The 142,103-nt window shown below is 48.1% G+C and overlaps 3 protein-coding genes across 7 annotated transcripts in view; all 3 read right to left on the bottom strand.

Annotated features, from left to right (window-relative positions):
• LAMB2 (laminin subunit beta 2) overlaps positions 1-54,349 on the bottom strand; it is a 62,504-nt gene extending 8,155 nt beyond the window's left edge. Inside the window, exons 1-30 of the mRNA XM_083424547.1 lie at positions 53,926-54,349; positions 46,019-46,188; positions 44,225-44,360; positions 40,283-40,356; positions 37,104-37,292; positions 35,898-35,961; positions 33,346-33,548; positions 31,712-31,832; positions 30,679-30,867; positions 26,652-26,831; positions 24,808-24,920; positions 24,640-24,719; positions 23,086-23,221; positions 22,669-22,827; positions 21,561-21,688; positions 19,762-19,882; positions 19,468-19,660; positions 18,191-18,334; positions 16,269-16,500; positions 15,910-16,073; positions 15,415-15,639; positions 14,318-14,535; positions 11,506-11,602; positions 8,616-8,988; positions 7,152-7,336; positions 6,413-6,654; positions 4,542-4,745; positions 4,172-4,316; positions 3,331-3,538; positions 1,334-1,475 (exon numbers count right to left, since the gene is read on the bottom strand). Coding sequence (XP_083280673.1) covers positions 1,334-1,475; positions 3,331-3,538; positions 4,172-4,316; positions 4,542-4,745; positions 6,413-6,654; positions 7,152-7,336; positions 8,616-8,988; positions 11,506-11,602; positions 14,318-14,535; positions 15,415-15,639; positions 15,910-16,073; positions 16,269-16,500; positions 18,191-18,334; positions 19,468-19,660; positions 19,762-19,882; positions 21,561-21,688; positions 22,669-22,827; positions 23,086-23,221; positions 24,640-24,719; positions 24,808-24,920; positions 26,652-26,831; positions 30,679-30,867; positions 31,712-31,832; positions 33,346-33,548; positions 35,898-35,961; positions 37,104-37,292; positions 40,283-40,356; positions 44,225-44,360; positions 46,019-46,188; positions 53,926-53,953 — 4,863 coding nt within the window. The 5' untranslated portion in view covers positions 53,954-54,349. The remainder of the gene's footprint in view (positions 1-1,333; positions 1,476-3,330; positions 3,539-4,171; positions 4,317-4,541; positions 4,746-6,412; positions 6,655-7,151; positions 7,337-8,615; positions 8,989-11,505; positions 11,603-14,317; positions 14,536-15,414; positions 15,640-15,909; positions 16,074-16,268; positions 16,501-18,190; positions 18,335-19,467; positions 19,661-19,761; positions 19,883-21,560; positions 21,689-22,668; positions 22,828-23,085; positions 23,222-24,639; positions 24,720-24,807; positions 24,921-26,651; positions 26,832-30,678; positions 30,868-31,711; positions 31,833-33,345; positions 33,549-35,897; positions 35,962-37,103; positions 37,293-40,282; positions 40,357-44,224; positions 44,361-46,018; positions 46,189-53,925) is intronic.
• On the bottom strand, positions 11,890-12,904 carry LOC310670868 (ubiquitin-conjugating enzyme E2 Q2-like). The gene has a single exon (XM_083426685.1). It carries the CDS (start codon positions 12,887-12,889, stop codon positions 12,143-12,145), a length of 747 nt encoding a protein of 248 aa, XP_083282811.1. The 5' UTR covers positions 12,890-12,904; the 3' UTR covers positions 11,890-12,142.
• A 7,501-nt stretch (positions 54,350-61,850) lies between the features above and the next one.
• Positions 61,851-135,646, bottom strand: LOC310670072 (laminin subunit beta-1-like). Of its 5 annotated transcripts, XM_083424543.1 has the most exons (37): positions 135,219-135,482; positions 130,383-130,693; positions 129,738-129,789; positions 127,459-127,511; positions 119,304-119,482; positions 117,580-117,703; positions 115,429-115,502; positions 113,879-114,067; positions 113,228-113,291; positions 108,690-108,892; positions 105,857-105,977; positions 105,011-105,199; positions 102,939-103,118; positions 100,358-100,470; positions 100,184-100,263; positions 98,690-98,846; positions 97,233-97,385; positions 96,096-96,254; positions 93,565-93,686; positions 87,025-87,145; positions 86,554-86,746; positions 84,769-84,912; positions 82,868-83,099; positions 81,835-81,998; positions 78,932-79,156; positions 77,494-77,708; positions 77,288-77,384; positions 75,220-75,598; positions 72,783-72,967; positions 72,448-72,689; positions 71,317-71,520; positions 70,369-70,513; positions 69,176-69,383; positions 68,309-68,450; positions 67,517-67,693; positions 65,983-66,130; positions 61,851-63,650 (listed from the first exon to the last, which is right to left on the bottom strand). In XM_083424543.1, exons 4-37 carry the CDS (start codon positions 127,496-127,498, stop codon positions 63,517-63,519), a joined length of 5,502 nt encoding a protein of 1,833 aa, XP_083280669.1. In that variant the 5' UTR covers positions 127,499-127,511; positions 129,738-129,789; positions 130,383-130,693; positions 135,219-135,482; the 3' UTR covers positions 61,851-63,516. The 5 variants fall into 5 exon arrangements, with proteins under 5 accessions (XP_083280669.1, XP_083280670.1, XP_083280667.1 ...); XM_083424544.1 differs by lacking the exons at positions 129,738-129,789; positions 130,383-130,693; positions 135,219-135,482 and adding an exon at positions 135,489-135,646; XM_083424541.1 differs by lacking the exons at positions 129,738-129,789; positions 130,383-130,693 and having other exon boundaries at positions 135,331-135,538.
• Positions 135,647-142,103: the final 6,457 nt, after the last annotated feature.

Below are 142,103 nucleotides of genomic sequence, written 5' to 3'. Positions count from 1 at the left end.
TCGGTGAACTCCAATAAGGCTACAAGCGTAGTGATAAAGCGGGATATCAAATCCAAACTCTTCTTCTGCCAAAGTGCCCTCAGTGCCAACGCCACAATGGCATTACCATTTTGCAGCACGGAGGGCTCCCGCTCAGAGGCCATAACAGAACCGTGGCCTCCACTGTATCAGTGGGAATCCACAACTCATTAAATTGACACCTCCCCTTTAAAAGTAAAGGCTCCTCTCCTCGGGGGTGGGGCTAACTGCTCCAAGGATGCTGTAGGCCTAATTAAGGCTGAGGGTTCACCCACATCTCCATTTGAGCCACTGCTTCCCCACAGGGAAACCCAATTGTTAGCACTGGATTGGAACAAACAACTGGGTTGTTGGTTTTTGCGGATTGCTGTTTGTTCAGATTTAGCACTAAAGAGCAGGTTTTCGGGGGCGGGGAGAGCAGTGGGGCAAAGGCAAAACTGCTTGGTTCCATGCCTAGAAAATGTGGGTCAAGTGGAAAAAGCACTCGGACCCATGCTTTCTAGAGAAGTGGAATTGCAGACAAGCACTCAGCCTTGTTGCTTCTTGGAGCAAGCTATCATCTTGCTTCTTTGAACTTGGTTTTTCAAAAAGCTTTCAGCAAAGTACCTCACCAAAGACTCCCGACTAAGCGTGGCAGTCAAGGAATAAGAGAAGAGGTCCTCTTTTGGATCAGGAATTGCTTAAGTTGCAGGAAGCAAAGAGTAAGAATGAAAGGGCAGTTCTTCGAATGGAGAGATTTAGGAAGTAGGTCACTACTGGGACCTGTGCTTTTCAACTTGGCTCAAATAAACGATCCAGAATGAGGGGTGAGCAGGGAGATGGCAGCGTCTGATACTAAATTGTCCCGGGTCTGGCTGGGTATAAGGGCAGCTAATTATGTTCCAAGGGACATGGGTGGCGCTGTGGTCTAAACCACAGAGCCTAGGGCTTGCCGAACAGAAGGTCGGCGATTCGAATCCCCGCGACGGGGTGAGCTCCCGTTGCTCAGTCCCTGCTCCTGCCAACCTAGCAGCTTGAAAGCACGTCAAAGTGCAAGTAGATAAATAGGTACCACTCCGGTGGGAAGGTAAACGGCGTTTCCGTGAGCTGCTCTGGTTTTGCTGGGTTTTAGTCATGACCTGGAAAAACTGTCTGTAGACAAACACTGGCTCCCTTGGCCTGTAAAGTGAGATGAGCACCGCAACCCCAGAGTCGTCCACGACTGGACTTAACTGTCAGGGGTCCTTTACCTTTACCTAATTATGTTCCAAGTCCTTCTCAGTGTTTGATTCTGGTACACTATCAGGGGAGGGCTGCGCACAGCGACCGGGCTTACCCTATTCACGACAGTCTCGGTGTTGTAGATGTCACTGGCTGCGTTGCGGATGGCTTTCTCGGCGGCGCTTTGAGCCCGTTTGGCGTCGTCCAGAGCCTTCTTCACTGCTTCGGCTGCAGTCTTTACGCTCTCTGCTCGAGCGCTGGAGACGGGAAGAACAAGCAGCAAGTGTGAGCCCAGAGTTATTTGCACTAGCGTCCCCATTGCTGTGATGGCCAGGATGACAAATCCATGGGAGTAAGAGATCTAGGGGCAGCCATTCGCCAGGTGTGATCTCTGTGTACAGGTATAGTTTACTTCCCTCCCCACCTCCGAGATCTGTGCCAAGCCCTCTCTCTGGATGAAAGAGAGCCCTGAAAACGAATCTGGTTGACTTAGCTTCTCCCTGAGCGTTATTGTGCTGACTATTTGTGTTCCCCACTGTTCACCTTTTATTTTTGAAATATTTTTTTAGTTGATTTTACAAGTGTAGAATTATAACATTGCCAAATACATATCCATATTTAGAGATTTCTCTGTATCTCTAGACTTCCCACCTTCCCCTCCGTGGGTCCTATTATCAACCTTTTCAAATGTATATTATTTCATCATCCAAGTTTCATGTCTCTCCATTTTGTCTATAGTAATTTCTACATTACAAGTGTTATTACAATCCTGCTAATGTTTTCATCTGCTTACAGTGGTCTCTCAAGTAAATTGTAAATTTCCCCTGTTCTTTATTAAAGTTTTGGTCTTCTCGGTTCCTGAACTTTCTGGTCAGTTTTTCCATTTCGACCTGCTGTTCGGTTTTTAGCTCTGCATAGTTAATTTGTTTTGTACAATGGTACCTCGGGTTAAGAACTTAACTCGTTCTGGAGGTCTGTTCTTAACCTGAAACTGTTCTTAACCTGAAGCACCACTTTAGCTAATGGGGCCTCTTGCTGCTGCTGCATGATTTATGTTCTCATCCTGAAGCAAAGTTCTTAACCTGAGGTACTATTTCTGGGTTAGCAGAGTCTGTAACCTGAAACGTCTGTAACCTGAAGCGTATGTAACCCGAGGTACCACTGTACTACGCTGCTTTTGAAAGGCTAATTGTACAGATGCCTCCATGTTTCCCCACATCAGTGAGAATTTGGCCCTCCTTGCATCTAAACCACTCCTGTATTTGAGCCTAGATGGCAAACTAGCCCAAACAGTGACCACCCCACCCTTGTACAGTGGTGCCTCGCAAGACGAAAAGAATCCGTTCCGCGAGTCTCTTCGTCTAGCGGTTTTTTCGTCTTGCGAAGCAAGCCCATTAGCGGATTAGCGGATTAGCGCTATTAGCGATTTAGCGGCTATTAAAGGCTTAAGGGATTAGCGGATTAGCTGCTAAAAGGCTATTAGCAGCTTAGTGCCTTAGAAAAAGGGGGTGGGGAGCGGAAAAAAACCCCCAGGAATCGCAAGACATTTTCGTCTTGCGAAGCAAGCCCATAGCAAATTCGTTTTGCGAAGCACCTCCAAAACGGAAAACCCTTTCGTCTAGCGGGTTTTCCGTCTTGCGAGGCATTCGTCTTGTGGGGCACCACTGTACTCTGTTCAGCTCCTGTAACACAGCCACATGAAAGGACCTCTCATTGCCATGTTTCTAGCAGTATCTGATATGCACAGTGCTTCACAATGCTCCTCATTTAACTTCACAATACACCTAACAAAGGAGGTTATTTTCTCTCAGCCTAAGACCCAATGGTGAGCTTCATGGAGGGGGTGGGGATTTGAACCCATGTTCAAACCTAATAATAAGCCCACCATCAGTTCAGGTTTTAACAGCAGCTGTGGAGACTCCTGACAGGGTGCTGGTCCCGCGGAGCAAACTCCTACGCTCCCCCAACTTCCTCTCCCTTTGCTGAACAACTAGTTGCTGCTCATGAAGGGAGGAGGACCAAGGGGAGCACAGTTCTGTCCCCATGGCCTCTCCTCTGGGTCCGACAGGAGCAGCCTCCATCCCACGCCCTCTCCGGCCCTCGCACACTCACTTGGCGCGGCGTGCGTCTTGCAGCAGCTGTCCCGCCACACGCACGTCTCCCGCCGTTTGGTCCAAGATGGCGTCCACGTTGGCCAGGCTGCTGACGCGCTCCTTGATCTCCTCAGCGAGGTGGTGGATCTGTGCGGGGGACGCTGGGATGGAGAGCTCCAGCACGCGGGAGGCCACCAGAGCAATGCTGTCAGGGTCGGCTCCGTCAACTGTGCGAGGGATGGGTCAGTCAGCGCTACAGACGGGTAGAACGGCAGGCCCCTGCTTCTCGCAAGACCCACTGCAAATGTCCCCTCTGCCCTGCTTTCTTTCATCCCTGTCTGAATACGCCCCCACTGCACGCACAAACACACACACACACACAAGGGATAAATATGTCCACCTGCCTTGCCCCACGGCCCTGCCTGGAACTTGCATAAGGAGGTGCAGCGGCATTCTTAACTTTTTTGTATGAAATTTTGCCTTTCCCTTTTTGGCAGGAACACGAACGTAACTGGCTTTCGTTTTATTATTTTCAACATTAAGATTGCTTTCTGAATTTTTTGGGGCACTTGTTTGTTTATTCTTTGCGAGAGCTCCTTGTGAGGAGGGGTCGACTGTCCAGCTACTTTAGGAATTGTCGATCTGTGAGGGTGAATAATGGGGTCTCCTTGCAGTTCTCAGCAGCCTTAACAAACTACAGCTCCCATAAATCTTTTTTTTTGGGGGGGGGAGCCGTTTAAAAGTGGCATTTTACGGCATGCGATGTACCGTATGTTACATGAGCTGTCTTTTTGAGAAAGACATCGAACAAAATAAAATAAGGGACTGGCGTAGGGGGCAGCCCAATATCCTGCACTTACAATTCAGGAACCCCTTGATTTGCTGGATGAGGTCCCGCAGTTCCTTGTTGGAGCGCTCCAGCCGGGCTTTGGTGGCATTGGCGTTGTCCAGCGCGGCCTGTGCCCTCTGCTTCGCCTCACCTGCCCTTGCCTTTGCCTCGGCCACCTGCAAAGGACATACCAGGTCCCCTGGTCAGCCAGCAGGGGGAAGCAGAGGCCTAGGGATTGCAGGGAGCATTGCATTCCAGGAACAGAGCCAGAGCTAACTCTGGTTTACTGCCTTGAGAACCACGTCCAGGCATTATGAAACGAAATGTGTGCAAATGTAAAGGCTCTCATGGGTTACCTTGCCTATAACACTGAGCTCTGCGGCTCCCCTCTGATGGCTTACCTGACGCAGCAGGACATCCACGTCAGCCACAGCTCGGCGCAGCTCCCCTTCGGCATGGCGGGCTCGATCCAGCGCATTGTCGGCCGTGGCCACGGCCCCGTTGCAGTTGAGGCCCCCGCAGTGGCGCCGGCCATCTTCATCACGGCAACCAGCCCCTCCGCAGGGGCTGCTGGAGCAGGGGGCGTCCCCTGGAGCACCGCACACCTAGAGGAGAAAGCTGTGATGGCCTGGGATTCGGACTCGGAGGCTGAACCTGAGGAATCCCAGCCTGCACAGGATTCCCCGCCTCCAGAACCAGCTGAGCCGGGGATGGGGCTTCAGACTGAAGGGTCCTCACCTGTGCTGGATCCTCAAGTGAGGGCACCAGCAGAGTCTGCTCTGGCCCCTGAGGTGATGGAGGACCCATTGCCTGCAGGTGTTCCACCCTTAGCCCTGTCAGGGGAAGAGGAGGTTGCCTCTGGGTCCAGTAACCCTCCAGCCTCTCCTGAGCTGCGGAGGCTCAGGGCAGAGAGGCGGAGGGAAGTAAGTTCCCTCAGGAGGAGTGCTCGCCACCAGGCCAGGAGAGGCGAGTCACCTGTGGACCGGGGCCGCCCTGTGCCTCAGGGCAGATAAAAGCCAGCCAGCCCAAGTCCCAGTTTGCGGGAGCAACATTGTTGGTAGCCTGTTCCTGCCTGCACCCTGTCTTCCTCTTCTGCCGGAGCTCCTGACCTCACCCGACTCCCTGCCTTGGACCCCGTTTCAGCTTTGACGGACAGCCTCCATACCGCACCCTCACCCTCGGACTAGACTCGGACCTCACCGCACGGTTAACCCTCGGGACCAGCACAAGAGTGTTGGAGGAAGCATGAAGAAACTTGCCAGCAGTATATCACATGAAATAAGTTTTTTAAAAAAACAAAACAAAACAGGATTGGCACGGGAGAGTCTGGCCCAATGGGCGCAGCATCTCTTCTTCAGTAGGTCTTGCCCCTATGGAGCAGTTGCGGAGATGAAGGGCCCTGCCTCTCCACAGCTGCCTAAGTCCTCCAGGGTTTCCCCTAAGCAATCTGAGGCTGCGCTTGTGTGACTCTGTGACTCTGATTTCTCCTCCGCCCTCTTCATGCCTCTCCTGGTACTGGGGACCAGGAAGGGAGGGGAGCTTGTCACAGCAGGAAGGCCTCTTCAGCAGCCAGACTCCTCTCTGCCTCTTGGCCTCCCTCATCCCACAGTCCTGCTCCCTCTTCTACCTCTGATTCTGGACTTCTTTCTGCCACAGACTCCCTCCACTCGCTGAACCCTGTTCCCTCTTCAGCTTCTGACAACCTCCTCCCAGTCTTCTCCCTCTGACCACTCACTGTCATCTCACCACCAGTTCCTGGGCTCTGAGTCGTCTTCCCTTGGGGGTTCCTCAGCCGCCCTCACCGTTCCTCTGCATTCAACCAGTCCCTGACACTCGCCTGCTGTCAAAACGTTTCCTTCCTCGCTTCGGCCACTTATACCTCTGGCTCTGCCCAACCACTAGCATGTGGCCTTCAGGCGCTTGTTCAGAACAGAACGTGGCCCTCAAGAGGCGGGAAAAGGTTCCTCGCCTTTGCTCCGTGCGGTTCACACAGAAGACGCGCATGTCGAAGTACCACAGAATAACATTTCGCAGTAAAATACCAACAGAACATTAAGCAGAAACTTAGCAGCGTGGTCTGAAAAGTTATTGAGCTCACCTTTCCCCTCAACCAAGACCTGACTGGCTACCTCAGGGATGCGGGGAGACTGGCTCCCTGGACGGAGCCAATGAGAGCTGGAAATCTGGCAGTATTTGGAAGGCCTCTGGTTCCCCATCTCTGGCTCTCACACGCTTTGCTTTGTGGTGTTTCCTTCCCAGCTTCCCCACCCACCTTCTCATTGATCCGATGCAGGCTCAGCCCTCGAACTCGTGTCGACAGGTCAGTCAGGGCTCGCCGGTTGGCTGCATTCTGCCGATTGAAAGCGTCTCTCCGGGCTGCCATCAGGTGCTCCGTGCGTCGCCGGGATGCGGCCGATTGGCCGACAGGGCTGGAGAAACCCACCGTGGAAGCGTTGGCCTGGTGTTCCGCTTCCCGCGATTGGACAAAGGACTGGCGGACGCTGTCATAGGCTCCTGCCGGGGGAAGTGGGGGCGGGATTAAAGAACAGGACTATGAGGCCTTTGCTGAGCATCTCTTCTGCCAGACCAGGCTTCCTCAACCTCGGCCCTCCAGATGTTTTTGGCCTACAACTCCCATGATCCCTTGCTAGCAGGACCGGTGGTCAGGGATGATGGGAATTGCAGTCTCAAAACATCTAGAGGGCCGAAGTTGAGGAAGCCTGTGCTAGACCTATGGGAAACCCCCATAATAATAATATATATGTCGTCCATCTGACTGGGTTGCCCAGCCACTCTGGGCGGCTCCCAGTGAAATATAACAAAACAGCATGAAACATTAAAAACTTCCCTATAAATGCCTAGCCTCCACTCTGGCTCATGAGCAGAGGCTGCAAGTCAAAAGGTTGTGGGGCCAGGGGGAGAACTGAAATTCTACGTTTGATGAAAGGGCTGGGTAAAAATGGGGGGTGGGGGGGAGTATGTTTCTTACGTCCCTTTGGACACGCACTTACCCAGCACATTGGCATTCTTGAGTGCCTCCAGCTGGCGCGCAAGGTCTGCCAGGCTTAGGTTCAGGGCCCGGGCGCCGCGTTCCAGAGTGCCTAGAGCATGGTTGGCGTTGAAGTTCCTGTCCTGGGTGGCCGTCAGCAACCCTTCCAGGCTGGTCAGCGTTTCTGTGACATCGGCAATCTCCTGCCTGGTGAGAGGACGTAAGTGAGAAGCGGGAGGTAGAAGACGAAGAAGAGAAGAAGAGTTTGGATTTATATCCTGCTTTATCACTACCCTAAGGAGTCTCAAAGCGGCTAACATTCTCCTTTCCCTTCCTCCCCCACAACAAACACTCTGTGAGGTGAGTGAGGCTGAGAGACTTCAGAGAAAGGTGACTGGCCCAAGGTCACCCAGCAGCTGCATGTGGAGGAGCGGGGAGACGAACCCGGTTCACCAGATTACGAGTCCACCGCTCTTAACCACTACACCACACTGGCTCTCAGTGGGGAAAGAGGTGCACTGCCACCCAGGACTAAACCACCCACTGCTCCTCTTCAGAGAAATTAAATTAATAACCTTTTCTAAAAAAACCCAAAAACCTGAGGCCTTTCTTTTAGGAATTCTAGGTGCTGAAATCCCAAGGGAACAGAAAAACTATTTATGTATGCAGCCACAGCTGCACGGATGTTATTGGCCCACAGATAGAAAGAAGATAAAGCCCATACCAGAGAAGAATGGCAGATTAAGTTGATGGATTATGCCGAAATGGCTAAAGACCCAGAAGAATCAGAAATCAGGAAGACCAAAATTTTAATAAGGAATGGGGGAAATTTATAACCTACCTTAAAAACCATTGTAGAAACAGTTAAAATCGTTAGTAGGATTGGAATAGCACTTGTAGTTTAATGGTGCGTTTTGGAAACAACGGAGATGTAAAAGATGCAGGAGGAAATGATTAACAACAGGACCCACAAAGGTGAGGAGGGAAGTCCTAGAGATGCTTTGGGAATCTTGTGTCTATGTTGTACGTTCGATATGTGAAGGTAAAGTTTTAATCTGAGAAACTTGCAAATACAGTGGTACCTCGGGTTAAGTACTTAATTCGTTCCGGAGGTCCGTTCTTAACCTGAAACTGTTCTTAACCTGAGGTACCACTTTAGCTAATGGGGCCTCCTGCTGCCGCCGCCCAATTTCTGTTCTCATCCTGAGGTAAAGTTCTTAACCCGAGGTACTATTTCTGGGTTAGCGGAGTCTGCAACCTGAAGCGTATGTAACCCGAGGTACCACTGTAAAAAAATGTAAGAAGAGAGAGAGGGAGAGGGAGAAGCCCAGCTCCCAAAACAAACTATGGTACCTGGGATTCCAAACAAAAGACAAAAATTGAATGCAGCAGCTCAGTTCCTACCCTGCCCACCCACTGCTCCTAGGCTCCAGCCAGGTCCGTTTCCTCTGCACATGTACAGGTACCAAGGCCACCCGTCACTCACCGCAGCGAATCCATATTCTGCAAGAGGTGGGTGATTGCACTGGCGGTGGCGTTGCGGGCATTGACAATGGCCTGGACCGCACTCAGCTTGTCCTGGAGTCGGCGGAAGGTGCCCTCAAACGCCCCGGTGAGGCCCGTCTGCTGAAGCTGCTGGGCGCGCTGCGCCAGGCTGCGGGTGCGAGCGGCCAAATCCTGCACAATGCGGTCCCAGTCCCCAAAGCACTGGTGGCACGGCTGGCAGGCGGGGAACTCGCCGGCAAAACCTCGGGAGCACTGGTCGCAGCGCACGCCCGAGACCCCCGGGAGGCAGGAACAGTGACCTGTGATGCGGTGGCATTGCGGCTTCTCGATCCCACGAGGGTCGCAGTCGCAGGCTGCACGCAACATGAGAAGAAGAGTTTGGATTTGATATCCCGCTTTATCACTACCCTAGGGAGTCTCAAAGCGGCTAACATTCTCCTTTCCCTTCCTCCCCCACAACAAACACTCTGTGAGGTGAGTGGGGCTGAGAGACTTCAGAGAAGTGTGACTGGCCCAAGGTCACCCAGCAGCTGCATGTGGAGGAGCGGAGACGCGAACCCGGTTCCCCAGATTACGAGACTACCGCTCTTAACCACTACACCACACTGGCTCTCTGTGAGCAGTGAGATGGCAGAGATTGATACCCAGGGTCTGACTGGGTATAAGGGCACTACACCACACTGGCTCTCCAAAAACGCCGTAAAGGGGAGAGAGAGAGTTATTCCTTTGCACGTGGCATCTTCCAAGCCCTTCATCCTGCGTAAAGGGCTCCCCCACCTCCAAGGAAACCACCCAACTCTTTGTAGACCACTTTTTTTTTAATCTTTTTGTTTTTTAAAATTTTCCAATTTTTCTGGCCCATGTAGGACCAGTCTGGAAAATTAGCCTTGGTGAAGACTTGACGTTTTCATCCCCCCAAAAGTTTTTGATTTGAGTTTCCATTGTAATGAGGCTGTATTTTAATATTTTAATGTTGTATTTAAATCTTGTTTTTAAGTTGTGTTTTGGTCAATTTGTTTTTGTATCGGGTGTTAGCTGCCCTGAATCGGGTCTTGGCTGGGGAAGGCAGGGTATAAATTATTATTATTATTATTATTATTATTATTATTATTATTATTATTTAAATTTAATATCTAATCATAATACTTCAATTAAAAAATTAATAGAAATATATATAAAAGATCAAATTATAGTCCAAATTGTAATTTCTTGGGGCTCCCCATGGTCTGGATCTCTGGAGCATCTCTCCACATCTTAATCCTGCTTATCCTTGTTGTTTACATATTTTCCACATCTCAATATTAACACTTGGTAATGTAGACCACATTTTCCAAGCTGCATGTAATTGCCGGGGATTGCCTCTGATTAAGGTACCCAGTTCATAGCCCAGTTCATGCAGATGCTGGGAGTGGAACTGTGCGTTTCGTCCACCCGCCATCCTGCGATGAATGCCGAGTTGGAGAAAACTGACATGACTTTACAGCAATATTTGTGCCGTCATGTCAGCTACCAGCATGGCAACTGGGTGTCTCTCCTTCCTGTAGCAGAGTTCTCCTACAACAATGTGCTCTGTGTCTCCAACCAACAACCCCTTTCTTTGCCAACTAGGGATACACCCTCACACCTTTCCAGAAAGCATGGCCGAAGAAACAAATCCCTTAATAGTTTGAACCCAGGGTCTCCAAATTGCTCTTTGTAAAAAACACATTCTCCTAGCTCTGCCTATTTAAATGCCATTCCTATTATTTCACCATGTGTGCTAGTAGAGTGCGATCTAGTATTAAATCACCCACTCCAAATGGCTTCATAACAGAATCAAGAAGCTGAGTTGATCTCAAACGTCGTTGCTTGAAATATTAGGTAAAGCTAAAGGGGACCCCTGACCGTTAGGTCCAGTTGTGGCCGACTCTGGGGTTGCGGCGCTCATCTCGCTTTACTGGCCAAAGGAGCCGGTGTACAGCTTCCAGGTCATGTGGCCAGCATGACTAAGCCGCTTCTGGCAAACCAGAGCAGCACACGGAAACGCAGTTTACCTTCCCACCGGAGCAGTACCTATTTATCTACTTGCACTTTGACATGGTTTCAAATTGCTAGGTTGGCAGGAGCAGGGACTGAGCAAGCTCAGCCCGCCACGGGGATTCAAACCATCGACCTTCTGATCGGCAAGTCCTAGGCTCTGTGGTTTAACCCACAGCGCCACCCACATCCCGCTTGAAATATTAACTGGCTTCTAAGATTTCCCCCATCTTGATTACCCTCACACTTTCAGGCATATTGGTAAGAGATTGGACACCCAGGCTTTTAGTGAGTCGTGTCCTTCAGCGAGTGGACTAGGCAGAAAAACACCAATTTGGGCAGGAAGTGAGAGTCAGATGAACTGCTGGATGTTTAGCCGGCGAATTGGCCGAAACTGGGATGCAAATGTCAGCCTTTGAGAATCTAATGCTGGATTAATTGGTTGTGCTGCCTGCTTCAGGAGACAGTTTGCTTCCAGTTGGCTCTCCTTGCTCATGATCAAATAAATATCACAAAAGGCACAGGAAATCTCCAGTGCATTGTAATTTACCAGGAAGTAGGGGGATTCCCCTTTCTTAAACAACGGCTTGGACTCAAGAGTTCCTCCTGTGCAAGCAGAAGGAACCCAATTCTGGAGCATCTCTTGACCTTTAGGAAGTGTCATTTTGGGGGAGAGAGGTGAATGTGAAATAGGGGTAAACCTATTTAATTCATATTTCTCGGAATCCAAACTATCACCTTCACGGGCATCAACACCAGAAACTTGCTTAAATGAAATAAAAACGAAGCTGACATTTTCAGGATCCCTGCATAGCCCAGAGCAACGGCAGGGTTTCAGAATACGCAGCACTCACCTCTGCACTGCTGGCTGGGCTCCCCCCAGTGGTTCTCCTGGCATTCCGAGCAGGTGCGGCCCCCGAAACCTGGCCGACATTGGCATTGCCCTGTAAACTACAAGGCAGGCGCAGTTTGCATGACAACTTCAAGAACTCCCCAAAGCGAGCCCTTTGTACCCTGCCCCGTGGAAAAGTGAGACACGGAAGCAGTTGCCAGGGTACAAAAGCAAAGATCTGGATCCTCACCAGGCACCCTAACCACTGCTTCACACTACCTCTCAGCCCCTAGCCCTAGCTGGGTCTAAGGAAGGGCAAATAAGTGCATATAAAAGGGGGCAGATCTTAATGACTGGTATTTTAGTAAACCCCAAGAGCCCAGTTTGAAGGATTATCACTCTAAAATGGAGTGGGGATTGGTATGCTTAATTCATGGGGACAATAAAGTTTTAAAACTGTTCAGTTGAAGATACTTGACAGAAGAGCAGAATCGTACAGCTGTAGCTTATACTGGATGTGTCAGTCAACAGATTATCCACTAGTTATCTATGAGCTAGAATCTTCAGTATGGCTGTTATAGGGGCATACATAGTTGAATGTGTGTTGGAAGGAAAATCTTTTACTGACATTGGTCCAAGTGTATGAAATGTCCACAATGTTAACCATCTTCTTTAGGAAGTGTGAACCAGCCATTTTTCTCATGTAGCTGTACTAGAGATTTATAGGATTGCTGTGCTCTTGCTAGGTTATATTGGTTCTTATTTGCTCCAAACTGTGCTCTGGCTTTTCCTTTGACTAATGTGGCATTGATCTGCATGATGACAGATTCTGTAGAACAGGCACTACTCCAACCCTGTTTAGTAAGCAGCTCCATGCATAATGCACCTCCACCGAGAACATACCCGCCAGTGTGTGCAGGAGGGACCACTCTCACAAACGGAGGATCAAAGGGAAAGTTATCCTTAAAAGAGAAGTTGAGCAAAATATATTCTACACCTTCTTTTTCTTTTAAGACTTGAAGATCACTATGCAATGGGCTGTCAGGATCAACCCTTAGAAGTTTGACATGCCAGTCATATAGGCTGTCATTTACAAGTTCCACTGAATAAATCCCTGACTTGTAACTCTGCGACCTATATATATCCCTGAGTTGTTTCATAAGTCGATCTGAAGCCTGGACAGACCTAGAGACTGCACCATTTAGATGGCCTTGCCTTTGACTCTTTCGGATTTTTTCTAGGATTGCCAGATTCTCTTTCTCAATGCCATCATCCTCTGTCTTCTTTCCATTGACAGGTTCTTCCTCCTTCATATCATAATGATCCAGATCAATATCTTCACCCGTATCTTCCTCCTCCTCTTCCATTGTTCCATTCTGGCCAGTCGGCAATGGTTGATCTAACATTTCAACATCGGGATGCTGGGGAAGATTACCGTATTTTTTGCTCTACAAGACTCACTTTTCCCCTCCTAAAAAGTAAGGGGAAATGTGTGTGCGTCTTATGGAGCGAATGCAGGCTGCGCAGCTATCCCAGAAGCCAGAACAGCAAGAGGGATTGCTGCTTTCACTGCACAGCGATCCCTCTTGCTGTTCTGGCTTCTGAGATTCAGAATATTTCTTTTCTTGTTTTCCTCCTCCGAAAACTAGGTGCGTCTTGTGGTCTGGTGCGGCTTATAGAGCGAAAAATACGGGTATATAGTCTGCAGAGGTCGCATATCAATCGTTTCAATTGTTGGAGAAACAGAGTATTGCTCTTTTTAATATCATCTAAACGCTCCAATACTGAAGTCAAGTTGAGGTCATCTGATTCCACAAACGTTATTGGCGGTGAAGAGGGATAAGACTCCGTGACGTTGCAGTTGGGAGCCTTGCAACGCCAACGCCGCCAACGCTCACCACCCACTGCTTAGCATGCGTAAAGTCCCAGGTTCAACATCTGGTATTTCCAGGAAGGGCTTGCAGCACCCGCTGTCTGAGGCCCTGCAATGCTGCTGCCAGTCAGTGTAGGCGCTACTGAGCTGGATGGACCAATGGGCAGGCTTAGGGTAAGGCAGCTTCCTGTGTTCCTATGCTCTCCACTCCCCTCCTTTCTAACACAGCTTTGCACCAGATCAGGGGTGTGATAAAGAGGCTCTCCAGACCTCTCTACTGTTAGGATATTTCCGTTCTACCTTAAAAGGGAGCAAGCTTTGAGTCACAGAGTCTGCGTATTTCCTGTTTTCACAGGATGTTTATGTTGTGTCTTTGCTTTCGTTTCTCTCTCTCTCTGCCGGAGACATCTGAAGCAGGCAGTCATGTTTTTCTTTGTTCTGATCAACGCTGAATAAACTTCTAAATAATGCTCTCCTGGGTGCATCTTCCACTGTGTGCATTATCTGCTGATAGAGCGTGCATCGGTTCTGGAATGTGGCAAGCTATTTCTAGAGCTCGTTTCGCTAATTGCTGATACAGCGTGTCTACGGAGATCAATGGACGTCCGGAGACGACGTGGAGTCGAGATGGACTTTGTCTCCCTGGCAGTATCCCAACATCTATCTCCCCAAGCCACTCCTGTTACTGGCCCTGATTTGCCCCCCCCCCTTTGTATCATTGAACTGTAGCGTTGGAAGGGTCCCAAAGAGTCATCTGGCCCACCCCCTGCCTGGATTGAGGATGGAAGCAATGCGAGTGCAGAAATCAGCCTGCAAAGGTACACATTTACTTTCACGGTTTCAGCCACCTTTGTTTCTGCTGCTCCCTGGACCTCAGAAGGTTCCCTAGAAGAAAATGCTTCCTCCCGCTCCTGCCCTAGAGGTTCCCAGCCTCGCCCGGCACACAGCTTCCCATCCTAACCTGATTGCAAGCTGAGCTCAGGGAGTACTGCGGGTGGCAGTCGCAGGGCTGGCAGCCTTGACCGCTGGCCAGGTTCCAGAAGTTGGGAGCGCATCGGTCGCAGTTCTGCCCCTGGACGTTGGGCAGGCACTGGCATTGCCCGCTGTACCGCTCGCACTGGCACTGGTCCTGTGACGGGCACTGGCTGCGAACCGTGCCCAGGAAGTTACAGGAACAGCCTGCAGGGAGGGAAGGCACAGAAACACTACACACAAAAGAAACACCGGTGCTTTCAAAATGGCAGGTCGAAGGAAAAGAGGGCGAAGCAATGGATCGGGACGAACATTAAATATGCAGTCATGTAGATTTAAAAAGAAGCCACGCCTCATTTGGGCATTAGAAAGCTAGGCAGCTTTCACACTTCAGCAAGGTACTGCGGTGTCTGTGTGCGTGTGTGGAGGGGCGATATGGGGCACAAAGGGGCATTGCAGAAAATCAGACTCCTAAATTGTTCCCCACAAGCATCCTTGTTCTGTGTGGAAGGCAAAGAAGCCTTCCTTCTTATCACTGCACCTTAGTGCCAGCAACATTCCTAGTCCCATTTATTCGCAATCCTGAGGAAACTGGATTTTTGTGTTTTGTTTCTCCCCCCCCCCTTCCTACTTTTTAAAAAAGAAACAAGAAGCTCACATTCTTGGTCCTCTGAAATTTGCCAGATACTGAATTAGAAAACCAAGTTCCTCACAGCTTTTTGAAGACAAGCTTTCCTCTTGGGTCTCAATATAAGTGGCCTTACTCACGGGAAGGGGACGTGGGTGCCTTAGGGGGTTTCATTCGCAGTTAACGATTTTGTTGAGATCTGAACTTGGGAATAACAAAATGATATGTGGTTAAGATTTAAGGTGCAGCTGGCCCCGGGACCATAAGCCCTGAGTGTTTGCGGTGATCTCCTTCCCCCATAAAATTAACAGGCCAGCTGTTGACAAAATAATTGGGAAGCCTGAGGCCTGATCTCTTTCGTTTACTGAAGGGCCACCAAGAGGCAAGGTTAGGCAGGTAGCGATGGGAGTACCATGAACCAGATAGAAAACACATCTCTCTCCCCAAGAGGCACTCACGGCGGCAGGTGCGTCGTGTGGCATCCCCATAATAGCCTCCCTGGCAGTGTTGGCACTGGTCGCCCTCGGTGTGGTAGAGGCAGCGGAGGCAGCGGCCTGTGCGCCGGTCACAAGATCCCGGATCTGCCACATCAATGTTGCTGTTGCACGCGCAGGGCTGGCACTGCCCCCTGGCCTGCCAAGGGTTGCCGTAGTAACCAGGAGCGCACTCGTCACAGCGCGGGCCTGTGTGAGGTAAAAGGCGCTGTGTGAGATAAAGGGCATCGTTTATGAGGTAAAAGGCGCTGTGTGAGGTAAAAGGAGCCCGGTCCCCAATCTCCACTGCAATACACACATAAACCGTGACCACAGGTCTATCAATGCACTCATGTTCCCAGAGAAGCGTGACTTGAGAAGGAGGTTACAATGTGGGCTTCTGTCTCTGTTACACCCCTTCCTCATCTCCTCTCAAGCTCCCAATCCTAGGGCTACAGGGCACTAGAAAGTTGGACTTGCCTGTATAGCCTGGGAGGCAGCTACAAACTACTGTCCCAGAGCGGCCATCTTGGCGGCAAGAAGCAGCAAAATGGCGTCCAGAGCCAGGTGCCTCAGGGCAGGGGCAGGGCCGGCAGTGGCCCCCTGAGGCCAGCGATGGGTTCCCATAGAATCCGGACACGCAACTGCAATTTGGGGGAACAAAAAGGGTTTGAGGAACATATTTGTTGCCATTGGTGTGGGGGTTCATCCCCAGGGCTGTTTGCAGATCGTGGTTTGGTCCTTTGGATGTTAGGCCTCGCCAGGAGGCCTTTCCCTCTGGACTTCATACACCTGGATACACCCCCCACTTCAACCGGGGGCCGTCCCAGGATGCTCACCTTTGGCATCGATCTCCTTCTGTGTGGCCCCGGCAATGCAAACAGCTGCCCGTCCGCGGGTCGCATTCCTCTGAGCGCCCGTTGCAGTGGCATGGGCGGCAGCTGGGGAAGCCCCAGTGGCCAGGCTGGCAGTGGTCACAGCGCGGCCCAAAGGCACCAGGTCGGCATGGGCACTGCCCATTGAAGTTGTTGCAGAAACCGCTCAGAGAGCCTTCGCTGTTGCACTGGCACACTGCAAAGGGAGGGGGGAGAAGTCACGCACACGCCCCCAGCCGCTGCTCCTCCTGACACACAAGGTAACGATCCGTGGACGCCTCCTGCCCTGCTCATCACGTGCTGCAGTCCGGCCCCCACCATATGCAAACCCCCTTCGCCCGTGTCTGCTAAGGTGCTTCGCAGTCTGTGCCGAGAAGTTTCAACATCCAATTATGCAAATCACAGAATGGAAACGTGCTTGCTTTGCATTAAAATTAATGCACTCGCACAATCTTTTCCTGAACCTGATCATTTCAGATTTTTGCAGCTCCGTCAGGATGAAGAGGTACATCAAAGGACTGAGAGAAAAATAAAGAGGGCATCTACAGAAATGCACAGCTGCTCCAGTTTTGTAAAAAAAACAAACGAACCCTGTAGTTTGAGTGCAAGTGCTACAATATCTGTAATAGAGGAGCTGTCTTGAGGAAAGTAAAAAGCAGAGTGAGCTTGTTTGCACATAACACTAAGACAAACCGCAAGTTCTGTGAAGGTGCAAACATGAGGTGGGGAGATTGAGTCCACTTTGCTTTTCCTCTGGTCCTGCTGCAGCTGGGTTGTTGTGAGCTAAACTATGGTTTGGCTTAGCATGCTGACCAAACCTGGGTTCGTGGTTTGCCTCATCCAGTCTCCTCTTGTTCCTCTGCCCTCCTAGTAGCTGTTGGCAGGGCAGGAGCACTTTACCTGACCTCCTGCCACCTGCATCACTGCAACTTACTGGGAGGGAGAGGCGAGGTGGTGGGGAGGTCAGCATGGTGCAAGTGCAGGATTGGTTCCATTGCTGCGTTTGCACTGCACTGACCTCACCGCTGCTTTACCTGCCCCCTTCTGGGTGAGTCGTGGTGACTCAGGTGACAGGAGTTTCAGTATATGGAAACATCACCACTGCAGACACCCAGATTGTTGACATCACATGATGCGCCTATCTGTGGGAAAGAAGAATTTCCCAAGACGTTCACAGGCTGGATAAGTCTTTGTGAAGAGTGTAATTTTAAACCTTCCATGTGCGCATGTTCAGGAAGTTTGTCAGACCTGCTAGAAGAACTGAACTGAAAGGACGTGTTTTTCTCTAGTGCTGTAATGTCAGAAATAAACATCATGTAAATAGATTTCTGACTTATTTTCTTTCCCCTGCAGAAGCAGGAGGGAGGGGTTGTGCATTTTACCCACGCTTGGGAAAATGTCGCCTATCAAAATCTCCATGGTCTGTCCGAGATATCAGCCAGAGGAGGTTACCAGTAAGCAAGCTCCGAGGACAGTGAGAGAGACCAGCCTCTGTGGAGGGGGCTTGCAAATCAACAAGGAGGTCAGGTAAGCACCCCTGCCCTGTCAGCTGCTACTGGGAGGGATTAATAGTGGGTGGAGGATCAAGAGGGAGGCGGGGGCATGTTATCATTTCCTCCCCCCATATTGCACCTCCATCCCCAACTCTGCAAGCAGCTCCTCTTCTGTAGCCCAAGGAGGAGTTTCAAATGTGGGTTTGCACTTTGGTGCAACGGCAGGAGCAAGAGGAGACCGGACAGCCCTCTATTCCCAGCGGTTCCGTACTAACAGACTGTTTACATCAGCACTGACTGAAACGCAGGAGCCCAGTGAGGACCGGCCCCTGCTTTCAAAAGGAAAGACGAAAGAGTTTGGGGAGGAAAGGTCGGAACCTGAAATAGACTCACCTTTGCAGCCACCGGACCCAAAGCCGTAGGTGCCGGGGGAGCAACGTTCACAGCGGCGGCCCACGACGTGAGGCTTGCACTGGCACTGCCCTCCATCCGGACGGCACTCGGAGCTCAGCGATCCCTGGGGGTTGCACAGGCAGGCTGCGGGCAAAGGGAGAGTGAGTAGGAGGCAGGAGAATGAAAGGAAAGAGGCGCCCTTCTGCTACAAGCCAGCAGGAGCCTCTCTTCCTCTGTTATACATAAAAGGGCCTGTGAAAGACATTGAGAGAGGTTGTAACAGCCGTAGCTCAGCGGCAGAGCCTCTGCTTTGCGTGCAGAAGGTTGCTGGTTCGATCCCTGGAATCTCCAGGCAGGGCTGAGAAGGTATCTTGCCCCAAACCCTAGAGAGCTGCTGCAAGGCAGTATAGGCCTACATGGCTCAGGTGGTAGAGTATAAGACTCTTGATTTCAAGGTCGTGAGTTTGAGCCCCATGCTAGGCAAAAGATTCCAGCGTTGCAGGCCGTTGGGCCAGTCATCTGGCTCAGCCAAAGGCAGCTGCCAACACGCCCCCAGCTTGCCCACTCCAGTATAAGATGGCAAGAAGCATTATCTCTGTGGCAAGGCCAGCCCCACCCATGCATGCAACCTAGCAAGGATGTGGCACAGCATTGCTCCCTCTTAGTGTGGGCCTTTTGGGTACCACCTCTCTCAGCTCACCCTGAACCCCCTGTAGCACTTGGGAACATTTCCATTGCTTGCTAGGGCAAGCGAAAGCCTCTACTGCAACCTGTGGACTATAGCTCCCATTACCCCAGGCCACTGGCCACACTGGCGGAGGCTGATGGGAGTTTGAGTCTGGAGGGCAATAGGTAAACCATTCCTGGTCTACCTGTGCAGTAAGGATGTATTGCATGGTAAGTTGGTAAGGGACCCCTGACCATTAGGTCCAGTCGTGGCCGGCTCTGGGGTTGCGGCGCTCATCTTGCTTTATTGGCCAAGGGAGCTGGTGTACAGCCTCCGGGTCATGTGGCCGGCATGACTAAGCCACTTCTGGCGAACCAGAGCAGCGCACGGAAACGCCGCTTACCTTCCCGCCAGAGTGGTACCTATTTATCTAGTTGCACTTTGACATGCTTTCGAACTGCTAGGTTGGCAGGAGCAACGGGAGCTCACCCCGTCGCGGGGATTCAAACCGTCGACCTTCTGTTCAGCAAGTCCTAGGCTCTGTGTTTTAACCCACAGCGCCACCCGCGTCCCTGTGAGTTGGTGGTAGTTGCTTGTTTTTAACACTCACGTAGTGCCCCCTGGTGGATGATGGCCGACATGCTGGTGAGCAAGGTGACGCAAGGCTCCGGCGTCGGCGCCTTAACCACGGGCCGAGCCTGCTGGGCGCAGCGGTAGCGCTCAAAGGTCTCCTTGCGGGCGATGGAGGCGGCGTCCCCGGCGATGAACATCTCCAGGGAGGAATAGCGTGGCATCAGGACCAGCTGAGCAGGGAGTGGGGCAAGAGGGAGGCAGAGAGGAGGTGTTATTTGCAGCAGGCCACGGTTCCCCCTACAGAAGATGCAACCGGAGTCTCAGTACTTACAGAGTCCAGCAGCACCGCAGCCCCTTGCAAATGGTCACGTCCTCCGTAGCGGGTGAACTCTACCCGGATGGTGTAGCTGAGCCCTTGCTCCAGACAGACTGGCTGGGGCAGCACCACAAACCTACAGAACAAAGAAGAGTTTGGATTTGATATCTCGCTTTCTCACTACCCGAAGGAGTCTCAAAGCGGCTCACATTCTCCTTTCCCTTCCTCCCCCACAACAAACACTCTGTGAGGTGAGTGGGGCTGAGAGACTTCAGAGAAGTGTGACTGGCCCAAGGTCACCCAGCAGCTGCATGTGGAGGAGCGGAGACGCGAACCCGGTTCCCCAGATTACGAATCTGCTGCTCTTAACCACTACACCACACTGGCTCTCCAAAGAAAGGGCCTGTTTACAGCAAAGGCGAGCAGAGGGCCCGGCATGTTTTTCTGCTGTGTATGATGATCCTACGGCGTCTTCCTGAATGCCAAGGATGGGAAGGAACCGCCTGCCCCTGTGACTGGCTCGCTCCCCACTGACTGGCACATCTGGGCAGCCTGCTTTGTCCCCTGCAACGGATGGGAAGGTGCTGCTGACTTCAGCAGACCTCTGGAAGGAGCCTGTGTGAGAGGCAGGGAAAAGAAGTTCTCCCAGGGTGAGACCACTAATTCCTGGTTGGTTTTTAAAATTGCTTTTATTAGAGATTTTCTTGGGTTTACAAAAGAACATACATACAGCGGTACCTCGATTCTCAAACGTTTCTGTTGACGAATGTTTCGGAACTCGGACGCCGAAAACCCAGAAGTAAATGCTTCCGTTTTTGAACGCGCCCCGGAAGTCGAACGGCTTCTTCTGCGTGCTTCTCAATTTTCTCAATGAAATTTGCAGACCATCCTTTGCACCTCGGTTCTTGAACATTTCAGAACTCAGACGGTCTTCCAGAATGGATTGCGTTCAAGAACCGAGGTACCACAGTACAGTGATACCTCGGGTTAAGTACTTAATTCGTTCCGGAGATCCGTACTTAACCTGAAACTGTTCTTAACCTGAAGCACCACTTTAACTAATGGGGCCTTCTGCTGCTGCCGCGCCACCAGAGCACAATTTCTGTTCTCATCTTGAAGCAAAGTTCTTAACCTGAAGCAGTATTTCTGGGTTAGCGGCGTCTGTAACCTGAAGCGTATGTAACCTGAGGTACCACTGTACATTGTCTCTGTTTTCAGATTATAAAGTCATTTCTACAGATCAGTTATATTCAATGCGAGACATGAATGTTGTATACGGCATAAAGTTGAGAGGGGGAAGAGGGAAAGAGATTTGGGGAAAGAGAAGGGGGGAGAGGAGAGCATTGTACAGTGGTGCCCCACAAGACGAATGCCTCGCAAGACGGAAAACCCGCTAGACGAAAGGGTTTTCCGTTTTGGAGGTGCTTCGCAAAACGAATTTGCTATGGGCTTGCTTCGCAAGACGAAAATGCCTTGCGAGTTCCTGCGGGGTTTTTTCCCATCCCCCCCCCTTTTTCCCAAGCCGCTAAGCCGCTTAACAGCTGATCGCTAAGATGCTTAACAGCTGATCGCTAAGCCGCTTAGCAGCTGATCCACTAAGCCCGCTAAGCCGCTAATAGCCTTTTAGCAGCTAATCCGCTAATCCCTTAAGCCTTTAATAGCCGCTAATAGCCGCTAAACCGCTAATAGCGCTAATCCACTAAGCCGCTAATGCGTTTGCTTCGCAAGACGAAAAAAAACTGCAAGACGAAGAGACTCGCGGAACGGATTCTTTTCGTCTTGCGAAGCACCATTGTATGTTTTTCATCACTCACCGGGATGAGGGTGGCAGAGCCGTCGTCATGACATCGTCCGCAGGGATGGTGTTTCCACAGGGGCTGCTGGTGGGGATGGGCCCTGGCCGGACCACAGACACTTTCACCTCTTCCCACTTTCCTGGAAGCTGAGGAAAAAGGAGGACTTACAGTGTGGCTGCATGAGATGCGGAGGCAGGCCAAGACTAAGATGGCACCTCCTCAGAAACAGCCTTTAAGGTGTTTTTTTGTTTTAGGGGAAACAGCCGTAGCTGAGTTCCACTCTGGGTATTTCCAGGCCGGGTGCGGAGAGAAGCCTGCCTTGAAATCCAGAACAGACCTGGAAGATTTGGGAACTCGGGGCAAAGGCGAAGCTGAATTCCGAACGATTTCAAAGTTTACATTTCTTCAAGCTGAAGCTCAGAACATTCTGAACTCTGAAAAGCTGAATTCTGGGATTAGACTTCTTAATTGGAATATATATAGGAAGGCAGCCGTGTTGGTCTGCCGTAGTCGAAACAAAATAAAAAAATTCCTTCCAGTAGCACCTTAGAGACCAACTAAGTTTGTTATTGGTATGAGCTTTCGTGTGGTATCTGAAGAAGTGTGCATGCACACGAAAGCTCATACCAATAACAAACTTAGTTGGTCTCCAAGGTGTTACTGGAAGGATTTTTTTTATTTAATTGGAATATAGTATTTCTTGCTAAAGCATTGTATGTCACTGGCCTATTGGGTGATATTCAGCTAAGCTTTACTTGGAATAGACCATTGAAATGGATGGATATGACTAAGGCCTCATCCACATGTCCTTTTGCCTGCCACTTTCCCCCAGGAAAACCCACGGTTTAGCACTGAATCAGAACAAACGGTAATTGGATTCTCAGCAGATTTCCATTCATTCCAATTTAGTGCTAAGGAGCAGGTTTTCCAGGGGAAAGCAGCGGGGCAGAGGCGAAACTTTATTTATTCCCCGAGAAACACTTGCTCTGAACTTCATGTAAAGCTCTGAATGCTTCATTAAAGAGTTTGATATATATGTGAAGATTGGAAGCCCAAACTGCACACCCCCTGTTTCTTTATGAATGGAGCAGAAGTATTGTAGGACGGTAGGCAAAAGCAGAGGCACCTGAGGCTCATAGCGCAGCAGAATGTCATACTCCATGGAGAAGGGGACATTGTTGACCTGGAACTCCACCACAGCGCCCTCCAGCACCCGGGCAAACCCCAGCCCTGTCCACGTAGCCGGGTGGCCCGTCAGGTGCACACGCTCCATTACTTCAGCTCCCTGCCAAGAGAAAGATCTGTAAGACTTTGTGCTTCTATTAGTTAGTTACTTAGTTGTTGCTAACCTGGTGCTAATGCTCTTGGACTACAACTCCCATCAGCCCCAGCCATCCAGACGGGGTTGGACAAGGGTCCCCTTCCAACTCTATGAAACCCTGGAGAGCCGCCGCCGGTCAGGTTAAACACTACTGTCGGTACTCAGCAGAGAACACTTTCCTACACCCCTGTATTTAAGCAACTGCAGGCCAAACGTCCTCACCTGGAGAAGCCGGGCCTCTTCCGCTTCATACGTATAATGGTCCAACGCGGTGTGGTAGTAGCCGGTCTGCACTTGGCTGCATTGCCTGCCCACCATGTGGCTCCGGCAGCGGCACTGCCCCGTCTCCATGGCACACCTGCAGGAAGGTAGCGCGGGAGGCTCAAACGGGGAAAGCGGTTCTAGCCCATGAGAGCACGCTCACCCACCTCCTGCACAGGGATGGGCAAATCCGTCTATTCCAGTTTCTCATTTTTCTACACTTATGTCCCGCTCTCCACATTTCCAAATCGGTTTTTTTCAAGTCCTCGTGAAAATTCATTGATGATTTTCTCCCACCGTACAATTCTGGCCAATAGACACGTTTTTGCAAAGCAATTTCTCCCTCCCTGAATGTGTTTGTTAGGGATAATTCTGCCCCGGCCTGTGCGTTTTTGCACACATTACTCTCTCAGAGATCTACAGGGTTCAGAGAAACACAAATTTTGAAAGGTGCCTGCGTTTCAGTCCGCTATTGTTTTGAAAAGTGTGAATTAACCAGGTCTGCCTCAAAATACAGCCCCAAATCATTTTTCTCTCTCCATCCCCTCCAGTATCAAGCTAAAAGGGCCCTGCATGGAAGGTGCTGGGAAGCTGCTCCCTTGCTAAATAAAGCTAAGCAAGTTCAGTTCCGGCCAATGGACTGCCTGGGAACCCCATTGCTTGCTGCCTTGAGTTCCCCAGCAGAGAGGCGGGGGTAGAAATTCAATAAATAAATGAGCAAATAAAGAGGAGGGGAGGCTCTGTCTCTTTCGTTACCTCTCCTTCCAAAGTGACCATCCTATCTCCGGTGCAGCAGATCATGCTGTGCCTCTCACAAACCCTCCTATATGGGTTGGGGAGCAGAAGAGCTGTGCTGGATCAGGCCAGCACCCCAGCAGGAAGCCCGAAATCAGGACCCAAGGGCAAGAGCCCTGTCCCTTCCTGCAGTTTCCAGCGACTGCAGGAAAACTCACTGCAGGTCCTTTTCATGCAAAGAGATTGCTCCTCAGCTGATTTGCAAAGCCCACATTTTGTTCTATGGTATTCATTATTGGAGGGGATGCGGGTGGCGCTGTGGGTTAAACCACAGAGCCTAGGACTTGCTGATCAGAAGGTCAGTGGTTCAAATCCCCGCGACGGGGTGAGCTCCCGTTGCTCGGTCCCAGCTCCTGCCAACCTAGCAGTTTGAAAGCATGTAAAAGTGCAAGTAGATAAATAGGTACCGCTCCGGCGGGAAGGTAAACGGCGTTTCCATGCGCTGCTCTGGTTCGCCAGGAGTGGCTTAGTCATGCTGGCCACATGACCCGGAAGCTGTATGCCGGCTCCCTCGGCCAATAAAGCGAGATGAGCGCCGCAACCCCAGAGTCGGCCACGACTGGACCTAATGGTGAGGGGTCCCTTTACCTTTACCTATTGCTTATTGGGTTTCTATCCCACCTTCCCTCCTCAAGGGCCCCTTGTTGGGATCGTGCTCCCAATCCCACCTTCCTCAGCCTCCCCCACCCACCCAGGATGCTCTCTCCAGAGCCCCCTTACTGGTTGTCGCGGGCACCCCCTACGTCACAGTCGCAAGGCCGGCAGCCATGAATGTCAGGGCTCAGCGCCCAGTGCTCCGGCTGAAAAAAAGAGACACAATTATGTGTCAGCCAGTCCGGGGGGAAGACACAAGCAAAGGGGGGGGGAGCAGGGCAGCCTGTTACTCACCAGGCATTGGTTGCAGCTGCGCCCGGTCACCAAACGCTTGCAGAAGCAGTCGCCTGCGATGGCGTCGCATTGGGGCCCGTCCTGCACTGTGCCCCGGGGGTCGCACTGGCAGCCTGGTGGGTTAAAGACAAAAATAACCAAGTGCATAGAAGAACAAGCCTTGATGAAGCAGCGCCAGCATGGCTTCTGCAAGGGCAAGCCTTCACTCATGAACCTATTAAGAGCTGAAAGTGCCAGCCAGCCAGCAGAGAGAGAGAGAGGGGTGATCCAGCTGACTCTGAGCTCATCCCGTTATTTCTAGGCACAGATCAGAAAAATCCTGCTGCTTACTGCTGAACTGGAACAAACATCAATCTGTAGAATTACTTACGCACTTACTCAGATTTGTTACATCCAGGGCTTTTTTTTTCCAGCTGGAACTCACCGGAACTCAGTTCCAGCACCTCTAAGGTGGGTGCCATTGCCATGATAAGAGAACAAGAGTTCATGGTGAGTTCCGTGAGCGCCTCTTTTTCCGGAAAAATAGCACTGGTTTCATCCCTCCTTCAAACAGGAGTTCAGGGTTTCCCACAACCAACAGATGAAATGAGATCACGCCTTTAACACTTTTATTGACTTTTGTCCTGAGAGTGAGCCACAGGAATGTGTAGGAATTTGAGCACAGGTCTCCCCAGTTAAAGTCTTGTGCCATCTGTCCCCAACCTGGTGCCATCCAAATTTTTGGACCCATCGGCCCCAGTGAGCCTTTCCAAGAGTCAAGGATGATGGGAACTGAAGTCTAACCAGCCTGTGGTTAGCCTGTCTTGCACTCTATGCCTGTGGTTCCCTGGGCCACACTTTCAGAATAAAAACTTGCTCACGTCACACCATTTTTTTTATTGATAAGAAATGCATTGGAAAGAAACAACTCCTAGCATTGTCCTGGGATCGTCCTCTGTATCACTTGATGCTTTTGTTCTTATTTCGAAAAGATTTGCAGGCACTTATTTTACATTTGATGACTTAACCCTCAGATAAACATTGTTCTATACTGATTGCCAGTGAAAACACAAGGATTGCTCTACTGAGATATTCAACAGTTAAGATATTCAGCAGGTAGCTTTGTCTTTTGGTAATAATGAATTATCACAAGGTTTTGAAGAAATACATTACAGAGGACACTTCTTTCAGAAATACCCGAATGTCATATCTGTTTGATTTTAAAACAATGGAAAATATTTACCCCTTATAATTAACCCCAAAGATGACCAGCAGAAAGGCAAACAAACCATTGTTGATGATATCAGAACTATGTATATTTGGAGGAGGGGCTATTGGGCTGTTTTTTAATTTTTATTTATGTGTTTTGTGGTTTTATATTTTGATTTTATCCTGTGAACCACCCTGAGACCCCCGGGTATAGGGTGGTATATAAATTCAATAAAATAAAAAGTGTGCATTGGCAATAAGTTATATGAAATCGAAATATGGAATAGACGGGAGGTTGGCTCTTTAGTGTTAAGACCAATTTATGTCTTATTGTTTGTTAAGAAAATTCTGTATCTATTGTTATTCCTGTGTGTAATTTGGTATTTGTGTTTTCTCTTTTTTTTCTTTTCTTGCTGTATCAAATAAATAAATAAATAAATAAATAAATACCCTCCAAACTATTTTTTTTTAAAAAAACACACAATATTGCATTACACTGAAATGTTTCTTTGACCAGTGTGGTGCACCACTAACCTTTGAGAACCACCGGTCTATGCGGTGTGCTGCACTGGCTAAGCAGCCCACCCAGAACCACATCTAAATGGCTCAGAAACGGAACTGGATATGCCCAGGGAAACCCCATTGGAGATACCTACGTTGGCAGCCTTGGGGGTTCTCCGCGTTGAGCCCAAAGAAGCCGGTCTTGCACTTGTCGCAGCGGACTCCCTGCACGTGCTCCTTGCAGCGGCACTGCCCGGCAATCAGCCCCAGCGCCGGGTCGTCGTGGGTGTCGCAGACCCCGCCGTCGAGGGTGCCGTCGGGGTCGCAGTCACAGGCTGTCAGGGGAGGGCGCAGAGGAAACCCCAAAATTAAAGGCACAAAGAGAAGCCGCTAATCCCTATCTAAACTAGTAAGAAAACAAAACCATTCCACTTGCTTGGAAGAGATCCGTTCCCTTCTTGGGAAAGCGGGTCTGCTGTGCCGACCTGCAGTTCTTAAACCATAAACAGATTGCGGTTGAATCCTGACAAGACAGAAGTACTGTTTTCGGGGGACAGGGGGCAGTCGGGTGTGGGGGATTCCCTAGTGCTGAATGGGGTAACTGTGCCCCTGAAGGACCAGGTGCGCAGCCTGGGAGTCATTTTGGACTCGCAGCTGTCCATGGAGGTGCAGGTCAAATCTGTGTCAAGGGCGGCTGTCTACCAGCTCCACCTGGTACGCAGGCTGAGACCCTACCTGCCCACACACTGTCTCGCCAGAGTGGTGCATGCTCTGGTTATCTCTTGCTCGGACTACTGCAATGCGCTCTACATGGGGCTACCTTTGAAGGTGACCCGGAAACTGCAATTAATCCAGAATTCGGCAGCTAGACTGGTGACTGGGAGTGGCCGCCGGGACCACATAACACCGGTCCTGAGAGATCTTAATTGGCTCCCAGTACGTTTCCGAGCACAATTCAAAGTGTTGGTGCTGACCTTTAAAGCCCTAAATGGCCTCAGCCCAGTATACCTGAAGGAGCGTCTCCACCCCCATCATTCTGTCAGGACACTGAGGTCCAGCGCCGAGGGCCTTCTGGTGGTTCCCTCATTGCAAGAAGTGAGGTTACAGGGAACCAGACAGAGGGCCTTCTTGGTAGTGGCACCCATCCTGTGGAACACCCTCCCTTCAGATGTGAAGGAAATAAGCAGCTATCCTATCTTTAAAAGACATCTGAAGGCAGCCCTGTTCAGGGAAGTTTTTAATATTTATCGCTGTACTGTTTTTAACACTTGATTGGGAGCCGCCCAGAGTGGCTGGGGAAACTCAGCCAGATGGGCGGGGTATAAATAATAAATTATTATATTATTATTATTATAATGTGAAATCATTTCCGCTCTTAAAGAGAGCGGTTCTAGTCCTCAAGCCTGCCCAGAAACCTTGCCCAAATTAAATCTCAGCAAGCTCTGCTGCAACCACAGCCTCTGTGCAAAGACAGCCTCTGCTAACTTGGCAGCAAAGAAAGAGCACTTTGTTTGGAGGCACCCAACCCGCAGGTGCAGGAAGAAAGGGGTCCTGGTGATGCAAAACAGAAGATTTCGGCTTTGGCAACTCCACGTTAGCTTCCGAAACCGGACTCCAGGCTTGCCACCTTTGCAGATTCTCACGCTCCGCACCGCTGCTGAACAGTGGAGCCTTGAGCTTTTGAGGGAACGTGCCAAGGCCAGGCACAGGCCTTTTTAAAAAAGGCTCTGCTATTCTTTGCAAGCTGTGGGAACTAGGCAGAGGGCAAAGTTAAGCAGTTAAGTAGAGTCAAGGCATGGGTTGGCAAACTAAGGCCCGGGGGCCGGATCCGGCCCAATCGCTTTATAAATCCGGCCCGTGGATGGTCAGGGAATCAGCGTGTTTTTACATGAGTAGAATGTGTCCTTTTATTTACCATATTTCTTTGCTCTATAAGACTCACTTTTCCCCTCCTAAAAAGTAAGGGGAAATGTGTGTGCGTCTTATGGAGCGAATGCAGGCTGCACAGCTATCCCAGAAGCCAGAACAGCAAGAGGGATTGCTGCTTTCACTGCGCAGCGATCCCTCTTGCTGTTCTGGCTTCTGAGATTCAGAATATTTTTTTTCTTGTTTTCCTCCTCCAAAAACTAGGTGCGTCTTGTGCATCTTATAGAGCGAAAAATACGGTAAAATGCATCTCTGGGTTATTTGTGGGGCCTGCCTGGTGTTTTTACATGAGTAGAATGTGTGCTTTTATTTAAAACACATCTCTGGGTTATTTATGGGGCATAGGAATTTGTTCATTCCCCCCCCCCCCAAAGTACAGTCCGGCCCACCACATTGTCCAAGGGACAGTGGACCGGCCCCCTGCTGAAAAAATTTGCTGACCCCTGAGTCAAGGGGTCTGGCTCAAATGCGCCAGGCAAGGAGATAAAGGCAGAGATTGAGGAACTTTTATCAATCCAAGGGCCACATTCCTTAGAGGGCAGCCTCCCAAGAGCCACATGCCAGTGATGCACAGGGCAAAGGATGGGACTCCCGTCCTTAAAACTGTAGGCTATAGTGCAGCCACACGGAAGTCAGGGGGTGCGACGCAGAAGCCTCTCTTTCCAAGGAAAGCAAGAAGAGGCACAACTACAGTGGTGCCTCGCAAGACGAAAAGAATCCGTTCCACGAGTCTTTTCATCTTGCGGTTTTTTCGTCTTGCAAAGCAAGCCCATTAGCGGATTAGCGCTATTAGCGCTATTGGCAGTTTAAGGGCTATTAACGGCTATAAAAGGCTTAAGGGATTAGCGGTTTAGCTGCTAAAAGGCTATTAGCAGCTTAGCGCTTCAGAAAAAGGGGTTGGGGAGCGGGGAAAAAACCTCAAAAATTTTCGTCATTTTCGTCTTGCGAAGCAAGCCCATAGGGAAATTCGTCTTGCGAAGCGCCTCTGAAAACGGAAAACCCTTTTGTCTTGTGGGTTTTCCGTCTTGCGGGGCACCACTGTACGCCCATCACCAAGATGCAGGAGGTGCCAAAGGAGGAGAGGACAGGTGATCCCACCTACTGAGCAATTCCACCTAGCAAGCAAGATTGCTTGCTAAGGAGCAGAAATGCTTCCTGCACTAAGCTGAGCCCACCCCATTCCTATATACAGTGGTACCTCGCGTTAAGTACTAAATTCGTTCCGGAGGTCCGTTCTGAACCTGAAACTGCTCTTAACCTGAAGCACCACTTTAACTAATGGGGCCTCCTGCTGCCGCCACACGATTTCTGTTCTCATCCTGAAGCAAAGTTCTTAACCCAAGGTACTATTTCTGGGTTAGCGGAGTCTGTAACCTGAAGCGTATGTAACCCGAGGTACCACTGTATGTGGTAAAAAGTAAGGGTTGTCGGTCTCAGATCAATATCTAAAGCTTTGGGGCTTAGACCCCCTGCCTCGGATTGATTATGCATATTGCCTGTTGCGTCTTAAGCTAGCAATTTGTGTATCCCCCCAGGAAGGGAGAGCTGAACTCTTAGCTGATAAATACCTACAAATTGCATCTCTGGCAGCCAAATCTACTCTGACAGCTTCGCTCCAGCATTGTAATTTAAATTTCTTATGCTGTAATCTCTATAGCCTTACGCTGTCTGGTTTTAGAGCAGGGGTCAGCAACCTTTTTCAGCCACCATCCCTCAGACCATGCGGTGGACCGGACTATATATTTTTTTTTTGGGGGGGGGGGAATGCACGAATTCCTATGCCCCACAAAGAACCCAGAGATGTATTTTAAATAAAAGGGTACATTCTACTCATGTAAAAACACGCTGATTCCCGGACCGTCCGCGGGTCGGATTTAGAAGGCGATTGGCCCTCGGGCTTCAGTTTGCCTTCCCCTGTTTTAGAGGAATACCCTGCTCAGGCCCTCTGTTATTCATTGTGAAGGACTTTGGCTATATAAGATAAACTGATTTTTTTTTAATTATCCATCGCAGCAACCTAAACATTTAAAGCCCTCAGGAAGGCTCCTGCTTCAAGTTCCTGTTCTGCAGGAATGGGGAGTCAGAACAGCCTCAGAAATGCCAGGCACCTGCACCCTGTGAAGCACAAACAGCTACATTCCCAGCGCTGAAAGAGGGAGCCTTTCCACAAGAAAGGTCCTTCGTCCCTGCAAACATGCAGACCCCAGCCCCATTTCCACCCAGTCACCCGCCCCAATACAGTCGGCAGGCTCTCACCGCGGCACACGCTGGGGTCCCGGATGTCTTTGGTGGGGTCCTTGTAGTAGAAGGGCTTGCAGAGCTGGCAGTGGCGGCCCATGGTGTTGTGCTGACAGTCGTCGCAGACCCCGCCGCTGCTGTTGCCCGTGGCCAGGTACACGGCCATGTCGAAGTGGCACTTGTGGGAGTGCTCGTTGCAGTTGCACTCTGTCGAGAGGCGGCAATCACATCCAAAGCCCTGACCTCACCAAGCCCCAAATCCATGTGAATCCCTAAATAACCTCAGCCCCAGGTATCTGAAACAGCATCTCCCTCCCTACAGACCGGCCTGGGAATTAAGATCAGCGGAGAAGACCCTCCTGATGGCTTCACCGCTGTTGGAAATACATGGGGCAGTGGCTCATGAGAGGGCCTTCTCGGTGATGGCCCCGAGAATGCGGAACTCCCTTGCCACAGATGTAAGCCTAGTGCAGCTTTTCAAAATTGAAGAGATGAGCAGGCCTTTTCTGTGGTGGCTCCCTGCCTATTATTATTATTATTATTATCATCATCATCATCATTATCATCATCATCAGATTAAAATTACTTCAACTTTCTAAGCATCTGGATAGGCTTGTCTAAACAATCATGTTTCTAGCATGGCTGAAAAGGTTACAGTAAAGGTGCCTGCTTGATCACAGAATCATAGAATTTAAGAGTTGGAAGGGACCCAAGGGTCATCTAGTCCAACCCCCTGCAATGACCTCAATAGGCAGGGAGTTCCAAAGTATAGGTGCTGCCACACTAAACAACTGAGCTCTTACAAACGTGGAACGGGCATTATGTGGCACTTGTAGCAGTGGGAATTCCACCAATATATGATGGTGTACAGTCTTTCAAGCAACGCCTTCTATTGGGACTGGTGTTAGAAAAACTCTTTCTCGTGGGTTTGGCAGTAGGGTGGCTCTCATTCCCAGCCACGACTGCCCTCTCACGTGGTAACCCTTCACTCCAGTATCAACGCTCCTCCTGGCTTCCTTGTTCCCTCAACGCCCCCTCCTCAGATACTCACTCTTGCATGCGTTGGTGCGCCGCCCCTCAGCCGGGCGCCAGGGCAGCTCGTGGTAGAAGTTGTCGCACTGCTCACAGTTCAGCCCGTTGGTGTTGTGCTTGCAGACGCAGCGGCCATGCACCTGCGGGCGGAGAAAGGAGGAGACCCAGGCCACGCCCACAGTGAATGGAAGAGGGCGGGTCTTTGCTTGCCTTCCTGCGTTCAGGCTGCACACGACCTTCCTACATCATCATGGGCATGCCGCAGCCTTCCCAGGTATGCATCCACAGAAGTTATGCTTGCACCCCACAAAGGGGACAAAGGCCACGTTGGCTATGTATAGTTTGAACTAAGTTGGTGCCCCAATAAGTAGTTGGGTTCTAGTCCTTCAGATAAACTTGAAAATGCATGTGTTTTAGCTTAAGGACTAGAACCATAACCCAACTATTTATTGGGCTGGGGAAAATTATGAGTATGTCCCAGCAGTCAGAGGCTAAAACCTCAGAGCTCTGCACAATTCCTCATCTCTGACTTTAGCTAGTAAAAAGAGAAATGCTAAAGCAGGCTTCCTTAACCTGGCACCTTGTTGGACTCCAACTCCCATCATCCTGGCAAGCCCAAGGGGCTCAGTGGTTTAGACCACGGCACCACCCTTCTCTACAGACCGGCCTGGGAATTAAGATCAGTGGAGAAGGCCCTCCCGATGGCTTTGCCGCTCTCGGAAATTCAGGTGGCAGCGGCTCATGAGAGGGCCTACTTAGTGACTGCCCCAAGAATGCAGAACTCCCTTGCCACTGAGGTAAGCCTGGCACCAACTCTTCACAGCCTTTGAAAATTGAAGAGATGAGTGGGCCTTTTCTGTGGTGGCACCCTTGCTTCTGGAATGTTCTCCCCAGGGAGGCTCGCTTGGTGCCTTCGTTACATATCTTTAGGCGAAAACATTCCTCTTCAACCAGGCCTTTGGCTGATGAATATCCCACAGTTTTTTAAATGCGTTTGTGGGATGGGGGCTATTGTTTTGTTTAATTCTGTTTCAATTATTTATTTGTGCTTTTACTGTGGTACCTCAGGTTACAGACGCTTCAGGTTACAGACTCCGCTAACCCAGAAATAGTACCTCAGGTTAAGAACTTTGCTTCAGGATGAGAATAGAAATCATGCGGTGGCAGCAGGAGGCCCCATTAGCTAAAGTGGTACCTCAGGTTAAGAACAGTTTCAGGTTAAGAACGGACCTCCGGAACAAATTAAGTTCTTAACCCTTGAGATCTTTTGATGGAGGCCGATATACAGTGGTACTTTGCAAGACGAATGCCTCGCAAGACGAAAAACTCGCAAGACGAAAGAGTTTTTTGTTTTTTGAGTTGCTTCGCAAGACGAATTTCCCTATGGGCTTGCTTCGCAAGACAACAACGTCTTGCGCCTTTTTCTTAAAACCGTCAATGCATTCCTATGGGAAACCATCAATGCATTTCCTATGGGAAACCGGGCTTCGCAAGACGAAAAATTCACAAGACGAAAAAACTCGCAGAACGAATTAATTTCGTCTTGCGAGGCACCACTGTATAAACCAAATAAACCAAACAAATAAGTTGTGGGGGGAGCCGGCACGCCTAATCAAGTGCGGTGTGTGCCTATGAGCGTTCCTAGCGCCTTACCATGCCCTCCACGTCAGCAGGGCTACGGGCGAGGGGGGCGCACTCCGAGGCGTGTCCGTAGCAGAAGCAGTTCCCACGCAGCACCATCTCGTACACAGCATAGTAGTACTTTTCCTTGATCTCCCGCCGCGAATCCAGCAGGTCGTCTCCCAGCGTGTGGAGTTTGGTCAAGTTCACCCGCAGGTTGGTGACCTTCAGGAGATCTGGCGGGCAGAGAGGTTGGAGTGGGTGAGAAGGCAGACAGGGAGAGAAGCATCCCCACTGGGAAACAGCTTTCCCGGCTGGGGCTGTGGGTTCGAAAGCTGGGCTACTTGGGCAGATGAAACTGATGGACTATATGGAAATGGCGGAAATGACTGGCAGAATCCGAGACCAGGGAGAAGAGTCGACGGAGGAAGATTGGAAAAAATTTAAAGCATATTTACAGAAATATTGCAAAATTAATGAATGTCAGATGAATATTGGAATGAAATTATAAGGTTTTAGCAGAAGTGTTATTAAGAATTATATGAACATTAAGTGTTAATGTGTTAAATTGGGAAATTGAAAGTTAAATTATGTTATGATAAATTACAGACTAAATTGAAGAAGAGGGAAAGGATTTGTTGAACCAGATAATTTGAACCAGAATACAAAAAAGGGAGGTGCGAGGAAGTCAAGGAAATAAGCTAATGAAAGATCTGGATACAAAAATTTGGATTTGTGCTTTTGTGTGTTTTTTCCTTAAATTGTATTGTTGTATTTTTTCTTTTCTTTATTTTTGTTGTTGTTGTTGATGTACTGTTTGTTGAATTTGTGTAATGTTTTGCCTTTACTGTTTTTCTTTTATAAGTATAAAATATCTAATAAATTTCTATTTAAAAAACACACACGAAAGCTGGGCTATTTGGTGGGCTATGAATATCAGAGTTGTCAACCCCCCGCAAGCTATCGACCAGGACCAGTCAGAGGTATGCGCACCATGACGAGGAGAGAGGGAACAGATTCCCAGCCGCACACAGAGAGAAAGAGAAAAAGAGAAAGAGCGACAGACAGAGAGAGGCCACAGCTAAATCTAGCAGCAGCCAAAGCAGAAATCTGTCTAGGCCCAAATTTAACCAGCCCCCAAATAGAACTAAAAGGCAGGGCCAGCTGCTGTCCACACTAGGATCCCAGGGAACTGTTTGCTAGCTAGCTATTTGTGTATTTGTTTCTCTTTCTTAGGGACTGGGAATCTTGGTTGGGTATGTTTGTCTAGATTTGTGGTCCCCATTGTGGCATCTCTGTGACACCCTCAAACACCCCTTTAGTGTCCACCAACGCCCTCTCCCACTCCTAAATTTTAGTATACAGTGGTACCTCGGGTTACATACGCTTCAGATTACACACTCTGCTAACACAGAAATAGTGCTTCAGGTTAAGAACTTTGCTTCAGGATGAGAACAGAAATCATGCTCCGGCAGCGCGGCAGCAGCAGGAGGCCCCATTAGCCTCATATAAGTGGTGCTTCAGGTTAAGAACAGTTTCAGGTTAAGAACGGACCTCCGGAACGAATTAAGTACTTAACCCGAGGTACCACTGTATATATATTTAAGTCAGTGTTTTTCCTTCTTCTGCATTTGTTGATTTGGTTCAGGAGTTGTCGGCTTGCCGTTGCCTTGCGTTTCAATTGTGTAGGAGGGATGTAGGTGTTTTGCAAGTTTGGGGGGGGGGGGGCCAACATTCTGAGCTTTGCCGGTTTTTCTTCTGTGAAATCAATGTCTTGCCATGTTCATAATTGTTTGTTATCTCTCCTAATGTGGCCCAGGCCAAAAAAAGTCTCAAAGACAAGGATCCGTTGTTTGTGAAGAGAAAAGATTGACTCGGCAATTTGGATCTGGTGAAAAGAACAAAATACCTTTTTCAGGAGGAACATTCTCCTTAATTCCCAATGTATGGTCAGAAGGTCCGGGAGACACAGCCTTGCAAAATTTAAGCAGCTCTGGGCCTTATCACTACACGGGAAGGACCATAGCTCAATAGCAGAGCACCCACCTTGCAAGGCAAGGCGCAGTGATAGCAGCAAAAACCTTTATTGAACTACAGAACTGAACAACAGGGACAAAGCAACTGCTTATATACATTTCTGAAGGCCTGGGCAACTCCCACTCCCAACATGATTGGCTGTCTAAACTTCAGAGCTTGCAGGGCAGCAGCTGAAGAAGGAGCAAAAAGGGTTTTCTTGTGTGTGTGATTCCTTGTGGCTGATTAGCTGCTCTCCCTGTGCAATTTTGGGGCCTGGGTTCTGCCTACGTAATATATATATAGAGAGAGAGAGAGAAAGAGAGAGAGCGCATTTATTTATAGTTATATTAAGATGGAAATATTTGGTACAGCAGAAACATTCCAAGATTCTACTCTCATTCGGAGGTCAGAATCTCATTTGTCCACTGGGAATCCAACTCCTCAGGGGGTGGGGCATATACACAGCACGCCCACCCTCTCCCTGCCCTAAGCCAGCTCCTCCCACCTCTGGTCCCCTCCCGCAGAGAGACTCACTCAGGACCTCCTCTCCCAGAGAGAGAGAGACTCACTTTGGATTTTGGGGCTGTAGGGGTCACGGATGTGGATAGCTGGATCCAGCACTCTGTAGATTACCTGGAGCAAGGAAGAAAGAGCAGAGGGTCAAGGGCAACAGCCAGCTTACGAGAGCATAATCCTGCAGCCCTTGGCCTGGGCCTCTACAAGGAGGAGGCAGTCTGCAGAGACCTAACCTACATGGTGTGTTTGGTGCTGAACCCATCTCTCTACCCCAACATCTCCCGTCAGAACTGGGTCAGGTGCAGGTCAGCACACAAGACGCAAAGTTTGGCAATGCAGTTTATCTTTTTATTCAAGAAAACTGCTCAGCAACACATCCTGACAGGTTTTGCTTCTATAGAGCAGTTTCCAGGATTGGCGATCTCCTTCTCTGCTGGATAGTGCCCAAGCAGCCTCAAAGTACAGGGCACCTGTAATCTCTGTTCTGCCCTACGCATTGCCCTGGGTGTCCTTGGAGTCAAGGAGAGGGGAGCTTGTTGCAGTAGGAGATGCAGATTCCTGGGATTCTCTTTTTTTTAAAATAAATATTTTATTAGGTTTTACATAGGAGGTAAAACAACAAAAAATAAACAACAACACAACAAAAATAGAAAAATACAGTAAAACACAGACACAAAACAGCGAAAGATATCAAAAAACAAAAACAAAAAATAAAAACCATTTTATCCTCATTATATTCCTTGCATTAACTTATTCTTCAACCTCCCCAGACCTCCCTTCTCTGTATTCCAGATCATATATTCAGTCAGCAAATTCCTTCCCTCTGTCTTAATTAATTTTGTATTAATTTTAATGTCTTAATATAACTTGAAGATTCCTGGGATTCTCCACCAGCGGCTTTCCCTCCCTCCTCTGCTTCAGCCTCTGTGTCTGCACTGCTCCCTGTCACAGGCTCTCATCGCTCACTAAAGCCTGTTGCTTCTCCAGCATCCAACTATTCCTCTCTGTTTAGGGAAGCTTTTAATGTGTGACGGATGATTGTATTTTAATATTTTGATGGAAGCCGCCCAGAGTGGCTGGGGAAACCCAGCCAGATGGGCAATGTATAAATAATAAATTATTATTATTATTATTATTGTTATCTCTTCAACTTGGGGGTTCCCGGACTGCTACTTCCCCCCACTCCTCATCATCTAGCCCATCCCTGACACCCCCACAGGTAACCCTACTGCTCCGGATGCCCTGCTTTTTTCACTCACCTCCCCCTCGGTAGAGGGCTCAATGTCCGAGTAGCGTGACTCACAGACAACATCGTCCACACGCCGCAAGGGTCCCCGGGAGGCAGATGGGAAGGAGGCGGCGCAGTCGTAGGCAAAGTAGCGGTACACCTGCCAGGTGCGGCCAAAATCTGCCGAACGCTCCACCAACATGGCTGCCGGCCGGAAGGTCTGCAAGGGGTAGAGGAAAATGGGAATCCTTGCATGCGTACAGAACTATCACCTAGTAAGTCGGGGTGGAATAGGATAGAGCTATGACGCAACCCGTTCATACGTGGATGTCATCACTTGATGCACCAGTTGCTAAGGGACGAGCGCACATGGGCCCTAGAACAAGGTTGGGAACTCTGTGGCCCTCCAAATGCTATGGGTTGGCCTACATCTCCCATCATCTCTGACCAATGGCCTTGCTGGCTGGGGCTCATAGAATCATTGTAAGGGACCCCAGAGTCATCTAGTCCCACCCCCTGCAATGCAATGCAGGGATCTCAGCTAAAGCATCAATGACAGATGGGCATCCCCTCTCTGCCGAAACAACTCCAATCCATGGGACTGGGTGGATTCCGATAGCATAGGGAAGGGTCCCCAATCACCTGGTGCAGATTTGGGGAGGGCGCAGGCAGGCGCGGGGACCCCATTGCACAAGCAGTCATCCTCACGCCAAGAGGACGCAGTGGTTGGCTACCGCCCTGTCTCTTGGAAGCGAGGACAAACGAGAGCAATAATCACGCGCAAAACGAAGTCGCAGCTGCGTGCGAAGCCGAAATTAAAAGAGCGAGCCGCCCTGCAAATCACTCGTTACGCAGCAAAGCGTTTACGAGCGTATTCTTGGAAATGCCGGTTTAATCATCCCCTCGTTTAATATAAACACAGCTCATTTCCACGGGGGGGGGGGGGGGAGTTTCACAACAATGTCCTCTGATTTTCTCCCCCCGTTTGGGGGCGTCGGGAAATAATCGAACATAAAAATCCGCCCCCATTCCTCCGCAGCTTCTCTTTCCATTGCGAACAGCAGGCATGGGGGGGGGGCTGGAATTCCAACTGGGACTGTGGCAAGGGGGGGGGAGGTTAAAGACCCTTCTTATCCCACCACAGCTGCAAACGGACCCAGCAAGACACACCCTGACGTTGGCTATGTGCATACGTTTCCTTTTTAATTGCCCGTGCAAGGACAAACCACATGACTAATGTCATATCTGGCCAGGACCTAAGAAGGGCAGCAGATGTTCTCTGATGCGAACACAGAAATATACAGAGTCAGAGCAGCGATCCACCTAGCCCACTGATGCTCACGCTGACTACCGCTAGCTCTTACAGGTCTCAGGCAGAGGACCTTTTCCATCTCCTTCTACCTGATCACCTGAAGGGGCCAGGAACTGAACCTGAGAGCTTCTGCCTGCAAACCCAGCAGCATGGTGGGGCTTTGCCGCTCACCTGACCTCCGCCTGCCTAAGTTGCTGCAGCAGACCAGGAGGGATGTGGCGGCGGCAAGGTGGGTGTGGTGCAAACACAACCCAGTGCTCCTGCTAGGGCGTTTGCACCGACGCAAGCCCCTCTCCATCTCCGTGTGCTGCAGAGACTCAGCCAGACAGAGATTGGGCAAGTCATCCTACGATGCCATCCACTTCCTTGCAAAGGATGTGCTCCACTGCCGAGCTATACGGCTCCTCCCCCTGTTAGGAAATGAACAGGATGGCAGAGTAGCATAGAAATCTGCTCCACTTCCCAGTGGGGAGGAGTTGCGGTGGACCGTGTGGCCACCCACTCCCCACTGGGGGCCGGGGACTTTGTCCCCCGTTGCCTGGGGGATCCCGGCCACGTCAGAACCCAGCCAGCCAATCCGCTGGCCAGGGGGGCGTGGCCGGGTCCATTTTAATCAGAGGAGCGAGCCGGAGGGCTTCCTCTTTGGCTCGCTTCTTCAATCACCCGCCCTCCCTCCCTATTTTGCAGGTTTTAGGCACTGGCCTTGCTATGGTCGCCATTGAGAGGCCTGGTAGGAATTTTTCCACTTGGCAAATTGGCACTGGCCATTGGGTTTTTGCCTACCTTGTAGCAATCGTCACAACTTTGTTAGGGCTGCATTGTTTGACCTTGTGATGGGGGAGGGGAGGTGTGGCCATCACCTGCCCCTCCAAGCTTAAGGGTATTCCATTAAAGGAATCCAGGGGTGTTGATCTTGTCTGAAGCCTGGGTCGGGGGCTAGGGCCATGACACAACCCCAACAGGAACACCAGGGGGAGCTAGAGTTGGTTTGCATCGACAGGGCTCCTCCATCCGGTGGTTTACCCTTACCGGACTTCCTGCACATCAGGCAGGAGTCAGATATAGTCAGGTCCAATCAATGCCTAAGCCAATACTGCTCACATTCTGTAATTCAATAAGGTAAGGTAAAGGGTAAAGGGACCCCTGACCATTAGGTCCAGTCATGACCGACTCTGGGGTTGCGGTGCTCATCTCGCTTTATTGGCCGAGGGAGCCAGCGTACGGCTTCCGGGTCATGTGGCCAGCATGACTAAGCCACTTCTGGAGAACCAGAGCAGTTTACGGAAATGCCGTTTACCTTCCTGCTAGAGTGGTACCTATTTATCTACTTGCACTTTGACGTGCTTTCGAACTGCTAGGTTGGCAGCAGCAGGGACCGAGCAACGGGAGCTCACCCCGTCACGGGGATTCGAACTGCCGACCTTCTGATCGGCAAGTCCTAGGCTCTGTGGTTTAACCCACAGCGCCACCCGCATCCCTGTAATTCAATAAAGTTGTGGCCAAATTTGCCCAATAACATAAACCCAATATCTGTGTCCTTGTGTGTGTTCTTTCCCAATGAGGGGGTGGCTGCGGGGTCTTGACACGCGAACAGACAGTCACTTGTGCATCCTGAGGATCTCGTGCTTCGTGGGGGATGGTGGCTAATGTTCAGGATGCTGACCCACTACGATGGCTGCATTATTAGAGGCACTGTTACGGTTGCTGAGGATCATGGGCAAGAGGGCGTTACTGCTCTCATGTCCCACTTGCGCGCTTCTCATCGGCATCTCTGTAAGAACGCAATGCTGGACTTGACGGTCCTTTGGTCCCACCCAACAAGGTTCTTCTGATGTCCTTGGGGAAGCGTGGATCCCTCCACCGGAGAAGAAGCCCACCTGTTCCCAACTGGGATGTACCTTGAAAGTCATGATGAGGTGAGTGAAGTGGAACTCGGCCTCCAGGTCCAGGCGGATGCTCACCTGCTCCACACCTGGAGAGACAGACACAGACCCCCGTAAACAGTTGAGGACTTTAATGACACTTGTAAGATAACAGAGATAGGGACGCGGGTGGCGCTGTGGGTTAAAGCACAGAGCCTAGAATGGAGGATGAAATTAATGGACTATGTGGAATTTGACAAACTAACAGGAAGGATCCAAAACCGGTGGGACCAGAAATTTACCGAAGACTGGAGCAAATTTACGGATTATTTGAAAAGTATTTGTGACGATCAGATGATGTTTGTAGGTTTACAAGAAGTCCTGTGAGGAATAATACTAGAAATATTTTAAAAATGGAAAAGGAGAGATGATAGGTTAAGAGATGTAAAGGCAATATTAAGTTAGGAAATGCATAAGAAGTGATTAAGATGGAGGATTATCAGAGGTGCTGATGGAAGTCCAATAAGATTGTATTTGTGGGAAATTGTGTGGTATGTTTTATAATTTTGTATGACAAAAAATAATAAAAATATTTAAGAAATAAAATAAAATAAACCATGGAGCCTAGGACTTGCTGATCAGAAGGTCGGCGGTTCAAACCCCCGCAATGGGGTGAGCTCCCGTTGCTCAGTCCCTGCTCCTGCCAATCTAGCAGTTCGAAAGCATGTCAAAGTGCAAGTAGATAAATAGGTACCACTCCGGCGGGAAGGTAAACAGCATTTCCGTGTGCTGTTCTGGTTTGCCAGAAGCGGCTTAGTCATGCTGGCCACATGACCCGGAAGCTGTACGCCGGCTCCCTCCGCCAATAAAGCGAGATGAGCGCTGCAACACCAGAGTCGGCCACGACTGGACCTAATGGTCAGGGGTCCCTTTACCTTTACCTTTTTAAGATAACAGAGACTTAGGATATGGACGTTAAGTGGAATGGAGGATATAAAATATGCAAAAAAAAAAAAAAAAATTCTTCCAGTAGCACCTTAGAGACCAACTAAGTTTGTTCTTAGCATGAGCTTTCATGTGCATGCACACTTCTTCAGATACACTGAAACTGAAGTCACCTTATATATAGTGAGAGGGTGGGGAGGGGTATTACTCAGAAGGGTGGTGGGAAGGGGTGATTGGCTGATAGGTGTGGTAAACCTGTTAACGACTGCAATTGGTCTTACAGGAAAACGCAAGGGGTGAGATGGCTAAAAATAGCTTTATCGTGTATAATGAGATAAAATATGCAGCAAGAAATGTTAAATATGGAAATCATGGAAAGGTGGAGGGAGGTCTAAGGGCAGAAGGGAATCTTGTATCTGTCTTTTTCTTCTTCTTTTTAGTTAATTACATGTGATATTGTTAAAAATAACTGGAAAAATTAATAAAATTTGTAAAAATAAAACAAAATGGAGAGACAGGCACATAGGGAGAGGGGCCGGCGCTAGAGTCCTCAGCAAAACTCCATTCGACAAGGAAGCAGTTTTCAAACCGTGCTCAGGAATTTCTCAGACACTTCTCAGGGGCTTGTTTCTCAGCGCGAAGATCCGCTAACTCACCGCTGCTGATCTCGCTACGCAGAATGTGTTGGGTGCCTTTCTAGGGAGCAAGTTTGACTCATGTAGGAAAAGGAGGGAAACCTAACAAGCCCAGCCAACACCCTGTTAGGCCTAGTGTAAGGATGTGGCAGCTTCAGGCCTCACCAATCCAATAGGACTCAGCTCTGGGAACCTCTGTTTTAATTGCCCACAATGATACAGAGCAGGGGTAGGGAACCTCAGGCCCAAGGCCAAAATGTGGCCGAACAGGCCTCTCCCTAGACCACCTCCCCTATCCCAGGCCCACTCTGCACCCTACTCAAGATTGATGGATTGATGGATTAATTAATTAATTAATTTGCAAATGTAACAAAGGGGGGGAAATAGTTATGACACATAAAACAACGAAAAGGTAATATATGAATATTACAGTTATTAATAATAACAGTACTACCATGAGCTCACACTGAGGGTGAAATAACCATAAACAGACCCATCTTAAGCTAAACATAAACATTGATATAAGCCCCCCAGATAGGTTTCCACAAGAAAATGTAAAGTCTATGTAAAGTGTGTTCAAATATAACCAGGGCAGTGAGGTCCTCAGACCGTTCCATAATAGATGGTGGCTATTTATCCTTCCAGGCACGAATTGATTGCTCGCAAAGGGATCTCAAAATCCGCTTCTGTTCTCCTGCTGTGAATCCTTGTACTAACAGTGATACAGTTAATGCACTTTTAAATAATATTTCTGCAGCGTGAAGATTCACAGCAGGGTAACAGAATTTGCAAGCCCACTGCAAGCTCAGAGACTTACACTAAGAGATGTGTGGCTCACCCAAACCTCCATTCAGCCTGCCGATTTCCCCCTGGGCAAACCCACAGTTAGCGCTGAATCGGGACAAACAGCAATCAGGTTTTTTGTGGACTGCCATTTGTTCCGATTTAGCACTAAAGAGCGGCGGGGACAAAGGCAAATCTGCTTGGATTCATGCTTTCCAGACCTGGGGCAAGTGGAAGAGTGGATGAGTGCCTATACTTAATATCTGCAAATATCAAGGATTTTGCCAATGCAAAATATGGACGACAACCTCATGCCAAAAAGTATATATCGCTGGTTTGGGGCTGTTGGTGGTTGCAGTCGAAACAATGGAGAGCAGCAGGTTGCTGAAGACTGTTCTAGATTAATGCAGAAAATTCTTGTGCAGGTGGTAGCGGATTTTAGGGAGGGGGTACCTAGCAGTGTAAGTGCCATGGTGATGACCCAGGACGGAAACGGATGGGCAGCTAGATAGAGCCAAGGCTCCCACAACTGGCAGCAGCACTGTGTTCCTGCAAGTAGCAGGCCCCTCCTCTGTTGTCTCCCGCCCCCGCCTGGCCCAGGTCCAGGAAAGACGGGACTCTGTTGGGTATGATTCAGCATTTCCTCTGCGTAGGAGAGAAAGGAAAGGAACAGGGCTCTGGGGACACTCTCTCAGCCGTGCCATGTCCCAGACAAAGAGCACTCTCTGCAGGCTCACGTAACCGGGGCACAGCGAGTTCACCCAGCTGTGAGGCGACAGGGCTTGTCACAGGGCAGCGCACAACCCCGAGAGCAGGAAAAGACACACATGCACAAACTTCCCTCCAAAGGATTGCCTGATGTAACGTGGTATTTAATGTCCCTGGCATGTACCATATAGAGTGGGCTGTGCAGACTTGATGAGAAACGGTGCTAATAATAATAATAATAATAATAATAATAATAATAATAATAATTTATTTGTACCCCGCCCATTTGGCTGAGTTTCCCCAGCCACTCTGGGCGGCTTCCAACAAAGATTAAGGATACATTAAAATGCCACACATTAAAAACTTCCCTGAACAGGGCTGCCTTCAGATGTCTTCTAAATGTCAGGTAGTTGTTTTTCTCTTTGACATCTGTTGGGAGGGTGTTCCACAGGGCGGGCGCCACTACCGAGAAGGCCCTCTGCCTGGTTCCCTGAAACTTGGCTTCTCGCAGTGAGGGAACCGCCAGAAGGCCCTCGGCGCTGGACCTCGGGCAAATGTAGAAAGAGGAAGAGGAAACATCCTCACAGCCAAAACTGTGGACTTCTAACATGGTGGAGTCCAGTGCGTGAAGTCAAGAATCAAATGTCTCATTTCCGAAAAATCGTGGGACTCAGAGGTGCCCTTCTTCCGACAGAGGAAGATGCTTTCTGGTGGAAGAAGAGAACCTTTGAACCCAAACCCAAGTTTTTAGCCCTCGTGGCTCAGGTCAAAGAGGTTTTTAAAAGTAGCTGAAAGAACCTGCTATACAAGTCAGCAAAAATATATATACACGTATGCAAGTAAACACACACTGCGCAAAAATCGAATCATGTGGCAACCTCGCAGAGATGAAACCCCCGCTCCTTACCATTCTCCGACTGCCACCAGGCCTTCTTGCGGTTGAGAGCAAAGGCAGTGATCACGTTCTCAATGCGGTGGCTGTTAGGATTGGACAAGGCCTGATAGGGCCGGCGTGAGTCGCACACGAAGCACTTTTTCTCGTCCTGCAAGAGAGACACCCATATGCTGAGCTACGCATGCGCCACATGAGCACCCTCCTCAGGCGAAGGAGGGGTTTGGTACAGAAAACAGCAGCCAAAGAAACTAAGCTTTCATATCTCTCTCTCTCTCCTTGAGCAATTACGGTTGCAAGGATAAGCTGTGCGCATGTGTGAGCAGAGCTAGGTGAAATCGCAGAAGCTAGTGATACAGGGTGCGAATGATCTGTGTGTTTGTGTGCGCATGCAAACTTCCATAGAATCTAAGAGCAGGAAGGGACCTTCAAAGTCATATAGTCCAACCATCAGATCTGCTGTTTTAGCAACCTGATTCAAGAGCTGTCTACACTCTGCTCAATAACCTCTTAAAGGAGAGTCCAGCAGTTCCCAAGTGAGTCTTGTTCCACTCTCAAACAGCTTGCGCTGTCAACAAGTTCTTCCTAATGTGCAGTTAAAACTCCCTTTCTTGTCATTTAAGTCCATTGGATTGGCCCCTACCCTCTTTGTTATTTGTTTTTAGTTATTTTACAATTCAGCCAGCTAGCCCTGGGGATTATCTAACTGATTTTTTAATTTTATTGTTATTCATGTTTTTATACCATATATTATGCTGCTTTTATAATTAAGTGTTTTAAATTTGTTGTTAGCCTCCCTGAGCCTGGTTTTTGAACCGGGAAGGGTGGGGTATTATTATTATTATTATTATTAATAATAATAATAATAATAATCATTATTAAAAAACACACCCAGGCTTTTCTGTGAGGAACTCAGAGTGGCATGCATGTGTCTCCCTTATTCCTGCCTCCTGCAAGGAGTTAGGCTGAGAGAAGGTGTGGCCAGCCCAAGGTTGAATGGGGGTCTTCCTGTCTGCAGTTTTCCCAAGAGTAGCAAGAAGCAGACCTGGTCTGCACTCCCTAAGCATGCACACAAAAGCTTATACCCAGAACAAACTTAGAATCATAGAATCATAGAGTTGGAAGAGACCACAAGGGCCATCGAGTCCAACCCCCTGCCAAGCAGGAAACACCATCAGAGCACTCCTGACATATGGTTGTCAAGCCTCTGCTTAAAGACCTCCAAAGAAGGAGACTCCACCACACTCCTTGGCAGCAAATTCCACTGTCGAACAGCTCTTGCTGTCAGGAAGTTCTTCCTAATGTTTAGGTGGAATCTTCTTTCTTGTAGTTTGGATCCATTGCTCCGTGTCCGCTTCTCTGGAGCAGCAGAAAACAACCTTTCTCCCTCCTCTATGTGACATCCTTTTATATATTTGAACATGGCTATCATATCACCCCTTAACCTCCTCTTCTCCAGGCTAAGCATGCCCAGCTCCCTTAGCCGTTCCTCATAAGGCATCGTTTCCAGGCCTTTGACCATTTTGGTTGCCCTCCTCTGGACACGTTCCAGTTTGTCAGTGTCCTTCTTGAACTGTGGTCTCTAAGGTGCTACTGGACAATTTTTTATTTAATTTTATTTCGACGGCTGCTTCCAGGTAGAGCAGAGGATGCTGTCCTGTTAGCAGTGCTGAAGTAAGCATCAGTTGCCAGTTTGGTCAGTGCTCAGATTTCTAGTGTTTGCTTTTCCCTTATCGAGTCTCTCAGGCTTAGAATAGAGGTCCTTTAAAGAAATAATTTGCCCACCGACCTTCGCTCGGCAACACTCACCTGCAAATGGCTGACAATGCAGTAGGGCTGGGGACGCCGCAGGCCGCAGGTGGAGGTGGCGAAGAGGCGGTCGGCCCGGCCTACCAGCAGATCTCCCGTGTTTGGGTAGCAGCTGCCTTGGGAACAGCCGTGGGGGGGCTCAGGCTCCTGGCAGAGAGCTCCCCCCAGCACTGTGGAGACAGGGAAGGCAGAAAGAGGAGCAGAGAGTACAGAACAAGGGACACTGTGGCTGGGTCCATGAGGTTCGGCTCATCTTACAGGTGACGGATGCAATTACAGTGGTACCTCGGGTTAAGTACTTAATTCGTTCCGGAAGTCCGTTCTTAACCTGAAACTATTCTTAACCTGAAGCACCACTTTAGCTAATGGGGCCTCCTGCTGCTGCCGCGCCGCCAGAGCACGATTTCTGTTCTCATCCTGAAGCAAAGTTCTTAACCCGAGGTACTGTTTCTGGGTTAGCGGAGTCTGTAACCTGAAGCGTATGTAACCTGAAGCGTATGTAACCCGAGGTACCACTGTATGCTTTTAAATGCTTAAATGTAATAGATATGAGGAGTTTTTGACTGATTCCAGACTGCCGGGTGGGGGGGGGGATCCAAGCGCATACCGAAACTTTAAATAGGTAAAAGTACTCCAACATCCTAGTACAGTGGTACCTCGGGTTACAGGTGCTTCAGGTTACAGACTCCTCTAACCCAGAAATAGTACCTCGGGTTAAGAACTTTGTTTCAGAATGAGAACAGAAATCGTTCTCCGGCGGCGCAGCAGCAGCAGGAGGCCCCATTAGCCAAAGTGGTACCTCAGGTTAAGAACAGTTTCAGGTTAAGAATGGACCTCCAGAACGAATTAAGTTTTTAACCCAAGGTACCACTGTACAACAAATCACCCCTTTAACATAGCTGTCACGTTCCCCTTTTTCAAAGGGAAATTCCCTCATTCCGAATAGTATTCCTTGCAAGAAAAGGGAAAAGTTGACAGCTATGCCCTTTAAAGAAATAAACAAACCTGACTTTTTGCGGTTTGGAAAGTGGAGAGGAACTGTCTCAGAAAGTGTGGGGTGACTAAAGGATTAACTGAAAGACATGCAAACAGCCCATAAACCAGGGGTAGCCAACAGGGTGACATACAGATGTTGTTAGACTACAAGTCCCATGATCCCTGACCACTGATCATGATAGCTGGGGCTGATGGGAGTTGAGGTCCGGCAACATCTGCAGAGCACCACATTGGTGACCTCTGGACGAATGTCCCTTGTAATATAAGCACCTTGTAAACAAATCAAAATGAATGCTCAATAAAGACCAGGCATAGTCCAACCCAAGTGTGAAGTTTTGTGCAAGCAAATCCGGATGAATACTGAATTAAAAAAAAGTCCTCTGGAAGAGTTCCTTCAACTTGGCATTGTAGAGGGATGGAACTTAGGCATTAACTAGAGTTCAAGTGCAAATCATACCCACTAGCTAGGCTGCTGTCAGCGGTTGGGTGGTGGAAGATTTGGCATCCATAAAAAGGCAAGACAATGAAACTCCACAGTCCAGAGGATTATGATAGGACTTCCAAATATTAGAAAGATGTAACTTCAGCATCTGAGGTCATAACAGAGAGAAAGATGGCGCCAAGAAGGAGAGGACATATAATGTAGATTATTGACAATCTCAGCTTTCACCCATTTTAAAAACCAAGGTTTTAGCTATCATGAGATACCTTTGAAAGCGAGCAAACAAATTGGAATCAAAAGGCACAGTCTACTCACTGGTGAGCACTTTTAAAGTCCCACTAATTTCAGGGAGAGAGATTTACAGCCCAGTCTTATGCATATCTAGAGACGCGGGTGGCGCTGTGGGTTAAACCACAGAGCCTAGGACTTGCTGATCAGAAGGTCAGCTGTTCGAATCCCCGCGACGGAGTGAGCTCCCGTTGCTCGGTCCCTGCTCCTGCCAACCTAGCAGTTCAAAAGCACGTCAAAGTGCAGGTAGATAAATAGGTACCACTCCAGCGGGAAGGTAAACGGCGTTTCCGTGCGCTGCTCTGGTTCGCCAGAAGCGGCTTAGTCATGCTGGCCACATGACCCGGAAGCTGTACGCCGGCTCCCTCGGCCAATAAAGCGAGATGAGCGCCGCAACCCCAGAGTCGGTCACAACTGGACCTAATGGTCAGGGGTTCCTTTACCTTTACCTTATGCATATCTACTCAGAAATAAGCCCACAGCACTGCCACTGAAATCAGGCTCGCTCGCAAGAGCTTAATTTGGCTGGATAATGCCCAAATTTAATGAAACGATGTCATCAAGGCACTCTGATTAAGAACTGGATTTTCCCCTCACCCTCGAGATTCCTGAGGATACAGTTTATGCAAAACTATATCCGATTTACTCCATTTGAGGTGATTTTTTTGACAATAAAGGTTTTCCTGTTAAGAGCAGTTTATGGGTGTTCCCATTTGATCTGCTGCTTTGACCGTCTTATTTTCTTTTTCTTGACAATATAAAGGCAGTGATTGGCAAATGCACCGAACTCTTGAGCATTCCAGGGCTCTCGCTCCTTTCACTTGGCCTCCAGTCAAGCCCCTTCATGCACACCCCTTCACAGACACCGCCACTTACCCCGACCGTCACTATTTACTTTTCCACCCCAAAACAAACCTTTACATTCAGAGAGGGGAAAGGGACAACTTGCACTCTTTAGCCCGAGGCACAGCTCGAGCATTCGTTCAGATTTAACCAGCTCTGTTATACTGTTGCTTCTCAGCATCATTTGTTTTGAACAGAGAATCTGGGTTTCTTTGGCACCAAAATATTATTTTTGTTCTTCGGTTTATGAGTCAACACACCAAGGTTGCTTCCAGATGACCTGTTTACTGGGCAGTCGTCTTGATCTGTTTGCAGGGAGATTAGAAAGACACCAGCTACTTATTGAGCAGTCGTTCTGATTTTTTCGTGGGGAGGTCAGACAATGTCAAGCAAGTGTCACCCCACACTTCCCAATGCATCCCCCAACCACTTTCCTGATCACAAAAAAATCTGAGCCTTTGGGGAAATTGGGTTTGACCTCCCAGTCAAACATAATGGTGCAACCTGAAATTGCCGATATGTGATTGAATTCCACCCGAAAACAGCAGCAGTCTGTAAGCATCCTGAATTACAGTGGTACCTTGGTTCTCAAACGCCTTGGTACTCAAACAACTAGATACCCAAACACTGCAAACCCGGAAGTAAGTGTTCCGGTTTGCGAACTTTTTTTGGAAGCCAAACGTGCTCCGTTTTGAGTGCAATGCTTCTAATTTGAGTGCCACGCTTCCGTTTTGAGTGTTATGCTGAAGTCTGTCTGTTTTTGCTATTTATTTTGTGTTTTTTGTTTTTGCGGCTCTTTTCGTTTTGTTTTTGTGACTGTGTGGAACCCAGTTCAGCTACTGATGGATTGATTGTGTGACTCCAGTACTTTGGTTATTGCTATCATTTTATGGATCAATGGTCTCGTTAGATAGTGAAATTCATGTTACATTGCTGTTTTAGGGGTTGTTTTTAAAAGTCTGGAAGGGATTAATCCGTTTTGCACTACTTTCTATGGGAAAGAGTGCCTTGGTTTTGGAACACTTTGGTTTTGGAACGGACTTCCGGAATGGATTAAGTTTGAGAACGAAGGTACCACTGTATAGTGGCTTTTTTGCATTGCTGCCCCCTCTTGATGTGAAAATCATATAAGCATACCAGTACCTCTTTATTTTGCCCTGTGGGGCAAATGGGTGCTACCAACTCCCATTATTCCAATGGAAGCCACCCAGTCCAGATGGCTACTATTAAATCTTTTGAAAGCTATTCCTATTTGCAGAGCTCTCGTGTCACACTTAGGGCTCATCCACACTTAACATTTGCTCCATGCTCTCTAGGTACAGGTCTGGGATTTCTACGTCTGCGTCTGAGCACAATTTTGTGTTTTTGTCCTGGCACTTTCCCCAGGAAAACCCACTTTTTACTGTTGAATCGGAGCAAATGGCAATATCCGCAGAAAACCAAGTTCTGTTTGCCCCGATTCAGCAAGTAAAATGCAGGCTTTCTCAGGGCAAAAATTAGAAACTACTCAAACACAGACCTGGAAAGCCTAGAAAACCTGGCAGCTATGGAAGTGTGGCTGAGCCCTTTGTTTAGCCCTGAATAAAAAGATAGGTGGATATCTATGGCATTTGGGAGACAGACGAATGCCAGTTCTTCAGAGTTACCAAAGTGCTTTTAATCATACGAGGGGAGGGGAAGGTCAGTGTGATCCAACCCTCCAGAGACTGTGCTAGAAGTACCACTTTCTGTCGAGATAATTGGTGATGCTGCAGATGTGCAGACCAAATCACTGCATTGGATGGCAAACCACTCGAGCCCCACAGAAACCATTCATAGGAAGGGGGAGAATCCATGAAACAAAATGGTAATTGTTATGTACTAAGCTTGGATCCTAGAACAATAGGCAGGTAGGATCCTAGAATGCAACAACTGATTGGCCTGTAGGAGCAGCCCAACCAGGCTCCAGGAGGAAGTTAATCAGCCTATTAGGCTGGTAGGATCCTAGAATGCAACAAGTGATTGGCCTGCAGTAGCAGCCTAATCAGGCTCCAGGAGTGAAGCAGAACCAGCCAATCAGACAGGACCCATTGTGTAAATAATGTATATAAAGCCTGAGGTTTGGGAGGAAATTCAACTTCCGTTCTACGAGCTGCAATAAAGAGCATGAAATCACTACACAACTCCGGGTATATTTCAGTAATCAACCAGAGTTGTTAAAGTCTGGGTTCGGATCCTACTCTCTCTATTGCTCCATTCCTCCTTGAGAAAACAGGGATAGCAGCAACCTATCTAGTCAGTTCACCATAAATAATAATTAATAATAGTTTATTATTTATACACCACCCATCTGGCTGGGTTTCCCCAGCCACTCTGGGCGGCTTCCAACTGAATGTTAAAAACAATACAGCATCAGAAACGTACTGGGAGCCAATGAAGGTTGCCTAACCCTATTCAGATTAAAGGGGCACCCCCATTACGATGGGTCTTTTTGCCATTTTGATCTGGCCACACACCCAGGACTTGGCAGTGCAACAATCCCAGCCAAGTGCAGATAGATAACTGCAGCGCTAGAGATGGAGGTTCCTAGGCATCTCCTTTCACATGCAGCTAGGCATCCGCCACCAGATGCTTCCACCTGTTTCTGCTGCTCACCCTGCAAGGGTGGGGCTGGGGGGGGCACGTGAAATGCCTCTGCTCGCCTCCTCTGCCCTCAGCAACTACATGGGGCCTGGGAGCGGAAGCCGCAGCCCTGCCAGAAATAACCGTGGCAGGGATTGGCTCTGTTGTCCGGCCAGCTTGGCCCCGCGCCAAGGAACGTGGGGGCTGGGGGCCGAAAGCCGTGAAACGATGGCTTTATAAGAGCCCACGTCCATCGGAGAGCCTGCTAAAAAGAGGGAGGCGGTGGCACAGCACCAAGCGGAGATCGCAGCTCGGATAAGTTTGGGTCCCGCTGGATGCCAAGCGGTCTTGCCCCTCCACTTCACTGCAAACTGGCAAGGGGAAACATGGGATGGGGGGAGAGAGATGATGGCCCTGCAGCTGAAGAAAACTTCAAGGGCCATTCCTTCCTTTGCCAACACATTCCCAACACTGCGGCACTCGGTACTCCTTCTACAGCTGCTGAGGTGGGGCAAGTGTGGGTCCTTCCTGTTAGCGCCCCCCCCCCAAGCTTCTCACATTGCAAGGCTGCTCCCAGGCTCCATGCCAGCTCTCTGAGCCTCAAATCCCCTGGAGCCAGAGCTTCAAAGGGAGCCAGGGACAAAGACTCCAGCTGGTGGGGCTGGGTGTGCAGCTTCCCCCAACCCAAGGTTGGGTGGGAATGGAGGGTGGGAGTACGCAGACCAGGCACCCACCCTACTCTGGAGGCAGGGAAGGGGCACGGAGAGACAAAACGAAGCAGGTGGGGTGGACCCAAAGCTGCCACCGAAGATGCATGTTTAAAATTCCTCACCCCACATATAGACCGTCTATCGCACTGTTTTAAGTTGAGCAAACTGGAATAGCAGGCAGATTCGTGTTTGCAAGCACGGTTTAGGATGCCAACCCAACTCATTATGCACGCCCTGAAAGGGCAGGAAGAGCCATCGCTTATATATAGTCTTTAGCCATCCTAGTTGCTAAAATGGTGAGGGGACGGCAGTGTGCCAAGCATCGAAGTAGCCCTGAGAATGGACACCTACAGCTGCACCTTAACATCTCAGAGCCAAAGGTGGGTTTCTCTCCCTGCTATTCTTTCAATACACAGCTACTGCCAAGTGAAACGGGAGTTAGTGATGGTAAGAAAGAATCGAGGGCAGCTTTCGCCAACCCAGTGCCCTCCAGATGTTTTTGACGACATCCCTATGACCCCCTCCCCAGCCAGCACTGTCACCCAAAACATCCAGGGGGCACCAGGCTGGTGAAAACTGACCTGGGGGGCAATAATAATTATCCCCCAAACCACGTAACCCAGAATTAAATTATCAGCCTACTGCTGATAAGCCCCAGTTCAAGAACCAAGGGGAAGGGAGACAGAGCGACTTCTCAGAGGCTGAAACATTTCACCAAAGCCAAATATAGAGGCGTCTCTCTTCCATGCATACACAGAGACATTATTCACTTACACACACACACATTTTTACTCTCCTAATTTTGTCTTTGCTTATTGCCACGACCCCATATGGTTGGTGTAAGCCAAAGCCTAGGCTCCTTGCTCTACAAATGTTTAACTTATTACATCAGCTCTCAGGGTACGCACCCAAGAACACTTGACGCAGATTAGCAACTCCTCGGCGTCGTTCAAATGAATGCTTGCGGTTGCACACCCAGAACCGGGATGGGTTCTTTCCCATTACATATCTGCCGGCAAAGTGGAGGTTTCAACCTGCATAAGCGATTGTCCAGCGTGCAGACGGAAGGCACTGACTTCCGATTACTTAGCACAAGAGTATGTTGGTGTGATCTTGTGAACAAGACAAAAACGGGTGTCCGCTGGCAGCAGATGGACCATCCAGACATCACCCACATCCTTAGCCTCCGTATGAGACACATCTAAGGTGCGGTCCTATGCAGCTGCCGTCTCACTGGGGGTTCCTCCGAAACCTCTGAAAGTTTATTACGTGCAGACTTGCATAGGATTGGGCCGCTTGTCTGAGAGAAGCGGAGGTAAGGCTGCTAAGTGGCAAATCAACAGGTGCAGCTTTCTCCACCATAGCATCTTGTTGCTGGGGGAACGCGGCAGTTGCTGGCAACCCTCAAGCAGTGAGGCATTCTAGAATGGGGCAGATAGGACCCCAATATCAGCACCCACCCACCCACACCCACTTCAGCCAATATAGTCTAGACCACCGTATGCCCCAAGTAGAAAGTAGGAGTTAAGAATATACTCCCTGCGAAGAAGACCACCAGACGCTATTTATACCATCTTGAAGCCTGTCCTTTGGGGAATCTCAGAGAGGTGAACCCAACCGTCAAACAGGGCACATCAGGCCTGGCAGTGCCCCACCAGGATGAGTGGCCACACTGAGGACAACCATCAGGATGTTTGTGTGAGAAGAAAAGGAGATTTCTCTGGTTTGGGCTGTTAAGAAGGCACCCCCCGCCGCCGTCCTGAGGGAAGGGCAAGGGTGGCATGGAGGCAGTGGTCTTGAGATGCAGTCCCTAGAAAAGATTTAAGAAGCCCTCAAGCCCTCGTTGATTAAAAAATAGTTTTAAAAGTCGCTATCCTAGTGGACACACACACACACACAATTCCAAAAGTGAAGTTCTCCCTCCTTTCAGCATGAGGCTCCCTATTCTCTGCCTCGCTTCTTCCTGGCCATCCTGCCAGGACTTTGACAGGCAGGTGCCGCGACCCCGATCCTTGGCGGAGACTTACCTGCGAGCAGCAAACCCCACAGCCTCATGGCAGCTCCGTGGATGCCGCGCACCGGGCGGCTCTTCTTCTGCTGAATTGGGGGCAAAGCCAAAGGGATGGCGAAGAGGACTCCGGCGGCGTGGGCGGCCTGTGGGTCCCTCCGGATGGGGAGGACCCCTTTCCAATGCAGGCCGTTCCCGCCTCCGCCTCCTCCCCGGTGGATGCCTCTGCGCCTTTCCTAACCCGAGCCCCGGCGCCTCCGTCCCGAAAAAACCCTCTTCGCCCCCGTCCTCCCCTTAGGGGGGAAAAAAGAAAAAAAGAAAGAAGAAGTCGCCTCGCGCCGCTCCTCGGCTTGATCCAAAAGCTAAACTTAGTTGGAAAAAGTTAGCAGCGAAAAGGCCAGAGGGAAAGCGCGGGGCGGATTCCGCCGGGATCTGGTGCTGCTGCTGCGTAAAGCCAGCAGCCAGATACATACGCGCAGCCAGAAGGGGTGGTCTTTTCTCTCATTTAAAAATAAAAATAAATGAGGTGACCGATGTTTATTTAGGAGGTGGGGGGGTGCATTTTTAGCTGAGGTTCAGTGCCAGGTCTTGCAGCAAATTAAACAAAACTAAAGCCTTAACATGCATGGATTTATTTGTTTACAATCCTGTCCTCTCTATATAGCAAACCTCACTTTGCATGGATTTATTTGTTTACAATCCTGTCCTCTCTATATAGCAAACCTCACTTTGCTTGGAAAACGCTCTCAAATGTGGCAAATCTTACGGGTTTACGGGTATTGCACAACATAATTATATATGTATGTATTATAAAGCCAAATATCCGTAGATATTTCAGTGTATTTTTCAATTGGCTGCTTACGATATATTTCAGAAGATCTGCTGAGCTTTGAGAAGGGATCCGCAAAACTGTTTTATTATCCGCATAACAACAGTCTTTGCTGAGAGGCAGACGGCATACCATACATCTAAAGCACGTCCCGGCATGGAATCCTGGGAACTGTAGTTTGTTAAGGGCGTTGTAGCTCTGTGGGGTAAACTATTAGGATTTATGCGTATGTGCTTTCAGTGTATGGTGTATACACAGTCATGGTGGCATTTCTCATTTACATAACTGTTTATACAATTGTTGCCTCAGCCCAGATATTCAGGATGGGCTATTCCATAGCCTTATTTTATTCACACAAAACTGCCTATTATGAACCTTTTAAAAAGTGACACACAAAAATAGCCTGTCTTCTTTAAGTCTAGGCACATGGCACAGAGTTGGGCTATTTGTAGCTGAATCCTAAAGTCTCCGCTATGTCACATTGATTCTTTTCTTTTTTTCTTTCTGAAGGTTTATACTCCACCTTCCAATCAAAATACTCTGAAGGCAGCTTCAGTTGTCACCAGTTGCCACTGCCCAACCTCAAGCAGCTGCCGCCTGAGGCATGTGATTCACTCTTTCTAATGTTAGGGCCCATCAGTGGAGTGGGGAGACATTTGGCCCGGGTCTCAAGCTCAAAAGAGGCCTCAAATTTAGACACTGGTTAATTTTTTTGGCATTTGCTAAGTTTCACAGCATGCTTTTATGCACATCGGATCAGAATGTGACGCAAACGCTTGACTGGAAGCTGCATATTTAAGCAAATAAGAGACGCGAGTTAGTGAAATGCTTTTTTAAACAGACAGCTACAGCTTATTTCATATTAAAAAGTTACAATTTCCATAAAGCAGGTAAAGAATGATCACCGTTCAGCTATGAGACAAGAATGCCATACTTAAGGTCAAATGTGACATTGCCTGAAAGCTAGATTCGCCCACAATAATTAGTACATTTCCACAGGAAAAGACTAGGAAAGCATTTGTAAAATAAAAAAATAGTAAAATTATGTCCACTCTTTTTGATGTTTTTCTTTCTATTTTTGCCATCACCATCCTCATCATATTATTATTATTAGCCTGATATCTTTTTAATCTCTGAGGAAACCTGCTCACACAAACACATACAACAGAGCAGACCTTGGTTCTTCTGTGACTGACGGATGGAGTCTGGTTCTGTAGTCTCAGGCCAACTAGTCTTCGGAACAGAGTGTTATTTTCTTGCAGGGAGGGAGAAGTAATTGCAATGATAGTGGGAGTCATTTCTTAAAACAGTCATGAGGAAAAAATTTGCCTGCTCTCAGGAGATAGTCAGCAAGAGACATGATGATAGCCTCAGCATCAGACTACAAGCATCATCTGGTTTTCAAGAGCTGGAAAATATGGCATTCCTGTTTGTTTTGAGATGTTGGTCTTTGTGTGAGTCTGACTTGCCATTGTTTTGAGACTTAACGTAAAAGTGAGGCTATCTTTAGGAATGATCACTAGAAAGTGATAGTGCAGCTGCACTGAGATTTGTTCTTGGGAAATATTTCCACTGTAAACAATATGGTTTGTGTGTGTGTGCACATATTAATAACAACGTGCATGGAGGTATTAAATAGACTTTCACCTGTGGAGGTATTTTCAAATAAGAATAGATTTTATCACTTTGGCATGATGACATACAGAAATTATTCAGGTGCAGCTTTCCACAGCATAAAGATACAGTGAATAGAAAGCTTTACCTGTTGACTGTCTATCACATGGCTGTGAAGCACATAGGAAGCCTAACCTCAAATAAGTAAGTCTCACCAAACTGCTTCTTAGGATCTCATCTGGGATTTTTACAATCAGGTTAGGCCTAATTTCAGAATTACCTAAATCTGCCTTTCAATTTAAAATCAGGACCCCTAATTTGAATAGCTGTGTGTATTTATTTCATTGCTCTGCCTTTTTTTCAAGGAGGGTATGTCTGGAATTCTACATGTGTTGTCAATCACAGGGCACATCATTTGAACGCATCAGAGAATGTAGGTAATCCATCCAAAATTGTATGTTTCCTGTTTAGGAAAGTCTGGGAAAGGGGCAGATTCAAGGGTAACCATTTAATGAAGGTGGCGTACAATGGTTAGACTCACAGCATCACAATAAAACAGTAACATCAAACAGCAAATACAGGGAAAACATTATCAACCTGTCAGGTAAAAAGTCTGCAGGAATAATAAAAAAGGAAGATTTCATTAAACGGGGGGGGGACACCAGAGCTTCATAAGGTAAGGGGAGGTGGCATTGTAAGCCAAGCCTTCCTTTGCTGTCCTTAGCCTAAGGCAGGCTTCCAAACTGGTAGCAGATGGAGGACAGGTGAGAGAAAGAATTCACAGCAGTAAGATGTGGCGTTGGCCTCTGGCTTGGAACGTTTGTATAGGAAGGCATACAAACAGATGTTGCAAGTGCCAAACTGAGAATGCCTCTCTGAGGCATATGGTGTGGGCTTGTCCAGTGAGACGTTCCTTTTGGTGTGAAGCTGACACATCAATTTCACAGTGGCGAAATCCTTGATATTTGGAGATGTTTTCATGCTTTTAGACTATATTCCTATAGTAAGGAGATGAAAGGATGGACAACACAAGTTTTGCAAGCTCTTACGGTGGCTAAGATACTTTGATCTTGGGAGGCCAAATATGTATTGTATATTGCACAAAGGTCGGAGGAACTCACTACTCTGACTACATTCAAACACATTTTACATCAATTTGGACATCTGGAGAGCTTATATTAATTTATATGCTTAATTTCAGATTCACATAGTGATGTGATCTGTTGGTTGCCTATTGTTATTTGTATTTTAGTATTTATCGTTATTATTGGGTTTTTCCCCTCTTCTCTCTTTTTGTTTTTTAACAGGATGAATGTGCAGAAAAAGTGCAATATTCCCAGCAGCGTAGAAAGCCAACTGCAATTGTGCTTGAACCTTACAGCAGAAGGACGGTGATTTCTTATCAGCATGAGCCACCCATCTGGAAACAGCCCTGATCTGCTTGGATCTGCTAATGTTCAGGTGCTACTGCAAAAGATCTACTGCCACACTAAGGATGCTCAGAATCATATAGGAATAGCATGGCTGGATAATTTGGACATCTTCCAATCCAGGCTAGCAAGAGGCAATATCTCCCTTCAACAACACATTCCAGCCAGGCAAAAGCACTCCAGGAGAACATGGAGCAGGGACATGGAGAGGGGTCATGGTCCTGAGGGCCAGATAAAAAGGTCAGGAGGGCCACATTAGGCCCCTTGGCCTGAGGTTCCCCCACCACTGATGTAGCTCAGTGTTGTCTATAGTGATTGGCAGTGGTTCTCCAGGTTTCCCATGCTACCTTGATATGCAAATGACCCAAACAGAGGTCATTAGCATGCAAAGCATGTGTGCTGTCATCACTGAGTTCTCCATCCCCTTCTGACCTCCATGGCTATTTCTCTTTCCTTTAATAGGAGCGTCTCCTCCTCCTCCTATAAATGTAGAGTTGTACGTTGTCTCTTTAAAACTCAGGAGTCGTCTTCAGGTCAGGAGCTGACAACCATATATATCTCCTCCAAAATTCTGGACATATTCACGATCACTTACCAACTGAGAATCAAAGGTGATTAAAAGGGTGGATTCCCTTCACCTCTTTTCTGACGCAGTAAAAGGTAAAGGACCCCTGGATGGTTAAGTCCAGTCAAAGGCAACTATGCGGTTGCGGCGCTCATCTCGCTTTCAGGCCGAGGGAGCCGGCATTTGTCCACAGACAGGTTTCCAGGGCATGTGTCCAGCATGACTAAACCGCTTCTGGCGCATGGAAACGCCATTTGCTTTCCCACCACAGTGGTACCTATTTATCTATTTGCATCGCTGTGCTTTCGAACTGCTAGGTTGGCCGTCACATGGATTCGAACCACCGACCTTCCGATTGGCAAGCCCAAGAGGCTCAGTGGCTTAGACCACAGCGCCACCTGCTCCCTCTCTTTTCTGATGCATGCTTACAGGAATAGGGTTTCGCAAAAAAAAAAACCCCGAAACAACCCAACCCTGCCTGCATTACCTGTACAAAAAGAGTATGCTGTTTATTTATTTGAAATATTTTATATATTCAAATTTATTTGAATATATTTAGAACACTTTTAAAGCTGGATGAATCAATATGCCTAGAATGTGGCAATCCGCTTCTGGGTTCCACTTTCAGAAGACTGAAAGCTTGGGGCAGGGAAGAAGTCTGTTCCGGTCACTGTGGACTCTATAGCAACTGAAGCAAACCTCTCTCTTACCCCCAGCATTGAGGATTTTGAAACCCAGAAGTGAACTGCCATACTAGGGCATTTCATTTTAGGAGGGTGAAACTTAAATTTTTGCAAATTTCTTCAGTGAGGTGGATCTTAAAAATATGTTTTTGAGTGTGAGGGATTCAAATCTGCTATTATTGCTGTGATCGGACAACACATAGCTTGGTAAGTCTACGTTTGATGAAGAAGCATATGAACTGTTTCGGAAAACCAAGTAAGTTTTTAATTTTACCTTCTGATAAAGTCAAGTAATGCTTAATAATAATAATAATAATAATAATAATAAACTGCTAGTACTTGGCAATCATTGGTGATTTCCATGTAATTTTACAGACATTTTACTTACCAAAACTAAATCATATCAATTTAACCAAAATATCTTCTGAATTCCCAGGTTATGTTACAACATTTTGGCAATTTGAAAGTTGAAAATTCAACATGCTCTTCTGCCACATTCTGTCTCTCTCTTGAGAGAGAGCCCTGCAGTTCCTTCGAAGCTGTGTGGATATTTCTTGATCATTCTAAATGGGCAGTGTTTTTGCATTCAATGTTTGCAATGTTTTATCTCCAACATTTGCCAAGACTCGGGGATCGCCAGGCCCAACATTAAGTCATTGCTGCTACATGGCACACTTTCAAAGTTATTGGAAGAAGAGTAAAATCAGAGAGAGAGAGAGAGATGGGAGCGCAGCATCTTGTTTTCGATGTTTGGATTTGCCAGCGTCACATTGGTGCCTCTCTCTCACTGTGGTGGGTGGATGAAGGCTCCCATTCCTGCGAGGACTGAGCATGCTCCAGCTTTTCTCCTGTGCAGAGTGGGCTGGTCCTGTAGCTGGGTTGGAATGTGCCTTTCCTGGCTTGCTCTCTCTTCCATGCAGAGAGAGCCCAACGCAGAGCACACTGACCTGAATTATCCCACACTGACCTGAATTATCCCGTGCTGCTACCCCGCTCACCACGAGAACTTCCTTTATTCACAGCTCCTTGCAAGAGATCCCATCAAACCATCATGCAAACCATCTGCGGGGGGGGGGGGGGAGGGAGGAAGTTAAGAGGAAAACCCTTCTCAGTTGCAGGACAGGGAGACAGGATCAAGCAGCTCAGATGCCAATTGCTCTGATGCTACAGGAAGCCAGAGATCCCCACCCAGTTCAAAAGGCTGCACTCATAGAACACGCACTGCGGCGGATCAAATGTCCAAGCAGTCCAGGGTGGCCAAAAACGCTCCTGTTTTTAAGTGCTGACTCACATTTTAAACATTTCCAGATGGGTAGGATGGGCAAAAACAACGACGAGTTGTCGTAGCAAAAAACCGACGAGGAGTCTTGCGGCACCTTATGGTTTATTATGGCATAAGCTTTCATGGGGCCACAGCCATCAGATGCACAAAGTGAATCTTGAATTGGCAAACGTAAATTCACTACTGTGTGTCCCCGTTCCGCATCCCATGGGATTATAAGCGATGCATCAGGCTAAAGTGTGGACTGTGGCTTAGGAAAATTTTCGCCACAATAAATGTGTTAGTCTTTAAAGTGTCACAAGATGCCTTGCCATTTTAAGAGGTCGATTCCCAGGCATCACAGAGCCATAGGACATGATAAATTCATTTGTGTGTGTGTTCCTGGACGCAAATCCCACATTTGCCAACCAGCCAACGTGTGATGTTGGACGAGTCAGTCTCAGCCAGGGTAACTCTGAACATGCCTTGTTGGCCTTTGTGCAAGGGGCAAGATGTTAAAGCTTCACGTTGGCAAACTGCTTCTCCCATTGGGTGTAATTACCATATTTTTTGCTCTGTAAGACTCCAAAAAAGTAAGGAGAAATGTGTGTGCATCTTATGGAGCGAATGCAGGCTGCACAGCTATCCCAGAAGCCAGAACAGTAAGAGGGATCGCTGTGCAGCAATCCCTCTTGCTGTTCTGGCTTCTGAGATTCAGAATATTTTTTTTCTTGTTTTCCTCCTCCAAAAACTAGGTGCGTCTTATGGTCTGGTGCGTCTTATAGAGCAAAAATACGGTATATGCGGAAGATAGCTGGTTCTCATCTGAGAAAACAGGAATTCGGTTTTTTGCTATCTTATCAAATTGCATATTATTGAAAGTAATAGTGTTGAGGAGAAGTTGATAAAAGCAGTGTTTTCCCAGTGTCCTTACGGTATAGAGAGCATCTCTGGATGTTTGCCCGGTTCACGCAGCAGTGCTTTGACAAAAAACAGCGTGTTCCTAATAAAATTTAGGAAGCTGTGCACAGATGGGCGCCTGAGTGTGTCATTACCCATCATGGCCTTGCCAACAGTTGACAACTCAGCTGTGTCAGTGACAAAGGAATGTGGAGGTTGTCATGCCCATTTCTTCTCAACTTCCCAGCTCTAGAGCCTGGAAGGAACTGTCAGAAGAGAACATACTGTATGTGACACATTGTTTTCCTCTTTCTGCTAGCAGCTAGGCACAAGGAAATAATTCCCCACACCACCACCACATGCCATTACTGGGGACCTCATCTGGCTTCTACTATTCATCCACCCTTAATTCCCTGGCTCTGATCAGTGGCTGGGAGAAGTTTGATGTTGAGTCTCATACCGGTTTGTGGACAGAATCCACACACGCCGCTATGGAAGGAATAGGAGCCCCTTTTTGGGCTAGGTAGAAACAGGGGTTCCCAAATGCCCTTTGTTAGGACCGAAAGGTATAGCAATAATTGTCTTTTGTTACTGCTGTTCTGAGGACATGATACCACCGCCTTCATCAGTCACAGAGATGCAAACACACACCAGAAAACGAGGAGGGTCAAGGGATTTATTACTAAAATGAAGAACTGGCTAAACACTCCTCTCTTAAGAGATGCTGGTCAGGAGGGAATGTCTGTGGTTGGGCATCACTGTCTTCCCCTGATACGCAACACTTCCCCATATACCTTCTGGATCAGTAAGATGGGAGGAGCAGGTCAGGAAGGAAGGAAGAGTCAAGGTCAACCCTACCGTGTTGTGAGGAGTCTCACACAACTTATTTGAGGTATAATGAAATGACAGCAAATTGTTAAATTATTATATTTTTACTGCCAGGCTGGGGGGGGGGGGAGGGAGATGTGCTTGTGGGATTTTTATTTTATTTTAATTCTCAGTTGCCCAAATAACATGGTGTTTCTTGGGTGCAAAGCACCTTCACTTGCTCGAAAGAGTTGACTAATAGCAGTTGACAGACACCTTCTATGAATCTGTGTCATCTTAGAAAACAAACAAACAACTATTGAAAGCTATTTGTGCAATCATATCCTGAGGCAATTCACATAGGGGAAAGGAAGTGGGAAGAAAGAACCTCCCCAATCTTGAGTGGAATAGGAGGGAACTCTCGGAGGAAGTGCTGAACATCGTACCGCTTTTGACTAGAACCATTTTTCGGTGGGAGGGGAAGCGCTCTGTGTGACTTCATCCATTTGACAAGAAAGGGGGGCAGCTATGGGGCGTCAAGTCCAGGACTAAATATATTTCTTTGCTGAGGTTAAAGAAACCTCAGGAGGCAACTGAAAGCCACAGGCAATTTCCCACTACCCTTGATAAAACAGGTAGAACTCTGCGTCCCTTGTCTATGCCTGAGGCTGCAGGCCGAAGCAGCTGGGTGCTTTGTTTCCACGGCAACAGAAAAGAGCCCAAGGGCAACGAGAAGTCGCCCAGAGGGGAACTCATCCATTTATTGATCTGGTGTGGACATATTGGGGCAGATAATCTGCAGGAATAAGGCTTTCTATCCCCCCACCCCACCCCCACCGTTCTGGGACAGCCTGTGGACCGAACAGATGCGAGACTTAAGGACAAGTCTCAGGTCTTAAGTCTCAGGGCGAGACTTAAGGACAGAAATCTAGGGAGAATAAGAAAGATGGGCTTATCATAATAAATCTGAAGTGGAATGATAGAGTTAGAAGGAACCTCAAAATGGTAACCGTTACGATTCAGGTAACACCCGTTGCCCTCTAAAGAGAGCGGCCCTGTAAGACAATTACAAAATACAGGAAGCTGCCTTATATTGAACAAGACCGTCGGGCCCATCTGGCACAGTAATGTTGACACGGGCTGGCAGTGGCTTGCCAGGATTTCAGACGCGTCTTCCTGCCCTACCTGGAGAATGCTGGAGATTGTGAACCTGGGACTTTCTGCATGCAAAGCAGTGGTTCTACGGTTACGGCCCTTCCCCATTAACCCCGGAGTCTTAACTTACCTAACGGCACCACCGCAACGTAACTGCGTGTCTATGAGATGCTGGCACTGAAATCGCCCTGATATGCCTGATCCCAGGCGGGCCTAACTGGTACAATCAGGTGGAGATTAAAAAGAACAGGGTTACACAAAGGCTCCCAAATCTACAGCTAGGGTCTCAGAGAGAGGAGACGGCCAGAGACATGTAGGGGAGGTCCCCACTGTGGCAGAGTCCGAAGCTGGCAGGAATCGGGGCCCCTAGCACGTAGCATAGGCCGTGGCTTTGTCCCGGATGTACTGCAGGAGTTCGGTCACTTGTCCCTCCAGCTTCTGCAGCACAGTTGCTTTCTCCTTCATTTGTTTCTCGTTGGCCTCAAAGCGCCCTTCCAGCTCTGAAAAGAAGAGGCAGGCGTTTTTTCGAAGACAAAGCAAGGCCCTGGTGACAACTGTTTTTCATATTCACCCAGTGCTTTTCCAGCTGCACTGGTTCCCGGTGAAGTACAGGGTCAGATTTAAGGTGCTGGTTTTGACCTTTAAAGCCCTTCACGGCCTAGGACCCTCGTACCTACGGGACCGCCTCTCCTGGTATGCCCCACGGAGGACTTTAAGGTCCATAAATAGCAACACCCTAGAGGTCCTGGGCCCTAAGGAAGACAGATTAGCCTCAACCAGAGCCAGGGCCTTCTCAACACTGGCTCCGGCCTGGTGGAACGCTCTGTCTCATGAGACCAGGGCCCTGCAGGATCTGATTTCTTTCCGCAGGGCCTGTAAGACAGAGTTGTTCCGCCTGGCCTTTGGCTTGGAATCAACTTGATCCCCTCCCCCTCTTTCTTTTTTTCCTTTCTTCTTCTGTGATGGAACTCCTAATTGGGGACTTCCCTGGCTTTTTTCTGGCCCACATAGGACCAGTCTGGATAGTTGGCCTTGGTGAAGATTTGACGTTTTCATCCCCAAAAAGATTTTGATTTGAATTTCTACTGAAATGAGGCTGCATTTTAATGTTGTACTTTAACCTTGCTTTTAAGTTGTATTTTAATCAATTGTTTTTATACCTGGTGTCAGCTGCCCTGAGGCTTCTTGGCTGCGGAGGGCGGGGTATAAATAAATAATAAATAAAATTTATTATTATCATTATTAATGGAGAGGGAGTGGAAAAGGATGTGCCACAGGAGAAAGCACCCATGAAGCTGAGCTATGTGCAGTGGTACCTCAGGTTACATACGCTTCAGGTTACATACGCTTCAGGTTACAGACTCCGCTAACCCAGAAATAGTACCTCGGGTTAAGAACTTTGCTTCGGGATGAGAACAGGAATTGTGCTCCGGCGGCCTGGCGGCAGCGGGAAACCCCATTAGCTAGAGTGGTGCTTCAGGTTAAGAACAGTTTCAGGTTAAGAACGGACCTCCAGAGCGAATTAAGTACTTAACCCGAGGTACCACTGTACTGGGTTCAGTCTCAGCCCTGACACATCACCATCTCTCAGTCTCAGCCGCATCCGCAAAACATGGGGGGTAATAATTATGTGTGAGGCTCTCTGAAAACTCCAAACTGCTGTACACATTCCAACTTACTGTTATAGGCAACGACCAATGCGCAAACGTGCGTGCGCGCTGAACCCAGAAGTGACTTTTAAAATGGCAAAAGGGCCCTAAACCAGCCCAGAAGGGGCAAAAAAAGGTGCGGGGAAAAGCGCCTAGCAATCCCATGAGCCATTGCACTGGCCGTTGAGGCCTGATGAGAGTTGGGGCTTGAGCAAGGAGGTTTGGAGGGAGCGATTGTGGTGGAGTTTGGTGTCTGCTGGTTTTTCAAAGGGGTTTCCAGAGGGTGCTTGCAGGCTTTTCCAATGGTGTTTCGAATACACACGATTTCACTTGAAGGCACAGTGCCGCAGAACGTAACCCCTGCCTAAATGGGGAGTTGCCTGTCTTGTCTTCCTTTGATGCCAAACCTGTGCCCGATGCACTCATAGAATCATAGAATCATAGAGTTGGAAGAGACCACAAGGGCCATCGAGTCCAACCCCCTGCCAAGCAGGAAACACCATCAGAGCACTCCTGACATATGGTTGTCAAGCCTCTGCTTAAAGACCTCCAAAGAAGGAGACTCCACCACACTCCTTGGCAGCAAATTCCACTGTCGAACAGCTCTTACTGTCAGGAAGTTCTTCCTAATGTTTAGGTGGAATCTTCTTTCTTGTAGTTTGGATCCATTGCTCCGTGTCCGCTTCTCTGGAGCAGCAGAAAACAACCTTTCTCCCTCCTCTATGTGACATCCTTTTATATATTTGAACATGGCTATCATATCACCCCTTAACCTCCTCTTCTCCAGGCTAAACATGCCCAGCTCCCTTAGCCGTTCCTCATAAGGCATCGTTTCCAGGCCTTTGACCATTTTGGTTGCCCTCCTCTGGACACTCAGTTGTAACTTCCTGAAAACCTCCAGACACCCTACTATACAGGCCCCACCTCCCCCAAAACACACACGCCACCTGCTGAAGCATCACACCATCCCTTTCCCAGCTCAGAATGCCTGCGGCTCGACTGGAGCTCTGCTTCTCCTCTCCCTTATTTTGCATACCAAAATAGGACACAGGCTGTGTTCATACAGCGGTGTCAATAAAGGGGGGGGGGGAGCCTTTAGAGTAAACATTTCCAACACCAAATTTTTTTTTTATTTTTTTTTTTAGGTTGGGATCCTGCCCAACCACACCTGTAGTGTTCCTACCTTCCAGCTTTCTCTTGCTGCCCGTGGCCTTGTCCAAGAGATTCTGGGCTTCCTCCCTGAGGTTTTTCAGCCTGAGCATTGCATCTTGAGGCTGCTTGTCCACTTCTTCCTGCAACTTCTGGTATCTCTTCATCACTTTCTCCACCTCCTGGGGACACAAGAGATTGAAGCTCACCACTACAGCAAAGGCTTGGAGGGACGCTAATGAGGTGCTAACTCTCTAGCCAATTATTTGGCTGGATGCCTCTAGTTCACATGAGATTCACTTCAGTTTGGTTCAGTAAGCTATGCCAGCCCAGGACCCACTTTCAGTTTAAAGCACTGCATTTGTGGATCCATTCCTTAATAGTTTTTTTTTTACTACCATATATTTGTATGGTAGTAGAGCTGTAATTGAAGACTCACCTTAGATCAGGCCATGGCACAACCCACCTGTTGAAGGCCAATGTTTGGATTAACATTGTTTGCTTTGGTTATCTCCTGCTTGGACTACTGTGATGCGTTCTACACGGGGCTGCCTTTGAAGGTGACTCAGAAGTGACAACTAATCCAGAATGCGGCTGCCAAACTGGTGACTGGGAGCAGCTGCCAGGACCATATAACACCAGTCATAAACGTCTCTATTGAGATCTCTATTGGCTCCCAGTACATTTCTGAGCACAATTCAAAATGTTGGTGCTGACCTTTAAAGCCTTAAATGGCTTCGGCCCTATAGACCTCCACAGTTCAGCCTGGAAACTGAGGTCCAGCTCCGAGGCCCTTCTGGCAGTTCCCTGATTGTGAGAAGTGAGGTTACAGGGAACCAGGCATAGGGCCTTCTCTGTACAGTCAAATCTCAGGTTACAGATGCTTCCGGTTGTGTTTTTTCGGGTTACGCACCCGCCGAAACCCGGAAGTACCGGAACGGGTTACTTCCGGGTTTCGGCAGTCGTGCATGCGCAGAAGTGCTAAATTGCGCTTTGCGCATGCACAGAAGTGCCGAATCGCAACCTGCTCAGGCGCACCGCTGTGGGTTGCGAACGCTGTGGGTTGTGAACATGCATCCCGCACGGATCACGTTCGCAACCCGAGCGTCCACTGTATTTATGTCCACCCTGTGGAACACCCTCTTGTCAGACATTAAGGAAATAAGCAACTATTTGACTTTTAGAAGACATCTGAAGGCAGCCCTGTATAGGGAAGTTTTTAATATTTGATGTTGAACTGTGGTTTTATAAATTGTTGGAAGCCACCCAGAGTGGCTGCAGCAACCCAGTCAGATGGGTAGCATAATAAATTACTTTATTATTGTCATTATTGTTATTATTATTAAATTGAATTCGGGTTTCTAATTTGGGGGAGAGGTTGCTTGAAAAAAGTGGTTACGAGGGAAGAGTTGTCATGGAAGAAGAATTAATGCCGATGGCAGGCAGGAAAAATGCCAATCTGAGCCATGGAGAGTGTTGGCATTTATGTCCATGGCAAGAGACGTGTGGGCAAGTTGACACAGTAGCCGTTGGCGGCAGTGGTGATCAGAGGGAAGAGGGATGCTCACGTTTTCCAGCCTCCCCGCAGCAGTGGTGGCACGCTCCGCTTTTCCCTTGGCCTCCTGGGCGAGTTTCTGATTGTTCTGCGACTTGTTTTGCAATGCGCTCACGTTCTGCGCCAGACCTTTGAGGCGGCTCTCCAGTTTCGACTCTGCGTCGACCAGTTTCTCGAGCTTGCGTCCGGCCTGAGAGAAAGAAAAAGCGCAGTCAAAACGCTGACTGATGAGAAAAAGAGGAAAGCCTACCTGGGCAGAACTTTTCACTTCAAGAAGCATCAGTGGCAGCCGGTGGGACTGCGAAAGTGGGACTGCATTGCTCTCCTGTTTTCCCAGCACCCGTGTGTTGCAGCTGGTTACAGGGGGAGGAGCAAGACAGGGGGTGGGGCTTGGCACAGAGTTTGGAGCCTCGGATTGGCTCTGCTGCTGTGCCCGCATCATTACCAGTTCCCTGCTGCCTTGGGGAGACCTGAGAGCAAGGCAGCCCCACACCTGGTTCCCAGCCCATCACTTCGTAGCATCATGAAGGAAGGGACAATCGCAGGGCACATTTGCACCATCAGTTTTAATACAGCAAGGAAGTTGTTGCAAACAGACTTTTGTTTTGGCCTTGTGTCTGCTCTTTGACTGGCCTGGCATGTCTCTGCCATGGTGGCCACAGTGTGGCATTGCATTGGTTGAAATAAACCGTGGTTTAATGTGGATGAGCAGTGTGCTGCTGCTGCTCTGGAACTGGCCACTGAAAGAGTAGAGGAAAGGTTTAAAGAAGCTTTTCTGGCCATCAGGTGGTTCAATTCATCTCACCTGTCTGACGCGGCCAGTCACAGCCTGGATGGCTTCCTTGGTTTTGTTCATAGCTTGCTCTGCTGCCTCCAGTTTGACCTTTGTTCCATTGAGTGCCGCGCGTGTTTCTGTGATGGTTTCTTGCACACCCTCCGCTCGCCCTCTGGGCATAAAGCATAACAGAGAGTTGGAGCACTGAAAAGACTAGCAATCTTACTGCAACACAAGTTTTTGTGGCTTAAGGACAAAAGCATTGTGTATGCTTCTTCGTCAAACGTAGACTTACGAAGCTAAGTGTTGTCCAATCACAAAAAAATAGCAGATTGGAATTCCTCACACCCAACCCCAACCCCCATATTTTAAAGACCCCCTCAAGGAATAAATTTGCAAAAAGTAAGCTTCATCCTCATAAAATGGCACACCCTAATAAGCCAAGCTACTATTAATATTAATACTATTTATTTATTAGATTCATTAGTCACTCATTACCCAAAGTTTTCCAAGCAATTTGCAATTTAAGCAATTTAAAAACATAAAGATAAATACATAATACCACTGGCAAATTCAAACCCAAATACCTGTTGTTTTGGGTATTGCTCACAAGTCATGCCAAAACACATTCACATGCACTGCAGAGGAGCTGGCCACAATTCTTGGGGCTTGTTTTAGCTTTTCCAGGATACAGTTTATAATAACCCTGATAAAAACTGGCCCCATTGCCCAGCCAGTTTTTACCAGTAATGACCAGAAGCTGGTGATTATTGCTATGATATCAGGACTTGAACAAATGATGACATTGTAAAATATGCAATTAGATTAACATAAAAAAGCTCAATTAGCAAAAATAAAATCTGGGGGTCCCTCCCCCCCATCGGCATAGAGACTCACTTAGCTAGTTCCGCTTTTGCCAAGAGTTCCCTGGTACGGTTCAGGCTGTACACCGTGTCGTTCAGGATAATGTCCACCCCGTCCAGCTGACTGATTCTATCCCGGATGTCCTTAATCAGGTTGCTGATCTGATCAGGGCTGCTGGGTAGGGAGATGTTGAGGACCTGCTGAGCCACAAGCTCAATGCTCTCAGGATCAGCACCTTCCTCTATGGAGACAAGAACAGGCCTGGAGATATCCATCCTTGTTTCCCATCCACCCATGTAGATCTTGGCACAGGGCTGTCTTTACCCGGGGTGCAAGGGGTGCCGTGCACCCGGGCGCCAGATTCTGGGGGGTGCCAAATGTATACCTACTGTATACCGGTCCCTCTCAATCAGCAGCAGTGAAAAGCAATGGAGTGAAAGTCTCTCCCCCCCCCCCCGGTTGCTCTGTTACTTGTAGCGTCAAATACAGTGGTACCTCAGGTTACATACGCTTCAGGTTACATTTGCTTCAGGTTACAGACTCTGCTAACCCAGAAATAGTGCTTCAGGTTAAGAACTTTGCTTCAGGGTGAGAACAGAAATCGTGCTCCGGCAGCACAGCGGCAGCGGGAGGCCCCATTAGCTAAAGTGGTGCTTCAGGTTAAGAATAGTTTCAGGTTAAGAACGGACCTCCAGAACGAATTAAGTACTTAACTCGAGGTACCACTGTACTCCCAACGAGTCAGGAAACAAGCATTTTTTTTCTGTTGCGTCGTCGTTACAGGTGAGCAATTTTCCCACTCCCCCCCAAAAAGCTTAACAACTTTTAGTTCGCATCCCCCTAAAAACAGGTCAACAACTTTGGCTTCCCCCCTTGGGGGCGGCTAAACTAAATTTGGGGGCGCTGGGCGGATCTTTGCACCCTGGCGGCGCATATGCTAAAGATGGCCCTGCCTTGGCACACACACACAAAACCCTAAATCTAGATGTCCAAATACCAACATTATCACAGCACGACAGTGCAAATATGCTTGCCTATATAACCTGTACATTCCCCCCCTCCCTGCTTGTGAGCTGTTTTTAAAATGTTTTTAATATTGTGTTTTAATCGTTGTAAGCTGCCCTGGCACCTTAGGGCAAAGGGCAGGTGATTAACAACATCACCGCATCCATCCCTTTGCATGTCACATTGGACTGGTGTTCAGAGCAAGCCTGACGTTCTGCTACCTGCTAGGAAGTCCTTTATCCTCTGGATAAATTCCCGCAGCTTGGCCGTCGACTTCTCCACACGGTTCCGGGCCCCCTGTGCACGGTCCAGAGTGTCCTGAGCATGGCTCCTGGCATTCTGCGCCAAGTCCTGAATTTCTTGCACCTAAGAGTGAACACTGCAGCTTAGTATCCCAAAGCAAACAGCTAGGCAATGAGCTGTGTCAGCTGTGGGGAGTGGAGCAGAGCGGAAAAGGGGGAATGGAAGAGGTTTGAAGAGGATGTGTACCAACAGGGCCGTCTTAAGTATATCTAGCGCTGTGGTGCAGAGAACCCTCCGGCGCCCCCCACCACATTTCCGAGAGTTAACAACCTTTTAACGATGCTGCTGGCAGCTTTGCGGGGCTGGAGGAGGCGGGCAGCGGCTGGAGGGAGGCTCCTCTGGCGGGGAAGAGGCGGAGGCTCTGGGCGCGGTGCTGCTTCAGTGAGGCGGGCGAGGGCAGCGAGCTGATGCCAGGAGGCGCCGCGTTCAGCCTCCGCGTTCAGCCTCCGCCTTTTCCCTGGCACCCTCCAGAACCTGGCGCCCCGTGCCACTTGCCTCTATGGGCAAGATGCCCCTGTGTGCCATGAAGTTAAAGAAAATCACCTACCTGCATTATACAGGCAGATTTCAGGGGGGAAATCAAAACACTTTTGCCTTTTCCCACCCTTTGGAAACTTCACCATTCTGCTGGACAGCTCAGGTGTGTAGCTGGAAGTCAGCCCCAAACCCTTTAAAGTACTATGTAGCTGAGCAGGAGAAGATCCCAGGAGGGTGGGAAAGAAAAAAAAAAGGGTTCACTTTTTCTTTCACCCTCCTGAAACTTTCCAGGAGCCCAACCCTTGAATAAATCTGCAGTGAAGTCTTTGCCTCAAAATGAATGGCATTTCTTCTTAACCTGTTTACATACACTTCTGCTGCCACTGTACCTTGCTAGCAATGGTCCCCAGGTGCCTTGCGCTGCTCTCCAGCTGGCTGGAGATGTTCTGAGCTGTAGAGAGGGCCTTCATGGACACAGGCAGTGCTCCAGTGCAGCCGGGGCCTCCGCAGTGCCGCTGACCTAAGCTGTCCCGGCAGGAAGCCCCTCCACACGGGGCCTGCTCACAGCCCTCTTCTCCAGAAGCACCGCAGATCTAGAGCAAGAGGAGTCCAAGATCAGTGCAGGGAAACAGGAGTCTGGTGAAAGCCCCCATCCCTTGCATAGAAAAATGGAATGGGAGAAAGGAGGGCCAGAACTGAGGGCAGGAGAAAGTGAGGTTCTCATCTCCCCCCATTTCCATGTTAGCCTGCAAATATTTTTCAAACAATCCCCCATAAAGATTCACCAGCAAATTTTGATGCAAATTTACCCTTATATACAGCATTTTTTATTCTGTTCCCCCCAATGCAGTAAGCCCCAGAGCAACTTATAATTTATTTTTATTTTTATTATTATTGCCCCACCCATCTGGCTGGGTTTCCCCTGCCACTCTGGGCGGCTCCCAACAGACTAATAATAATAATAAAGCGATAAAATGTCAAACATTAGAAACAACATTATGCAAGTGTTATGTTCCAGGGATCGTGCCTAAAGCCAAAATGGCACAAAGTCAAAATACATTGGGTTCAAGCACAGGCGGGGTGGCCAAAATCATTTTTCCTGGAACCCTGCCCCCCTTTCCATTCTATTTTGATTTCCTGCCATGGATGTAAAGTGAAATGCACACTAGTTAAATGTGTGTAAGTCGGGGGCTTACTGTATGCACATCTTTACAAAGCGCCGCTCCCTAATATAATGTGTTTTTGTATCTCCCCCCCCCCCCCACACTAATAACATGCACACTTTATCCTAGCACATGCATCTTTGTACACATGACTTGGCTGGAGAATAACGAGAAGGACGGATTCCAAACAATGGCTACCACCCCACCACCACCACCCCGACCCGGTTTGCATAGTATTTCAGAAAGCGCAAATTAGCCCTTCGATCCAGAATTTCCACCCCATCCCTATCACCCAGGCCAGAGCTCTCCTCTCCAGCAAACACCTCTCTGTTCCCCTCGCCCTGAATAATAACTCGCCTTCTGGTTGATCCTGCTCAGACTGAGGCTGCCGGCCTTTTTCTGGAGGTCGCGCAAAGACTTCCGCTGAGCAGCTGCCGTCCTGCGGAAAGCATCTCCCCTGCGTCTCAGGAGCTCGACGGTGGCCTGATGCGTGAGCTTGGACTGACCCACCGGGCTCTGAGGGCCGTGGACGGAGCTGTTTGCTTGCTGCTGGGCCAGCTGTGACCCCTGGAAGAATCCCAGGATGCTTTGGAAAGACTCTGCCGGCACAAAAGTGGTACGTTTCAGGGGTGGCCCCGTGACCCAGGCCTAGATCCTTCTTCTGACCAGATACTGCCCCCCACATTTCTTACTGTTGAAGCTGGCGTTTGTCATCCTCTGCAGCTGGCTGTTGAGGTAGCTTACGGTACGGTTGAGCTCCCCTAGCTCTTGGCTCAGCGCATTCAGACGCCTCTTTTGTCCGCCAGCTTCCTTCTCGGTGCCGTCCAGGTGTGAGTCTGTAGCCTGCAGCTGTTGCCAGAGCTCATCTGTGTCCGCCCTAGCAGTGGGAAGGAATACAGCATGTATGTCCAACTCAGCTGCGGCGCTTGTTGGGCAAAGCGCTATCTCGTAGGCTTACCTACAGAGAGGTTAGACTGGCCTCAACTAGAGCCAGGGCTTTTTTGGCTGTGGCTCCAATCTGCTGGAAGGCTCTGTCACAAGAGACTAGGGCCCTGCGGGACTTGACATCTTTCCGCAGGGCCTGCAAGACAGAGCTGTTCCACCAGGCCTTTGGCCAGGGCACAGCCTGACTCCCTCCTTTGGCAATCTTCACAGAACTTTAGCCTAATGGTTGCCATCAATTTGAGTTGAACTAATTTTATAATGAAATGATTTTAGAATGTTGTATTATTTTATTCGCAAGGAGAAGGGGATGACAGAGGACAAGATGGTTGGACAGTGTTCTCGAAGCTACAAACATGAGTTTGACCAAACTGCGGGAGACAGTGGAAGACAGAAGTGCCTGGCATGCTCTGGTCCACGGGGTCACGAAGAGTCGGACACGACTAAATGACTAAACGACGACAATTATTTTATTGTTGGGAGTGGGACAAGCAGGATAGAAATAAGGCACGCAAAATGACTCAAGTGCTGCACGCCCCCACAGCTGGGTGGAAAGGGAGAATATAGGACTGCATTACCAAATTTTGTTGGTTTATAGAGCTCTTTCACCACCACGCCTTTTGCCTAATGGTTTTGGGAACTGTAGTGCTGATAACTCTCTAAGCTGGAATGTGCGCAGAGGAGATGGTCAAGGGTCTGGAAACCACACCGTATGAGGAACAGTCGAAGGAGCTGGGTATGTTTAGCTTGGAAAAGAGGCGACTGAGAGGAGATATGACAGCCATGTTCAACTAGCTAAAGGGCTGTCACATGGAAGATGAAGGAAGCACGTTTTGTTCTGCTCTGGAGTCTGGGACCCAAACCAATGGCTTCAAGTTACTAGAAAGGAGATTCCGACTAACCATCAGGAAGAACTTTCTGACAGTAAGAGCTGTTCGGCAGAGGAACGGACTCCTTCGGGAGGTGGTAGACTCTTCTTCCTGGGAAGTTTTTTTAAACAGAGGCCGGAGGGCCATCTGTCAGGGATGCTTTAGTTGAGATTCCTGCACCGTAGGACTAGATAACCCTTGGGTCCTTCCTAGCTCTACATTTCCATGCTTCCGTGATTCTATAACTTCTAGCTCCTTTATCCCCACACCCCAAATTAAGATGTCCAGGAGTGGATGCTTGTTAATCGGTTTTTCAGTCTGGATGTACCCACAGAGGAAAAACTTGAAGCACAAAGGTTATCATATCCTTCAATTTCTGGCACGCACAAACCGAATTTAAAAAACAGACCATTTCACGCTTAACAACTTGTTAAGCGTGTAAGGACAAAAGAAGCAATTATAATTTATAAGTTTTCATGTTATTTTATTTTGTGAAGGCAACTAGAAAAAATATTATATTGGGAAGATCTCACACATGTGAAGGGAAGCAGTGGGGAGGAGGGGAGGGTTAGGCTGAATTTGGGAAATAATATATGGGACAGCAAAGGATATAATAGATTCTTATAGAATAGTAATATATTGTAACCAGAATAGAAGTTCAAAAGGGGAAGTAGATGTATTTTTAGTATTTTCATTATCGTAATAGTTATTATTATTTCTTACTGGTAGAAGGCAATGTTAACTCAGACTTCTTTGTTTTGCTGTCTGTATAATTTTCTTAAAACAACAACAGCCCAACCTCTCTCACCACCGAAGAAACACAAATGAACAGCACGAGCAACGCTGACACCAAACCCTACATACATTAAGCAAAATAGAAACATCGCCACCCGACCCCCCACATCTCCCCCCCCCCCAATGTCTCAACAAATGAAACTGATTTGGAAAAATGTTACATGGAAAAAATACGAGAGACATTACACATACTTCTATAAAACAAGGAAATCTTTAATACAGTGGTACCTCGGGTTACATACGCTTCAGGTTACAGGCTCCGCTAACCCAGAAAGAGTGCTTCAGGTTAATAACTTTGCTTCAGGATGAGAACAGAAATTGTGCTCCGGTAGCATGGCAGCAGCAAGAGGCCCCATTAGCTAAAGTGCTGCTTCAGGTTAAGAACAGTTTCAGGTTAAGAACGGACCTTGGGAACGAATTAAGTACATAACCAGAGGTACCACTGTAATAATAATAATAAAAACAACAACAGACCATTCCCCCTTTTTCTGCTTCCCTCCAATTCTACCGCACGTCTCCTTACCTGGTATCTTCCAGAAGGGCACTGAGCTGCTGCAACAGGGGAGTGCTTGGACTGCTGCCGTCCCCAAGGAGCCGCCCGACGTCACCCAGCCTGTCCTCCAGGTTGCGCATGCGGCTGCTGCTGGCCGCAGGGATGGGCCCCCCTTCCTTCAGGGCCTGCACTGTGCCCTGCAGCCGCCGCAGCTGTTCCCAGAGCTGGGCCAGAACCGCATCCCACTGGCCGAAGCAAGGGTGGCAGGGGGAGCAACGGGGGAAGTTCTGCTGGAAGCCCCGCCGGCACTGGTCGCAGCGCGGCCCCGTGAAGCCTCCTCGACACACGCAGTGTCCCGTGAGACGGTCACACTGCAGGCTCTCGGACCCCGTGGGGTCACACTCACAAGCTGCAGGGGGCAAAAAGCAGAGGTCATTCCCCAAGCAAGTTTTGGCTTTAGTTTGTTTACGTACCATTTCATTCCGAACCAGTACAAAAGCCAGTTGCACCACATTGAAACACAGTGGTACCTCGGGTTACATACGCTTCAGGTTACATACGCTGCAGGTTACACACTCCGCTAGCCCAGAAATAGTGCTTCAGGTTAAGAACTTTGCTTCAGGATGAGAACAGAAATCGTGCTCTGGCAGCACGGCGGCAGCAGGAAGCCCCATTAGCTAAAGTGGTGCTTCAGGTTAAGAACAGTTTCAGGTTAAGAACGGACCTCCAGAATGAACTTAGTACTTAACCCAAGGTACCACTGTATAAGCACGCACCATTGAAACACACCTTACAAAACATTACAGAAAGACAGTACGAGTGGACTCTCCGTGCCCTTACCACAGCAAAAAGACTGATACTGATCTGGAAAAATAACAACGCGGCTCCCCACTGTGATTTTATTGGTGATTTTATTGGTGTTAGCCGCCCTGAGCCCGGCTCTGGCTGGGGAGGGCGGGGTATAAATAAAATATTATTATTATTATTATTATTATTATTATTATTATCTATGATTGGATTGAAGACTTCTATAAACTCGCAACATATGAACAACTTGCATATAAACGCAGACTTGCCACGGAAAAATTCAATGATATTTGGAATCCATTCTTACAAATACTGTCATAGGTTAAGATCTGGTGAAGTACAATAACAACCTTGTAAAGTATACAGTTTTGAGGGTTTCCCCCTCCCCCCCTTCATTTTCCCTTCTACACGGGTTCTGTTTCTCTTTTTCTTTCTCTCTCTTTTATTTACATCTCACCATGTTTAGTGCACATATAATTATGTAGGTTTTGAACTTTCGATAAAGATGTTTAAAACACACACACACGATAGAACCATCACTCTAAAACAACGCAGCAATCGTAATAGTTCAATATGCTAAAGATACACAGCCCATATTTGTTTTTGGGGGAAGACTTGGCAATAATAATAATAATAATAAATTTTATTTATATCCCGCCCTCCCCAGCCGAAGCCGGGCTCAGGGCGGCTAACAACAATCAAATAATCAAACAATCAAACAATCCAACATTCTAAAAACATTTCATTATAAAAATTAATTAAAATCAAATTAATGGCAACCGTTAAGCAAAATTCTGTGCAGGTTGCCAGAGGAGGGAGTCAGGCTGGGCCCTGAGCAAAGGCCTGGTGGAACAACTCTGTCTTGCAGGCCTTGAGGAAAGATGTCAGGTCCCGCAGGGCCCTAGTCTCTTGTGACAGAGCCTTCCACCAGATTGGAGCCAAAAAAAGGCAGCGGTTATCCCATAACTCACTTGCAAAGAAGGATCAGCTTGCACAGTTGTCTACCGGTCAATAGACGGGGGGGCGGGGGGGCATTTCTTTAGGGCCAACAATATTGAGGCAACCACCATTAGCAGAGAAGCACAGGGTGCTCAAGGAAGGCATTGTCAGAGAACCTGAGCTTGTAATGCCAGGAGGTGGGGAAACTCATCCAGATCCCCTAACCCTCATAGGCCAAATTTGACAGGTGGGTGGACTTAGCCATCTGTCAATCACCTGACCTCACAATGCAGCACCCACGCACAATGTTTGGAGCGGAAGATTCTCGCTTGCACTGAGCAATCGTACTCACCTAGACATTCCCGTTCCGGGTCTCCCCAGTGATCCTCTTGGCAGTGGGAGCAAACGCGGCCCCCAAAGCCCGGCTGGCAGTGGCACTGCCCTGTGAACTGAAGAAAGGGAAAGGTGAGGTACTGGTAGGGCTGGAACACTGGTGGACGAGCCGCCCAGGTGCCTCCCCCTCTTAGGCTAACGCTCTCGAGCGCTCGGCCACTTTACCATGTTGCAGTCCGGCCGTAACGAATGGGCAGGGTCACAGTTGCACGGCTGACACCCCACGTCACTGCCGAAGCCCCAGAAGTTGGGGGCGCACCTGTCACAGTTCTTATCTACCACGTTGGGGCGGCAGGGGCAATTGCCTGTCGTTCGATCGCAGTGGCAGACGCCTTTGGAGCAGTGCGAGGGAAGTGTCCCCTGCTCGTTGCAGGTGCAGCCTTGGGAAAAGAGAATTTATCTGAATGCTGCCAGTGTTTTCAAATGTACACAATTTCCCCCCCATATATTCCGTCAATGTCTCCCCGTCTTCTCTAAACGTATGTTCTTGTTGTTCCCTTAATTCTATATGTTAAGTCTGCAAGCTGCGCATATTCTGTCAGCTTAATTTTCCATTCTTCTTTAGTTGGGACCTCGCTCGTTTCCCATTTTGGGGCTAACGAAACACAGGCTGCAGTAGTAGCATACATAAATAACCTTTTTTGACACCTGGGAATTTCAGTCTGAATTATCCCCAACAAAAAGAACTCTGGTTTTTTGGGTGAAAGTACTTTTAAACATTTTTTCAATTCATTATGGATCATTTCCCGGTACTCTTTTACCCTTTTACAAGCCTACCACATGTGAAAGAACATTCCCTCAACCTCTTTGCATCTCCAGCACTTATCTGATTCAATCTTATACATCTTAGCAAGCCTAGGTAAAGGTAAAGGGACCCCTGACCATTAGGTCCAGTCATGGCTGACTCTGGGGTTGCGGCGCTCATCTCGCTTTATTGGCCGAGGGAGCTGGCGTACAGCTTCCGGGTCATGTGGCCACCATGACTAAGCTGCTTCTGGCGAACCAGAGCAGCACACAGAAACGCCATTTACCTTCCCACCGGAGCGGTACCTATTTATCTACTTGCACCTTGACGTGCTTTTGAACTGCTAGGTTGGCAGGAGCAGGGAGCGAGCAACGGGAGCTCACCCAGTTGTGGGGATTCGAACCGCCAACCTTCTGATCGGCAAGCCCTAGGCTCTGTGGTTTAACCCACAGCGCCACCCACGTCCCTCTTAGCAAGCCTACTCGGTGTTAAATACCACCTGTAAATCGTTATCAGGTAGTTCTCCTTCAAAGAATAACATTTTCAATTTCCATCCACCCTGCTTATCTTCACTAGCAAACTCTTATTTGTTCTCTGTTCTCCAGCATCTTGCTGCTGCTGTCTTCACTACCACCTCCAACATTTGCTGCCTAAAGTGACCACCCTCACTCTACCTAATGAACAGGGTCAGCCCTGTTCCATGGACTACAGATCTACTCAAGCCTGCCACACCCTCCTTCCTCTAGCCTGCATGGTCCCCCCCAGCCACAACAAAGCCTGCCAAACACCACTTCTCATTCTCAAATCACAAGTTCCTCCCAGCCATCCTCACAGTCCAGGCCCGGCCGCCCTACTCACGTCGGCAGCTACGCTGGAAGGCATTGCCGTAGTAGCCAGGCTGGCACTCAGAACAGTGGGGCCCGCCAGTGTGGTAAAGGCAGCGAAGGCATTGGCCGCTGTGCGGATCACAGGCTTCGGGGTCGCTGGGGTCAATGTTGTTGTTGCACTGGCAGGGGCGGCAGGCTCCACCTTCCTGCTCAGGGGCTCCAAAATAGCCAGGCGAGCAGTGGTCGCACCGTGGTCCTGCCAGAGACATGGGACGTTATTGAGGGGCGTCACTGCAGTCAAACCAACAAGACATGCTTTTCTAGATGGGCACACGAAGGGGTTGTGGCTCACAGGGCTTTTGCGAGAGAGAACTCGGTGACATCACTTCCTTTGTTTACCTTGGCAGGAAGCTGTAGCCCTACCTATTTCCTTCCTGCCTGGACAGCCCGTTCTTTCCTCGCCACGCTTCCAAGCTGACCCAACGTATGTGTCTGAGCTCTGCAGCTCAGACACCATTTCTGAACTTGCATTTTGTACTTTTGTGACTTAGATCGTAGTTATAAACCTGCCTTCATTTTGCTTCTGTAACTGCTGCTTCAAGAGCTGGATTATGTAAGTAAACACCACTTTTATTTCTTCACAAAACCATGTGTGGTTGTTGTTTTTAAGGGGAAGAAAAGGGGCGACTATTCCTTAAAGCATTCTAGATTATTGTTTCTAGAAGGTTAAATCAACCTTGTTTCAGCAAATGATGGCACTCTGCTGATTTCGCTCACATGAGCAAGGGAGGGCAGTAACTAAACAAGATATCCTCTCCTAGTGCCTAAATCCATTCCTACAGAACACACAATTACTTAGCGATGGCCATTTCTCCTCTTTTCTCACTATGGCCCAATGGGAAGTGGAACTCTGTTGAACTGTTTTCACTGACTTTTATCATGACAACTAGAAAGGTTGTTGCCAGGTCAGAAAAATTGGGAGCTCCTTCACCTCCTTTTGTGTACCTCTTCACAATCAACCACTTCTGTTGTGTTTCTGGTAAAGGGTAGAGGTGGGTCTGGGAAGGGCAGGGCCAGGGAGATGCTAGAATTCAAGGCAAGAAGGAATACTGTACTGCTAGTTAGGTTCAGGGGCTCAGTGGTGCATGTGTTTACATGTGCAGAGAATCAAGAGAAGGGGAGATCGATCCAGGCTGCAGGCCTGCACAACTTACAACCCACCAAGCTGAATGCAGTCAACTAGTCACAAATATGAAAGCCTATCAGGGACTCGGTAAATTTTTTAGCGGCAGCTAAAAAAGCCAATGCAATTCTGGGCTGCATCAATAGGAGTAGAGCATCTAGATCAAGGGAAGTAATAGTGCCACTGTATTCTGCTCTGGTCAGACCTCACCTGGAGTACTGTGTCCAGTTCTGGGCACCACAGTTCAAGAAGGACACTGACAAACTGGAACTTGTCCAGAGGAGGGCAACCAAAATGGTCAAAGGCCTGGAAACGATGCCTTATGAGGAACGGCTAGGGGAGCTGGGCATGTTTAGCCTGGAGAAGAGGAGGTTAAGGGGTGATATGATAGCCATGTTCAAATATATAAAGGATGTCACATAGAGGAGGGAGAAAGGTTGTTTTCTGCTGCTCCAGAGAAGTGGACACGGAGCAATGGATCCAAACTACAAGAAAGAAGATTCCACCTAAACATTAGGAAGAACTTCCTGACAGTAAGAGCTGTTCGACAGTGGAATTTGCTGCCAAGGAGTGTGGTGGAGTCTCCTTCTTTGGAGGTCTTTAAGCAGAGGCTTGACAACCATATGTCAGGAGTGCTCTGATGGTGTTTCCTGCTTGGCAGAGGGTTGGACTCGATGGCCCTTGTGGTCTCTTCCAACTCTATGATTCTATGATTCTATGAAATTTGCTGGTTGTGCCACCAGCCTAACATGTGGAATGCCCATCATCTAGCACAGCCTTTCTCAACCTATGGGTCCCCAGATGTTGTTGGACTACAACTCCCATCACCCCTAGCTAGCAAGGCCAGAGCTCAGGGATGATGGGAGTTGCAGTCCAACAACATCTGGGGACCCACAGGCTGAGAACTGCTGATCTAGCAGATTATGACACACCTGGGTGGTGGGTGTTCTTTTTTCTGTAAGTCATTGGTTGAACAGGTCATTAATAGCAGGATAATAAGACTGAGTCGGCGCATTAGTCTGTCTAGCTCAGTACTGTTTACTCTGACTGGCAGAAGCTCTGCAGAGTTTCAGGCAGGGGTGTTTCACAGCCCTACGTGGAAATGTCAGGGGTCGAACCCGGGACCTTCTGCATGCAAAGAAGATGCTGTGCAATTGAGTCACGGCCCTTCATGGAGCACAGCGGCAATCTGAAAGGGCGGTGGAGGTGTGCTAGAGGACAGTCTTGCAGAGGCTGTGTCCTCAAAATGGCAACTTATATTGAAGGAGATAACAGTGTAAAAGGAAAATTACAAAGGTGACCAGAGAAATAGGAGGACAGAGTTGTGTCACAATTGCAACAGAGTTGTGTCACGAGCACACGGTGTAAGGATGTAGAAAAACATGTTGTGTAAAGAGGAACAAGTAGCCATACCATATAGCTATATAAGGAAGCAGCTTATGCAGAAGACCGGAGCCAATGATAAACTGCCAAGAGGGCACTAGATGAACCAAATAAGGAAATGAGGGGAATGGGGTGATGTGAAGGGTATAAAAAATGCTAGCTTGCTTGCTGTAAGTGACGCCAGCCTTTGGAAGCAATTTCGCTGGTTGCCTCTGCGCAGAACTGAATAAATCCTTTCTCCGTGAACCACACCCTGGTGTTCATTACTCTCCTTTCTCATTCCACGTGGGGCAACGCGCAAAGGGAGACGGGACAAGGTAAAAAGGCTTCAATATAACCGCATCCCTTGCCCTTTCGATACGCCTTACCTGTATAGCCCGGAGCACAAAGGCAAACAATCTGATTGGTTTCCCTGTCGGTGTGGCAGGAGATGCCGTGATAGTGCCGAGACCCCGGATACCCAGGGCAAGGGCAGGGACGGCACTGTTGCCCTGAGCCCAAGACGGGGTCTCCATAGTAACCATCCAAGCACCTGTGATGGGGTGAAAAAAGGAGAATAGAGGCAGTAAGAGCAACCTTAGGTGGTGGTGGTTGTTAGTAGTAATTTATTACATGCCCTTCATCCTAATGCCCAGCAATTAAAAACACAATATTAAGAACAATTCAAAACTACTTACAACCACAAAAGTAGGGCGGGTCCTAAAAATATGCTCCTCAAATGTCAAATTGTCATCCGTTCTTCCTGGCCACAGCTGGTTTTGCCCCAGTATAAGCCTTATTAGTATAATCTGAAGCTCCATCCCACAGTTTAGCCTCTTCACAATATACTCCCGGCCTAAGGCTTCCTCCCCTTTCAATCCTCCTTGCAGTGTCTCTCTCCCCCAGTAATCTTCCCGTGGAATCTCCCTGTTTCCTCCTAAAACAAGCTAACAGTGCCTGCTCTAATCTCTTCCTTGAAGGCTGGTATGAGGGGACCAAGCTGTGCTGCATGATTCAGGAAAAAAGGTATCTCCTCTCTGCCTCTCTCTCTCTCTCTCTCTCTCTCTCTCTCTCTCTCTCTCTCTCTGTGTGTGTGTGTGTGTGCGTGTCTGGGCAGAACATCAATGTTTGAGATGGAAAAATGTGGGAAGAGGGGCTGTTTGATAAAAAAAAGGCTGTTGTCTTTATTCCAACCTGCTGCAATGAAACTCTTTAATAAGGGGAATATTTATTGTTTCTTGTCAAATACCAGCACCAGTCTTCCTAAGGAAAGGGACTCTGCCAGTCAATGCTTGCCCACCCACTCCCATCCCATTTTCCAATCAAGAGTCGCCCAGTCATAACAAACTCAGCCCTCCACACTGCAACATTTTATTGCAGTTGGGATCCAGTCACGTTTCCCCACAAATCCCGCATGCGTACCTCTCACAATGGCGGCCAGCCGTGTAATCGCGGCATCGGTGGCAGGCCCCCGTGTGCAAGTCGCACTCCTCCGAGTGCCCGTTGCAGTGGCAAGGCCGGCAAGTCGGGAAGCCCCACTGGCCTGGTGGGCACTGGTCGCACTGGCGTCCAATGGCACCATGTTGGCACCGGCACTGCCCGCTTACTGGTTCGCAGATCCTGGAGACTGAGCCTTCGGGGGAACAGGCGCAGGCTGTGGGGACATGGGCCAAGGCTTTCAGAGTGACAGGTAAGGGTGCATTAAGCATTAGAAATTATGGCACAGTTCTCTGGAAAGTCCCTAATATGGAGATTGCGCCCAATTTCCTGGCACAGGTATTTTCAGAGAGTTCAACGTGGCAGCTATTGCCAAATCCACAAGACAGGAAGCTCTTCCAAAACACAGCTCCTTAACCTCTAGTAGTAACCACCCAGGCTTAAAGGATAATAGGGGTGGGTGGCAGCAACGTTAAGTGGGTCTAGCTGTGATCATATTGACCTAGGACCCAGAAGCCCTGGGTTCAAATCCTCACACAGACCTGGGGGTGGGGGTGGGGGAGACACTAGAGAGTACTGTGGCAACTTAAAGTTTAACAATTTCTAGGTACTGGACAAGGCCTTTGATTGTTTCTGCTGCAAGAGACTAATAAGACAAGGCTGCCCCTTCGGAAATATCTACCTCACAGGGTGGCTGTTAGGGTAAAATTGGAGAGGAAAAGAGAACCATGCAGGCCGCCCTGAGCTCCTTGGAGAAAAGTTGGGACAATAATAATAATAATAATAATAATAATAATAATAATAATAATAATAAAAATAAAATATGAAGATGGTTACTTAATCCCAGCTCCTCATCCCAATCTGAAGAGGTTCTCCTTTTTTGAAGGGACTATACATTAAGGTCAGAGAGCGACTCAAATTTACACCATGCTTTTGAAGCACCTTGATAAACATTCCTGCCTTCCATTAAAGAATCCTGGGAGCTGTAGTTTGTTATGGGTGCTGAGAGTTGTGAGGAGACGCCCCACCTCCATTCCCCTCATGGAGCTACAATTCCCAGAGTGGTTCAACAATCAAGGAGTTTGGGAATTGTTGCTGCTCTGTGAGGGAAATAGGGAGGGTCTCCTCACAACTCTCAGCAGCCTTAACAAAACTACATTTCCCACAATTCTTTGGGGGAAGCCGTGACTGCTTAAAAGTGGTATCATAGATGTATGACTTGGATGTGGCTTAAGCTAGTCAGGTTTAACCACTGCCTGGAGTTGTAGGAGCTTGAATAATACCTAAATATATAATAACGATAATCCCAAAGAAGACAATCTGCTCCAGTCCAGTTCTGTTGCTCAATTGAGGCCTCTTTGACTGGATGGGTCCTCTCAAGCCACAGGGAATCTGTTCTGGAGCTTAGCACTTGGTCACTGGGGAGCTGAAACTGCTTTTGTAAAGGTAGCTAGTTCCTCAAGGGGCTCTAACTCAGGGGTGCTATCTCTGGGTGGCGCCTAGTCAGAGCGGGATCTCCTTCCCCCCTGTGTCAGGATCCCATTTGCTACTCTGAGAATCAGTAATATACATAGCTGTCAACCTCCCCTTTTGTGGCAGGAAATTCCCTTATTCCAGCACCGTTTCCGGATGCTTCCCGCTGCTATCCCGGATTGTTAGATATCCCGTAGACTGTTCCCGGGACAGGTGAGGCTGCTGATCCCTTATTTTCGAGGCTGCTGATCCCTTATTTTCAAATCTGAAAGTTGACAGCTATGGTAATATAGCCCAGCCACAGGTTTTTCCCCTCCACTCTCAGTGAAAACTAGGCTTAATCAACAGTTGAGGAAAAGACAAGGATGACCATGAGGGAGGCAGTACATGCAGGCCCTGCCTTGATTACTCACGGCTGCAGCCGTAGGGTCCGAATCCGTAGGTGCCCGGGACACACTGGTCACAGCGCCGACCCATCACGTTGGGCTTACACTGGCATTGCCCTCCCAGTTTGTGGCAAACACTGCTGGTGGAGCCCTGGGGATCACACTGGCAGGCTGAAGGCGGAAGAAACCACAACGGTTAGGGAAGTAAGCTAGGCAGGGGGAAAGACCTCCCCACCCCAATGCCAAAGAGACGGGGAGAGGGACAAGTGGAGATGCGCTCCAACACACTGAACGCAAGCACATCACTCTAGAGCGGATGCACATGAGCAAGCGAGGAATATTCCTGCTTGTAGTAATGTGGTAAAATGCAATATACAAGTTCATAGGGTGAGGCCACAAGTGGCGAAATCGTGCAGGTTACAGTCTAGAACATCCGTCAGACAGACAGATGCCGCCCAAATCCTGAGAACCTCGGCTTTCGTTATCTTTAAAATTAGCATGTTTCTAGGCCCCATTGTAGTCAGAGATACCTGGAAATATTTCACAATGGTGCTAAAAGCTTGTAAAACAGATGCGCCGCACAATTCCCACTGCAGAATTTTTTTGGAGGGGGAAGTTGTTTACCTCTGAACTGTAGATTCCTCTTCTTGTGTTTCCCCAGTCTTTTTACATAAAGGTGAGTTAAACCGGAGGAACTCTCCTCTCCCATACCAACGCTGGGTTAGCTGATTCTAGGCAGCATTTGGGCCTTTAATTTCCACAGCCGCAGCTTAGGAACATAGAAGGCTGCCTTACAGTGAGTCAGACCATTGGTTCATCTAGCTCAGTGCTGTCTACACTGGCTGGCAAATGCTGGAGACTGAATCTGGGATCTTCTGTGTGTAAAGCAGACGCTCAGCCATTGAGCCCTTCTACAAACCATCGTCCTAGGCCCTGGCAGCAAATTGAACCACCTAGTTCAAGAAGGCTGCAGCTATACAGTAAGGTAAAGGTAAAGGGACCGCTGACCATTAGGTCCAGTTGTGGCCGACTCTGGGGTTGTGGCGCTCATCTCGCTTTATTGGCCGAACCAGAGCAGCCCTAGGCTCTGTGGTTTAACCCAAAGCGCCACCCGCGTCCCTTGCAGCTATGCAGTAGCAGCCTCTCAAAATCTGTGGGCAGAGAAATGGGACTATTTCATCATTATTATTTTTTTCCCAAAGGGAGGATAAATTATTCAACAATTTATTGCAGGCGGGGCTCACCATTAGCAGCAGCACAGCTGCTTTCTTTTTTCTTAAGTTGCTTTAAGAGCGCTGCACTGTGGTCTAAACCACAGAGCCTAGGACTTGCCGATCAGAAGGTCAGTGGTTCGAATCCCTGCAAAGGGGTAAGCGCCCGTTGCTCAGTCCCTGCTCCTGCCCACCTAGCAGTTAGAAAGCACGTCAAAGTGCAAGTAGATAAATAGGTACCGCTCCGGCGGTTCGCCAGAAGCGGCTTAGTCATGCTGGCCACATGACGCAGAAGCTGTATGTCGGCTCCCTCAGCCAATAGAGCAAGATGAGCGCCGTAATCCCAGAGTCGTCTGCGACTGGACCTAACGGTCAGGGGTCCTTTTACCTTTACCTTTAAGCAGCAGCAGCAACAACAACATGAACAACCTGTCCGCCATTTTGCATTCCCCCCCAATACCCGAGACCTGGCGTCATTCCAGGACTTTGTGTGTTGGTGGAAATGGCAACCACACACACACACACACACACACAATGGTAGAGACTAGAGAAAAGTATGCAAAGCGGCTTTCTTTCTCAGGCATAAGAAAGAATCACTTACGCATAGCCCCATCATGCATCAGGGCAGAGATGCTGCACAGCAGGCGGGCACAGGTCTCGGCCAGGTCGGGCATGGTGGCCATGCGGAAAACCTCTAGGCAGGTATAGCGCTCCAAAGCTTCCCGGCGCTCCACCGCTGCAGGACTGCTACCATGGAGCCCGGGCAGCTCCGTCACACGGGGCAGAAGGACCAGCTGTAGCAAGGAGGGAGACACGTCAGGAAAAGTCTGGCCTGGTTGGGACAAGGACTGAAGTTGGCTCAGCTGCTTATGTAGCACACAAGAGGGGACTTGCTAACTGGGAATGTGTGCAGCAGGCCCAGAAATCTACCTCAGAAGGTGCTGAGACGCATTCCCAGAAAGACTCTGGCAGCTTCTGCAGACTCTCGTTTGCTTGAGTGGGGCTGGACATTGGCACGTCACTGTTTTTTGAGTGTGTGTGTTTGAAGATTTAAAACCTGGTTCTTTCTCACCGAGTCGACGAGGATGAAGGCTGCAGGATGGCGCTGTGCCACCCCTGCCCGCTGGAATCGCACGGTGATCTCATAATGGTTCCTGGGCTCGAAACAGAAGGGCCGCGGCAGGAGCACATACCTGGAAGACAAAGGTGAGAGATGGGGAAAGGTGGAGAACACACAAGGGGTAAGACTAGGCGCAAGAGGGTTGAGGAACCCAGCTCATAAAATGCAGGTGTTTGCAGACTTGGAGAGGGTTGGTGGGATCGTTCTCAGCTGCCTTGAGGAGAAAAATGTGGCTCACTTTCAAAGTTTGATGCTGCGGACCTGGCACATCCACCAGGCTCTGCCATGCAATTTGTGCCTGGATCACATCTGAGGCCCACACCCATATGATCATCATCATCATTTATTATTTGTACCTCACCCATCTGGCTGGGTCTCCCCAGCCACTCTGGGTGGCTTCCAACAGAGATTAAAAATACATTAAAACATCAGTCATTAAAAGCGTCCCTAAACAGGGCTGCCTTCAGATGTCTTCTAAACGTCAGATAGTTGTTTATTTCCTTGACATCTGATGGGAGGGCGTTCCACAGGGCGGGCACCACTACCAAGAAGGCCCTCTGCCTGGTTCCTTGTAACTTGGCTTCTCACAGTGAGGGAACTGCCAGAAGACCCTCAGCGCTGGACCTCAGTGTCCGAGCTAAATGATGGGGCTGGAGATTCTCCTTCTGGTATACGGGCCAAGACACAGTACATTTGCATCACACTTCCCCCACCACCACCACCACAGAACTTCAGGTATACAGTGGTACCTCAGCTTAAGTACTTAATTCATTTCAGAGGTCTGTTCTTAACCTGAAACTGTTCTTAACCTGAAGCACCACTTTAGCTAATGGGGCCTCCTGCTGCCACCGCACTGCCGGAGCACGATTTCTGTTCTCATCCTGAAGCAAAGTTCTTAACCTGAAGCACTATTTCTGGGTTAGCGGAGTCTGTAACCTGAAGCGTATGTAACCTGAGGTGCCACTGTACTGGGCTGAGGCCTTTTAGGGCCTCGCACTTGGCCTTGCATGCATAACAGAATCTCATCGCCCCCAGCCATGACAAGGATACTGCCTGAGGATGATGGGAGTTGTAGTCCAAAACATCTGGAAGGCGCTAGATTGATGCAGACTGCCTTACCCTTCAGAAGAGACTGACAGCAGCATTCCCAGGCCATTAGAAGGGACTAGAGAGGCAATTGGCAGATCAAGGAAAGAGAGAGGAGAGTCGGAGCAGGCAGACGAAAGAGAAGCAAAACACAAGATGAAGAGAGAGGCTGGTGGCTGTTATTTATAGCCTCACTATGTATATTAGTTAAAAGTCCTCTAAATATAATATTATAAGTTAGAAGTTAGTTACAGAGTGGGTTGCTTACTGAGACAACTGTTGGTGCAATTCTTTAAAATATATATTAAAGAACAACTCATGGGCATAGCCAAGAGGGGGCGAGAGGTAGTTGACCCCCCCCCCCAAATCAATAAAAATCAATTCGAATCTAAGGTTCCGCCCTCTGAAAAAAGCCTGCCTCCCCCAACAACAACAATACAAAATAATAACCTAACAACAAATTCTTTTCCAAGCAAGCCCCTTTCTTAACAGTTATGGCAAGCCCAATAATAATAATAATTGAATAATAATTAAATAAAGCAACAAAACATGCAATGCTCATTCGAGCCTCAGATAGTTATAGTTATCACTACCGATTAGGAGGGCCACTTTGAATGAAGCCCTGCTTAGCCATGATATTGTGAAAGGGTTATAATTACTTTCCCCCTGCTCACTGCTCTGAAGTTCCTTAAACTTTCACTAGCCTCGTTCAAATTTATCTTCTTTTCCCCATATTTAAACCACAGTATCTTGGTCATTTTACTCAAAGTGGGCATTTCCCACATATACCATTCTCTAATATGTGCGATTTCTCTGCCACCCCCGCAACCCCCAATACAGTATTTTGTTAATAGAGTCTTGCTTTGTGCCATTCTTTAAAAAATATTGGCAGGGCTTTTGAGGTTTTTTGTGTGCTCTCTGCCTCTGCCACGAGTCTAAATTATAAATTTTACCTCATCTTTTCATCTGAACCTGCATAACTGTCTCTGCCAGGGCATAATAATAACCAGCCAACCTCTAATAGCTGTCGGGAGGACGGGGCGGGGGGGGGGGGACCCTTTGCCTGCAGACTGCAGTGGCTCTGCTTTGTTCCGCTGCCTTAGATAATCTTTTTCCGAAGGAACAATGAGAGCCGCTTATTTCATTTCACCAACCTGCCTGCCAGCGATAAAAGAGGGTGGCAGCGATTCAAACCATCAAACTGCTTCAGGGGAAACACTTGTATGCCCCATTTCCTTCCTTCCTTTTCTTTTTAAAACCCAGGAAATGTTCCGAACCATTAGCGAAGAGGGAGAACAAATTTCAAAGAAGATGAAAGGGGATCTTGAAAGGGGGTGGATGAGGAGTAGCCTTTCAGATTTGGGGGCTGAGGGTTTTTTGTTTTCTTGCTTCCCCCTCACTCCCCCAATAGGGCTGCTAGAATGGAGTCGATTTCTGGGAATGGAGTTGAGAGACAACCTAACCTGGGGAGAGAATAGCAAAGACCTGGTGAAGAGAGCACAGCAGAGGTTATATTTTCTGGGAATCCTCCGGAAAAACAATCTCTCAAAGGACCTGTTGATGGCATTCTACCATTGCACTGTGGAGAGCGTACTAACTTATGGTCTGTGCATGTGGTTTGGGAGCTGCACGGCCAGGGTAAAAACAATGCTATCCAGGGTTGTAAAGACTTCAGAGAGAATTATTGGGTGCACTCTTCCCACCTTAGATCAAATCTATGCTGTCAGGTGCCATAAGAAAGCGGCAGAGATAGCACATGATAGTACACACCCCGGAAATGATCTCTTTCAGCTTCTGCCTTCTGGAAGAAGGTATAGGGTTATAAAGGCCAGGACTCGCCGCCTGAAAAACAGTTTCTACGCTAATGCAATTCTGGTTCTAAACGCAGCATAAGGGGTCTCTGTAGTATAGTGTATTTTAAAATGGGGTTTTAGAGTTTTTTAGGGGGGTTTGAATGTTTTATGTAGTTTTTATGTAGTTTTGTGGTAGTTTTATGTAGTTTTTATGTAGTTTTATGTAGTTTTTATGTAGTTTTATGTAGTTTTTCAATTTCATTGTTCCGCAAGGGACAATGACAATAAAGATATCGTTATCGTTATCTAGAATACAAATGTGGCAGCCCCAGAAAGAAACAGATTCTGAGGTTCTGAAATTGCACAGGCCTGCCAGATAAGAAGTTCGTCTCTCGCCATAATTCGTTCGCCTATTTGTTAACGTCTTATCCCAGCCTTCCTCTAGAGAGCTCAGAGCCGTGTACATTGGTCCTGCCCTCCATGTTATGATCACAGCCTCCCTACAACGTAGGCCACTCAGTGAGATTGTGGCCTGAGTGGAGATTTGAGACTGGGTCGCCCTAACCCTTGTCTAGCCCTCTAATCGCTACACGTAAGGGTATGTGTTGAGAACGGCAGCACAAATGCCTTCTGCACCCCACTAAGAGCTATGGAAGAAGTGTGGATCAGGGGAAGGTGGAATGGGTTCTGTTATGTACTGAAGTTCTCACCCTGGGCCAGCAGGGGGATACTGTAGATAGTTTTCACTCAGGTCCACATATGCAAATAAGGGATCAAAAGTGACGTTCAGTGATTGGATAGTTACAGAAAGTGGTTACTGTTGCGTTGTAGTGGAGCTCTATATAAGCAGGCTGGCTGAACCCTTCAGTTCTGTTCTGTTCTGGCCTGTGAGTAAACAAGAGCTGTTTGAAGAATCGCTGTGTCATCTGATATGTTCACCCACAACTTAACAGGTTCCATAAAACTAGTTTTTACCCAGAGATGGACTACAGCCCAAAGGGAAGGTTTCCATCTTACCTGTAACCGAAGAATCATAGAGTGCAACCATCTGCTTTCCCCCCTCACCCAAAAAAGGTGCTTCTGGGCTATTTTGAGGGAGGATTCAATCACATACTGGCAAATTCAGGTTTCACAATTAAAGTTAATTTGGAGCTCTTGTGCAACAAACTAGCTTCCCCTCTCCCCTTCAAAAACAACCCCAGACTTTTGTGATATTAAAAGTGACAGGGAAAATGCTCTGGAAAGTGTGGGATAATATTTGCCTGACACAGCATCACCTTCCTCACAAACAAATCAGAATGAACGTGCAGTTGACAGGTTGTTTTGTTCAAACTCAAAGATGGTGTCAGCCATTTAAAATTTTCTAGCTGTGCATTTTGCCCCTACCTTCCTGGGCTAACCACACAAAGGATATGATTTCCGGAGCATACATAAAGCATCTCCCGTCTACCCCCAAATAATTGTAATATAGAATTGTCTGTTCATTATAAATCTGATACACAATTGCTAGTGTCAATCGACTAGTTAGTCTCTAGGTTCCATGGGACTTTTTGTGTTCCAACTGAGCAGCTGAGAACTAATGCTATTTTTTTATGGAAAATGTCCCCTCTTCACTGGGACACTTAGATATACTTGAATATCGTACACAACAATAGGGTAGGCTTGTTGTTTTTTTGCAGTGCAATGACCTCACATAATCCATACCCTCACAAGCCCATCACACCTGAAAACCCATTCCACAAATGCCTGAGACAAGAGAAGGATGTACCATATTTTTCGCTCTATAAGACGCACCAGACCACAAGACGCACCTAGTTTTTGGAGGAGGAAAACAATAAAAAAATTTATTCTGAATCTCAGAAGCCAGAACAGCAAGAGGGATCGCTGCGCAGTGAAAGCAGCAATCCCTCTTGCTGTTCTGGTTCCTGGGATAGCTGCGCAGCCTGCATTCGCTCCATAAGACGCACACACATTTCCCCTTACTTTTTAGGAGGGAAAAAGTGAGTCTTATAGAGCAAAAAATACAGCACTTTGAAAAACTGGGTATACTTCTCTACGGATAATACAAAACAAAGAGCGGCAAAGTTAAAAGAAATAATAACATGACAAAAAAATTAAACAAAACAAAAAACACTGAAAAGCCGGAGGATAGGAAATCCTACATAAAACGGTCAGATCCCCCAAATACAGCATGCTATGTACTTGCGTGAATGGAACTGGTGATTAGTAAGATCCCTGCAAATACTAGTTCTTACACTTACGGGAATGAAACTGGTTATTAGTTATAATAATGTAATACAAATAGACAGACAATAGCAGGCTCCAAAAAGGAAACTCCAGCGTAAGAAGCTTGGAATGAGATCAGAGAAGGGAACAGTTAATTGTGCTGTTTCTGTTACATCTTGTAGTACCAAAAGCCACCAGTACGTGTAGAGGGCCCATAGCCAAACCAAAATACCAACTATTTCCTAACCACAAACCCATGAGCTCTCCAGTTAATTATGGTAAAGACTCAGTCAATCCATCAGCAAATACTCAGATAACAGAAAAACCACGTGCTCCGTCAGTTGTGCCAAAGCGCTGCCTGCAACAATCAGGACGTTGAAACAATAAGCATGATTTATTTCTTACAGCTGTAACGTAGAAAGTACAAGTCTACTTGCACTAGTGCTGGGAAGTGTTTTGTAATTTTTGTGTGTGTTTTGTGTCTGTAAAGGGACCCCTGACCATTAGGTCCTTTCGTGACCGACTCTGGGGTTGCGGCGCTCATCTCGCTCTATAGGCCGAGGGAGCCGGCGTTTGTCTGCAGACAGCTTCCGGGTCATGTGGCCAGCATGACTAAGCCGCTTCTGGCAAACCAGAGCAGCGCATGGAAACGCCGTTTACCTTCCTGTCGGAGCGATACCTATTTATCTACTTGCACTTGGATGTGCTTTTGAACTGCTAGGCTGGCAGGAGCAGGGACCGAGCAACGGGAGCTCACTCCGTCGTGGGGATTCGAACCGCCGACCTTCTGATCGGCAAGTCCTAGGCTCTGCGGTTTAACCCACAGCGCCACCCGCGTCCCGTTTTGTGTCTGTGCAGAAGAGTAAATCTTCACTGTTCGCGGGCCTGTAGGAAAAGCAAACACCTGCAGATAAAACCTTTTATAAGTCTGCTAACAGATAATATAGATACATACACACACCTGCATATGCAATTTTATCTAGCCCCTCATGTTACATTTTCAGGGGAAAGGCCAAGCAAGCTGCAAAGCAAAATACACTTCTGGCTCCTGGCTCCTGTTCTGGGAACAAAGTGACTGCAGAGAATACAGTAATTGGCCAAACCCATTTTAGGCTGTCAGCCACACATTATTTTTATAACCCAAGAACCTGAAGTGGTTATTAGTGACTCGAGACATGTAATAAAAACCAGCAATAGCAGACTCCAGTGTGGTAAACAATTTGGAATTGATTTTTTTTTTTAAAAAAGAGGACATAATCCATGAGGACTTGATTTCCAATAACATTTCTCACTGACATGCTGTGGGTCTCTCTTGAGTCAAGGAAGCTCCCTCCCCACACTGTGCCCAGTGGGGCTGCTTCTCCTTCCCTCCTCCTCTCATTCTTACCTGGAACTATGGGGCAGGCTCTCCCGATACATCTGCTCCGAGGGCAGCACGTTGCCGCAGCGAGGGCTCATGGGTAACGCCCGCGAGCTGACGCTGACGACAGCTTCCCAATCCTCTGTGGACTGAGAAGGAGACACAGCAGGTTTAAAGCAGCCGTCCCAGAGAATACAATCCCCATAAGGCCCATCAGGTAGACACCCTCAGAAATAGCCTTGCTGCAAAACGTAATACGACAAAAAAACCTAGCTGTGGACATTCGCTATAAGGCTAGAGCAGGGGTCTGCAACCTTTAAGACAAAAAGAGCCACTTGGACCCATTTCCAAAGGGAAAAAAAACTGGGAGCCGCAAATCTCGTCATTATAAAAATAACTTTTTTGTCACTTTTTTATTATTTCTTTGTTTGACCCCTCAGAATTACTCCTCCTCATAGAAAACGTTAAATTAACAAGTTACCTTTTTTTGTGTGTGTGTTCTTCACTCGCCTTCAAAACAGTGACCAGCATACATGCCCCCTTTCAATGCAGTGATCAGCGTACGTGCCCCTTACAATGTAGCGGGTGGGCAGGTGGGAAGGTGACGTCAGGACAGTGCCTCACTAATGCACGCACCACCCCCATGTGACATCACAGCCAGTACAGCGCCTGCCACAGTGGGGAGTGTCGGGGCGCACAGTGCGCCTCCTCCCCTCGCTAGTATCTGCCCCGAAGCCACGGCAAAGGTGTAAAAGAGCCACATGCGGCTCCGGAGCCGCGGGTTGCAGACCCCTGAGCTAGAGGAAACACTTGCTTTAGGAGCATTTCCCCCCCGGAAACCCACCAGCTCTTATCCCTTGCCCTACCAGTGACACCTCCATCCCTGTGCCAAAGGTGGGGAACTTCCCCACCCCCCAGATGTTCCTGACTCTTGGCTTGTCATAAATGAGCCAGCTCCCAGGGAAGGTTTGCAGCCATCTCCCTGGGAAGCGTTACTGCCAACTGAAGAATTTGTTGGGAATGTAAAAAAGTCAAAAACTTCTGGGAAATGATATATAATGAGATGAAAAAGATGTTGAAATATACATTTATTAAGAAACCAGAAGCATTTTTACTTCGCATTGTAGGAGATGATATTAAGAGACAGGATTGTAAGTTGTTTTTATATGCAATGATGGCATCAAGAATATTATTGGCACAAAAATGGAAGCAAGAAGAATTACCGACGAAAGAAGAATGGCGGATGAAATTGATGGACTATGCAGGATTAGATAAACTAACGGGAAGGGTTCGAAACCTGCGGGACCAGAGATTCTTAGAAGACTGGAGTAAGTATACGAACTATTTGAAAAGTAATTGTGATGAACAGATTACACTAGTAGGACTGCAAGAAGTTCTGTAAGGAGGATTATTGGAAATATTGCAAGAAAGGCTATGAGGAAAATTATTAGCTAATGATAATTAAGTGTAATAGGGAAATTAAGAAATGCAGAATAAGTGATAAAGAACGAAAAATCATCAGAGGTATTGACGGAAGTCTAAAGCACTGTATAAGATAAGAAGTTATGTTATATGATTGTTGGAAATGATATGTTAAAAAAACCAATAAAAATATAAAAAATATATAAATGAAGAACTATCTGTTTGTTTTGACATTAAAGCATCCTTTTTAATTAACTACGCTCAGGCCAGGAACTGGACTCCTGACATGGCTATACTGACTGTGGCTGATGGGGATTGGAATCCAACAGCATGTGAATGGTCGCACTCTTTCCACAATGTGTAATATGGATTGAATCTCCAGTTGATGGGCATAGATTAAAAGAACTGGGGCAAATCCTCCTTTTCCGCTGCTATTCAACCACTCTCCAGCTCCAGAAAGGGTGTGAGTTATAAGTTGGTAAGTCCCTGCTTCAAATCTATCCCATAGTCTCATCTGTCTGTCTGTAATATGGGGGATGGCCTACCTTGCAAGGTTGTTGTCAGTGCTATCAAGCTAATTTTATGTGCTCTGAGAACTTAGTTACTTGTAAAGATTAAGCATTATTATGATAAGCCTCATGGAAATACAGTGGTGCCCTGCAAGACGAAATTAATTCGTTCCGCGAGTCTCTTCGTCTAGCGTTTTTTTCGTCTTGCGAAGCAACCCTATTAGCGGATTAGCGGATTAGCGCTATTAGCGGCTATTAAAGGCTTAAGGGATTAGCGGATTAGCTGCTAAAAGGCTATTAGCGGTTTAGCATCTTAGAAAAAGGGGGTGGGGAGCGGAAAAAAATCTCAAGACTCGCAATATATTTTCGTCTTGCAAAGCAAGCCCATAGGGAAATTCGTTCTGCGAAGCGCATCAAATAACAGAAAACCCTTTCGTCTAGCGGGTTTTCCGTCTTGCGAGGCATTCATCTTGCGGGGTACCACTGTATTCTTGTTCTCCCAGCTACAGTTCCCGCCCCCCCCAGCAATCAATTTATGATCCAATAATGCAAGCATTCAGGAAAATGCCAGAACTTCTCCCCCCAACAACAAGCACCCGCACGCCCACTCCAGTTCCTTCCACGCACCTCAGGCTCATAGCGCAACAGGATGTCATATTCCATGGGGTAGGGAATGTTGTCGATATGGAAGGATAAACCAGCCCCATCCCTCACGCGTGCAAAGCCGGGGCCGGTCCATGTAATCATGTGACCTGTATGCTCACGGTGCATGACTTCCACATCAGGCTGCGGGTGAAAACATTACATCAGCAAAGCTGCAGGGACATAGGGCACTGTACTGCATTGAGTCAGACCATTACTCCATCTAGATGTGTATTGCCTACAGATAGTGGCTCTCTAGGGTTTCAGCCAGGGGTCTTTCCCAGCCCTACAAGGAGATGATGGGGATTGAACCTGGTACCTCCTGTGGGATGTAATCCACTGGGAGCAGTCAAATACAACATTCCTTGTTTTGCTAGAGTGGACATGCAAGGGAATGTTTGGTCCAGCCAGTCAAAACTTCCTCTTCTTCCTGGCCTGGAGCATCCTTCCTTGCATGTGACTAGTGGGTGGACGAGACCTTTCCAGACCTGGTAAAAGGACAAGTCATGCTGCTACTCTCTCTCTTTTCCATCTTCTTTTCATCCTGAGAACTTCATGGACTGCTAACTGCAGTCATTAGGTCAGGAGTTGGCAAACTATGGCCCATGGGCCGGATACGGCCCGAGGTGGTTGTTAAACTGACCCCTGGCCCTTTCCGCCTGCTCAGTTAGTCCCCGTATGGAACTGACACTCCATCTGACACTCCTAGAGGCAGGCGAGGTGCTTTCGGGAACCTGAGCTGTGAGCAGAATCGTCCTGGTTTTTGAAGTCCTCCCACACGACACCACTTAAGTCACTGCAGGACATTCCTGACCAACCACAAAGCACTTGAATTCTACTTGCGTAAAATCACGGACACGCACAACTCACGGAGGATGCCTTTAACAGATTCCAATGACAAAGTGCATAGTGTCCATTCAAGTGTATCTTTTACCTTCTGGCTAAGTGCAAGGCAAAGAATTAACCTAGCTGACCAAGAAGACCCAAGTGGCTGCTCCTTAGCTCAGCTTTATGGACCAACAACACCTCTACTGAGCGGCCTGGAGTTCTGATCCAAACCACCCTTGACTTCCTTCCCTGGTTTCCCCCAGCATCCTCTCTCTCCCACCCTATTTCGGTCACCTTCTGCTGAAGTTGCCTGGCTCTTCGGAGCGCCGCTCGCTGCTGCAAGAGTCTGATTGTGCTGTGCTGTCTTCGCAGCCTCACTTTGCGCCCGTTCTGGACCCCGTTGTAATATTCCACACAGTCCACAGGGGCCTCGGGCCGCAAGGCACCCTACAACAAAGCAGGAGGGGGATTTTATTTCCAACACCATTGGTTGCTCCTTCTAACTGTTTCGATCCTCAGCCATTCAGCAACCAAGGGGCTCTGAAAGGCTCACTGAGGCTGCCAAGGCAAAGAGGGAGCCCATGGAACTACCCCATATTGTGTGGTTTAGCCAATGGAGGTTGTCCCTTATGGGCAAATGGGGAGTTGCACACATTCGGTCCACACATGTTTGGCTTTTTACTTAAAAGTGTTGTCCATCTAGTCTAGTCTAGATCTAGACTGTGGCAGCTAGACTGGTGACTGGGAGCGGCCGCCGAGACCATATAACACCGGTCTTGAAAGACCTACACTGGCTCCCAGTACGTTTCCGAGCACAATTCAAAGTGTTGGTGCTGACCTTTAAAGCCCTAAATGGCCTCAGTCCAGTATACCTGAAGGAGCGTCTCCACCTCCATCGTTCTGCCCGGACACTGAAGTCCAGCGACGAGGGCCTTCTGGCGGTTCCCTCGCTACGAGAAGCCAAGTTACAGGGAACCAGGCAGAGGGCCTTCTCAGTAGTGGCACCCACCCTATGGAACGCCCTCCCATCAGATGTCAAAGAGAAAAATAATACCAAACTTTTAGAAGACATCTGAAGGCAACCTTGTTTAGAGAAGCTTTTAATGTTTAATAGGTTATTGTATTTTATTGTTTTGTTGGAAGCCGCCCAGAGTGGCTGGGGAAACCCAGCCAGATGGGAGGGGTATAAATATATTATTATTATTATTATTATTATTATTAGTCCAGTCTAGTCTAGTTTAGTCCTAGAAGTCAGCAGGGAGGAGAATGGGGATGAAACTAGAATGGGTTGCCTCTGCCTGCCATTGGCTCTGGTTCCACCTACCATTGGCCCTCCTTGCCTTCCATCCTACCAGCCCATGATTGACTGATTGAGCCACCGGGACAGTTTTAATGAATTTTCTCCTTGCCTGCAGACACCTCTGTGGTGATGTGCCTTACATGCTCATGTGCTTCCACATACAAAACATTCTGAATTCATGAATGAATTTGTGGCATGCAAGTGGGTCAGTGTATGCAAGGTTCTGATTTGGGCCAGTAAGCTGGGCTGGAAACTTTTCAGTCCCCATGAAGGTGTGCGTGCTCCAAGGACAACAAGGTCTCTTGGACAACACCCACAAGAAATGCAAGAAATGGACAGGAAATGGACAAGTAACCCACATTCACTAGCAGTTTTACAGACACAGCCCCCCTCGCTCTATGTCCCGGGTTCTCACGCTCCCCTTTCCCTTCCTCTGTCCCAGTGCACTCACTGGCAGGCCCTGATGGGTTGGTGCAAGTCCTGTGGCATGCTCTGCTTCATACATATAATAGTCCAGGGGCATGCAGAAAAACCCCGGCTGCACTTCATCACACTGGCGCCCGATGAGGTGGGGCCGACAGGGGCATTGCCCATCATCCATGGAACACCTGGAGAGAGAGAGAGACAGCGAGACAGACAGAGAATGAGAACAATGGGAGAATATTTGAGCCCTGCCGTTGGAGTAGGTTCGGCAAAAGGGGTGCAAAAGAGAGAGGGAGGTTGCACACTCAAGTAAACAGTCTCTTGATTCACTTTAACCTGCAGCTGGAAAGAAAGAATCGGGAGGGCACTTAAAGAGTGTGCTCCGGATTCTTCCTTGTCCATTTGACCCCATGTGTTTACCTGTCCAGGGCTTGGCCTCAGGTATTGTTTTGGGACAAACCACATGGCAGTCAAAATGGGGAGGCCAGGTGGGTCTAATTAGGCCTGCGGGATGGAGTTTCCCTACCACTGTCCTAGACCCCAAAAAAGCCGCAATGCGCAAGTATAGCAAGTTCAGCTTTTTTTACAATCACAACTCTGCACTACACATTTAAAGCAGTCTCGTGCCATTTTTTTAAAAGTCAAAGCTTCCTCCATAGAATCCAGGGAACGGTAGTTTGTCAAGGGTGTTGAGAAGTTTTAAGAGACCCTTTATTTTCCTCTCGCGGAGCTACAATTCTCAGAGTGGTTTCACAATTCATCCCTCTTCCAGGGAGGGAACTCTGGGAATTGTGGCTCTCTGAGGGGAATACAGGTCACCTAAGATCTTGCAGCATAATAATAATAATAATAATAATAATAATAATAATAGAAACAAGCTAGAGCTGTTGGCTGTGGGGGAAGGAATGAATGTTTAAAGTGATATGATACTGCTTTAAATGGGGCCTCACAGAACCACTTACAATTAAAACAACGTGCAGTTAAGAAGTTTAAAATATGCTTGCATGACCTTCACTGCAAAAGCAACCTTTTTACTTATTTTCCATGATTTCATGCAGTGCTGCGAAGTGAGAGATGGCGTCAGATGTAGTACAGAGCTTGACCACTCTTCTTCTTTCTTCTCTGGCGATCACTCGTAGCCGAGTAAGATTGTCTTCCATAAACACGGTTTTAACAATGAGTCTGTAAGTGACTCTGGAGGCCAATTCTGGATCCACACGTCCTTCCACAGTGGGGACATTGGTTTCCGGACGGGAGTTGATCATGATGTGGGTTTGCCAAGCGTGCCTTCTTCTTACCACGTTTCTCCCTTGTGCCTGAGTTCGAGTGTCTTCAAAGCCCATGACACCTTTGGAGCGCTAATTCCATCCCTTGGACACCTGAGTGGCCCCTGAGAATATAGAAGTTGGCCATTCCTGCACTCTTCCCTCCCCTTGCCAGCCACGGAGCGCCGTTCCCTCCCTCCCCTTCCCTCCCCTCCCCTCCCCTTCCCCAGCCCAGCCCATGTCCCTTCCATTCCAACCTGTTGCTGTAGGCACCTCCAAAATCACAAGCACAGCTCCGGCAGCCAGCCATATCATTGCTCAAACCCCAGTATTCAGGCTGTGGAGGAAAAAGACCACTAGTTCAACTAAAGAATATTCAGGCCTGGAGTATCCGCATCACGCCTTTTAATGGTTCTGCGACATCTACTCACCAAACATTGGTTGCAGTATCGCCCGGCGACAAATCGCTTGCAGTAGCAGTCGCCGCTGATGTGGTCGCAGGGGAGGCTACCTGGGATAATCCCACGAGGGTCACACCTGCAGGCTGAGAACACACATAACTAGCACTTTCAATGGGTTTTCATCCGGTTATGCCTGCCACAAGGCTAAGCCATCTTGATCTCCTGGCCCAGCTCAGCAGGGCTCCAGAATTCGAGGCAACTACCCCACCCATTGCTCAACCCTCCCCCCCCCCGCAAACACCCAGATTCTGCAAGCAGAATACATTACCGTATTTTTCGCTCTATAGGACACACTTTCCCCCCTCCAAAAATTAAGGGGAAATGTGTGTATGTCCTATGGACCGAATGCAGGCTCCTTGGCTTCAGCGATAGCAACATGAAGCCTCCGAAGCGCAGAGGGAGCACTCCCTCCGCGCTCCGGAGGCTTCGCATTGCTTTTGCTGAAGCCTGGAGAGAAAAAGGGGTCACCGACTCCTCTCGCTCTCCAGGCTTCAGTGAAAGCAACGGCAAGCCTCCGGAGCACAGTGCAAGTTCCTGCTGCGCTCTGCAGGCTTCGGGTTCCTTTTGCTGAATCTGGGAGAGCAAGACTCTCCCGGCTTCAGCAGAGAGGGAGAACTGCGCAGCGCCCCTTCAGCAAAGCGGGAGGAGAAATGGAAGGCGCTCCGTTTCTCCTGCCGCTTTGCTGAAGGGGCGCTGAGCAGAAAGGGGGAGATATTTTTTCCCCTTGTTCTCCCCGTCTAAAACAAGGTGCGTCCTATAGAGCGAAAAATAGGGTAAATCAAATCAGGCGTGTCTCCTGAATGCACAGGTTGTATTGCTTTAAGCCAAAAGGAACACATTTTTAATAATTTAGAATTTTTAATCCCATTGTCTTGGCTGCGGGACAGATGGCTAGAACTCGTGAAACACCGGCTATAGGAGAGCAAGAATTAGGGGGCTTGGGAAAGGCTGGAAACTCTACGAAGCAATGAAACGGAAGTGCCATTCAGATTCCAGACATGTTGGTGCCTGAAGCCGAACAGAAAAAAATTCAAATTGTGGTAGAAGTGTTACTACTGTTGCTCATAAGAATAATAATTTATCCATCGGCCTCTATGCAATCATTTCAAGGCAATGTGCAATAAATTAAGTTTAAAACAGCCAATGCATTTAAAACAAAATGATAACAAAATGAATAAAGGTAAAAGGTAAAGGACCCCTGGACAGTTAAATCCAGTCAAAGGCAACTATGGGGTTAGAGCGCTCATTTCACTTTCAGGCTGAGGGAGCCGGCATTTGTCCACAGACAGCTTTCCAGGTCATGTGGCCAGCATGACTAAACAGCTTCTGGCAGAACGGAACACCATGACGGAAGCCAGAGCACACAGAAACACCGTTTACCTTCCCGCCACAGCGGTACCTATTTATCTACTTGCACTGGTATGCTTTCAAGCTGCTAGGTTGGCAGGAGCTGAGCAACAGGAGCTCACCCCATCGTACAGTTTTGTTTTATTTTTTTAAAATATTTTTTATTAACCAGTCAATCAAATCAAATCAAATTAAATCACATCACATAAATTCCGAATTACAAAGCCAAATTTTAAATTTTGTTGGGGGGACCCATATTTCAAGATCTGAAGGGGGATTCTGATCATCTTCTTGCTACTGCGTTAATGTCCAAATCAGTCGAAATCAGTCCAAACAGAGTTCATAATTCTATCCAGACCCCATCGTACAGTTTTGAATCGCCGACCTTCTGATCAGCAAGCCCAAGAGGCTCAGTGGTTTAGACCACAGCGCCACCCGTGCCCCTTTTTAATATCAATAGACTCTCATGGCAATACCCCATCCATCTGGCTGGAACAAAAAACATCTTCATTTATTTCTGAAAAGTGCAGAGTGGGCCCCTGTTGTATCTCGTGAGAAATGTTGTTCCACAGATCAGGGGCAGCCAACTTAAAACCCTTGCTCCAAGTTAATGTGAAGTAGACTTCTGAGATCTTTGGAACTTGCAGAAGACAGTGGCAAAGCTTCATGCTCCAGCACCGGGGGGGGGGGTGGAGAGCAGGAGGGGGCGGGGCTGGTGCATGTCAAGGGGCGTGGCGCGTGTCCTGGGGGCGTGGCGCCCAGCGCCGGGGGGGGGGGCCAGCCACAATGGCACCCCACCGGGATTTCGCTGCCGGGGGCGGTGCACTCCCCCTGTACTCCTCTTCCTCCACCAGTAGCAGACACCCTCCCACAGAACACACAAATATACTGGGTGTGTTTCAAGTAGCCTGGTTCTGAGCTGCATAGAGCCTTATACATTAATGACAACACCTTGAACTTGGCCTTACCCCAGATTGCCGCCAGGGCAAATCCCGCTAGCAAGGGGTTATATGCTGGGGGTGTTTTGTCCCCACAAGCAACCTAGCTGCCGCATTTTGCACAGGCCACTGCCTCTGGAACAACCCAGATATCAAGCCCTTCCTCTCCCCCCCCCCCCTCAACACCCTGTATCCGTGCTGGCACAACTTGACTCCACACCTGCCCCCACAAAGTCTGGTGACCCCAGACGGTCACCGATACTAACGCTGGCACCCAAGAGGGTCATTGCGGCTCAGTCCGTAAAAGGCCTCTTTGCAGCTGTCGCAACGCACGCCTTTGACGTTCTCTTTGCAGCGGCACTGCCCAGCGATCATGCCCAGCATCGCATCTGTATGACTGTCACAAACGCCACCGTCCAAGGAGCCCACAGGGTCGCAGTCACATGCTGTGGGAGAAAAGAAATTGGATACTGTTCGGGTCCCATTTACAACTTACGTTAAAAGGGAGTTTCCCTTTATGTTCCCTTCCAATCACACAAGTTTCATTAAGGTGAAACAAGAAGAGGTAAAGGTATAGAATCCCTGGACAATTAAGTCCGGTCAAAGGCGACTCTGGAGTTGCGGCGCTCATCTAGCTTTCAGGCCGAGGGAGCCGGCGTTTGTCCACAGACAGCTTTCTGGGTCATGGGGCCAGCATGACTAAACCAATACGTGACTTTAAAAACTTTTGCCTTTGCTTTTTTCATTCTTTTTTTATGCCAGGAGGTTGAGCACAGTCTGTTAGTTGTGGAGTATTTCATATTATGAAATATTATGGAGTATTTCATATTATGAGGTGTTCCTTTTGTTAAAGGTAAAGGTAAAGGTACCCCTGCCCGTACGGGCCAGTCTTGACAGACTCTAGGGTTGTGCGCCCATCTCACTCAAAGAGGCCGGGGGCCAGCGCTGTCCGAAGACACTTCCGGGTCACATGGCCAGCGTGACATCGCTGCTCTGGCGAGCCAGAGCCGCACACGGAAACGCCGTTTACCTTCCCGCTAGTAAGCGGTCCCTATTTATCTACTCGCACCCGAGAGTGCTTTCGAACTGCTAGGTTGGCAGGCACTGGGACCGAACAACGGGAGCGCACCCCGCTGCGGGGATTCGAACCGCCGACCTTTTGATCGGCAAGCCCTAGGCGCTGAGGCTTTAACCCACAGCGCCACCCGTGTCCCTATTCCTTTTGTTACTTGTTTCATATATAGGTTTCTTCCATTGTGAAAATATTTCATCAAGAGAGAGAGGGCCTTGCTGAAATTTGACAGGCTAAAGTCTGCCAATGTTCTCAATTACGTACTGTTATAAGTGGGGTTTTTTTTGGGGGGGGATTAGGTTGTATGCCTGAGCCCTGCTTCTAATTCCTGGATCCAGCACAGATTCAATTGTTGGAATAGCCAGGCCAGACTGGTAATGGCCCACTTTGTTAATGGAACAAAAAAAGTAGCTCTGTGCCAGAGGTCAAATGGATGGGCCTTCCTCTCTCAACTGTCTATTACTTATAAAGGAATAAGGCCAGACTGGAGAATTGAGTGATGTGACCTAGAAGTAAAGCAGCAAGCTAGAGATGGAGCCAGGCCTCTCAATCAATTTTTATTATGGCAAAACAGTCGGCCTGGTTTCTGCAGGGATCCATGGCTGTGGCTAAGGGAGAAGCAAGACTGCCTTGGGACATTAACGTGGTGAACCCTCCCATCACAGGGCTCAGGTTGTGTATATGTGTAAGAAGAAGAAGAAGATGAAGAAGAAGAAGAAGAAGAAGAAGAGTAGTAGTAGTAGTTTGGATTTGATATCCCGCTTTATCACTACACTAGGGAGTCTCAAAGCGGCTAACAATCTCCTTTCCCTTCCTCCCCCACAACAGACACTCTGTGAGGTGAGTGGAGCTGAGAGACTTCAAAGAAGTGTGACTGGCCCAAGGTCACCCAGCAGCTGCATGTGGAGGAGCGGAGACACGAACCCGGTTCACCAGATTACGAGTCTACCGCTCTTAACCACTACACCACACTGACTCTCTGTGGACAAACAAGCCATCTATCATAAAGACACCACAGTCTCCACTGTGCCTCGTTGCAAAGGAAACACGAACCCTGGGTGAGCGCCTGGAAAGCCCGGAATCTCGCACCATTCAAAATGGCGTGTAACAATAAAAATCAATACCGCAAATAGATCTGGAGATCGCAGCCACCGTTTATCTGTATGCTGTCTCCCCACAGTAAACCCTGTTTGAGGCGATTCACGTCACGATGCAGTATCATCATAATAAAAAAGACAGCGACTGGGACGATAGAAGGGCACTCACGGATACACGCCGTGCTGGCACGGATGTCAGCCAGAGGGTTGCGGTAGTAGAACGGCTTGCAGAGCTGGCAATGGCGGCCCATGGTGTTGTGTTCACACTCATCGCAGACCCCGCCGCTGGTGTTGCCCGTGGCCAGGTACACGGCCATGTCAAAGTGGCACTTGTGGGAGTGCTCGTTGCAGTTGCACTCTGTGGAGAAGCCAGGGGCAAAGTTAAAGGGCGCCGCAAACTCCTGCTTATTCCGCTTGCTCCTCCTTTCCTGTGACCTGAATTGCATCCATGTAACAGGATCATAAACCCGTGGGCTAGGCCACCATTGCTGCTATTGCTGAGGCTCTCACCTGCCCCATGTGTGTGCTATTTGTGGCTGCTGCAGTCTTCCCACAGGCCTCTGGTTGGCCACTGTGAGAAAACGATGCTGGACTACATGGGCCATAGGACTGACCCAGCAGAACTCTTCTTAAGTTCTTCTGTAAGAGCCTGCACAACATCGTTTCTTTAAAATGTTAGGCAAGACTAAGGAACCACCAATGCCTGCATACAGAAGCCTTAGAAACAAGAGACAGAGGACAAGGAACTCTTGTACGGTAGCCTGTCCAGGCCTCCACATACACTTCTGAGAATTTCTTCCACTTGTAAATAAATGTAATTGTGAATGTTTCATAGCCCTCCCATAGTTGATTAGCTTTTCCAAGCCTCTGCTACCTATCTGCCCAAAGCCTGGGGATGCTGCCATACCCAAACATGCCAGCCCCCCTCCCCCAGGGAAATATCTCCTTCCATTGACTCCCACTGCTTCGCCACCCAATTCCCCACACCTTCCGGCATGCGCAAAAACACCCTCACCTTTGCAGGCGTGTGGGTTGTGGGCCTCAGCTGGTCTCCATGGCAACTCCTGGAAGAAGTCCTTGCAGAGCTCGCAGTTGAGGCCCTTGGTGTGGTGCTTGCACACGCATCGTCCGTGGATCTGGGGCAGAGGAGACGGGTGAGAGGGGCATCCAGAGCCTTGGCACAGCCCAGGGGAATGAAAGCAGAGTGCCACTCAGCATGGAGATATTTATAAGGAGGACCTCTTGTGCCTGGGTGCTGCTGAGTAGGCCCCATGTGACCCGGAGCCCAAGATGGCAAAGCGTGGCTGATGGCCATATAGTCAGAAGCTATGTGAACACAATCCTGTAACAGGTTCTAATAACCCTTGAAGAATACAAGCGGCTTGATTTGTTTTAAGAGCCAGGGTTGCACCCAGCCAAGTGCTGGTGGTGACCTTTAAAGCCCTAAACGGCCTCGGCCCAGTATACCTGAAGGAACATTTCCCCCTCCCCATTGTTCTGCCTGGACACTGAGGTTCAGCGCCGAGGGCCTTCTGGCGGTTCCCTCACTGCGAGAAACAAAGCTACAGGGAACCAGGCAGAGGGCCTTCTCGGTAGTGGCGCCCGCCCTGTGGAACGCCCTCCCATGGGATGTCAAAGAGATAAACAACTACCTGACATTTAGAAGACATCTGAAGGCAGCCCTGTTCAGGGAAGTTTTTAATGTATGACATTTTAATGTATTTTTAATCTTTGTTGGAAGCTGCCGACAGTGGCTGGGGAAACTCGGCCAGATGGGCGGGGTAAAGGTAAAGGGACCCCTGACCGTTAGGTCCAGTCGTGACCGACTCTGGGGTTGCGGCGCTCAACTCGCTTTATTGGCCGAGGGAGCCGGCGTACAGCTTCTGGGTCATGTGGCCAGCATGACTAAGCCGCTTCTGGCGAAACAGAGCAGCGCACGGAAACGCCATTTACCTTCTCGCCGGAGCGCTACCTAATTATCTACTTGAACTTTGATGCGCTTTTGAACTGCTAGGTTGGCAGGAGCAGGGACCGAGCAATGGGAGCTCACCCCGTCACGGGAATTCGAACCGCCGACCTTCTGATTGGCAAGCATGGAAAAGGGGGCAAGCATGGAAAAGGAAGTCTCATTGCACTGGCAGAAGTCCTTGCCTTAAGAGCATGACTTCACCGAATGCAACCCTAGGTTTCTAGATCTGATGTTTGTGGAGAACAAATAACCCTGAATAAGGTTTGAGAATTAGTAAAGGTAAAGGTACCCCTGCCCATACGGGCCAGTCTTGACAGACTCTTGGGTTGTGCGCTCATCTCACTCTAGAGGCCGGGAGCCAGCGCTGTCCGCAGACACTTCCGGGTCACATGGCCAGCGTGACGAAGCTGCTCCGGCGAACCGGCACCAGAGCAGCGCACGGAAACGCCGTTTACCTTCCCGCTATAAAGCAGTACCTATTTATCTACTTGCACTTAAGGGTGCTTTTGAACTGCTAGGTGGGCAGGAGCTGGGATTCGAACCGCCGACCATGCGATCGGCAAGTCCTAGGCGCTGAGCTTTTACCCACAGCGCCACCCGCGTCCCCTTTGAGAATTACTTAAACCATTAAAAAAAAGTGTCTAGGTGGAATGTCCACTGGGCTGGAAATTTCCCTTAGTATGTGCCTTCTCTTTCTATCCCAGAACACACCCACACTGGCTCTGCAAGCTTAAGAATGAGGTTTTCTCAAACTGCAAAATGGATTCCAACAAGAGAATCTACACTTCCAGTTGATGGAAATTGTGCTTTTGGCATGTTCTCTACACACAATTGGGAGTCTGTGTGTCACATTCTCCCGACAGATACAGTAAGCAGAAGCACCAAGGCTGTAGCCTCTCTACTACCTGCCGGGTAGGGATAGATGAATCTGTCAGTTTCAGTTTTTTCTAACCTTAACTTCAATTCTCTACATTTCCACATCTGTTTGTTGTTATTGGGTTGGTTTTTTTATAGGAAGAAGCCCTCATGAAAATTCATTTTTAGTGTGCATTTCACCCAATGTGCAAATTTTTGCAAGCGATTTCTCCCACTACGAAGCATGTTACAGTGGTACCTCGGGTTAAGTACTTAATTCGTTCTGGAGGTCTGTTCTTAACTTGAAACTGTTCTTAACCTGAAGCACCACTTTAGCTAATGGGGCCTCCTGCTGCCGCCGTGCCGCCGGAGCATGATTTCTGTTCTCATCCTGAAGCAAAGTTCTTAACCTGAAGCACTATTTCTGGGTTAGCGGAGTCTGTAACCTGAAGCGTATGTAACCCGAGGTACCACTGTATTATTATTTTTACATGTTATTTTCACTAATGTATTCATTAGAACTGCATTATTATATAAATTACATGGTTGGAGAACTGTATCGCAAAGTCCCCACACAGTGGGGTCTCCATACTCCAAATGAAAAAGCCAAGCCCAGCATGACCGCTCTGACCACTATAATAAATAATAATAATAATAAATAATAAATAATAAATTTTATTTATATCCCGCCCTCCCCAGCCAAAGCCGGGCTCAGGGCAGCGGCTAACAACAATAAAATAGTACGACATTTTAAAATCATTCCATTATAAAATTAATTCAAATCAGATTGATGGCAACCAATTGGGCTAGAGTTCTGTGAGGATTGCCAAAGGAGGGGGTCAGGCTGTGCCCTGGCCAAATGCCTGGTGTAACAGCTCTGTCTTGCAGGCCCTGCGGAAAGATGTCAAGTCCCACAGGGCCCTAGTCTCACTAAGTGTGCCTCCCCTTTTCCTGTCTTCCTGGCTATAGGGCTGCAACCTGAACTCCCAGCGCCAGTCTTCCCCAACACTGATAAGGTCCTTACCATGCCTTCCACTCTGCTTGGCGCTCCAGCCAGGGGGGCACACTCTGAGGCGTGCCCGTAGCAGAAGCAGCTCCCACGCAGCACCATCTCGTACACGGCGTAGTAGTATTTCTGCAGCACCTGATGCCGAAAGTCGAGTAGGTTGTCGCCCAGAGTGTGCAGCTTTGTGAAGTTCACCCGCAGGTTGGTGACGCGCAACAGATCTGGTCAGGAGGGAAGGAGATGTTTTGGTGCAGAGCTTTAGCTCCTAGACTCCTGTAGCCTCAGTCCCCCACCCACCAATCTCAGGCTGCTCCCCTGGATTCCACACAGATACATCTGCCCCACCTGCAATAAAACATGTCTCTCCCATATCGGCCTCTACAGCCACAGCAGGCGCTGTAACTCTATAACAGCTTGACTTTACTCCTGAAGGTACACTCTTCTGTTGTCAGAAGATTATTCTCCACCAGGGCCAGGGCCTTCTCAGTGATGACTCCGACCTGGTGGAATGCTCTGTCCCATGAGACCAGGGCCCTGCAGGATTTAACTTCCTTCCACAGGGCCTGTAAGACAGCTATTCCGCCTGGCTTTCAACTTGAACTTAACCTGATCTTTTATTCCCCTTCCTTCCCTTCCCCCCCCCTTTTATGAAGATTACCCACTCTGGGATCCCACAGCTAATTCTCCCCTTGTCTCCTTGCTGGCCCAAATAGGACTAATTTAGCCAGCTAGCCCTGGTGACCATCTAATGTTTATTGGATGGATTTTCCCCCTAAATTGATTATTGAATTCTGAATTTATTGTTATTCACGTTTTATACTGTATTTTATGCTTTTCTTCTTCTTCTTTTTTGCATCAATTAAGTGTTTTAAATTTGTTGTCAGCCGACCTGAGCCCAGTTTTCTGAACCGGGAAGGGTGGGGTATAAATAAAAAATTATTATCATTATTATTATTATCTCCCAAGACAAACGGATGCCAACAACAACAAGAACGTGTTAGGGCTTCAGCCTTTCATCATTTTAATTGGTAGAGAGCATAGGAGCCAACTCCGAGAAGCTGAGGTCCCTTCACCCGCCCCCAATAAAATATTTAAGAAGGTGCACCCACCCCCAGTTGATGGACATTGCTATTTAAATGGTATGTGTGTGCCGCATCTTGTGATTGATTATGCAGAGCAGAGCTTACCTGCCCCCCCTCCCATTTTATCCAAGTTGGCACCCCTGGTAAGAGAGCGCTAAGGGCGCAATTGTACATACAATTGTGTGCTATTGCAAAAGGGATTCAGAAAATAAATAAAGACGGCCTTGCTTTCTAACAGTGATTGGTGCCTTTCATTTGTTTTTCTGCGCATAGTTCTATAAATACATACAAATAACAATGTACAGAAGTACAATAACACCATACACATATCTTACATTATTCAAGGTCTCTTTGCTTCCTAAATTATTAACTGTTCTTTCTTCTCTAACACATCTCAAATACTCTTATTATTCCCTGATTCTCCAACAATTCAATCCAATTAATCGCAAACCAAACAGGGTTTTTAACTGTAATATTCTTGAAATAATTTGTTCCGACTCCTTTCCCTTCCTTTTCTCTGTATTTTATCCAATAAATCACTTTTGCATATTTAACTGAAGTCCAACATTTTGTTTCCCACTGCTTTACTCCCCCTTGTTTCTCCCCATACTGGGCTACTAACATTTTTTGCATCATCACCAGTAAGTGAAAAATACATTCTTGTTCCCTCTCCAATTCTTCCGTTTGTCAAACTGTAAATTCTCTCACACTTCAGACACTGAAATTTGTACTGACTTTTTGGTAATGCAAAATTTAAATTAAGCAAATTCATTCATTTGTAAGCAAGAACATGATCAAATACCTTGAGCCAGGTTGCAGCAATAGTACATACCAATGTTTTATGCCAGAGACAGAGCCTGTGGCCCTCAAGATGTTCTTGGACTTCAACTCCCATCATCCCTGAGCATTGGCCATGTTGTCTGGGGCTGATGGGAATTGAAGTCCAACAACAAGCAGATGACTACAAGTTGCCAATCCCAGATATCATTCTGTTCTTCTGCTTTCGCGATCACTGGTAGCTGAGTAAGATTGTCTTCCATAAACACGGTTTTAAAAGTGAGTCCATAAGTGACTGTGGTTGCCAGTTCTGGATCCACACGTCCTTCCACAGTGGGGACATAGGTTTCTGGGCGGGAGTTGATCATGGTGAGAGTTTGCCAAACGTACCTTCCTCTTAGCGTGTTAGTTTGAGTGTCTTCAAAGCCCATAACACCTTTGGTAAAGGCCGTTCTCCAATTGGAGCACTCACAGGCCAGTTTTCCCCAGTTGTCGGTGTTTATACTACATTTTTAAATATTTGCCTTGAGAGAGTCTTTGAACCTTTTTTGTTGACCACCAGCATTACACTTTCCATTTTTAAGTTTGGAATAGAGTAGTTGCTTTGGAAGAGGATAATCAGGCATCTGCACAACATGACCAGTCCAACAAAGCTGATGTTGAAGAAGCATTGCTTCGACACTGGTGATCTTTGCTTCTTCCAGTACACTGGCATTAGTTTGCCTGTCCTCCCAAATTTTTTCGGAGACACCATTGATGGAATCTTTCGAGGAGCTGGAGATGGCGTTTGTAAGTGGTCCACGCTTCATGTTGAACATCTCTTGGCATCTAAGATTTGCTGTTTTGATGTCAGCGGAGTCCCTCCATCTGCAACCTGTCAGTCTCTTTCTGTCTCTCTTTGAGTGCTAATTGCCCTGGTCCTTTCCCACCTGGCATTCAGTCCCCGAGGGCTATGGTGACTTTATGGTCCCATCTCACCTCCCAGATGTTTGGAAGATTTCCCTCAATCTCTGACCGGGCTTATCTCCAATAAAAGTCCCACCTCTAAGGGCCAACCCCTTTCCTTGCTACTGGTAGCAGGTGTTGTTGTGGGAGCAGGGACGCCTACCTGACCTTCTGGTAGGTAGGTGAGATGCTGCTGCTTATGGTGCATGGTACATAGAATTGTAGAGTGGGAAGGAATGGCAAGGGTCTGTTAGGATATTTCCTTTCCACCTTAAAAGGGAGCAGGATGTTTGTGTCACAGCCTGCGTATTTCCTGTTCTCACAGGATGTTTATGTTGTGTCTTTGCTTTCGTTTCTCTCTCGGTGCCGGAACACTGAAGCAGGCAGTCGTGATTTTCTTTGTTCTGATCAACGCTGAATAAACTTGTAAATCATGCTCTCCTGGGTGCATCTTTCGCTGTACTTTATCTGCTGATAAGAGCATGCATCGGCTCTAGAATGTGGGAAGCTATTTCTAGAGCTCGTGTCGCTAATTGCTGATACTGCGTGTCTACGGGAGATCAATGGACGTCCGGAGACGACATGGAGGTCAAGATGGACTTTGTCTCCCTGGCAGTATCCCAACAGGGTCACCTAGTAAGAGGTGAATTTAGAAGCATACAACTGGTGCAGTTGCACTGGGCACTGCAACTATGATGCAGAATGGAAGACGAGGGGCGGCAAATTTTGGCGTCACACAGGGTGTCATTGAAATTTGAGAACCCCAAGGTCTGCCACGGATCTAGTCCAGCAATATCAAAAGCAACACAATGGCCAGAAACAATTACAAATATGAAAAACTTTATGAAATAATTCAAAACATCAAAACTAACTAATTAACTAACTAAATGTAACTTTTTTATGTTATAGTTTATCATTTCTACGCTATTTGAAGTTGTTGCTACGCATGTGCAGGTCATCGTTTGAATATTTTATTTTCAGTTAACGAATATCTTTCTACTTTACGAGTGTTGAACTAATTGGCTGATGAAGAATTCAACGAAACAGTAGTTGTTATCTGGAAACACTGTTCAGCAGAGTTCAGAGTTGGACATTTGCTGATTATACAAAGCTTCGCAGCTTGTTCTCTGCCGGGTAAAGTCTGGCACCATGATTCATTTAAGGACTTTCAGAGACTTTCAGACTTCTGTTCGTGTTGCTTTTGATATTGCTGACTCATATTTTGCAACACAGGGGTTTGTTTGTTTACTCACTGATGTAGTCCAGGCACACGGCAGAAGCCGATCCAGCATTCCAACCAGTACATTTGCACCACAGTGCACCTCCACTTCATGGTAAAGGTAAAGGGACCCCTGACCATTAGGTCCAGTCGCGGACGACTCTGGGGTTGCGGCGCTCATCTCGCTTTATTGGCCGAGGGAGCTTCCGGGTCATGTGGCCAGCATGACTAAGCCGCTTCTGGCGAACCAGAGCAGCGCACGGAAACGCCGTTTACCTTCCCACAGGAGTGGTACCTATTTATCTACTTGCACTTTGACGTGCTTTCGAACTGCTAGGTTGGCAGGAGCAGGGACCGAGCAACGGGAGCTCACCCCATTGCGGGGATTCGAACCGCCGAGCTTCTGATCTGCAAGTCCTAGGCTCTGTGGTTTCACCCACAGCGCCTCCCGCGTCCATTAATTCACCAGCCTGGAGGTCGGGCAAGTGCTTCTCCCCCCGCTATGCCATCCCTGCTGCTTGTTACATTCATACCTTGGATTTCCTGGCTGTATGGGTCCTCAACTTTCACCGCCGGATCCAGCACTTTGAAAATCACCTACAGAGAAAGGTTAAGATGTGCATGCAATTTTTACCCTAATGGAATAAATAGCAGCTGCGGGTGGGGGATTTTCATCAGGAAAGTGGTTTGGGAGGAAAGGGTTAAACCCTTCCTCTCCTCCCACAGCTGATATTTGCTACAATTTAAAAACAAAAGATCCGATCATGGATCTCTGGCATTTTGGCCAGTTAGGCCCCTACGCGTGTGTATACATCTAGCAAAACTGAAAGAAACTATGTCATTATTGCATCCATCAAAACTTATTTACACTGCCGAATTTATCTTAATGCTGCCGGCGTTTTCAGCTATACACAATTATTTCCCATATATTCAATAAACGTTTTCCAATCTTCTTTAAACGTATGTTCTTCTTGTTCTCTTATTCTATATATTAGAATATGGCAGAATTGAGCATTTCCCAAACTGATCCCCAGATTAAAAATCTGAATTTGACAAAATTTTGATTAGTATCTGGCCATGAAATTCTAAATCTCATTTTGTTTTGTTTTTGTGGGGCTTTTTTTGGGGGGGGGGTGTAAAGGTGGTTCTGTTCCTTAATCCTACTTTAGCAGGGTAGCACTGACCTCGCCATGGCTGGAGGGCTCAATCTCGGAGTATCGCTGGTCACAGATCGCCTGGTTGACGTGTGTTGGGACTTGCATGGGGACGCCAGGGAAGAGCTTAGAGCAGTTGAAGGCAAAGTAGCGATAAACCTTCCAGCTGCGCCCGAAATCTGACGAACGTTCAATCAACATGGCCGCTGGGCGGAATGTCTGCATGAGAAAAGGGGAGCAAAGTGGACAGTTGAGTTTCAGCGTTCCTTCTCCAACCAATCCGCCCCCCCTCAACTGCAAAAAAGTAACTCTAAATAAAAACATAAAACATTTCAGCAAAGCAAGGCAGGTGCTTGTGAACTGGAGAAACTGGGTTTTCTCATTGCAGGTTCGGAGAGTTTTCAGGTGCTCTGCAGATTCCACACGGGCAAGTAGAGGAATGACTGCATTTTAATTTGCTTGTGAGCGGATTTTTGCTTCTAGCATCTCAACTCCTCCAGCATTACTCCGGGATTCTGGGACAGGCCTGTCGTGTCATCCAGATCTGGGCTTGTAGTGTTTGTTTCGCTCCAAACTAGCCATCAATGGAAGCCAAGGCTTGTGGTTGGTTTACCACCACACCAGACATATCGTGAAACGTGACTTTGCATTTAGCACGCAAAATATGCAAATAGCAGCCACTGTGAAAGCAGTAGGGCACTGATAATTATCAGGATTGCCACAGGGAGCAAGAAGGAATTTAAGGAAGGGCTGTAACTCCGTGGTAAAGCATCTGTTTTTTATGCACAAGGTCCCAGGTTCCATTCCTGGCAGCTCTAAGTGTGGGCTGGCAGACAACCATGTTTGAAATTCTGAGAAGCTGCTGCCCATTAGTGTGCTAACAGGACTGAGCACGATGGCCCAGCAGTCTCACTCAATAAAAAGCAGCCACATATATTCCTAACCCTTTTCCCCCACTGCAATCCCAAAGAATATCACTCCACTAATCTGCTATTTGCATCAGCAGCCGATCCCTCCATTGGCACTATTTTAGTTAGGCGCAGAGACCTATCCACCTTCGGTGTCACCTGCAGAAAGTCAGGGTACCTACTGAAATACATAAAGAATGCCACCGCTGTCTTAGTATTAGAGGTAAGGTAAAGGGGACCCCTGACAATTAGGTCCAGACGTGTCCGACTCTGGGGTTGCTGCGCTCATCTCACTTTATTGGCCGAGGGAGCCGGCGTACAGCTTCCGGGTCATGTGGCCAGCATGACTAAGCCGCTTCTGGGGAACCAGAGCAGCGCATGGAAACGCCGTTTACCTTCCTGTACCAATTTTCTACTTGCACTTTGACGTGCTTTTGAACTGCTAGGTTGGCAGGAGCAGGGACTGAGCAACGGGAGCGGGGATTCGAACCGTTGACCTTCAGATCAGCAAGTCCTAGGCTCTGTGATTTAACCCACAGCACCACCCGCATCCCTAGTATTAGAGGTAGCGGTGCTTATTGGGTATTTCGTCAGCAGTGCTCCTGTTAGTTCCTATAAAGGCATCTAGTATTCATTGCACTGCTTCCGCTCATTTGGTAGAGATCTCAGTACCTTAAACTTCATTATGAGGTGAGTAAAGTGGAACTCGGCTTCCAGGTCCAAGGAGATGCTGACCTGTTCTACACCTGTGGAGGTAGTGAGAGAGAAGGACAGAAGTTAGACTAGGAGCACCCCTCATTTAAATACGTTGTGGGAGAGGAAATTTCCCTCGATGCAAGACTTACACGGGTCCCATTTTGGCCTGCAAGGCTGTTTTCCCTAAACCACAGTACAGTGGTACCTCAGGTTACATACGCTTCAGGTTACAGACTCTGCTAACCCAGAAATAGTACCTCGGGTTAAGAACTTTGCCTCAGGATGAGAACAGAAATTGTGCCCCGGCGGCGCGGCAGCAACAGGAGGCCCCATTAGCTAAAGTGGTGCTTCAGGTTAAGAACAGTTTCAGGTTAAGAACGGACCTCCAGAACGAATTAAGTTCTTAACCCAAGGTACCACTGTACCTTACCCACCTGCCCCACACCTGACATCCTATGTCAGCTGCACCACTGAGTTCCCTGTAAGGAACAGACCACATAGTTCCGTGGTGGCCAAACTTGGCCCTCCTGCTGTTTTTGGACTACAACTTCCATCATCCCTAGCTAACAGGACCAGTGGTCAGGGATGATGGGATCTGTAGTCCCAAAACAGCTGGAAGGCCAAGTTTGGCCACCACTTGCGTTGTTGATCCCTGCAGAAAGCAGTCTTGAAGCTACTTTCTGTCAGCTGATAAGCAGAGATCAGTGGCTCTTTGGCAGCACAGGCTCTTTGCAAACGCAGCCTGGTGCTTTGAACTCCCAATCATTCTCAACTGATGTGATTGCGATGTCAGGCGATTGACAGGTGGGCAGCCCCACCCACCTGTCCAATTTGGCCAATGATAGGTATTGGCCTACCAGGCAGATCAAGTAAGGTAAGGTAACTTATGTTCCCGCCTTCCCCTGTAGGTTTGCTCACTCCTATGCCTTGAGTGAGTGAGGCTTGGCTTAGATACATTTGATCACAACCTTGGAAATGGTATAAAAGAGGTTTTATTATTGTTTGTACTTATTCCCCCTGTTTCTCTGCTCTCATTTTCCCCGTTCTGCTTTGGTTTCTGAGTTCTACTTCCTGAGGCTTCAAATCCTGAAAAACCTGTTTAGGAAGAGACCATAGTAGGACCAAAGAAAGAAAGGATATGTGTGCCTGCAGACAAAAACAGCTCTGCCATGCTACCTTCAAGGCTCTGAAATAACATCGCCTAGGCTCATAATCTCCTGATAAAAACTGCACATTATAATAGAGATTTATGAATGCATCTCTGGTTTGGGACTGAGGCACGGGAGCTTAACCCTTTACACTCAAGCCTGTTTCCTGGATAAACCCCACCCACCCACCTCAGTGTCCAGGCTAAACAATGGGGGAGGAGACGATGCTTCAGGGCTGGAGCCAGGTAGGGCTTGAAAGCTCAACACCAAAACTTTGAACTGTGCTCGGAAATGTACTGGCCTGCAATGGTAAAGGTAAAGGATTCCTGGATGGTCAAGTCCAGTCAAAGGTGACTATGGGGTTGCGGCACTCATCTCGCTTTCAGGCCAAGGGAATTAGCATTGGTCAGCAGACAGCTTTCCGGGTCATGTGGCCAGCATGACTAAACCACTTCTGGCACAACGGAATACTGTGATGAGTGCCAGAGAGCATGAAACTGCCGTTTACCTTCCCGCCACAGCGGTACCTATTTATCTAATTGCACTGGCGTGCTTTCGAACTGCTAGGTTGGCAGGAGCTGGGACAGAGCAACGGGAGCTCACCCCGTCGCACGGATTCAAACCGCTGACCTTCCGATCGGCAAGCCCAAGAGGTTCAGTGGTTTAGACCACAGTGCCACCCACGTCCCGCCTGCCTGCAGTGATTGGGGCTGGGCATGTTCTGGCCTTATGAACATTAGAACATATTTGAGTATTTCCACACTAGATATTTAATGTGGACTTGTGGACTTTTTTTTCAGGGCATCCCACACAAAACCATTGTTGAATCATTGTCATCTTGTATTTTCTGTGTGGTTTGTCTTTTACCATGCCACAGGAAGTCCAACTTTTTCAGAACAGAAGAGTAACTCAGTCTCCACTGGTGCATTTGGTAAGGTCCAAGGAAAAGGACTCTGAATCTCTTATTATTGACACTTACCATTCTCAGACTGCCACCAGGTCTGCTCACCATCCCGACCACTCAGGTAGATGACATTCTCAATGTGGTGGCTCTCGTGCAGGGACGGGGAGCGCGAGTCACAAAGGAAGCATTTCTCAGAGTCCTGTCAAGAGAGCCATAGTGGATTGAAAATCAACAAAAGCACCATGTAAATCCTCAGAGATAATGTTTGTTTGTTTTTTCTGTTTTTTTTTACAAATTCTCTTTGGTCACCAGCTATATATTTTTCAGTGATTGCATTAAACCTATTTGTCTGGACAGTTGTCAACATTTGGAAATCTTGGTTTTTAAAGTGTGATAGGTCAGAAGAAGAAGAAGAAGAGTTTGGATTTGATATCCCGCCTTTCACTCCCTTTAAGGAGTCTCAAAGCGGCTAACATTCTCCTTTCCCTTCCTCCCCCACAACAAACACTCTGTGAGGTGAGTGGGGCTGAGAGACTGTGACTGGCCCAAGGTCACCCAGCAGCTGCATGTGGAGGAGCGGAGACGCGAACCCGGTTACCCAGATTACGTGACTACCGCTCTTAACCACTACACCACACTGGCTCTCAGTAGGATTCTACTTTAGTTACATCCTTCTTGTTTTGTATTATTATCTCTTCTGTTTGCTTCTTCCCGTGTGTTTTTTGGGTAAGCTGGTTATCGGTTGTAAGATAGCTTAAGTGAGAAGGAAAATGAAATAAATAATTTTAAAAGAACTCTAAATGTCATTTGTCGGGGGGGGGGGCGGGGAATCCTCAGAGAATACCCCCCTCCCTCACTGATAGAGTTATTATTACCTATAATTAGAGGAAGACACAAACCACACTTGGTGGGCACACCTTGCTTTTGCCCAGCTGTTTCCAGGCACAGGTTTGTGCTTAAAAGCTCTGTATCCCAGTGATTTATTGTTTTTAGTTTTTGCTCCGAAGCTTTCCTTTGAAACCCCGCTCTTTAGTGTTCAACCGGAGCAAACGTCAATTTGGATTTTGTGCAGATTGCCATTTGCTCCAATTGAGCTTTAAAGAGCAGACTTCTGCAGGAGAAGCTCCAGAGCAAAAAAGGGGGGGCACTCAAACACAGAGCTTTAAAGTGCAGATCATGCCTGGAAAAAGTAGAGTGGATAAGCCCACTGTCTTAAAGACTGAGGACACACCTGCAACCGTACATTTAAAAAAACATTCTGCAATCATTTAAAGCAGTGCCTTCTGCCAAAGAATCTCGGGGAATGTAGTTTTCTCCTCATAGATATTGAATGTGTTCTAAATGTATGGCGTAGGTGTGACCTGACACCCTGATGCGACCAGGCTTTGAAAAGAGACTATATTCCGTTGGTTAAACGCTGAGCTATATTGTTAGGAGCTGCTAAGTCTTCTAGAACAGAAAACCCTTTGCTCTTTGGGCTATTCAACATCTTCTCAGACTCTAGACAGGGCCTGTCCACGCAAGGAGAGTTACTGGGCTTTCCTGGATAGGAAGGGCTATGAACAGCTTCTGGAACATTGCCTCAAAAGTCTTTCTGCCCCCTGCGGTTAAAAAAATCACAGGGTTTTCCTATTGCTGCAGCAGGCCCAACACGTCTTTCCTGTAACAATTCTGAAGGTACTGTACACAAACATCGCGGAACTGCAACTGACCCTCTGGCCAGCAAGTTGACAGCTCCTTTTTTATCATTTTCTCCCTCCCCGTTCTTTCACCCTTGGCCAACACCCATGTGATATTACCTGCAAATGGCTGACGATGCAGTACTCCTGAGGCCCCTCCAGGCCACACGTGGATGTGGCGCTCAACCTCTGTGTCCTCCCAATGAGAAGATTCCCTGTGGCTGGGTAGCAGCTCCCCTCTGAGCATCCGTGGTACAACAGGTCGGGCGATTCTGTGCCCTGACCATCGGCTAACCGGACTGGCCAGGAAAGAAAGAAAAAGCCCAAGGCCATTTTAGGATCTTATGATCTGTCCACTGTCAAAAGTTCCTAAAATAGGTGTCAGGGCTGCATGTAAAAGCTGCACAGAAGGCACAACAGAGATGTTATCCTTTCCTTATGGAAAGAAAAGCCAATACAGTGGTACCTCGGGTTACATACGCTTCAGGTTACAGACTCCGGTAACCCAGAAATAGTACCTCGGGTTAAGAACTTTGCTTCAGGATGAGAACAGAAATTGTTCGGCAGCAGCACGGCAGCAGTGGGAGGCCCCAATAGCTAAAGTGGTGCTTCAGGTTAAGAACAGTTTCAGATTAAGAACGGACCTCCGGAATGAATTAAGTACTTAACCCGAGGTACCACTGTACATCTAACTTTTCCCATATAAGCAAAGATCTGGAACATGGTCTATAAAGTAATTGTCTGTGATACTTGCTGTCTCCATATGAAAAGGGGGAGTGGGGGAGCCAACTCTGGGAAGGACTGATTGTCCCCCCAAATTCTCATCTCCAAACCACTCATACGCTTCGGAGAATCCAAGGCTGTTTGTGGCATGCATTATGTGAAAATTCTAATCTCCCCCACCATTTTGTCTTCAAGATAATGCCCATGGCAGAATGACATGATCGTGGATCTTGAGATTAAACAGTCGAGAGCCTCTAAGCTTTCTTCTCTGTTTTTAATTTGATATTCAAACACCTCAGATGATCTCCATGAATACATTTGGGATATTTCAGTAAAACTGAGCAGGCAACTAAGCCCTTAGATTAGGAACACTATTCAAGAGCTTGCAGCACAGAGCAAGTTTATAATAAGATTAGACAACTACTGGGCATCATATTCTTCTTCATCCTGGAGAAGAGTGACTAGTGGGGTGCCACAGGGTTCTGTCTTGGGCCCGGTCTTATTCAACATCTTTATCAACGACTTGGATGATGGACTCAAGGGCATCCTGATCAAATTTGCAGATGACACCAAACTGGGAGGGGTGGCTAACACCCCAGAAGACAGGATCACACTTCAAAACGACCTTGACAGATTAGAGAACTGGGCCAAAACAAACAAGATGAATTTTAACAGGGAGAAATGTAAAGTATTGCACTTGGGCAAAAAAAATGAGAGGCACAAATACAAGATGGGTGACACCTGGCTTGAGAGCAGTACATGTGAAAAGGATCTAGGAGTCTTGGTTGACCACAAACTTAACATGAGCCAACAGTGTGACGCGGCAGCTAAAAAAGCCAATGCAATTCTGGGCTGCATCAATAGGAGTATAACATCTAGATCAAGGGAAGTTATAGTGCCACTGTATTCTGCTCTGGTCAGACCTCACCTGGAGTACTGTGTCCAGTTCTGGGCACCACAGTTCAAGAAGGACACTGACAAACTAGAACGTGTACAGAGGAGGGCAACCAAAATGGTCAAAGGCCTGGAAACGATGCCTTATGAGGAACGGCTAAGGGAGCTGGGCATGTTTAGCCTGGAGAAGAGGAGGTTAAGGGGTGATATGATAGCCATGTTCAAATATATAAAAGGATGTCACATAGAGGAGGGAGAAAGGTTGTTTTCTGCTGCTCCAGAGAAGCGGACACGGAGCAATGGATACAAACTACAAGAAAGAAGATTCCAACTAAACATTAGGAAGAACTTCCTGACAGTAAGAGCTGTTCGACAGTGGAATTTGCTGCCAAGGAGTGTGGTGGAGTCTCCTTCTTTGGAGGTCTTTAAGCAGAGGCTTGACAACCATATGTCAGGAGTGCTCTGATGGTGTTTCCTGCTTGGCAGGGGGTTGGACTCGATGACCCTTGTGGTCTCTTCCAACTCTATGATTCTATGATTCTATGATTCTATGATATTCTTTCTTTTTCTAAAGTATTTTTTATTGAGTTTGATCTGTATAACCTAAATATTAAAAAAGAACTTCATGAGACAAACACATGAAAACTAAACCAAACCAAACTAAGGCTTGCATGGGATGTTACTATTTAAAAAAAGAATGATAAAGTTTGTTTATCATTATTAAGTAGAGAGAATAATGGGCATCCTATTATTGATCCTAGGTGCAAAAGGGGTCCTTTACCTTTTTATACTGCTTTAACATTTATGGCTTCCCCCTAAAAAAATCCGGGGTTTTTATTTTAGTTGAGGGTGCTGAGGTACACTTCCCAGCACCCTTAATATACAACAGCTTCCAGGGTTCTTTAGGGGCAGCAATGGATGTTATAGTGGCATAACGGTATGGTATATTGTGGATGCGTCCTAGCTCTCATCCCAAATATTACATTTCAGAAACAAGTTGCGAGAAAGATGTGGCACCTGTTCATACCATCCTCTTGTGAGGTATGTGTGTGTGTGTGTGAACACTGTCTGTAACACTGCACCCTGAGGACCTGACCTAAATCTGTCATGGACGCTCGCGAGTGGGCCTGCCACCTTTTGATGGTACCCCCTCTTGTTGCTCACCCAGTCGCATGAAGCAGCACTTGAGACTGGTGAAATAAGAACCTTTCCCTTCCTTGCTACACCTTCTCCTCCTCAGCGTCAGCAGAAAGCGTCCGTCACATGCTGAAGCTTTTAATACCAGAGCACAAAGGGTGCTTGTTAGTACTGGCAGAACACGGGGCTGACCTGCCTACGACCCTGTCAGTCTTCGGATCAGAAAGTGGGGGGGGGGGGGGGAGGAGAGAAGGTCTGCATGTGCCAGGATCCTAGCGCTGACGATCGCGTCAGGAGGACTTTGTCAAAGGAATACTGTTAAGGAGAAAGCGGAAGCAGGCTACGAGTCCCTGATCCAGTCCAAGAGCTACAGCTCTCACAGCGACTGCTGGTGTCTCCTGGGAACAGTCTTGGGAGCAAAGAACAAAACTAGGTTCACGAAGAACCTGGATAAATGGATGCTATGATCGCACTTGCATTCAGTGGGCCGGCCCTACCATTAGGCAGAGCAAGGGATGTGGGATGGGCGGCGGCAGTGAACACTCCCCCTTCAACATTTTCCTTGAGACCCCTAAGCTAGCCTAGGTAAAGGTAAAGGGACCCCTGACCATTAGGTCCAGTCGTGGCCGACTCTGGGGTTGCGGCGCTCATCTCGCTTTATTGGCCGAGGGAGCCAGCATACAGCTTCTGGGTCATGTGTCCAGCATGACTAAGCCACTTCTGACAAACCAGAGCAGCGCATGGAAATGCCGTTTACCTTCCCGCCGGAGTGGTACCTATTAATCTACTTGCACTTTGACGTGCTTTTGAACTGCTAGGATGGCAGGAGCAGGGACCGAGCAATGGGAGCTCACCCCATCGCAGGGATTCAAACCACCGACCTTCTGATTGGCAAGTCCTAGACTCTGTAGTTTAACCCACAGCGCCACCCGCGTCCCTAGCTAGCCTGCCCGGTGCCAATTTTGCTGCCTGCTACCTCAGATGTGGGGGAAGCTGTTGTTCTTTTGCCTGTGTTGAAGGAAGGTTCCACTACCAATCTGACCTGTGTGTGTGTACTGTATGTCCTTCCTTCAGGCACCAAAATGTCTCAGGCCAGCCTTGGTCACGTGTAAAGCAGTCTCCCAAGCCAGAGGAGCTCTGGAGGACAGGCCTTTGCCCATTCCTATGTCAATATACATGGAGGGTAAGACCACCCATGGCCACTAGCCAAAACGGCCACTAGCCATAGACATCTGGTTTGCCGCTGTGATATCAGGATAGCGGGCGAGGTGGGCCTTAGGCCTGATCCCACAAGCCTCTCCTTATGTTTATATTCTCATGCACACGTTCCAGCAGGGCGCGGCTGCCCTCCGCATATCTGGTTCAGTCCAGCAAGCGCTGCCCCATCTCCTACCACAACTCCTGCCAATGATTAACCACAAAATATGGCTGTCCAGCCAAAGGCATGTCCTGGAAGCATTCCAAAGCAGCCTCACCTGGGCACACCGTGTAGTTTATTTCTTTAAAAAGTCACAAGGTGTACGTGTGTGTCTGTCGGGGTGTGTTTCAAGACTGCCTGCAAGCCACACTTCCTGCCGTCGAATGCCTTTCTGCTGGTTCATAAATATGTGTAAATATTAAGCAGGGGAGATTTCTGCTGATAACGCTGATGTGAAACGTGTCCCACGTTTCGTTTCTGCGCATGAACTTCAGTGCTGAATAGCCTAGTAAAAAAACGCTGGCCACCATGGAGCTAGCTGTGACTAAGGAGGGGAAGGCACTCTGCACATGTTCAATTGCTGCCTTTTCAGTTTATTGCTTTACATGTCCCAGAGAGAAACTCTGCTAATGACAGCAAATCCTGGGACTAAACGGAGTATCCTGTTCTTCTGAACTGCTCTTGAGTGTTATAGATAAACTGCATTATTAGGACGGATATTACTGAAGAATACCTCATCATCATAAGCTCCTAGACTAGAGAGATATTGGATTGTGAGATAATGTGGGAGATGATAGATCGATAGATGTAGATGATAGGTGATAGATGATAGATGATAGAGATAGATGATAGATAGATAGATAGATAGATAGATAGATAGATAGATGATATAGATAGATACAGTGGTACCTTGGGTGACATACGCTTCAGGTTACATACGCTTCAGGTTACAGACTCCGCTAACCCAGAAATAGTGCTTCAGGTTAAGAACTGTGCTTCAGGATGAGGACAGAAATCGTGCTCCGGCAGCGTGGCAGCAGCAGGAGGCCCCATAGGCTAAAGTGGTGCTTCAGGTTAAGAACAGTTTCAGGTTAAGAACGGACCTCTGGAACGAATTCAGTACCTAACCCAAGATACCGCTGTAGATGATAGATGATAGATAGATGATAGATAGATAGATACAGTGGTGCCTCGCAAGACGAAATTAATTCGTTCTGCGAGTTTTTTCGTTATGCGAGTTTTTTCGTCTTGCGAAGCACCACTGTGTATTGACGGTTTCCCATAGGAATGCATTGGCGGTTTTAAAAAAAAAGGCGCAAGACGTTTTGTCTTGCGAAGCAAGCCCATAGGGAAATCCGTCTTGCGAAGCAACTCAGAAAACGAAAAACTCTTTCGTCTTGCGAGTTTTTCGTCTTCCGAGGCATTCGTCTTGGAGGTACTACTGTAGATGATAAATGGATGGAGATAGATAGATAGATGATAGATAGATATAGATAGATAGATAGATAGATAGATAGATAGATAGATAGATAGATGATAGGTTGGTTGATAGATAGAAGAAGAAGAAGAAGAGTTTGGATTTGATATCCCGCTTTATCACTACCCTAAGGAGTCTCAAAACGGCTAACAATCTCCTTTCCCTTCCTCCCCCACAGCAAACACTCTGTGAGATGAGTGAGGCTGAGAGACTTCAGAGAAGTGTGACTAGCCCAAGGTCACCCAGCAGCTGCATGTGGAGGAGCGGGGACGCGAACCTGGTTCACCAGATTATGAGTCTACCGCTCTTAACCACTATACCACACTGGCACCACACTGATAGATATAGATAGATAGTTGATAGATAGATAGATAGATGATTAATAGATGATCAAGGAAGCTTGTAGAAGGGCATGAGTTTAGGTACTACCAGCATGACTTTGCCCTGCAACATAGAAAGAAATTGAAAATAATTTGCCTCAACACATGCAGAGTGCCTCTGCCACATGTTAACCCCAGTCTAACACCATGCATCTGGGATCATGAATAGGGCTTTAAGGAAGGTTTGAACCCAAGCTTTTTTGGAAATTAGTCACTGATCAATGGGAATTATACCACCATCACTTGCGCATGGCTTTTGGGAATATTTCTGGGCACAGGGAGGTGTGGAGCGGAGACTGCAGTAGGTAGAAAGTATCTTTTGTTGCTGAGCTGGTGCAGGTTGGGCCTTGCCTTGTTCCTACCAGTCCCTGATGTGTCTCGTTCAGGATGGGCCTTCCGGCATGACTTGTGCACAGCACGCGCCTAGGCATGCTGCCACACGCAGGCCCTCACCAAACACTGGCAGAAATATGCACATGCCAGTCACAGTCAGTCATGAAAGCCTATATGGCACATGAAAAACTTGGTGTCTCTACAGAATAAACTCACCCTGGCAGGGGTGCCAACTTGAATAAAATATTTGGGGGGGGGGGGAGGGCAAGTAAACAGTGTTCGAAACTCCCATTGTTCCGGGCGCATTTTGCAACAGGGAATTTCATTAGCACAAGCAGTTTCTGAGCTCTGGGCGCGGTACCACACCTCATATTTCAGATTAAAACTGCAGAGGGGAAGGAAAGGAGGACCTTTTTCTGCCTCCCCACTTCCAGCTACTCTCTGGAAACTGGAGAAAAGACCCTCTTAAGAATATTAGGGGGTGGGGTGGGCAGGGGAAGGACTAGACCATGTGAAAAATGAGCACAATGTTTTAGCTGCAGTTCATTCATTTTCTTGTTATACAGTGGTACCTCTGGTTGTGAACGGGGTCCGTTCCAGAGGCCCGTTTGCAACATGAAAAGAGCGCAACCCGCAGCGGCGCATCTGCGCACGTGCAGGTTGTGATTCGCCGCTTCTGCACATGTGCATGATGTCCTTTTGCGCTTCTGTGCATGCACGAGCGGCAAAACCTGGAAGTAACTCTTTCCGGTACTTCCAGGTCGCCGTGGGACATAACCTGAAAGAACGTAACATGAAGCGGATGTAACATGAGGTATGACTGTATATTTAAAAAGTGCACCCAGCCTTTCCACTGTTGCGCCCGTAACCTAGGTTTAAGGAGCCACCTCTAGGGTCTCAGGTAAACGTCTTTCTCATCACCTACTACCTAGTTGCTCTAACCTACGAGATGCCAAGCTTTGAACCTAGGACCTTCCACATGCAAAACAGGTGGAATCCTGGAATCTTAGAACTCCAGCACTGGAAGGGACCACAATGGTCATCTAGTCGAAGCCCCCAGCAATGCAGGGAACCTTTGCCCAACATGGGGCTCAAACCCACAATCCTGAGTTTCATGCTCTACCGACTAAGCTATCCCAGCTGGCTCAGAGCACACCATGCATTTAAAACACATCCATCACAGGTTTAGAACACAGAACTTCCCCCAAATAATATCAGAAACTGTGACCTTCTTGTGGTTCCCAGCACCCGTAACAATCTACAGTTCCTAAGATTCTTTTGTGTTACAAACCTGCCTTGGATGTGCTTTAAATGCATGGCGCAGGTATGCCCTTAATTACTCTGCCTACACTAGGGTCCCCCAGGGTCCTGCAGGCGCACAGAATTCAGGATTGTAGCGCTGCAACAGAAGGAGAAATTGCCCCAGTAAAAACAAAACCTTCTTTATAGGCAAATAAGGAGCATGGGAAAGCCCTTTACAGTCATACCTCATGTTACGTCCGCTTCATGTTACGTTCTTTCAGGTTACGTCCTGCGCTGACCCAGAATTACCAGAAAAGGGTTACTTCCGGTTTCGCCGCTCGCGCATGCGCAGAAGCGCAAAATGACATCACGCACATGTGCAGAAGCGGCGAATCGCAACCCGTGCATGCGCATACGAGCCGCTGTGGGTTGCACTCTTTTCATGTTGCGAACGGGCCTCCGGAACAGATCCCGTTCGCAACCAGAGATACTACTGTATTTGGAAATGTGATACTCTTGTTCAATATGTAGTCAATGGAACTGAAACTACCTTCAGATTAGCAGGCAACCGCATGTAAAAAGACTGAGGGCTTGCCCACACTTCCGCTTGTCCTGCTGCTCTCCTCCGGGGAAAGCTGATCTTTACTGCCAAATCGCAACAAATATCCATTTGGTTAACTGCGGAATGACGTTCATTCTGATTCAGTGGCAAAGAGAGGGTTTTCCTGCTGAAAGGTGGTGCGGCAAATGGAAAACCACTCAGACCCGTGCTTTCCAGGCAAGGGCCAAAGCAGAACTGTGGACAAGCGGTTAAACACCCAGGAATAACAACAACAACAACAACAACAACAACCATCCCCACAGGGATGTGTCCCAAGTCTGAGCACTTACCCCACAGAAGCAAGTAGAGAAGTAGTGCCATGGGCAGCATGGGAAGTTTCAACCTGAAGAGAGAAAAAAGAAAACAGGTAGCTCAACAGGGTTGTCCCCTTTCTGACTCCCTCAAAAAACATTGTGGATATATTACATATTAGTGGGAAGGACCTCTGAAGGGCTAGGGCTTCATTCGTGAGGGGGAAATATCAGGCGTACAAATGGCTTGAGCAGGGGTAGGCAGTCTAAGGCCCGGGGGCTGTATGCGGCCCAATCGCCTTCTCAATCCGGCCCGTGGACGGTCAGGGAATCAGCATGTTTTGACATGAGTAGAATGTGTCCTTTTCTTTAAAATGCACCTCTGGGTTATTTGTGGGGGATAGGGATTCGTTCATATTTTTTTTCAAAATATAGTCCAGCCCCCCACATGGTCTGAAGGACGGTGATCCGGCCCACGGCTGAAAAAGGTTGCTGACACCTGGGCTTGAGTATAGGATGGGTGGGGTTAGGGTATGAGGCAAAGAGCCCAGAAGCAGTCCTTCCCCCAGGCTGGTTGCCCTCCAGATGTTTGGAAGAACATCATCCCCAGTACAGGTAGGGTTTGGGGAAGATAGGTGCTGTAGTGTCCAAAACTTCTGGAGGGCACCAACTGGGCTAAGGGTGGCCCAGAGAAGGCCTTGAGGCCTGATCCAGGGCAGGGGGCAATCTGCCAATATGGGCCCCATCTGCATTGTAAATCTAAAGCAGTATCATACCGCTTTAAACTGTCATGGCTTCCCCCACAAAGAATTCTGGGAACTGTGGTTTGTTAAGGGCGCAGTTGAGAGTTATGGGGGGACCCCCCCTCCCCCTCACAGAGCGACCATTCTCAGAGTGGTTTAAACGGTCAGTCCCTCTTCCCAGGGAATTATTGTTTATGTGAGAGGAATGTTTAGGGAAGCTTTTAATGTTTGATGCGTTACTGTATTTAATATTTTGTTGGAAGCTGCCCAGGGTGGCTGGGGAAGCCCTGCCAGACGGGCGGGGTATAAATAAATTATTATTATTATTATTATTATTATTATTATTATTATTATTATTATTATTATCTCCTAACAAACCCTCAACATCCTTAGAATTCCCAGGATTCTTTGGGGGAAATCATGACCACTTAAAGTGATGTCATGGTGCTTTAAAGGTGTGGTGCAGACGGGCACCAAGTTTTTGGGTGGTTGTTTCCTCAACCCCCCCAGTTCAGACTAATTGGCTGCTGGTCCACACGTGATTTTAAAATCTGTACGGATTTACATAAAGACACCTGCAAATTGTGTCATGTGGGCTTGTTTGTTTGTGCCCTCAGGGGAACAAATTCAGCAGGAATTTTACGTGTGAGAAGTAGAAGAAGAGTTTGCAGGGCTGGGCAGACGCAGAAGTGGTCAAAGGAAAAGGCAGTTGTGTGTCCAAGTGTTGAGGGAAGAGAAATCACGTGAGAAGAAGGTTGGATCATGAGGAGACCACCGAAGAGTAAGGCCGCATACGCAGCATACATTTAAAGCACCAAGAATCCTGGGAACTGTAGTTCCTGTAGTTCGTTAAGAGGTGCTGGGGACCGTAGCTCTGTGAGGGATAAACCACCGTTCTCAGGAGGGGAAAGCCATGTGCTTTGAATGTATGACGTATACATAGTTGTGAGGACTTAAAGGGTTTTTGGGGGGGTGGGGGCAGCTGCAAGTTGTCCCTCTAGCCCTGTGGTTCCCAACATGGGGCACACGCCCCATGGGGGGCAATTTGATTTTTAAGGGGGGCAATTCGAGAATGAGTTATTAACAGTGAATGGCCTTTTAGGCTTCCTCCGCGTGAATAGGAGTTCACTTTTTGAATAATAAGAATTATACGTCACCGGGGACAGGGGGGGACGACCAGGATTTTAGAGATGCTTAGGAGGGGCATGGCCAAAGAAAAGTTTGGGAACCGCTGCTCTAGACACAGACCCTGCCACTTCCATCTCCAAAATTTCCTGCAGCTCGTGGAGAAAAAAAAAAAAACACTCAGGATCTCCCCAACACCAAACTCTACATAGCGGGCAGTTCCAAATTTCCACCACACACACAAACACACCCTTTCGAGTTACGTAGAAAGCACACAGCCATCACCTCTGTGACACCCTCGACAGCAGAAACCTTGTTCCTCCTGCCCTGGAGGCAGATTTGATCGGGGGGGGGGGAGGAATATTGTTCAAACAGACACAGAGGCCCCCATCCTCCCGGCAGAGCCAGCTTCCTCGAGCTGCTCCTCAGAGATGCCCTTATAATACTCACCTCGGGGCTGGGGCTGCCCTGGCCTCTTCAGGTACTGATGCATCTGCTCCTGCTGCAAATAAGGGGCACGGGAGATTTGGGGAGAGAGAGAAGCCGGGTCGATGTCTTCCGCTCTCCCTCGCTCACCCCGACCCACCCACAGCCCTGCAAGAAAGTCCGCTCCTGCCCCGTCGACCAAGAGTCCCAGGTCTGCCGCTGTCCAAGCCGCGTGAGAACTCCGGCCGTGCGAACTTAACTGGCGGTGGGTAAAAATAACCCGGCTCTCCCCCAACCCCTCCTCTCTCAGTGTGGGCAAGCGGGGCTGGAGACTGATTTTTATTCAAATGGAGCCGGGACTCTGAAAGGGACTAACGGTCTCTAAGCTACGGGAATTGTCACAGCCTATTCTTTCTGCTCCGCGGCACACACAGCCTGCCCTGCTGCAAGCACAGGCCCAGGGCCGGCTCGCTGGAAGGGGTGAAAAAGGCTGGAGGATTCTTCCTCGGGGGGGAGACCAAAATCCAAGGCCCCAGCGGCCCTCCCAGTCCAGCCTCGCCTGCCTTGGGGAGATGGTTGTCTGTGAGGTGAAAGCTAGTTATAGGAGGTGCACACACACACACAAACCATACATCCCCCTGCAAAAGAATCACAAGAACTGTAGTTTACCCTTCAGAGAACTACAGTTCCCAGTGCCCTTAACAAAACACGGTTCCCAGGGTTCTTGGGTTAGGTGGGTGTGCTTTAAATGTGTGGTGTATATGTAGCTTTTATATGCCTGTTGTCTTTGTCTATGGAGTTTTCTTGGCAGGGATACTGGAGCGGCTCGGTTCCTGCTCCAGGTGGATCACATTTGGTCGAAACTCTCCACTATGACCTGTCCATCTTGGGTGGAGTGCTCACTGGAAGGACAGATCCTGAAGCTGAGGCTCCAGTACTTTGGCCACCTCATGAGAAGAGAAGATTCCCTGGAAAAGCCCCTGATGTTGGGAAAGATGGAGGGCACAAGGAGAAGGGGACGACAGAGGACAAGATGGTTGGATAGTGTTGTCGAGGCTACCGGCATGAGTTTGACCAAACTGCGGGAGGCAGTGGAAGACAGGAGTGCCTGGTGTGCTCTGGTCCATGGGGTCACAAAGAGTCGGACACGACTAAACGACTAAACAACAACAATATGTAACTTTAGTCTAAAATCTGACTTTTTCTGGGTGAGGGTTTGGTCTCTCACTGCACCTGCCAGTTGCCACAGCTCTGCTGAGGGAAACTTGCAGATATCAGGAGTGGCTAGAATTGTGCCCATTGCTCATTTCTGCTCCAGTCTGCTAAGCGTAAGAATGAGGGTCAAACTTGATTCGGTTTGCATTTAAAGGAGAACCTACTTCATTTGCAGTTTCCGAAACAATTCGTGAACTGAAACAACCTTCGCCTCTGAAATTCGTATGTCTCCAAATTTTGCAGCTGTCTAGCCAAGGAATACACGGGGGGGGGGGCAGGGGGGAAATGCATGGACTGGGGCAACATGTGCATAAAAATGCATACATACAAAACTAGGGGAAATTGCTTTGCAAAAATGTGTATAATAGGCACAATTTCACAGGCAAGTAGATCAGGATAAATTCGCACTCGAATGCCAATGAATTTTCCCGGGGGGCCTTTGAAAGCAAAACAGCAAAGCGTTTTGCAGAACTGAGCTTAAGGCTGGAAAAAATGAGGAAATGAGAGAAACGAAGGTTGACAGATTTACCCATCCCTAGTTCATAGAGAAGCTCACTGCAATTTGAACGGCATGCCAAACAAGATCAACACCCCAGATTGCCGGTCCCCTGGCTGGGACAAGAGTTCACGGCCTGGTAGCCAAGGGAGCCCGTAGCGGCCGCTGCCGAGAAAAGAAAGCTGAGCACACAGCGCTGGCTTGGCCCGAAATTGGAAGCTGTGGGGACAAAAGAGGTGGCCAAGCCCATGCCTTGCCCAGCCACAGTCCGTTCCCAGGGAGCCTGGCAGCAGCCCGGCAGGAATGCACTTGTTGTGTCTTGCACCAGGCTTTCTCATAAAAGCACCAAGAATAGCTTATCCTCTCCCATTCTAAGCAACTCTCCCTGCCCAGCCTCCCTTCGGCTTTGATGGGATGCTTCCCTTTCACAGAGGGGGCAGGGTGGGAAACAGCCAGTGGCTCCCACCCCCCACCCACCCCCAATGGCTTCTCCAGGCAGAAAAGCAGAGCTATTCCTGACGCTGGGCTTTTTAAAGATATATTCTCCGTTGGCACTGGGTTGCCAGGGGGTATTCCTCCTGCTCTGCACTGAGGATGGGGACTATAAAGCCTGGAATGGGGGCAAAAGTCCAGAGAGCCAGGAACCATAGCCTCCCCTGAAGACAAAAACAGGGGTTTGGCAATGAACACCGAGAGCAGGCCAAGCCATCGTGTGGGCTATGCATTTCCACCATGTGAGGGCATGCCTGGGGATCAGGTAGCCAGCTGATGTACTCAGCATCACCATGTGCTCCACCAGCACAAATTAAGTGGACAGGCCCTTTTATTAATGTGTAGCAGCAGGATTATCCCCCACCCCCGCTAATGATACAGAAACTCTGCCAGCAATTAAGTGGTGGCCACACCTAAGAGAGGGGGTCTCAGGTTCTTTTATCTTTTTATTAGTTGTTGCTGCTCACCTGTGAAGGTATGCAAGCAGCCTAGACTCCCTGCCCTGCTGTGCTTCCATCATCATCATCATCATCATCATCATAATTTATTATTTATACCGTGCCCATCTGGCTGGGTTTCCCCAGCCACTCTGGGCAGCTTCCAACAAAATGCACACGTCCTGATCAACTCAGTCATGGACATACCAAAATTATTAGGGTACACTGAGCCAGGTATCTTGATAGCTGAGACATGCTGATTACTGTACTGCAGACACTGCATTTTTACATTTCTCCCCCAAAACAGAGTGTATTCCCCAAGGGTTAAGTTGATCCTACACTAGCGAGATACAGTGGACGCTCGGGTTGCGAAGGTGATCCATGCGAGAGGCAAGTTTGAAACCCACAGTGTTTGCAACCCGCAGCGCCGCGTCTAAGCGTGCAAAGCGTGATTTAGCGCTTCTGCGCATGTGCGAGTGCCAAAACCCGGAAGTAACCTGTTCCAGTACTTCTGGGTTTTGGCGCATCCATAAACTGAAAACGCGTAACCCGAAGCGTCTGTAACCCGAGGTATGAGTGTAATGGGAAATTTATACCAGAGAAGTCTGGTGTCTGGTTCTATCCTACAAACAGGAGACTCCGAGGATATGGTTAACCTGTTTCCAGGCCCCACAAGACAACTGAAATTTCATTACACACGTAGCACGAGACACTCAGGCTGCTAGACTAGGGACTTGGCCACACTTCTGCCTAGAAAGCATGAGTCTGAGAGGTTTTCCATTTGCCCTTGCCACTTTCCCCAGGAAAACCTGCTCTTTGGCGCTGAACTGGAACAAACATCCATCCGCAGGAAAACCAAATGGACGATTGCTCCAATTCAGCAGTAAAGTTCAGGACAAGTATGGATGAGTGCCTAAGTTCAACTCTTCATCCTCTCAACCCGGTGTAAAAAAAATAATCAAATGACTTCATAGACAAAATACATCAAAAGCCGAAGGGCGGAGGGGCAGCTCCTTTTAGAATCCATGGCCCAAATTGTCAGATCTGGGTTGTAGAGCCAGAGATTTCATGTAGTCCCAGTCGAGAAGCCCACCTCAAAGTAGGGGGCTGCACGTTTCTGCACTACAAAAAGAATCTGAACCAACAGAAATGAAATTCAGTGACTCCCATCAATTATACAAATTAAACATAATTGCCCTACTCTTTGAACTGTTTTAAATTGGCTCAGAATGCAACTAATGAAAACTGTAGTTTTAGAAGGGTTTTTTAATTTTATTTTTAAAACTATGATCTGAGACTTTGTCCTTGTAGCAGTGGCTTGGTGAAAAATAGGCCACATTATTATTATTATTATTATTATTATTATTATTATTATTATTATTTGCCTTGTCTTCTCTGTGACTGCAACTAAAAATGTTAGATCCACCTCAAAGGGAAAGTCAACTGGTGAGAGTTGCAAGAAGTGACTTTCTGCTGTCTTCTTGTGATAGAGTGACTCTTTTAGCAGTGGCAAGATTTACTTTGGCAGCTTCGAAAAGTCTTTTTTCCCCTTTACTCTCCAGAGAAGCGGACACGGAGCAATGGATCCAAACTACAAGAAAGAAGATTCCACCTAAACATTAGGAAGAACTTCCTGACAGTAAGAGCTGTTTGACAGTGGAATTTGCTGCCAAGGAGTGTGGTGGAGTCTCCTTCTTTGGAGGTCTTTAAGCAGAGGCTTGACAACCATATGTCAGGAGTGCTCTGATGGTGTTTCCTGCTTGGCAGGGGGTTGGACTCGATGGCCCTTGTGGTCTCTTCCAACTCTATGATTCTATGGTTCTATGATTCTATAATGTGATGAACAATATATATATAGAGAGAGAGAGAGAGAGAGAGATAGCATTTTTGGTGTGTGTGATTATTGTTAATGATTGCTTTCTTACTTTTTGTTGTGACCAATGTCTGAAAGAATAAAAGATAGACAGACAGACTGGCCTCTATTTGCTTATTTTGCATAATTTATTCTTTGAGCTGCGGGGCATGGAAAAGAACTATGTAGACTCCTCACACCCCAACTTTTGACAACTGAAAATCTCCAATTTGAGCAGGCACCGCCCAAACACTTGCAAGTCTAACTTCATTGCCTTGAGGGCTAGAAACTTGCTGCCTAAAAAAACACACACAAAAAAAACCTGAAAGCTGAGTTAAGGTTTTTGAATTGCGTGCCAATTTCCAGTTATCGCTGGAACCCTGCATTGTTCTAAAAAAGCAGCCTGGTACTTGACTGGGATCCTTACTCTTAATAAGTCCTGAAGGCAAAGTTTAGCTAGAAAAACTCTCTCTCTCTCTCTCTCTCTCTCTCTCTCACACACACACACACACGTGTGTCTCTTCCACAGAGCACATCTACTAATATTCTCTCCCTCCCCACTTTTTGGGGCAAACAACCAACACCCACCTTCTCCCATTAAACATGCCAGAATAGAACCATCCCAATTATAGCAAGTGGGGGGTTTTATGTGTGTATGTGTCAAACTCAGCTCTTGAGGTCCTCCAAGCAGCTTAGCTGAACAGAAATCTCAGGATCCAGCTGCATAAATCGCTTCTCACCCTTCGGCCTATGCTAAGAAACGGATAGTTTGCAAATAAGCTCCCTTTTTTGCATTCAGTCAGTCACCTTCCAGCCACCCACCCCGTTGCAAAATAAAATAAAATAACTAGTTACAGGTAGGTAGCCGTGTCAAAAAATAAAATAAAAAATCCTTCCAGTAGCACCTTAGAGACCAAATAAGTTTGTTATTGGCATGAGCTTTCGTGTGCACGCACACTTCTTCAGATCAGAAATAAAATAACTAGACGCCCTTCGCACCCACCCCTCCTTGCCTGGCAGCAGACGGCTGTCCGTTGGGCTTGGAGTGCAGAAGGAAGCCCGGAGTTCTTGCTTGTCAATTTGCCAGGCCTGGGGAATTGGGAGAGAGAAGAGCCCGACTCCTACCTGTTCATGTGTCCCTGCTGCGGTTCTGGGCCTTGGGCAGGCAGCTAGTGGAGTGCTGCACCCCTGGCCAATTTGGGCACATGGGCAGCCCGCACACAAACTCTCCGTGCTCAGTTTCGTTCTCTCTCTCTCTCGCACACATACACACACACATACACCTCAAGAGCTGGGCTGTGCTTCCCTGGAGAAAGCTCCCAGGAAGCTCCTCCTCCCTTCGTGCGGTGCCAGGCGATGGGAGGGAGAGAGGGGAGGGCTCAGCCCTGCTTTTTGCAGCTCAGCCAAGGTAAGGCAACGGGCCAGGTGGAGGCGCTCCCCTCCCAGGTAGGGAGTGGCGTCATGCCACACAGAGGTATGAGGTGACCTAAGCCAGCGAGGCCAGGCCCGGCTGCTGTAGTCACTGCAGAGAACTCTGCTGGGAGGCAGGTGTGCAGGTGTCTGAGCTGAACTGGGCTCCACGGTGGGCTTGCCCAGCATCCTAAAGCAGCGGACTTGCCTAACAACGCAACAGATACAAAGAGCAGAGCAGGTAGGAGCTCACAGGTTGAGCTCATGCCCTGCTTGTAGGTTTCACACGGGCATCTGGTTGAACAGGTGCTCAGGACAGTTTCTCTGGCTGGCAAATGGGCCAAACAGTAGGCAAACTCTGGCCTAGGTAAAGGGGTAAAGGGGACCCCTGAACATTAGGACCACTCATGGCCAACTCTGGGGTTGCGGCCCTCATCTCGTTTTATTGGCCGAGGGAGCCGGCGTACAGCTTCCGGGTCATGTAGCCAGCATGACTAAGCTAAACCAGAGCAGCGCACGGAAACGCCGTTTACTTTCCCGCCGGAGCGGTACCTATTTATCTACTTGCACTTTGCCGTGCTTTCAAACTGCTAGGTGGGCAGGAGCTGGGACCGAGCAACGGGAGCTCACCCCATCGTGGGGATTTGAACCGCCGACCTTCTGATCAGCAAGTCCTAGGCTCTGTGGTTTAACACAGGACCACCCGCATCCCTGGCCTACTCACAAACATATTATAGACCAGCCGTTCTCAACCTTGGGTCCTCAGATGTTGTCGGACTACAACTCCCATCATCCCAAGCAAGTTGGACCAGCAGTACGGGATGATGGGAGTTGTAGTCCAACAACGTCCAGGAACCCCAAGGTTATCGAGAAAGTCCGTCCACTCATACATTGGATGTGTGCTGTGAAGCTGAGGTACGTGCATATTACAGTGGTACCTCGGGTTACATACGCTTCAGGTTACAGACTCCGCTAATCCAGAAATATTACCTCGGGTTAAGAACTTTGCTTCAGGATGAGAACAGAAATCGTGCTCTGGTGGCGCAGCGACAGCAGGAGGCCCCATTAGCTAAAGTGGTGCTTCGGGTTAAGAACAGTTTCAGGTTAAGAACAGACTTCCAGAACGAATTAAGTTCTTAACCCGAGGTACCACTGTATCCGGTTACAAGCAATTGCTGCAAAAGCAATTGGGAAACCTGTTAACAATTTCTACTGGGCGAGGGCATGTATCGAACCTGTGGCTTTCTGGACCTTCTTGTATACAAAGCGTCTGCTCTGCCGCTGAGATACTGCCCTCCCCTCTATGAGGAAGGCATTCTTGCTACTGCCAGGAGAGTTTCTTTCTTTACATAACTCACAATGATTAAAGCTGACAAACGGCGGCTGCCATATTCATCATGTAACAGCTCCGAGAAGGTCCAGCCCAGGATATTTCGTTGCCTGGGGTGAGAGACAAGATGGTGCCCGTCCCACAACTCCATGTACGAAACCAGCTTGGCTGGCAACCGACTCCGAAGGCAGCGGGTTAGCTTGGTGGTCACAGGAACAGGCCACATAGAGCCAGTGTGAAGTGACTTACGCAAACCAAGTCAATTTAAATCAGCAAGAGAAAAGGCTGGTTTAAATAAATCAGATTAAATGAACTATTTAAATCAGGTTCCCCACTGATATATTTTCATATGTTACCTAGGCAACGGTGCAGCTATGGCCAGAAAATCACGTTAAGAGTTGCAGGGACACAACTCCTTAAACATCAAGGTCAATGCGTTCCCTTGTGAGAAATCTTGAGGGAGGGGTCACATGCCACAAATAGTTGGGTCCAAAGACAAAAAATGGCCACCATCTTATTCTGTCTCTTCTGCCAACCCCTTCTTTTTCAACGTGGTTTTCCACTCCTCTTCCCTGTGTGACAATTGTGTGAAAGGTACCTCCCTCCCCACCAGGGCCCATGCAGTGGTACCTCAGGTTAAGTACTTAATTTGTTCCGGAGATCTGTTCTTAACCTGAAACTGTTCTTAACCTGAAGACCACTTTAGCTAATAGGGCCTCCCGCTGCTGCTGAGCCGCAGGAGCATGATTTCTGTTCTCATCCTGAAGCAAAGTTCTTAACCCGAGGTAATATTTCTGGGTTAGTGGAGTCTGTAACCTGAAGCGTATATAACCTGAAGTGTATGTAACCTGGGGTACCACTGTGCTTGAAATAAGCATGGGGTCCCTCAAAGTTCCCTGGGAACTGAAGTTTGTTAAAAGTGCTGAGAAACCCTCCCATTCCCCTCAGAGGCCGATGATTCTCAAAAATGGTTCAACAACAATTTCCTCTTCCCAAGCAACTCTGGGAATTGTTGTGTTTTAACTTGTTGTGACTCATCTTGAGACCTAAAGGGAAAGGGTAGATAATAAATCATATCAATAATAATTAATACGAATAGCAATATTTGCAGTGAAATGCTCACACGCCCCACTCGGTCTCATCTCAGGCTGCAGACACGCAATACATTCAAAGCATTTTTTAAGCACACATCCTCCAAAGGCTATTGGGAACTGTAGTTTACCCCTCACACAGAACTACAATTTCTAGCACCCTTAAACTACAGTTCCCAAGGATCTTCAGGGAAGGGAATGTGCTTTAAATGTGTGGTTTTTACACAGCCCCAGACTGTGCGTATCTCCTTTCATAGGAATGTGCTACAGCTCTGAGCTACTCATTTTAGGCAGCATTAAAAAAAATAATCTTCCATATATACTGAAATTGAGAGTTACTGATAAAAAATATCTTGCAGAAGGGGTAGCTCTGTTAAGCCTCTTGCTGCAAAAATACCACCTTATCAACTAACAGATTTGTGGCATAAGATTTCATGGACTACAGCCCACTCCCCCTATATCTGATGAAACCTTATGCCACAACGAAACTGGTAGTCCTTAAGGCGCCAGCCGCAAGTTCCTTTGTTGACTTTGCTCAAAAACAGCATGTTTACCTCGGAGGTCGAGCACGACAGCTACTTTTTGAGGGCCACCATAAGCAGTATCGCAGCAAAAGGATTGTAGTGAGACATATAAAGGTAAAGGTAAAGGGACCCCTGACCATTAGGTCCAGTCGTGGCCGACTCTGGGGTTGTGGCGCTCATCTTGCTTTATTGGCCAAGGGAGCCGGCGTACAGCTTCCGGGTCATGTGGCCAGCATGACTAAGCCACTTCTGGCGAACCAGAGCAGCGCATGGAAATGCCGTTTACCTTCCCGCCGGAGTGGTACCTATTTATCTACTTGCACTTTGATGTGCTTTCAAACTGCTAGGTTGGCAGGAGCAGGGATTGAGAAACAGGAGCTCACCCCGTCGCGGGGATTCGAACCACCGACCTTCCGATCGGCAAGTCCTAGACTCTGTGGTTTAATCTACAGCACCACCCGCGTCCCTTAAGTATAACTTGGTGCATATGTACTTTTGGCACAACACGCGACTCTTTCCATGCAAAGATGAGCAAGCGAGAGTCTAAACATGTTCACAGGTTGGAAACGTAGTGGTGAAGCAGGTTAGGTGGCTCAGCTTCCAGAGAGCCCCCTTGAGGAATGGCATGGAACTGCACCTGCCTTTCTAGCATACTTCAATGTCAAAGGTCACCCTTTTCTGTATTTCATCAATAAAATTGATCAAAATTCCGCAGCTGGAAAAATACAAATTCTCATATCAGAAAGACTGGAAGATGATTGGCTTTTAACTGTAGCAGCTCTCGAGGAACCTCAGTCTGCTTCATTTGAAAATATTATTCATCCTTCAAGACCCAGATTGTAAATTACATTTTTTGTTTGTAAAGGAAAGGGGAAAGAGAGAAAAACGTATAGCGGGAAATGGATTGGTGACATCTCCAATTTTTCCTCTGCAACCATGAGAGCTAATCAATGCTTTAAAACAGGCTTCCTCAAACTTGGCCCTCCAGATCTTTTGAGACTCCAATTCCCATCATCCCTGACCACTGGTCCTGCTAGCTGGGGATTATGGGAGTTGTTGGCCAAAAACATCTGGAGGGCCAAGTTTGAGGAAGCCTGCTTTAAAAGAAAAACAAAAACCCCTGAGATTCTCGTGATAATATAAGCAAGGATGCGGGTGGCGCTGTGGGTTAAACCACAGAGCCTAGGACTTGCCGATCAAAAGGTCGGCGGTTCAAATCCCCATGACGGGTTGAGCTTCTGTTGCTCTGTCCCAGCTCCTGCCAACCTAGCAGTTCGAAAGCACGTCAAAGTGCAAGTAGATAAATAGGTACCACTCCAGCGGGAAGGTAAACGCCGTTTCCGTGCGCTGCTCTGGTTCTCCAGAAGTGGCTTAGTCATGCTGGCCACATGACCCGGAAGCTGTACGTCAGCTCCCTCGGCCAATAAAGCGAGATGAGTGCCGCAACCCCAGAGTGGGTCACGACTAGACTTAATGGTCAGGGGTCCCTTTACCTTTACTGTGCTTGAGCAGCAAACCTGTAGACTCAGGGCGCAGTTCCAGTAGTTAATTTCAAAGTTTAACCATGTAACTTACTCCCAGAAGACGCGGTGGTGGTCGCCAGCTTGGATGGCTTTGGGAATTAGACAAATTCCCAGAAGACAAGGGCTCTCAGTGGCTGCAACCAAAGTCTTCCTTTGACAGCCTCTCATCAGAACTGAAATCCAGGTAAACAATACTTGGCTGTCAGCCTTAGCCTTCGGCTTCTATTTATCGACTTTCAAACCATAGTGATCCTAAGTCCCCAGCTCCTATTCATTTGGGCAGCCCCCCCTTTCCCTGGGGCTACTTAACACCTTCCTGCCCTGAGGCAAGGCAGCATTGAAGAAGTCTGGGGAAAGGAGCTTGCGCTGTCAAGCTCCTGAACCTGATCTGAGAATTACTTTGCAGCGTTCGTTCTAATACTTTGCAATTGGGTTTCTTGGCAGAAAGGTGGTATATAAAGGCAATTGGATAAATAATGAATGCATTAAGCCTGCTTCACCCCCCAAATCAGACTTTATATGCAATGAGGAAAAAACGACTGGGAAATTGCTTGCTGCATCTCCTTGGCCGCAAACAAGTGAGAACGAATGCTCAATGAATGGCCCATATTGTTTAAACTAAGGTTACCATACGTCTACGTTTCCCGGGGACAGTCCCCGGATTTACAAATCAGTCCCCATACAAAATCCATTGAAGTTGAAAAGTGTCCCCGGATTCATTGAAAAAAATCTGGTAACCTTAGTTTAACCGTCCTGCAAACCTTGTGCAAACAAACCAGGGGGGAATCCTCAGTAAACAGGTCATCTGGAAGCAGCCACAGCCTGTTCAAAATCTTCACCAGGCAGCCTTGTTGGTAGCTCTGCCCCAGACCCTGCAATATCCAGCTGGCAAGGATCAGAAGGTGCTGTTCAGAACTGCTGGTCTCTGTATTTCTCCAGACAGGTCATCTGTTTCCTTCTGTGCTGTTGCCTGCCAGTCCACAAACTGCGGGTGCATGGGCTGTGCAGTCTGCGGAATGCGGAATGCCAATGAGAAACACAATGACCTTCCCTTGGATAATTCTCTGTGCACTCCCAAACACAGAAAGTACCGTAAACAGATGCGGAAAAGGCCAAGGCTCCCGAACCTTTTTGCAGCTATGGAGGAGGAGGAATTTTGGCAGGTGCAGTGTGTTGTGTTGCAGCGCTGGAAGAGAGCGAGAGAAGAAGCCGCTGCAAAAAAACTACCACTTTAAAATGTTCAGAAAGGCCTGTCCTACTTCAACATTTGACTGCCCTAGAAGCTTTGAAAGAAGTTGCCGACTTCTACATATAAGAAGCCTGCTGTGGTTCCTATTCTTTTCTTTTGCACTCCATTCTGTGACGCCTGCCTATCAGTTTTCTTTCGCAGAGGCCTGATTAAGCGGCTGCATATATCGCTCCCACTGTCACGGCCCCTGCAGGTTGTACCAGGCAGATGTTGAGGCTGTAATGAGCCATTGTCCGCAGAATGAGAAACTCTGTAAGATCCAGAGTCCTTGAACTCGTAGGCAACATCTTGGAAACACGGTTTCATTGTTTGTATGCTAATGTTCTATGTGAAAAGCTCCTGCTAGTCAAGGCTTCTGCGCCAGAAGGCTGAAATTCCTCCACTGGGCAAAAAGATGTCAAAGACTCCTAATAGGAAATGCTATATTAAATGAGATTATATGCATCTAACCAAAAGATTTGCTTTTGGGAAAAGTTAAAGCTGGATTTTTGTTAAAGTTTTCTGTGAAAGAGATCCCCCAGGAATCTGGGATCCAGCATGCAGAACTGTCGTCTACAATCAATCCCAACATAGATTTCATTTCCATATATCTGAAAGTCGCTTTGGGACTTTCTTAGTTGTGGGCCTTAATGAATAAATTTAGTAAAACTATTATTATTATTATTATTATTATTATTTAATAATAATAATAATAATAATAATAATAATAATAATAATATTTATAACTTGTCCTTTTTAAACAAAGAGTCCCGGGTGGCACACACATGCACA

This window comes from Podarcis tiliguerta (assembly GCF_965153285.1).
Source record: "Podarcis tiliguerta genome assembly, chromosome: 2".
Taxonomy (NCBI): domain Eukaryota; kingdom Metazoa; phylum Chordata; class Lepidosauria; order Squamata; family Lacertidae; genus Podarcis; species Podarcis tiliguerta.
Note: the sequence above shows the minus strand (reverse complement) of the source record. Positions and strands in the feature narration are given on the sequence as shown.

What these genes read in the sequence shown, in the direction of transcription:
- LOC310670868 (XM_083426685.1), bottom strand. Translation starts at nt 12,889, where the DNA reads ATGTTAGATCAACCATTGCCGACTGGCCAGAATGGAACAATGGAAGAG.
- LOC310670072 (XM_083424541.1), bottom strand. An exon ending in CGGACCCTACGGCTGCAGCC is followed by an intron (nt 83,100 to 84,768) that starts GTGAGTAATCAA and finishes ATGTCCCCACAG; the next exon opens with CCTGCGCCTGTTCCCCCGAA. An exon ending in GCAAAAGCGGAACTAGCTAA is followed by an intron (nt 68,451 to 69,175) that starts GTGAGTCTCTAT and finishes CTTTATGCCCAG; the next exon opens with AGGGCGAGCGGAGGGTGTGC.